This window comes from Neofelis nebulosa, chromosome 4, assembly GCF_028018385.1.
Source record: "Neofelis nebulosa isolate mNeoNeb1 chromosome 4, mNeoNeb1.pri, whole genome shotgun sequence".
Taxonomy (NCBI): Eukaryota; Metazoa; Chordata; class Mammalia; order Carnivora; family Felidae; genus Neofelis; species Neofelis nebulosa.
Window position 1 is genome coordinate 7,261,799 of NC_080785.1, and position 116,519 is coordinate 7,378,317.

General features: G+C 50.4%; 2 protein-coding genes, 2 long non-coding RNA genes and 5 other non-coding genes across 17 annotated transcripts; 6 read left to right on the top strand and 3 right to left on the bottom strand.

Annotated features, from left to right (window-relative positions):
• Positions 1-4,897: 4,897 nt before the first annotated feature.
• Positions 4,898-29,152, top strand: ZNF746 (zinc finger protein 746). 7 transcript variants are annotated; one of them, XM_058723912.1, is made up of 7 exons: positions 4,898-5,158; positions 8,464-8,763; positions 8,851-8,977; positions 9,953-10,066; positions 24,572-24,763; positions 25,253-25,378; positions 26,344-29,152. In XM_058723912.1, exons 1-7 carry the CDS (start codon positions 5,135-5,137, stop codon positions 27,399-27,401), a joined length of 1,941 nt encoding a protein of 646 aa, XP_058579895.1. In that variant the 5' UTR covers positions 4,898-5,134; the 3' UTR covers positions 27,402-29,152. The 7 variants fall into 7 exon arrangements, with proteins under 7 accessions (XP_058579895.1, XP_058579896.1, XP_058579897.1 ...); XM_058723913.1 differs by having other exon boundaries at positions 4,899-5,158; positions 26,347-29,152; XM_058723914.1 differs by having other exon boundaries at positions 4,900-5,158; positions 8,896-8,977.
• Positions 29,153-40,957: 11,805 nt separating this feature from the next.
• ZNF777 (zinc finger protein 777) lies at positions 40,958-70,104 on the top strand. 3 transcript variants are annotated; one of them, XM_058723917.1, is made up of 6 exons: positions 40,958-41,138; positions 45,921-46,772; positions 48,046-48,172; positions 50,226-50,339; positions 64,788-65,039; positions 68,481-70,104. In XM_058723917.1, the coding sequence occupies exons 2-6, from the start codon at positions 45,936-45,938 to the stop codon at positions 69,635-69,637; spliced, it is 2,487 nt and encodes an 828-aa protein (XP_058579900.1). In that variant the 5' UTR covers positions 40,958-41,138; positions 45,921-45,935; the 3' UTR covers positions 69,638-70,104. The 3 variants fall into 3 exon arrangements, with proteins under 3 accessions (XP_058579900.1, XP_058579899.1, XP_058579901.1); XM_058723916.1 differs by lacking the exon at positions 40,958-41,138 and adding an exon at positions 41,331-41,908; XM_058723918.1 differs by lacking the exon at positions 40,958-41,138 and adding an exon at positions 43,987-44,100.
• A 5,949-nt stretch (positions 70,105-76,053) lies between these two features.
• LOC131508786 (uncharacterized) lies at positions 76,054-77,874 on the bottom strand. Its single transcript, XR_009260146.1, has 3 exons — positions 77,546-77,874; positions 76,848-77,002; positions 76,054-76,642 (listed from the first exon to the last, which is right to left on the bottom strand). It is a non-coding gene; the product is annotated as an uncharacterized LOC131508786 (long non-coding RNA).
• Positions 77,875-83,715: 5,841 nt separating this feature from the next.
• On the top strand, positions 83,716-83,787 carry TRNAC-GCA (transfer RNA cysteine (anticodon GCA)). Its single transcript has one exon. It is a non-coding gene; the product is annotated as a tRNA-Cys (tRNA).
• Positions 83,788-92,954: 9,167 nt separating this feature from the next.
• TRNAC-GCA (transfer RNA cysteine (anticodon GCA)) lies at positions 92,955-93,026 on the top strand. Its single transcript has one exon. It is a non-coding gene; the product is annotated as a tRNA-Cys (tRNA).
• A 2,364-nt stretch (positions 93,027-95,390) lies between these two features.
• On the top strand, positions 95,391-95,462 carry TRNAC-GCA (transfer RNA cysteine (anticodon GCA)). Its single transcript has one exon. It is a non-coding gene; the product is annotated as a tRNA-Cys (tRNA).
• A 7,871-nt stretch (positions 95,463-103,333) lies between these two features.
• Positions 103,334-103,405, bottom strand: TRNAC-GCA (transfer RNA cysteine (anticodon GCA)). The gene has a single exon. It is a non-coding gene; the product is annotated as a tRNA-Cys (tRNA).
• A 1,244-nt stretch (positions 103,406-104,649) lies between these two features.
• TRNAC-GCA (transfer RNA cysteine (anticodon GCA)) lies at positions 104,650-104,721 on the bottom strand. The gene has a single exon. It is a non-coding gene; the product is annotated as a tRNA-Cys (tRNA).
• Positions 104,722-107,207: 2,486 nt separating this feature from the next.
• On the top strand, positions 107,208-111,667 carry LOC131508788 (uncharacterized). Its single transcript, XR_009260148.1, has 3 exons — positions 107,208-107,327; positions 107,953-108,310; positions 109,503-111,667. It is a non-coding gene; the product is annotated as an uncharacterized LOC131508788 (long non-coding RNA).
• The last annotated feature ends 4,852 nt before the right edge of the window (positions 111,668-116,519 follow it).

Below are 116,519 nucleotides of genomic sequence, written 5' to 3' on the forward strand. Positions count from 1 at the left end.
TTTTTTTTTTTTTTTAATGGCCATGTACCTTCTCTCTCTCTCTCTCTCTCTCTCTCTCTCTCTCTCTCTCTAATGTTTATTTATGTATTTTGAAAGAGAGTGTGTTTGTGTACATGAGCAGGGGAGGGGCACAGAAAGAGGGGGAGACAGAATCCCAAGCAAGTTGGCTGTTGGAGCAGAGCCGGACGTGGGGCTTGATCCCAAAACCTGTGAGATCATACATGACCTGAGCCGAAATCCAGAGTTGGGAGCTTAACCGACTGAGCCACCCAGGCATCCCCACAATGGATTCTTATCTTAGGCAGAAGGTTGGGCCAGTCAATGATTTCCTAAACTTGGCTGCACATCAGAACCCCAGCCCCACCCCTCCCTACACCCACCCCTTACTATAAGCTTACTATATGTTAAAAATAGATCTTCCTTTCTAAAAGTCGCCCCCGCAGTACTCAGGACCTACCCCCAGAGATTTTGCTTCAGTGGATCTGGGACGGGATCCAGAAATCCGTACCCTTCACAAGCTTTCACGCAGTGACAGCTCGTCTGAGAATCCACTGTGATGGGCAGTTTCTACCTTTTGAAGTGGCACACATCAAAAGTTGAATTTTTTTATTTTTTATATTAAAAAGATTTTCTCTTAATGTTTAATGGGCATTTATTTTTGAGAGAGGGAGACACAGAACCCGAGGCAGGCTCCAGGCTCCGGGCTGTCCACACAGAGCCCGATGCGGGGCTCGAACCCACGAACCGTGAGATCATGACCCGAGCTGAAGCCAGACGCCCAGCCGACTGAGCCCCCCAGGTGCCCCTGGGGAGTTGAATTTTTAAAATCACATTCCTGAAAACTAGTTCCTGTTCCTAGTCCCTTTGTTTCTGTTGTAGGTGCACACTCCCCTCCCCCTGCCCCCCCAGCACCTCCACGCTCTCCCGGAATTTCTGTTCACGTAAACTACACATCTGGTTGGCCACCACCTCTCACTGCGTATCATTGCCAGCCCTCTCGGTTGCTCCTTCCTTTCTGTTCCCACTCCTGCGACACTTGGCCAGACATTTCCTCGCCTCACACTCGGACCCCACAGTACCTTCTTCCCAGGCTCATCTCTCACCCCTTTGACCCCTCCCTGTACACACCACCATCGGGTAAGCCTCCCGGTCGGCATGGCACCTGGCTTATTCCCTGCTCAGCCACAGTCACCGAATCCAGCCCCTCAGCCTGCGGAAAGTTGGTAAAGCTTGTCACAACACGGCTCAGCCTGTCTTCCCTCGTGGCTTCAAGTCTTGGCAAACCGGATCGCGTTCCTTCTCAATGTGCCCTGTGCCTTCCTACCCCCCTGTTTTTCTAGGCTGTTCCCTAGCTAACCCTTCTACGACCACCCTCTGGTCTGCAATGCCCTCTGCTTATTAAAAATGTTGCCCATCCTTTAAGATCCAGTTCAGATTTGATCTACTTTATAGGGTCTGCCCTGTTTGAAAAAAGAGAAAACCATATATGTGTATAACAACCCCCCCCACACACACACACTTATCTGCCAGTCTTCAGAAATACAAAGATGGATGAGTCCAACCCCCTGTGGGAGCCTTGGCTTTCAACTCTGCTCAGAAGGGGTGCTCTGTATTGGAAGTAAGAACCAAGCGAGTCAGATCCGCTGTCCTGGGAAGAATTCATCCGAGAGACACCCAGGCTGCACCCAGTCCCACACTGCTCACATCCTCTGTGAGGCGAGTAATATATTTCCTCCTGGAAGAGCTGGGACCCCGAGGGGCCATATCACCATGGAGGTGACACCTCTGTTTCCTTGAGAAGGAAGAAGCCCCCACCCCTTCTCCAAGCTAATCCGGGAACTGGCCAACCCGTGGTCTCATGACAACATGAGCAAGCTCTCTTACACAGCCCAGCACATAGGTCACAGTGAGAGCAGACATAGTGGTCTTCAGTTAGGTGGAAGGAAATTGGCATGAAAGGAAAGCCAGACCCAGGAAAGTTACAGAACAGCCCGGTCCAATCTCCTCATTGTCCGTCTGAGAGGCTGGCTGTCTTGCCTGAAGATCTGTGCCAGCTAATGGCATGACTTTCCAGTCTCTGGCTCTCACTTCCCCCCGCCTCCCGTAATACTCCAGGGTTCACGTCCCAACCTACACCATGGGCTTGGGCATGTTCCCATGGCTGGTTTTTTGTTTGTTTGTTTTTTTAATGTTTATTTTTATTTTTGAGAGAGAGAGAGAGAGAGAGAGAGAGAGAGAGAGAATGAGTGGGGGAGGGGCAGAGAGAGAGGGGAACAGAGGATTCAAAGGTGGTGGTGGTGGGGGGGGCTCCATACTGAACCTGATGCAGGGCTCGAACTCACAAACCATGAGAGCATGACCTGAGCCGAAGTCCGATGCTCAACCGACTGGGCCACTCAGGTGCCCCTGTTTTGTTTTTGTTTTTTAATCAAGGACTTTACCATGAAACTAACAAACCTTAAGATTCAGATCACCTGCCTTGCACCAGCTCTGTACCTATTTTTTTTTTATTTTTATTTTTAGAGAGAGAGGATGAGCAGGCAAGGGGCGGAGAGAGAGAGAAGGAGAGAGAATCCCAAGCAGGCTCCAAACTGTCAGCACAGAGCCTGATGCAGGGCTCGATCTCACGAACCCGTGAGATCATGACCTGAGCCAAAATCAAGAGTTGGATGCTTAACCGACTGAGCCACCCAGGCGCCCCCCTGTACCTACTTTTAAATTTGCAATTTTGTGAAGTTTTTTTCTTAATAATATTCCCGGAATCATTCAAGATTCAAGCCCATAAAACATGGGCCCACCCTGGCAGAGGGAATGTTATTCGGGAGGGGAAGAAATCATGTGGAAGCAAAGCTAGAGGGAAAAAATATATATATATAGGAAAAGGACCACTGGAAGGTTCAGGAACATTCTCCTACAGTCAGTGGATCGACTACACCCTTTCCGGGATTTACTCCAAAAGGCAAAAGGGTGGCAGGGGCTCCAAGCTGGAGAACCCCTATCCTTCCCCCACCCCATCCCTACATGCGAGAAACAACCTTCAAGAGCTTGGGGCATCCTAAAAGAGCTGGGCTGGCATCGTGAAAAAAGAAATCAGGCTCTGGGAGCAGACTCCTGAGAGCAGACTCCTGAGGAAAGCGTCCCCCCACCCCCACTCCTGGAGAGATTCCATTTCTACACATGAAGAATGCATCCGGGATGACCCCATTCTGTACCATCCGCCGGGGCTGCTGGGGAGAAAGCAAAGGGCATATGAAGACCCCTGCAGGCTAGACCCCAAAGCCCAGAAGTCTGGACCACGTGGGGCACAGGTTCCCTCTTCAGGAAGAGTCCCGCTTGGAGGGAATTCTGAAAGGAAATGCATCTTTGTGGCCACATGGGGGCCCCATTCAAAGGCTCCGTCCATTCCCCCCGCCCCGCCTGGGTTTGCCTCTTAAGGAGTTTTTCCATTTATTTATTTATTTATTTATTTATTTATTTATTTAATTTTTGCCTCCTTTTTTGTTTAAAAATTCTATTCTCGTTACTACAAAATAAAAACATAAATTGAAAAAAAAAAAAGTTAGACAATGTGCAAAACCGGCCTGTGGTCTCACTGTTAGAGAAAAACCGCTTAGACTGTTGATATACATGCTTCCAGACTCCTGCGTGTGTTTTTTCTTTTACACAAAACTGAGATCATTCTGGACAGACTTCTCCTCTTAAAATACCGCGAACATCTTCCCACACCAAGTTCTTCACCAAAATAATTATAAATATGGCATTGTGTTCATTCCATTTAGAAATATTTGTTATAAATAATAAGCACACAACAGAAAGTTCTAAGTGGCTCCCCACCGGGATTTACCGAACTATTTTCCTGTTGTTGGAAGGATTTATTCCATTCCAAACCAAGACAGACGTGAGCTACAGCTGCCCAAATAAATAAATACATAAAAAACCCAAATCGTCTGGCAAGACCTAGAGCAGCAGAGGCGACGTGGCGGATGCCCTGTGGGAGAAGGCACGGGTCTCCTGAAGCTCGAAGGGAGAGCGGCCCTGTAGCCGCCGTCACCCGGCCGGCCGGGCTGGTCCCTGGAGCCGGAGTTTCCTTTTAGTGAGCGAGTCCCTCGGGGTACGTGGGGTCCAGGGCGTGAGGCTCTCAGCAGGATGCAGGTCCGGCTCGGGGTTCAGGCGGTGACTCAACGCGCGCCCCGCCGTAGGCCAGTGGGTCCGGGGGGGGGGGGGGGGGTCGGGGACCAGTGGGTCGGACAACGTTGGTGGGTAGGGGGACTAGGGGGTCGGGGGGTCGGGAGACCTGTGGGTCGGGCAGCGTCAGTGGCCGGGTGGTTCAGGGGGTCCGGAGGCTGGTGGGTCGGCTGGCCCGTGGGTCGGACAGCGTCGGTGGGCGGGTGGATAGGGGGGTCGGAAGGTCGGGGGGTTCCGGAGGCCGGTGGGTCGGCGGGCCGGCAGACCGGTGGATCGGAAGGTCGAGGAGTCGGGAGCGGGGGGAGGGGGGCGGGGGGGGGTTCGGGGGGCGGGAGGCCGGTATGTCGGAGGTCAGTGGATCCGGGATAGGGCGGTCGGAGAGTCGGGAGGCCGGTGGGTCGGGTCGTCAGTGGGTCCGGGATCCGGCAGTCTGAGAGTGGGAAGGCCGGTGGGTCGGGCGGTCAGGGGTCGGGAGGCCGGTGGGTCGGGGGCTCGGGGGCTCGGGGAGTCGGGGAGGCGCGAGGCCGGTGGGGCGGGGGGTCTGGGGCTCTAGGGGCCCGCGGGCGGGTGGACCGGTGGGTGGGTGGGTCTGCTGGCGGCGGGGAGGGGCGGGGAGGGGCGGGACGGGGCGGGCGCCGCGCCTGCCGTTCGCCTCTCCGGGCTGCAGGTGGGGCTGTGCGGCCGCGCTGCCTCCAGGAAGCCTCACGGGCCTGCGCCGGCTCCCAGGATGCAGTGTGGACCGGCCGGGCGCTGACGGCGGCGGCGCGTCTGCGGGCGGAGCGGCGCGGGCCGGCCAGCGAGGAGCGCGGCGACGCGGGCGGAGAAGGCAGGGCAGGGCCGGGCGGGCGCCGCCTGCGGAGAGGCCGGGGGCCGGCCTGCGTGGAGCCGCGCGCGGCGGCGGCGGCGGCGGCGGCGACTTCCTCCGGGCCGGGCCGGACAGCGCACGGCCATGGCCGAGGCGGCCGCGGCTCCGGTAAGGGCGGCCCGCGCGCACCGACGCGCGGACTCGGGGCCCGGGCCCAGCACACGGCGCCGCAGGCCCTGGGGAGGGGCTCCGTGGGCCGGGCCGGGCCTCCGTGCCTGGGCTCCGGCGAGCGGGGCGCGGGGTCCGCCGGGGCCTACGGCGCCCGCCGGCCGGGCCCCCCCATCCGCGGCCGAGCCTGAGCAGGGCGGAACCGACCGTCCCCGCAGCGGAGGCCGCCGCACGCCGAGTTCCTGCAGCCCTCCGCGGCTTCCTGCCCCCGCCCCATCCGCCGGCCCCTCCATCTCCGCGCCCCCCACCCCGCGGCTCCTTTCTCTCCCCACCGCTCTGCCTCGGCGCTCCCTACCCCCCAGCTCCCCCCAGCGGCCTGGTGGCACCTGGGAGGCGTCCGAAGCGGCTTGGATGGCGCGCACACCGAGTGCCCGGCTCCATCGAGGTCGGGGCGGAAGACAGCTGCTCCCTCTCGTAGAAGCAGGCAGGCACCAGCCCTGTTAGGCATTATTTTGTCCTCACAACAAACCTGTGGGGTAGGTGCTCGTTCTGTCATACAAAAGAAAAACCCGAGGCCTGGAGAAGTTAACTTGCCTGGGATCGCACAGCTAGAAAGTGTGTGAAAAGACACAGTTGCTCCGTTTTCGGGGCCTCATTGTGTTTTGGGGGAAGCAGACAGGTACACTGGTGTTAAGGATGCAAAACAGAAAGAGGTGAGTGGTTCCTGCATTGAAGTAGAAAGGGGCTGTGGGAGTGCAGGGGAAGGAGAGGGAGGGACTGGCACCCCTCCCTGGCTTGTGCTTCTGTGATTTGAGCTGGGCTTTTAGGGAAGGCTAGGATTTCATCAGGCTGGGCGGACCAGTGGAGCTTTCCAGGTCGGGAGGTGGGCTGGAGCACAGAGAGAAAGCGGTGGGGGGGCATGTTCAAGGACCAGAAGGCAGCCCCCTGCGCCAGAAGACGGTTTTGGTAGGGAGGCAGTGGGAGAGAAGGCTGCAGGAAGGGTTGGAAGGGGTTTTGATGCCTGGACTTCATCATATGGGTGGGAATTCCTTGAAGGATTTGGAGTTCTCTTACCATCCGCTCCCTGAAGCATGGACTTTCCGCTTCCCTGGCAGGAGTCTGAGGACAGCCCCATATTATCCACCCACCGTTCAGTAAGGAGCTGGGCCTGAGCACAAACAGTCACCACCTCCCACTAAATAGTCTGAAGCCCTTATATGGGGCTCCCTGCCCCATTAAAATGTAAGAAAACTGTGCCTTGCTGGTCGTAAAGTAGTTTACACAGATGTCCTTTTCCTGCAACGCAAAGATTGGGATAATGGCAGTCAAGTGCACTGAGATGCCGAGTAGGATTTCAGGAGCTGGGGAGCCAGGTGATGAAGTGAGTGGATGCTTCTGGAGCAAACTCTTGGGAGGCTGGGGTCAGATGGCAGTGGTTGATCAGAAAGGACACGTGGGCAAGGGAAGGGATGGTCGCCGTCATGGAGGGTGGCCCAAGGTGCCAGCCCAGTTCAGTCCCTGTAGCCTGGAGGCAGAAACACCTACCCCTTGAGAGCTAGAGTCCCGCCCACATCCACCTTCCCTCCAATGGTTCTCTGCCTCTCCAGCTCCTCCCCATCCTCTGAGACCCAGGTGAAGCCCTTCTTCAGGTCAGAGGTCATCTGGTATGGCCTCCTAACAGCCACAGAAGCACTGAGGGTGCTTGACAGTCCCCCCCCCCACGCCCCCCATCACTGCTCACACTCTCCTCCTCTCCCTATTATCTGAAGTGTCCACCCATGTTGTTCTCAGTGACTTTCTCCAAAGGAGCCCTCGTTCCTACTAGGCACCGACCATTTGTTGAGGACTGGTTTCCAGAACGTTGTAAGGACCCGTCCGTCCTCAGGCACCACCAGAAGGAGGCACAAATACCTAAACCTCCTCCCTGACCGGCTGGTCCCACCTTCAGATGTGGGTCAGTCAGGTGGTTCAGCCCGTACCCAAAGCAAAATGAGCCCTTTCCTCAGGGTCCCCAGCTGCCAATCAGGTCATTCAGGCTACCATGCGAACTTTCCAGCAACAGGGAAGTCACTGCTTGGGGCAAGCCTTATGACGGTTATCGTATATATAAAAGTCTAACCTCATGGCATGTTTTTACCTTCTTCCCCAATCTGTCAGGTGTGTCATTGATTTTGGGGTGACTACAAAAATGTCTGAGACTAATTCTCCCTTTGGGAGGGGCTGGATACCACGAGTGACAAAATCAGACTCTCCAGGGACCCAGGGGACCTGTGTTGCTTTTGACCCCTTGACCCACCAATGCCACCTGTGTCAAAAAGTCTAACTCTTGGCTGGTGGAGATTTGCAGTTAACGGCGGTTTTTATTAGTTTAAGGAGGAGCAGTTGGGAAGGGGACAAAATCAGATTGCACTGGAGGGAGAGGAATTAGCTGTTTGATTTTTATGTTTATTAGAGTGAGACATGAGGGGTGCCTGGGTGGCTCAGTCAGTTAAGTGTCCAACTTCGGTTCAGGTCACGATCTCCCAGCTGGTGGGTTCGAGCCCCGCGTCGGGCTCCGTGCTGACAGCTCAGAGCCTGGAGCCTGCCTTGGAGTCTGTGTTTCCCTCTGTCTCTGTCCCTCCCCCACTTGTGCTCTGACTCTCTCAAAAATAAACAAACATTAAAAAAAATTAAAAAAAAAAAAAGAGAGACACGAGATACTTTAAAAAAAAAAAAAAAAAGGCAGTTGAGCAATGCTCATGTTTGTGCCGGTTCAGTGAACCAGCTGTTTTTTGTTTGTGTGTGTGTGTGTGTGTGTGTGTGTGTGTTGCTAGGTCATCATCAGTAGACAGTTCCTGTGCGATTACGGTAGGAAGTGCAGGCTGGGCTCTAGTAAATCTGCAGTTTACTATTTATGCGCTGAAATGAGCCAGCAGGGCTAAGTCACTGTTTCTTAGCAGAACTGCACTGAGCGCCTTCCGCGGGCCGCGCACTGTGCTGCGGAAGATGCTCCAGAGAGCCCCCGCAGGCAGATGCAGATTAATGGGCAGGGCGGTGAACGCTGGGATCCGGGTGTGCAAGGTGTGCTACAGAGGCCTGGAGGGAAGGCGCCAGCCCAAACAGCCGTGGTGTCTGAGTCCCCCAGAGGAGCCGATCACCAGGCCGCGATCTGGCGTGTGGCACGGGGCGTCCCCGCTTTCCCTTTGCGCTCCGCACACACCCCCCACCCCCATCCCCGGCCCAGCCCCCCCACCCCTAGCAGAGATGGGCTCAAGGCACACGGTGGACAGCACGGATGATGGTGGACTTCTCCTTGTTTCCGAAAGATTTCTCCGTGGACAATGGCAGCCACAATTCAGGCCATGGAGAGGAAGATCGAGTCGCAGGCTGCCCGCCTGCTGTCCCTCGAAGGTCGAACTGGGATGGCCGAAAAGAAGCTGGCGGACTGCGAGAAGACGGCCGTGGAGTTCGGGAACCAGCTGGAGGGCAAGTGGGCCGTGCTGGGGACCCTGCTGCAGGAGTACGGGCTGCTGCAGAGGCGGCTGGAGAACATGGAGAACCTGCTGAGAAACCGAAACTTCTGGATCCTGCGGCTGCCCCCGGGCAGCAAGGGGGAGGCCCCCAAGGTATCCCTCGGGCACCGGGGGTGGGACAGCGCGCGGGGCCGTGCCCGTAAGCGTGTGGGTGAGCGCACGTGGTGCTTGTGGTTCCAGGTGCCCGTGACCTTTGATGACGTGGCCGTGTATTTCTCTGAGCAGGAGTGGGGCAAGCTGGACGAGTGGCAGAAGGAGCTCTACAAGCACGTGATGCGGGGCAACTACGAGACGCTGGTGTCCCTGGGTAAGGCGCGATGCTCAGTTTTCTGCTAAATGTGATTTTGAGTGTCCCCAAACCTCTCTCCTCGTGCTGGCGGGCTTCACCACAAGGGTGCGTAAATAACTAGAAGCTTTGACCATGCCAGGTGTTATCTCCTCTCACCATAGAGGAGCACCGGGTGACTGAGTGGAAAGCTTCCTCTAGCCAGTGAAGTTCACGGGTGGCCGGACAGAGAGGCGTGGTGGTGTTTCTCTTAAGCAGGCATGGAGCATGGACGTCTCCGTCCTGCTGAGACGGAGTGTAAAACCTCTGACCGTTCTCGGGTCCAGGAAGGAATCGATCCACTTTCTTTTAGCCTTCTCTTACTGGGACGTGTGGCCTTGATGGTGACACTCCTCCAGTTTAGTGGACAATACGGGCAGACCTTGCTTCCCCTCTGCCCCCACAGACTCCCAGGGCCCCTGTCACTCTCCACATGGGGTAACCCCAAGAGGCTGTTTCTTCCTGGGCTTCTTTCCTCTTGGGATGGTTTCTGCGTGACCCAGACCTGAAGGCAATAAGGCACGCTCAGTGCGGATGGGAACAGGCTCAAGTGTGGTGTTAGATTTTAGCTTGAAGGGAGGCGACTGGGTGGTTCAGTGACCGTCTGACTTCGGCTCAGGTCACGATCTCACGGTTCGTGAGTTCGAGGCCCGCATCGGGCTCTGTGCTGATAGCTCAGATTCTGGAGCCTGCTTCGGATTCTGTGTCCTCTCTCTGCCTCTCTCTCTCAAAAAATGAATAAACGTTACAAAAAAATTTTTTAAATTAAAATAAAATAAAAATGTCTCCCAGACTGCCAGATGTCCCCTAGGAGACAAAATTGCCCATGGTTGAGAACCAGGACTCTTTACTAATCTAGAAATTTCGTTTCTTGGCCATTCTTGGATTCCCAGGCTGCCTTTCCCCAGCTCTGAATGGAACCACGTGGCAAAAGCTAACCTTCCTATCTTTCCTCAGACTACGCCATCTCCAAGCCTGAGGTCCTCTCCCAGACCGAACAGGGGAAGGAGCCATGCAGCTGGCGTCGCACCGCCCCGAAGGTTCCAGATGTTCCTGTGGACCCGAGTCCAGGTGAGGGGCTGAGAGAAGGCCAGGGACGCCAGGCAGTCAGGTGGGAACGGGAAAGTAGAGGGCCAGGGAGGGCATGACTTTCTTTCCAGGAAGAGCCAAGGAGAAACCTCAGCCTCGAATGTTTTAAATCTGTTTTTTAATAGTTGAGTTATGACCTACAGCCTGTTCAACAAACACTCCAGGAATACTTCCCAGCGGGGAAACAGGCAGGAAACCTAGCTTTCCAGAAGACAGATAGAGCCAGGGCCCGGAATTAGGGGAAGAGGGAAGAAGTCACTGAGAGGGAAGGTAGGAGTGTGTCGAAGACAAAATTTCTTTCTCAGTTTTATGAAAAGCCAGCCTTACCCCCGTCCAAGAGCCGATCTCATCGGCCGGTCACATGTTTCAACGTGATTAGAACCACAGATTTATTTAAGGTGAATCTGGACACCCTGGGTCACGGTCTCAGCTTTTCCTGGAGCCAGAGCACCTTTGAAAGTTAAAGAAAGGACAGGTGGATGCGTGAGAAGAGCCTGATCACCAGCGTGATGCCCCAGACAGGTGTAAGGGGTGACAGTCCCTCACTGACCGGGAGACCCCACCTGTGCAGGCTCGAGCCTGCTTTCTCCACAGAACAGCCTCGTCTGTCCCACCTGCCTCAGGATCCCCTGTGGTCCGAACCCCTGTGTTACTGAAAAGTCTACCTGTTTAATCTGTGGTTAATGAAATGTGTTTTCCCTGTTTGCTGCTCCTTCACAATTAGAGTTTCGCCCAGCCAGAGCAGGCGGTGCGTAGAGGTGTTGGGAAAGCATTCACCAGTGTAGTTCCCCAGGCGGCCCCACGGACGGCCCCTGAGTCCTTGCTAGGTGCCAAGGGCAGAGCTGGAAGTGGAGCACAGCGGCGTGACTGGGCAGGGCGCCATGTGGTTGGAGAAGAGGGATCGGACACCTGCCCGGCTTCCTAGCCTGCGGGGGAGGCCCACCGTGGGTTTGTTCATTTTCCTTATAACATCTACGCGGGGGCCTCTCTGGTTTCCACCCCGTCATTCATGAGAGGGAAGAGGGGCCCCGGAAATACCGTGGCTGCTGGCGGGCCCCCACTTGCTCCTCACCCCTTCTGGGCTGGGCGTGCCCTCGACAGACCTCGTCTCCGCTTCAGTTCCTAAATTCTCCCGCCCTGCTTAGTGGGGACTCCGTCCCCAGCAAGACCTCAGATCTTCACGCTCTTCCCGGAGCGTCCCCACCCATTCTTGCTCGGATGGCTTCCCCGGGCCCTGCATTCGCTGCTGCCCGCCCCTGCCCCGCGTCCCGCTCAACCCCGGCCCGGAAGGCGCTGGTGTCCCTGCGCCTCCATGTTGCCTCTGTGCTGGTCTCCCCTCCTCCCTGCAAACCCCCACCTTTCAATCAGACGCCTCCCGTCTTCCTACCGCCTTCCGCAGACCTCATCTCCGCCCCTGCCAGCATTGCCAGCATTGCCAGCCATGGCACGTCCCCAGGATGGCGCTCTGAGCACCGCAGCCTCTCTGTTCCTTTGCCCCCACCCTCCACTCACTCTCCACCACCCACCCGGAGGTCCTGCCCCTGAGGCAGCCCTCCCATCTTCTTGACTTGAACCCGGCGCCCTAGTGCTCCTCCTGTCCTTGCAGATGGCTCTGCCCGGTACCCTGACCCCAGCATCTGGCCCTTCCACTGCCCAGCTAGTCCTCAGTTCCTCTTTGCCCAGCCCGGGCTCTGGTCCACTGGCGTCATCCCCCCGTCACACCTCTTGTGTGTTCACCTGGCAAACTATAATCCTGGTTAGATCCATCTGCCTGTGGTGCACCTGTTCCCACGCAGCTGCATGTGGCTGCAGAAAACCCCATGAGCCTTCTCTTCCTCACCTGCAACCTGGGGGCTTCAGCACTGCTCCGGGGTCGCACGGTGTCTCCTTGGTCCACTCAATTGCCCAGAGGTTGGCAAACCGTGGCCTGCAGGCCGGATCACTCACCGTCTGTTCTTTGTTTGGCTCCCGGACTTAGAAGGATTTTCATGTTGAAAAAATACTGTTTGAAACAAAAAGAAACAAACCTCGTGGCCCTCCCACCCCACCCCAGCAGCCTGTCTGCCTCGTCTGTGCCCCGTTCTCTGTGTTCGCTGCTGTGGCCATCCCTCCCGCCAAAGGCCTGCCTCTGCTGGACACTAGATCCAGTCTGGCCACCTCCCCTCATCCTTCCCACCAGCATCTGCCCCTGCTGTCGGATGCCCGATTTGGAAACAGACCACTTTTGACCCCACAGCCCTGCCGTCCCACTTCTGCCCTCCTCGTGTCACACTGCCCACAGTCGCTGTCCTCCAGCGCCCGCTTTCTCCCATTCCTCTTCCTGCTCTTGAAGCCCTTCCATCAACATGCCTGACAAGACCACCAGAGACCCTCGTGGCCTTACGGGTCTGGTCTTACCAGACCCATTTGGGACATTTGTCACCATTGATCACTCTCTTCCCAGATTCCCTTCTTTGACAGGAAACCTTCCTGGTTTCCTCCTGGTTTCCTCCTGCCTCACTTAATACCTTTCCTGTGCTATTCCTGGTATTCCTTCTGACCTTGAACCGTTGGGGTGCCCTCCCACCTCCACCCATGCCCCTGCTCTGCCATCCCAGCAGTGGCTCTGAGAGCTCCACATGCCACCGGTGTGCCTCTTGCCTCGCCCCTCCCTCAATTCTGCACACCCCGCTGAGCTCCACCTCCTCCCCCCCCCCCCCCACCAGACACGTCTTCCTCTCCCCTGCCACAATAGACAGCTGTCCACCCTGCAGGTGCAGGCCAGGACCCAGGAGTCAGCCCAACGCTTTCTCACACCCACATCCATCGGGAAATCCTAGTAGCTGGCACCCCCTTCAGACTTGTGCAAAGTGCCATCCCGCCTCTACCCTGAGGCCATCGTCTCCTGCGGTCACCTTCCAACCAGCATACCTGCTCCTGCCTTAATCCCCCAGAGCAAGTCCTACACTCTTCTGTTCACAACCCCTTACTGGCTTCCCACTGACTCAGAGACTCTGGCTCATTTCTCTATGTCCCGCTCCCTCTGTTCCAGCCACACCGTCCTCGCTTTCCCCCAACACCGCAGGCTGCTCCAGGCTCCAAGCCTTTGCACTTGCCAGGAATGCCTCTCGGATACTTCCCAGCTCCACCCTTTACCTCCTTTGGGTCTCTGCTTGTTGAAAATTGTGGCCTCTTCCCCCCCCCCAGAATTTTCAGTCTCCTTCTCCTGCTTTGGTTTGTTCCGTAGCAGATGGTGTCATCTATTATGTATATTTCTAGATTGTTATATATAGTTCATATTTACCGAATTGATGGAGATACAGATATTATATGTATTTCACATAGAGAGAGATTATGGATTTCATGTTTACAGATTTATGTATGGCCAGTAAATTTCACGAGGACAAGAACCTGTATGTCTTTTCTTCATATGATCATTACAGGCACCTAGAATACCGCCTAGCACAGAGTAGGAGTTCAACAGTTATTTGTTGAGTGTCTGTGGTGTTATGTAATTTAAAATATCTGCGTGTTAAAATATGTGTGTTAAATTCCTTGTTAGATTTCCTAGACGCACTCCTCCCTATGGTAACCAGTTGTCCTAAAGTTGGTGTTTATCCTTTCCATCCACATTTTATGTTTTGTATTATTTTTTGTTTTTCATTTAAAGCCAAGCTAGTTAACATACAGTGTAATAATGATTTCAGGAATAGAATTTACTGATCCGTCACTTACATATAGCACCCAGTGCTCATCCTAACAAGGACCCTCCTTAATGCCCATCCCCCGTTTAGCCCATCCCCCCACCCACCTCCCCTCCAGCAACCCTCAGTTTGTTCTCCATATTTAAGAGTCTCTTATGGTTTGTCTCCCTCTCTGTTTTTATCTTATTTTTGCTTCCCTTCCCTTATGTTCATCTGTTTTGTATCTTAAATTCCACATAGGAGTGAAATCATATGATATTTGTCTTTCTCTGACTTACTTCATTTGCATAATACATTCTAGTTCCATCCACATAGTTGCAAATGGCAAGATTTCATTCTTTTTGATTGCCGAGTAATACTCCATGTATATATGTATGTAAGTGTATATGTATATGTACATATGTGTATATATATGTATACACACACACACACACACACCACATCTTCTTTATCCATTCATCCGTCAGTGGACACTTGGGCTCTTTCCATCCTTTGGCTGTTGTCAATAGTGCTGCTATAAACATGGGGATGTATGTGTCCCTTCGAAACAGCACACCTGTATGCCGTGGATAAATGCCTAGTAGTGCAATTGCTGGGTCGTAGGGTAGTTCTATTTTTAATTTTTTGAGGAACCTCCACACTGTTTTCCAGAGTGGCTGCACCAGCTCGCATTCCCACCAGCATTGTAAAAGGGTTCCTCTTTCTCTGCATCCTCGCCAACATCCGTTGTTGCCTGAGTTGTTAATGTCAGCCATTCTGACAGGTGAGAGGTGGTATCTCACCGTGGTTTTGATTTGTATTTCCCTGATGATGAGTGATGTTGAGCATCTTTTCGTGTGTCTGTTAGCCATCTGGATGTCTTTGGAAAAGTGTCTATTCATGTCTTTTGCCCATCCATCCCACTTTAAAACTTTTATTTAAAACTACTATGTGTAGGGGCGCCTGGGTGGCTCAGTCGGTTAAGCGGCCGACTTCGGCTCAGGTCATGATCTCACGGTCCATGAGTTCGAGCCCCGCGTCGGGCTCTGTGCTGCCAGCTCAGAGCCTGGAGCCTGTTTCAGATTCTGTGTCTCCCTCTCTCTGACCCTCCCCTGTTCATGCTCTGTCTCTCCCTGTCTCAAAAATAAATTGTTTAAAAAAAAATTTTTTTAAAAATAAAACTACTATGTGTATATGTAGCCATAAACAATATACAATGTGGTTTTGCAGGTTTTGGAAAGTTATATCAATGTCATTATATTTATCACTCAATATTCAGTATTTCAGGTTTATCTCCCTTGATGCATATAGATCAAGTCCATTCATTTTAACAGATGCTTATTATCCCCAAAGCAACCGCATTACAATTTATTATCCACTGGTCTGTTGATTTGCACTTCCGCTGTGTGTGATTTTTCCCTCTCACAAGTGGTGCGGCAGTGGGCAGTTTTACACCTGTCTCTCTGTGTTCATGAGCCGCAGACTCTCTGGGGAATAGACCCGGAGAGGAACCCCTGCATCACAGGGCACACTTGTCTACACCTCTGCTGTTGCCATGGTTACACCAGCGTGTCCCGCTCCCTTCAGCAGTTCTGAGTACCTGTTTTCTTACAGCTTTGCCCACTTTCAGCATGAGACTCTCGCCAATCTGATGGAGGTTGAAATGAACGGCATCGTTTTCATTTGCATTTCCCCCACTCTTAGGGAGGTGGAGCCTCCTTTTCACGTTTATTTGGTTTCTTTGCAAATTGTCTTTTTTTGGTTTTCACTCTCTTATCGATTCAGACTTTACATAGGTTCTGGATACTAACCCTTTGTCTGTTATTTGCATTACAAAACATCTCCCAGTCTGTATCAGGTCTTCTAAGTTTGTAGTGCCTTGTTTAGAAGTCTTGATTTTGGGTCGAATCAAACTTACCCATTTCTTCCTGTACGATCTGCTTTTTCTATCTTAAGATAGCCTTCCCTACCTCATTCCAGGTCAGAAGGACATTCGCCTCTACCTTCTTATAAAACTTTCAGAGTTTTGCTTTTCACATTTAAGTGTTTATCAAGAATTAATATACGTGTAGGTTGCAAGGAAGAATGAAAAATGTTTTTCCCCACAAGGGTATCTGATTTCCCAACAAAGTTTGCTGAGGATTCTTTCTTTTCTCCAATGATTTGTACTGCCAGTTTAGTCGTGAACCAGGTTCCCATACACACAGGCACATTTTCTGGGCTCTTTATTCTGTTTTTTGGGTCTTGGTCTCTACGCCAACACGCACTGTTTTAGCTTCATAATAAGCCCTCGTACCTAGAAGACTAAGCCTTCCCTACTTGCTCTCCAGAACTTTCCGTGGCTTTTGTTCTTCTTGGGCCTTTGTTCTCCTATATGAGTTTCAGAATCTTTATGTCAAGTTCTCAGAAAATCCGGCTGGCATTCTGATTGGAATTGCATTTACTGTATAATTTCATTTCTGGAGAATTACCCTTATTACAACATGAGCCCCTCTACCCATGGGAAGACTCGTTTAACGAAGGCTTCTGTGTGTGCTTGAAGAAGGCTTCAGTTTTCTCTGATCGTTGTGTCTATTGTGAATGGGGTTTTTACATTAATTACTTTTTTTATTATATGAAATTTATTGTCAAATTAGTTTCCATACAACACCCAGTGCTCATCCCAAAAGATGCCCTCTTCAATGCCCATCACCTCCCCTCCCCTCCCTACAGTTTAAATAGTTATCACAGGTACACAGCTCTGCTGTTGACTTTCTTAAGTAAAAAACAACTTTTACTCAACTTTCTTATTCTAATGATTTGCCAATTTAGGTTCTCATGGTTTTTTGCGTTGTTTTTTTGTTTTTTTTTGTTTTTTTTTTAATGTAGGCAATGGTACCCTCCACAGATCACACAAAAGTTATCTCTTCTTTTTAAATTGTTGTAACTTTATTTTTCTCGTCCAGCAGTTTGGCTAGGACATTGCCGAGCAGTTCCAGAGATAGCTGGCATCCTTATCTGTGAGGTGCTTCGAAGGTCTCAGCAGTTAAGGATGGTTTTTGCCATAGACTTTCGATAGTACTCTTATTATAAGTTTATAGAAGTTTCCTTCCACTTCTGGCTAAAGCTATTGTGAGCAAGTATTATGTTGTATCAAATGGGTTTTTTTTTCTTTTTTAATATTGTTTTGTTTCTTTAAAACATTGTAACCGTGTATCATACATAACATTAGCAAATACATACAGAACAAAATCCGTGTGACCCTTGGAGAATCATAGTAAACACCCATAGTCTCAATACCCAGCATCAGAAATAGATCACAGCCAGAACCTTCCATGGCCCCATTGTCATTCTCTGATCCCATCCCCCTCCCTTCCTTTTACAGATAAACAGAAAATTCAGAAGTAGATATGACCAGTCCCTTGGTTTTCTTTACATTTTTCATTCCTTATGTGTATATTCCTAAATGCCATTGTGAACCTTTTTTGAATGACACCACGCCATCTCTATTCTTCAAATTGAACTTGGTACAGATCATAACATCTGTATCCTTTCATTTGACCTTGATTCTGAGCGTCGTCCCTGCTGATGCGGTACAGCTGATGTCCGTTCCTTTTCACCGCTTCATGGGTTTCTCTCTTATGACTATGACACAGAACATTTTTTCCTTCTGCTGATGGGCGTTTGTCTTGTTTCTAACTTTTTTGCTTTTAGGAACAGTGATGTTGGGAACATCGTTACGCGTGCGCAAAACTTCCTCTAGGTGTAGACCCGGCCGTGGAACTGCCGGGGCCTAGGAAAGATGCATGTTCGACTTTTCCAGGTGACGTCTGAGTGTTCAAAGTGGCACTGCCACCAGGCACCCGCCAGCGGCGCCCAGACATCCGCGGCACCTCATCCTCGCCAGCCCCGGAAATGCCTGCGTCCCCGCTTCTGCCCATCTGGTGGGAGTGAACCGGGTTAAAAGTCATATTTTACCACGTGCATTTTCCTAATTAGTGAGATTGCACATCACGTCCCCCGTTTCCAGGCCACTTACCTTTCCTCTTCTGTGAAATGCCTGTTGAGTATGTCTGTTGTCCATTTCTCTTGTAAGTTGTTTTCCCTTTACTTACCGATCTGTAAGCGCTCCTTTCACGTTCTGAGTATTAATCTTCTTGTCAGGTATGTGTATTGCCGATACCTTCTCCGGTCATGGTATATTTTAAAGAACAGATGCTTTTGATTTTAATGTACCGGGATTTACTAGTTTTTACCTTTTTGGTTTGTTCTTTTTATGTCGTAAACTAGTAAGAAATCTTTCCTACCTCGAGGTTGTGATACACCATCTCACATTTTCTTCTAAAGGTTCTGCCTTCCGCGTTCAAGCGCTGAGTCTGTCGGGGCTGGATTTCCCTGGCGGTGGGAGGCGGGAGCCTGGTCCCTCCACACCAGTGCTTTGGGTCTTTTCCTTTGTTCTTTGGGGTCAGCTTCTCAATTGCCTTATAATAAGTTCTGTGAAAAATCCAGCTGGGATTGTGGTTGGAGTTGCACTCAGTCTATTATGCCCATTGGGGACAACGGACTCCTTTGCTGTTATTCGTGTTATTTATGAATGCCTGAAGCCCCTCCGTTCAGCTCGTCTGTACTCTCTCATTGAAGTTTTAGTATTTTCCCCCCAAAAGATCTTGTTTTTGTTGTTGTTAGGTATGTTACTAGGTTCCTGGTGTTTATTTTTATTCTTTCTTTCTTTCTTTTTTTTTTAGTTTTTTCCCTTGTATTTTTCTTAAGTTTTATTTATTGTGAGAGAGAGAGAGAGAAAGAATGAGTTGCGGGGGAGGGGGGGACGGGAGCAGAGAGAGCGAGAGAGATGCAGAGAACAATGCAGGGCTCGAACCCATGAACTGTGAGATTGTGACCTGAGCTGAAATCAAGAGACAGATGCTTAACTGACTGAGCCACCCAGGGGCACCTCTTTCGTTGTATTTTTTTAAAATCATTATTACCAGTGGTGCCTTTTGTTAACATGCTTCTTCTGTCTGTTGCCGATGTATGCTAGGGGCTGCGGGGCAGGAAACACTCCTCTCCAGCCACTTTATCTCTCGAAGGGGCTCAGTTATGTGACATCCCTCTCTGCCCCCAGGCATCCCCTCCAGGGGGCCCACCAGGGACATATCTTGTCATTGGAGAGTTTGGGAGTAGGGTTGGACAAGTACAGTCGTTGTCTGTCCGTCCTCCTCCCCTGGGGCAGCTGGTCACCCACAGAGGACAGGTTCCTTCACTGCGGTCAGGTAGGGGACTTCCTGTCCTAGAGTCAGTACTAGGAACCCCTCTTGTGCACGATAATCCTCAGCTATCATTATGTAATAAAAACAGTTTACCCTCACCTGACTTCCTCTTTTGTTTTATTTTCTCTGTTAAGATCCACGACAGGGAAGAAAAATGGTAGTTGATAGGCTCCCTTAAAACCCTTTTGAGGGGCGCCTGGGGGGCTCAGTTGGTTAAGCGTCTGACTTGGGCTCAGGTCATGATCTCGCGGTCCGTGAGTTCGAGCCCCACGTCGGGCTCTGTGCTGACAGCTCAGAGCCTGGAGCCTGTTTCAGATTCTGTGTCTCCCTCTCTCTCTGACCCTCCCCCATTCATGCTCTGTCTCTCTCTATCTCAAAAATAAATAAACGTTAAAAAAATAAAAAAAAAAAAAACCCTTTTGGAAAGCGTACAAAAATACAGTTGTATTTCATTTACTGATATTTCCACCTAAAAACCTTGCTCACATTCTCATTAATGCTAATAACATTGCTAATAATTGTCTGATGATTCTCAGATCTCCTGAAAAGATAATCCTATCATCTATGAGTAATAAGAATGTTTTGTCTCCTTTCAAATCTTTACGGCTAATTTTTCTCTTGTCTTATTGTGCTGGCTGAAATAAAAGTGGCGATAGCAGGTATCCTTGGTTCATGATTTTAAAGAGAATGCTTATTAACTTTTCACATTGAGTCTAACGTTTGTTAAAGGTTTTGTTTATCAGTACCCTTTATGAAGTTAAAGAAGTTTCCCGTATTTCCAATTGATGAGATATTTCTAACAAGGAAAGATGTTGAATTTTTATAGAATGCTATTCTGGTGTCTGTTGAGATGATTATGTGATTTTTCCTCCTTTAACCTGCTAATACAGCAAATTATGTGATTTTCTATTGTTGAATCAATCTTGTGATCTGAGAATAAACCTAACTTAGTCGTGAACCTTTATATACATTGCTGGATTCTGGATTAGTATGCTAGTTGTTTAGGATTTTTGAATCTTTGTTCATGAGTGAAACTGGCCTATGTAATTTTACTTTTTCAGACTGTCTGGTTTTGATATAAGCTATGACGTATTCCCTCCGTTTTTATTTTCTCAGAGGGTTTGTGTAATATTGGAATTATCCGTTCCTTGAATGTTGAGTAGAGAATACCAGTGAGGCCATCTGGGCCTCAAGTGGTCTTTGTGGGGGGAGATTTTTGTCTACTGACTGAAGTTCTTTAATAGGGATAGGACTATTCAGGTTTTCTATCACTTTTTAGTCAGTTTTAGCAAATTCTAGTTTTTCTAAGAAATTTGTCCACCTCCCCAGAGTTTCCAAATGACTTGGAATAACATTCATAAAACCATCTTCTAATCTCTGCTGTGTTTATAATTCTGTTCTTTTTCCATTCTTCATGTCAGTTATCAGTGCTTTCTCCTTTTTTTCTTGATAGATGTAACGGTTTAATAGTCTCTTCAAAGAACCAACTTTTGGCTGTCTGTATTCTATCTTTGTTTTCTCTTTTATTAATTTATGCTCTTGTATTGTTGCCTGTCTTCTACTTTTTATTTATTTTATTTTTAATGTTTATCTATTTTGAGAGAGAGTGTGTGCACGAGTGGGGGAGGGTCAGAGAGAGAGAGAGAGAGAATCCTAAGCAGGCTCCACACTGTCAGCACAGAGCCCGATGCAGGGCTCAATCTCACAAACTGTGAGATCGTGACCTGAGCCAAAATCAAGAGCCAGACTCAACTGGCTGGGCCACCCAGGCATCCCTGTCTTCTAGTTTTTAAAGGGGTTTTGTTGTGGATGTCATTTCTTTTCCAGCATCTTGCCCTGACCCTTAATTTTCAACCCGTCTTCTCTTTTTTAATATAAATATACAAGGTCATAAAATTCCCTCTAAGTACCATTGTAGATGCAACTCACATATTTTGATAAATTATATTTTCGTTAGCATTGGGTTCCAAATATCTTCTAATTTTCATTGTGATTTCTCCTTAGAGTCTTGAATTATTTAGAAAACATAGATTTTTTTTTTTATGTTTATTTTCGAGAGAGAGAGACAGACAGACAGAGTGTGAGTGGAGGAGGGGTAGAGAGAGAGAGGGAGACACAGAATCCGAAGCAGGCTCCAGGCTCTGAGCTGTCAGTCAGCACAGAGCCCAACGTGGAGCCCAAACCCACAAACTGTGAGATCATGATCTGAGCCAAAGTCGATCGCTTAACCTACTGAGCCCCCCAGGCGCCCCAGATATTTTTAAATTTTAGTAGGTATGGGGAGTTTGGGGGGGTATATGTTATTGATTTCTAACTTAATGTTATAGTTACAAAATCAGTGTTTAAAAGATTAGTATTTTAAAATTGACTAAAGTTTTCTTTATGGTCTAGAAAGTGTTCATTTTTCCTTATTGCTCTGGGTGGCTTAAAAAACTTGTGTTTTCCTTGTCTTTAGATTCTACTATGTCCATTTGATCAGGTTTGTTAATAGTGTATTCGAATCCTATGACCTTGAGTCAGCTAGATTTATCAGTTACAGAAACAGGTATGTTGAAATACTCCACTGAGAAGTTGGGAGTTATTTCTTCTGGAGTTTTGCTGTATTATTTTAAAGCTAAGTTATTAGATTAAAAATGTAGAATTAGTTTTTCTTTCTGGCCAATATAACTTGGCACAGTGGTCCTTTTTTTATTTCTGTGAATATTTCTCTTTTTAAATTCTATTTCGATGGGGCACCTGGGTGGCTCAGTTGGTTCAGCTTCCAACTTCGGCTCAGGTCATGATGTCACAGTTTGTGAGTTCGAGCCCCATGTCGGGCTCTGTGCTGACAGCTCAGAGTCTGGAGCCTGCTTCAGTTTCTGCATCTCCCTCTCTCTCTCTGACCCTCCCCTGCTTGTGCTCTGTCTCTGTGTCTCTCTCTCAAAAATAAATAAACATTTTAAAAAAGTAAAAAAAAAAAAAAATTCTATTTTGGGACGTCTGGGTGGCTCAGTCGGTTAAGCCTCTGACTTTGGTGCAGGTCATGATCTCGTGGTTTGTGAGTTCAAGCGCCACGTCGGGCTCTGTGCTGACAACTCAGAGCCTGGAGCCTGCTTTGGATTCTGTGTCTCCTTCTCTCTCTGCCCTCCCCTTCTTGTTCTGTCTGTCTCTCTCTCTCTCTCTTAAAAATAAACATTGAAAAAAAACTTTATTTCATCAGATATGGGATAACTGCATCTTTTTAAAAATTTTCTTTATTCTGGCTTTGATTCTTTTACACTGCTTTTGCAGCCTTCTGTTGTAGGCGTGTCTTTTGCAAACAGCATATAGTTAGGTTTCTTGTTCATTTTTAGTCCGATCATCTTTACCTTTTAAATGTCCAGCATGGTGAGCACTAGCCACATGTGGCTGTTGGTGACTTAAAAAGTACTATAAAGATGAGATACATAAATGCTGAACATTTTGGATATATTGGGTTAAGTGAAATATATTGTTAAAATTAATTCCACCTGGGGGCGCCTGGGTGGCGCAGTCGGTTAAGCGTCCGACTTCAGCCAGGTCACGATCTCGCGGTCTGTGAGTTCGAGCCCCGCGTCAGGCTCTGGGCTGATGGCTCGGAGCCTGGAGCCTGTTTCCGATTCTGTGTCTCCCTCTCTCTCTGCCCCTCCCCCGTTCATGCTCTGTCTCTCTCTGTCCCAAAAATAAATAAAAAACATTAAAAAAAAAAAATTTTAAAATTAATTCCACCTGTTTCTTTTTATTTTACTATTTTTTTTAACATTTGTTTATTTTATTTTTGAGAGAGAGAGAGAGAGAGAGAAAGCATGAACTGGGGAGGCGCAGAGAGGGAAAGAGAGGTAGAATCCCAGGCAGGCTCCACACCACCAGCACAGAGCCTGACGCGGGGCTTGAACCCAGAAACCGTGAGATCATGACCTGAGCTGACGTCAGACACCCAACCGACTGAGCCACCCAGGCGCCCCTCCTGTAATCAGTTTTGATACTCTCATCAGATGCTCCCCTTTTTATTTTTCCGAATATATTAAGGTCCATATTCTGTATATGGTAATTCCAGTATCCTAACATCTCTGCAGGGCAGATCCTGCAGTGTGTGGTCTGCTGACCCACTGAGGCAGCTGCTTTTCTGGTTGAGGTGGTGATTTGTAGTTGTGAGCTCAGTAATGTCTGGGAACTGTGTTTATTTTTTTTTGTCATGTTTAATTTTATTTATTTATTTTGAGAGAGACGGAGAGTGAGCTCGCATGCATGGGCACAAGCCAGGGAGGAGCAGAGAGAGAGGGAGGGAGAGAGAATCCCAAGCAGGCTCCGCGCTGTCAGCACAGAGCCCGACAGGGGGCTCGATCTCAGGAACCGTGAGATCATGACCTGAGCTGAAACCAAGAGTCAGACGCTTAACCGACTGAGCCACCCAGGCATCCCCTGAAAGATTTAAGATGTTTAAGATGCTGTCATTCTGAGACCCTCTGTCCACCTCTGCTGGTCCTTGGGGCCACCAAGACCTTGGCCTGGAGGTTTCCAGGTCACTCCGTGGTGTGACCTGGCACCACTGACCCTCGGGCACAGGCTGTGCTGTGTCAACTCCCACGCTGATACTTAAGACACCATATCCTTCAGCTTCTTTTTTTCCGTAGTTCTTGGGAGTGAGTTCGGCCATGACTCTCATGTTGTTTGGCCGCTCTCCTGGTTTGTAAGTTTATTTTCATAGGACCTCCTGTGGCCTGAGTTGTGGGGGGGTGTCCCCATGGGCAGGTTTGCATTGCCTGTGCTAGGCGGGGGGGCCGCCTGGGCACCGTGGTGGTCAGCCAGCGTTTCTGTGAATTTCTCAGCTTAGGGTCTCTGCACCACGTAGGTAGTATGAATTCGGTGTGGACATGGGGAAATTCCCGTTTCTTAGGGTGGCTGTCCCACCCGTGGCTCTAGACAGGTGGCGGCTTCCCTGTAGTGCCCTCAGGTGGATGCAGTTATTTCCAGCTCCCAGCTCACCGAAGGGACAGAGCTTCCTGGCTCCTGGCTTCACGCAGGCAGCTCAGCACTGTCTCGCCACACCTGGACATCAAAGCCCAGCCTCCAAGGCCTGTGTCCTGTTCCAACAACTCCCTGGGTCACCTGGCCTCTGTTCCAACTCTTGATTTGACTTTGCATTTGCTCTTTGATTCTTACATCTGGAATCTTTGTTTTATGCTCACTCATATACATGTGCGGGGGGGGGGGGGGGCGGAGGGGTAAGGTTTGGGGGGATACTCGGGCTTACATTTTATGTAACATTTCTGTGTTAAGAGTGAGAGCAGGACCTCCCCAGAGCAGCGCGGCCTTCCCCAGGGACCAAAGATCCAGCCCTAAGAACTCACAGTCGTATTCCTCACCCCTTCCCACCCTCCCCTATGCTCACTACCGTGTGACTTCACGCTTTGCCCAGAAGGCCCCGCTGTCCCTGCTTGCTCTGGCCTTCCGTTCCCACCAGGCTCTTTTGCCATCTGAGCCTTGTAAGCGCCCGTGTCCATTTCCTTGGCTGGATGTGTGTCCCCCACCGGGGCCGAGGGGCCCTGATGCTGTGTGTTCATGCACTTTCCCTTTCTCAGGCTCGGGGCCCCCGGTTCCTGCCCCTGACCTCTTAATGCAGATCAAGCAGGAGGGCGAGCTCCAGCTCCAGGAGCAGCAGGCTCTGGGGGTAGAGGCCTGGGCAGCCGGACAGCCAGATATCGGGGAGGAGCCATGGGGCCTCAGCCAGCTGGACTCCGGAGCAGGAGACGTCTCTACAGATGCCGCCTCTGGTGAGTGGCCGCAGCTAAAGCAGACACAGGGACAAGTGTGGGGGCTGATGGCAGGGTGTGGGAAAGGACCTGGAAGCACTGTGGAGCTGTGGCCTCCCAGATCTCGGACATCTGGCCTGACCCACTGGGGAGTTTTCCCCCCTGAAGGGAGGGGGCTGTGCCTAATGATACCTTGTGCCCCCCCCCCCCTCACCGGGTTTGGTGGTGCTTACGTCTCAGAGCCTCTCTGTGTGACCTCGGTCCACTGCACTCCTGTTCGCCTTGCCCTCGCCCCGGGGCAAATTGCCAGCTGCCACGCATTACAGAGGCCTGCACAAAATAAGCAGTGATGTCGAGCTTCCTGGTGCCTCAGAGAAGGGGGCCACAGAAAACCGGGTGCGGGAGAGGAGAGGTGGTTACGCTCCCGCAAAAAAGGCCCAGGTGGGATCTTAGGGTCTCACCTGCCCTTCCTTCCCCTAACCCCCAGGCTCTGATCTGTCCTCACTGCAGGCGTCCACTCCAACTTTTCCACCACGATCCCACCCACTTCCTGGCAGGCGGACCTCCCTCCCCACCACCCTTCTTCAGCATGCTCGGATGGGACACTGAAGCTCAACACAGCAGCCTCCACGGAAGGTATGGTGCGGCCGAGAGGGGGCGGGAAAGGCTCGCGTCTGCCTGCAAGGCTGCCTCGGCCCAGGGCCCTCGTTTTTACTGCCAAACTGCCCTGACCTCTCAGCCAACAGGCCTTTAGGTGTCTGTGGCGTTAGGACTCTATAGTCTGTCCTTGATCTCCTTCCAAACTCTTAAGCTCGAACAGCCTTTCTTGAGAGCGTATGTGTTTCCGACTGTCTGTTTCACATATGGTCCTAACCAGTCAACCCTGTTAAAGCTGATCCCTTGAGAAGGACGTATCGCCTGCCCAGGCTCAGCCATCCTGGCTCTCTGCTGGCATGGGAAAAACCAAACCAGACCGGAGCCGCTTGTGAGCTATCAACACTACCAAAGACAGGCGTCCGAAGGCCAGGATCAGGAAGAACGACTACCAAACTTATGGATTAGTTTTCCATTTACTTCTGTTTTGAAGGCCAGTTATCTGTTACTTTTCTCATTCCTCATATTTGTGCTAAAAGCCCAGGTCCCTGATATAAAACTTCAGGATGTGAGAATCAAGTACATTTATATAAAATCAAACACAGTTTTACTGTTTGGCTAATATTTTTCTCACTAGCCGGCTGGCCACATAGAATGCTTGCTGCATTCCAAACGTGCCCACCAGTGGTCAGCCTTAGGATGAACTCAGGAGTAGCCTTAATAACCAAAGAGAAAATGAAAATGGACCCGGGTGAGCAAATGCCATGGTTGCTTTACCTGTGAAGGTCCTCGCCCAGGGTTTGGCCCGCATGACTGCGTGGGGGGAGGGGGGGTGCTCTGCCCAACGGGATCCTGAGGCTTGGGAGAGTAGGGCTCCCGGTCATGGTGGAGCGGAGTAGCTGCCGAACAGCCAGATGGAAGGATCTGAACAGCCAGATGGAAGGATCGGCTCCTCCCTTAAGCAGGTACGGGGACGCGACGATACCGGGTCCTTCTGCCTTTCTCAGCAGATGTCAAAATTGTGATAAAAACAGAAGTCCAGGAAGAGGAGGTGGTGGCCACGCCAGTGCATCCTACCGACCTGGAGGCTCACGGGACCCTGTTTGGACCAGGCCAAGCCACAAGGTTTTTCCCTAGTCCCGTCCAGGAAGGAGCCTGGGAAAACCAGGGCGGCTCCTTCCCCAGCCAGGACCCTGTGCTGGGGCTGAGAGAGCCCGCCCGGCCTGAGCGGGACATGGGCGAGCTCAGCCCCGCGGTGGCCCAGGAGGAGACCCCGCCGGGGGACTGGCTCTTTGGGGGGGTCCGGTGGGGCTGGAATTTCCGGTGTAAGCCCCCCGTGGGCCTGAACCCGAGGACTGGGCCCGAGGGGGTGCCCTACACCTCCCCCGACAGCGGGGAGGCCGTGCTGGACCCCAGCCAGGCCCCGAGACCCTTCGGCGACCCCTGTAAATACCCCGGCCGGACCAAGGGCTTCGGCCACAAGCCGGGCCTGAAGAAGCACCCCGCCGCCCCGCCGGGAGGGCGGCCCTTCACCTGCGCCACGTGCGGGAAGAGCTTCCAGCTGCAGGTGAGCCTGAGCGCGCACCAGCGCAGCTGCGGGCCGCCCGAGGGGGCGCCGGGGGCGGCGGGCGGCGGCGCGCGGGACGGCAGCGCGCTGCGGTGCGGGGAGTGCGGCCGCTGCTTCACGCGCCCCGCGCACCTCATCCGCCACCGCATGCTGCACACGGGCGAGCGGCCGTTCCCCTGCACCGAGTGCGAGAAGCGCTTCACCGAGCGCTCCAAGCTCATCGACCACTACCGAACGCACACGGGCGTGCGGCCCTTCACCTGCACGGTCTGCGGCAAGAGCTTCATCCGCAAGGACCACCTGCGCAAGCACCAGCGCAACCACGCGGCGGGGGCCAAGGGCCCGGCCCGCGGCCAGCCCCTCCCGCCCCTCCCGGCCGGGCCCCCGGACCCCTTCAAGAGCCCGGCCTCCAAAGGACCCTTGGCCTCCACAGACCTAGTGACCGACTGGACTTGTGGCCTGAGCGTCCTGGGACCCAGCGACGGCGCGGACCTGTGACGCCCCCCGCCCTCCCCCGCCCGAGCTGGCGAGGGTGGGGGGGGCGCCCCGGTCCCCTGGCCCGGCTGCAGGCCGCGCGCCTAAGGAGAGCCGCACTCGGAGGCGGCAGGGCGGTGGTGGGAACGGAGCCCGGGGAAGCCGGTTTCCCAGCCGCTGAACTGATCGCTGGAGGGAGAGAAACTATCAAACGATCCGGCCTCCACCTCTAAACAAAGTAGAATTCTCTGATTGTGAAACTGAGCAGCATAGAATTTTAAGTAATTTAATTATGGAAACTTTTTTTTTTTTTTTTTTTAATTCTTGACGAAAACGCTGGAAAATAGTCGTAGCACCAGTTTAAACTTTATAGTGTACTTTCGGTTTCCGGAGCGTGCGTTTGTGTGGGCTGTGACCGTACCAAGTCCGACAGTGAGTTGGCCGGCTGGGGACACAGGTGAGGAGGGTCCCGGACCTGCCCTGGCCCCGCTGACTCCTAGGGAGGGGCCGGTGGGGGTGGTGGTGCAGCAGAGTTGAGAAACCCCCGCCCCACCTGGCCACCAAGCTGGCCTGGGGATGGGGCAGGTCTGGGCCTGGGGCTCCAAGCTCCTCCCATCACCCCTCCCCTCCAGGGTGTGGAACCCCCACCACGGGTCAGAGTCAGCAGGGAGAAGGACGCGCCCACCGGCAGCCAGTCCCGTTCCCCACCTTGCCCCTCCATCTGAAAAGTCCCCCCATCCAAAGTGCTGGCCCATTATGGGCCATCTGCCGCCCCTAACGGCAAGGGATCTGGGTGGTGTCACCCTGTTATGGGACTCAGGGCCTCATAAAGGAGAGCCACCTGAAAACACAGTGTTAGGGCTGCGCAGGAGAGGAGGCAGAGGTGGGCAGGCCCAACCTTTCACCCTCAGTTACCGGCGGAGCCAGGAACAAAGCCTGGCCTGCCGAACCCCACGAACCCCATGTGGGGCCGCTTTCCTCTCCAGCCAAATGCTTCTCTTTTCTTTGCTCTGTGTAGTGAGTGTTTCTTCGTTGTCAGAACGCTTTCACATCGCGTCTCATTTGATTACTGTGACCTTGTAAAGCACGCGGGACGAGTGTTGTTAGAGATGAGGAAGTAAACTCCTCCAAGGGCACCCCTCCCAGCCTCACGAGGGAGTGCGCGGCCGCGTGCCAGCAGTCGAGGAAGGCCACGGATTAGACAGGCTGGTCGTCCTGGAACACCACCGGCTTGGGGGAGGGAAGGTACTCGCGGCTGCCCTCTTAAGATTTGTACCACCGCTGGCCGAGCAAAATCATCAGGCGTCAAGGTTCTGCTGGCCTGTCTGGAGTGTGCACCCATTCTCCCCACCCGGCGGGTTGGTGGGGGGAGGGGGGGTGCCAGGTGGCAGGTCTGAGGCTGCGTGAGGGGCAAGTGCTTGTTCATTCCCCCTCTGACATCTTAGAGGTAGAATTAGAAACGGCCCAGGTTTCTTGATTCTGCCGCAATGCTGTCCCTACCACACAAGTGTCCATTCCTGTTTCATTGGCACAGCCACTGGTCCCCTTGCCCCCAACGGGTAACCTGTTCCCCCCCTGAGGAACCAGAGACCGTGGCTTCCTTTCAGTCCGCTTCCTCATGCGTCCTTTTATTAGGCAATAGTCTAGTTCGGAAAATTGTTTCTATGTACTGTATATTTTGTACCCGTTTACACTTCTAATATTGATATAACTGATATTTTGAAAAACGGATGAAGAGGAAACATCCTGTTAAAATAAAACCTAACCAGCACCAAGACGGCTTGGCGGGTTCCATTCTTAGACCTGTGTCTTGGGCACTGATGCCTCTAGACCCTCCTCCCACAGGAGCCGTGTGGCCAGCTTCCTGGGTGCCCTCCTCCTACACGTGGTCACCTCGGACCCAGGGCGGCCGCCGGCCCTCAGAGCTAGGAGTGGAAGAACCCAGAGAAGTCTGACTCCATGGAGGGAAAACCATAACGCTCCCAGTCCCTGCTTCAGAGTAGAGTCCTGCTTTGTGTCGTCCGGCTTGATGTAATGCGATGCGAGGTGCATGAGACAGGGTCTGGGAGAAGAACTGCAGAGCATCCGAGAAAAGCGGATGCCGGCTGTTCTCTCCTCGGCTCGTGCCTCTGCTGGGCCCGCGGCTGCTGTGTTCCTGGTCCGGGGGTGGAGGCCGCCCGACAACCAGAGCCAACAGTTGTGAATGTTTTATCTCGTGTATTCGGTCTTTTTCATCTTGATCTTTGTCTTTTTAAGAAAATGAAAACGTACAATAAAATCTGCGGAAACTTGCCACGAGGGCCTGGGAGTGGGACAGGGCGAAAGTGAGAGTGGGTGTCCCATGGCGTCGAGGTGATGATAGCAGCGCGCTCCTCACCGGCAGCCCTGCCCTCCCCCGCTGAGCGTGGCCCGGGTGCTCGGAAATCAAGCAGGGACGCTTCCGGTGACTGCCGGGCTCACCGTGCCACCGCCCCGCCACTGCACGGGGACATCCCCACACGCCCTCTTGCCACACGCCCTGTGCGCACGAATCCCGAGGACCCTGCCAAAGTCCCCAACCATTTAGTGGTTCAGGGCCGACTCCTGAGGCTCTCCCGGCAGAGCGTGGGGAGAGGGGGGTGAAGGTCAGTATCCAAAGGGGCGCCCCCATCAGTAGTTAGGGAGACCGGGCCAGCCCCGTGGGCGGAGGGCCCCACCACTGCTCGGAAGCATCAGCCTTAGGCCAGAGCACTGTGGTCCCTGTTCGCTGAGTGTCCTTTTGCTGCTGTAACAAATGAGCACAAACTTTGTGGCTTCAACCAGTACAGACCTATTTTATGCCTCTGGAGGTCAGAAGTCCAGAACGAGCCTTATGGAGCTAAACTCGGTGTCAGCAGAGCTGCGTTCCTTCTGGAGTCCAGGGGAGAACCCACTGCCTCGCCTTTTCCAACTTCTAGAAGCCCCCTGCCTTTCTTGGTTCGTGGCCCCTTCCTTCATCTTCAGTGGGGGTCACTCCAACCTCTGCTTCTATCATCCCGTCTTTTTCTGGCTTTGACTCTCTTGCCTCCCTCTCAGAATCTTTTCTCTCTCTCTCTCTCTCTCTCTCTCTCTCTCTTTTTTTAAGTTTATCCATTTATTTTGAGAGAGAGAAAGAGCACAGGCCGGGGAGGAGCAGAGAGAGAGAATCCCAAGCAGGCTCTGTGCTGTCAGCGCAGAGCCCCACGCAGGGCTCGAACCCACAAACCAAATCGTGAGATGGTGACCTGAGGTGAAACCAAGAGTCTGACACCCTACTGACAGAGCCACCCAGGCGCCCCTCCCTCTCAGAATCTTGCAATTCCATCAGGCCCACCCAGCTAATCCAGAATAATCCCTTCGTCTGAAGATCCTGATTTAATCACACCCGCAAAAGTCCCTTCTGCCACGTAAGGTAACATATCCACAGGTTCTAGGGATTAGGATGTGGACATCTTGGCGAGGGGAGCATTTTTGGCTTTACTACACTTGCCAAATCCCAGGGCAGTTCTCATCTCCTACCTGAGGTCAGGCCACATCCTCCACGGATGCTCCCGTGTTCTGGCACCGAAATAACGTGCTTCAGTGACATTTGAGGCTCGTTGTGCCCAGCCACCCCTTCATCTCAGCCACCCACTGTTGCCCACAGAAGGGTACCCGTCTGCTGCCTGCCTCCTCCCGGCATCTTTCTTTACCCTCATCTTTCTACAACTTTGTTCTATTCCTGATGTGTCCAAAGATGGCCCCCATCCCTTCCGACTTCCAGTTGTTAAGTAGCAGTGCCACGTCTCTGTCGTGTTCCCGGGCAGACTGAAGTCAAGAAGGGTCAACTGTGCCTTAACCGGTCCAGCAGCCTCAAGATCTTTGAAGATCGTGCTGGGCCCTGTAGCTGTTCTTTTATGCCTCCGTTCTTGGGAAGATACCCACGCTCCTCCGAGGTTCCTGTCTCCTTCTCTCTTTCCTTTTCTCTGTCGTTTATCCGACTTCATTCCACACCATTGAAGGCTTGGCAGAGCCCCGGGCTCCCGGGGTGTAACTCCCACCCCATCCCGCCCCGCTCCATCCCTCATTCTGGCCCAGGGTGACCTTTCTAACTAGGAAATCTGAGCATCCTCGCTCCCTGACTTAAAGGCCTCCCATGACTCCTATCACCTACTGCTGAAAATCCACATTGCAGCCCCACATGGCTGACCCTCCCCCCCACCCCCAGGAGGCGGCTCCTCCCCGTCCTCATCTCCTGTAACTGCTCTTGTGTCATCCTGCAGATGAACTGAACTGCCCGTCTTCCCTGGGCACCACGCTGTCCCCACCGCATGCAATGTCCTCTTCTCCTTGCCCCTGCCCCCCCAACACCTGATACACTCCTTACCCCTCAGGTCATGGCTCAGCATCACCCAGCTGTCCCCGGTCTCTGCAGGTGGCACCGATGCCTCCCCTGTTTCCCACAGATGCTTGCTCAGTCTCCTTCTTTCCTCTTCTTAGACTGTCCCCTACTTCATACATAATGTGTGGCTGGAAATGTGTATAAGAGTGTATGTATAAAGATAAGGCGGTGCACTCACAAGTCATAAAGAAGGCTTTATTCCCTGACAGCTATAAGCAAAGTTCCTGATCTGACATAATTGTCAAGTTCCTTTTAGCCCCGAGTATTGTACAATTTACACACGATTATTGAAAAACGTTAAAAGCACACGGGGCGCCTGGGTGGCTCAGTCAGTTAAGCGTCCGACTTCGGCTCAGGTCGTGATCTTGCGGTTTGTGAGTTCGAGCCCCGCGTCGGGCTCTGTGCTGACAGCTCAGAGCCCAGATCCTGCTTCCGATTCTGGGTCTCCCTCTCTCTCTGCCCCTCCCCTGTTCACGCTCTGTCTCTCAATAATAAATAAACGTTAAAAGCATTTTTTAAAAAAGAAAACGTTAAAAACACAATTTGGACACTAAATATATACACTGAAATAATTGGGCAAAAATTATTTTAACAATTGGGCAAAAAAGTAACAAATGCAAATATTTGGGGTTGTGTTACCTGGTATAAGGGGGCACCTGGGTGGCTCAGTTGGTTAAGCGTCCCAACTCTTGATTACAGCTCAGGTCATGATCTCACGGTTCGTGAGTTTGAGCCCCATGTTGGGCTCTGCGCTGACAGCACGGAGCCTGCTTGGGTTTCTCTCTCTCTCTGCCCCTCCCCTGCTCGTGCTCACTCTCTTGCAAAATAAATAAACATTTTTTTTAAAACCTGATATAAACATCTGGAAACTCCAGATGGGATATAATAAACATAATTTTAATTTTTTTTTCAACGTTTTTTATTTATTTTTGGGACAGAGAGAGACAGAGCATGAACGGGGGAGGGGCAGAGAGAGAGGGAGACACAGAATCGGAAACAGGCTCCAGCCTCCGAGCCATCAGCCCAGAGCCTGACGCGGGGCTCGAACTCACAGACCGCGAGATCGTGACCTGGCTGAAGTCGGACGCTTAACCGACTGCGCCACCCAGGCGCCCCAATAAACATAATTTTAAATACAGAGCCTTGAAAGGAATAAAGGGAAATCCTAGTGTACCAGAAATGAAGACAAAACAACCCCGGCATTGTAAGCATGTGAATAGATGCTGCACCGAACAGGTGGGGGCAAGAAGGATGTACGGGCCTTGGGCCCAAGAAGGTCACGGTTGGAACCGACACCTCCTCCAGAGAAAGTCCCTTAAAAGCCCCATCTTCAGAAAATACATGGTTCAGAAAAAATGCAACCCAGCGCTAAAAGATGATATGTTAGGTGGGTCCTCGGGAAGTAGATGTTGAGACACAGTTTGAAGTGCAGGAGGTTTACTGGGGAATAGTGCCTATAAAAGGTAAAGGCAGGAGGGAGCAGGATTTTGCAGGCAAAGTCTCAGACCAGGACACAGACCCAACATCCATGAAAGGAAAGAGACGGGCAAGCAGGTTTGAGCAGCAGGAGCAGAACATACTGTGGTTCTGACAGAGTTTCAGCCAAGCAGTCAAAGGCTTCTAGAGCAGATAGTTCCTGTTAGAGGAGGCCTGCGTTGAGCAGAAATGCCCAGGCCCTAAGACCCCCACCTGCTCACTCATTGGCTGGGGCTGCCCAAGGACGGTGTGGCCCTAGCTTCAAAGCCTGGGCGTGCCCTGAAGGTGCTAATAACTGGAGGTGACAGCTAACGGCACTTCTTGTAGCCGATGGTAAATTCTTAAAGATCCGAGTGGCATAATTCCACGGCTGCCGCAGTGACAAAAAACTTAGGCTGGGTTCTGGAAGATGGTAGTGGATGGGGTGATATCTTCCTTGAGAATCCAAAACGACAGCCAGTACCTCATGGAGGTTGGGATTCAATTTTACATTACCCATACAGCTGATCAACTGACATAAACGCCGGACCTAGGCCAATGATAGCGCTTGACAGTTTTGGCTGAAGGAAACCCCAAAAGAGGAGGAACTAGCTCACAATCCAGACCACAAGCCTGGCTCAATATAAGCTCACAATCGAAAATTGCAAACCCAGAAGGAAGAAGTCCACCATTAGTGAGACTGTAACAAGCAGCAGGATCAAAGTCCAAGAGCTTGAATTCATGTAAAGATCATCCAAAATAGAATGTCATAGCAATAGTTTTATAAGGCATAAAACTAACAGAGGGCAGAAAGTGGAAGAAGCAGCCTGGGGAAAGCATGATAAATGGGGGGAAAAAGAACCATAAGAAAAATCAAGATACTATTAAAAAGAAAGTGAAATTTGAAAAACAACAAAATGTCTGGAAATAAAATAGCCACTGAAATTTTAAAAACTCAGTGGACAGGTTAAACAGCAGATCTAGATACAGCTGGAAAGAATTAGTGAAATGAAATATAGATGAGAAAAATACTCAGAATGAAGGACAGAGAGAGAAAATCATGCACGGAAATAATGTTTAAGAGCATAGACTAGAAACACCTACCATAATCTATCTAATCAGATATTCTCATCTACAAAGAGATAATTAAGAAATTAGGAGGAAGGATGCCTGGGTGGCTCAGTCGGTTGAGTGTTGGACTCTTGGTTTCAACTCAGGTCATGATCCCAAGGTCATGGGATTGAGCCCAGCATCAGGCTCTGCACTGAGTATGGAGCCTGCTTGGGATCGTCTCTCTCTCCCTCTCTGTCACTCTCTCTCTCCCTCCCTCCCTCCCTCCATCCTCCCCCTCTCCCTCTCTTTCTGTCCCTCTCCCCAACTCTCACTTTCTCATTCTCAAATTTAAAAAAAAAACACAAAAATAATGAAATTAAGAGGAAATAAATATTTTAAAAGAATGACAATCTTCAAGAATTGATGAAAGACAAATCCTCAAATTCAAGAGGCCCAAAGGTAAATCCACACATAGAAATATTGTGGTGAAACTAGAACCACCAAAACCAAAGGGAAATCCTAAAAGCAGCCAGAGAAAAAGACAGATTGACATCAAAGGAAAAGGGTGTTCAACTAACCATAGACTCTTCTATGATAAAAATAGAGATCAGAAGACAATGAGTGAACACCTGCAATGTGGTGACAGGAAATAACCGCCAACCTAGATTTTTGTACCCTGCTCAATTATCACACACCGGCAATGCCAAATAAAGACTTTTTCCAGAAAATAAAAGCCCTCACTTAAAAACTGCTGAAGACTGCTGTCCTTTGGGAAGAAGAAACTCGAACACAGGATGGAGGAGAAGGACATAAGGGGAATAATGAGGAAAAAAACTAGTAAATATGGGTAAATAGTAACATGTGGACTTTATAAAACAATAATAAAGATAAATTTGGGAGATACAAAACAAAGTGGGATTAAAATACTAGACAGCGTGTAGAAGGGTGGAGTATGACGTCAGTGAAAGCATCCTGTGGTCCTTGTGATTTCAAGAGAAGGGCAATTACATTTAGACTTTGTAAGTCAATCATACACATTTAAATGTTCATCATAGCCCCTAAAAGAATAGAAGTAGAGTGGATCCTAGCAGAGGGAGGAAGAGTGTATTAGGAAAACTCGATTCATCTATTAGAAGGTAGGAAAAGGGGGAAAGAAGCAAAGCTATGGTAAACCAAGATCACAAAATAAGATGCTAGAAAAAAACCAAATATATCTATATTCACTGTGAATAGAAAACAAGCTCTTCAGTCTAAAGACACATTGTCAGATTGTACAACTATACAGAAATCCAGCTCTATGCTTTGAAGTTTTAGTGAGCAACATTCCTTGGGGCATGCACTTTCCTTCCTCCAACTATGGCCCCATAGTGGTGTTATGTCAGCCCTTCTCTTCCTGGCTGTTCGGTACCATAATGACCTCTGCCAAAATTCCAAAATGTTTCATCACTTTCCATTATCAGAAAAGTCTCATTCCAGCCTCAGTCTGAACCATATTTGAACTTGAGTGGCAAACGTGGTCAGAGTGTCCCCTCCACTCTGGTTTGGGCTGGATCTGTCTGGGGCACCGGGAGTTTGCGTGGAGAGAGCACAGAGTCTCTTCCTCAAATCCTTCCTCCTTTCTCTCTCCGATCCTCCCAGACTCCAGCTTAGGCCTTCGCAAAGCCTCACTTTGGCCAAAGCATGGAGTAAAAGATGTGAAGGAGGATGTGCTCATGTGAGTTGCCTTAGAAACTTCGTTCAGCTTATTTTAACCTGGGACTGTAGGGCTTTACTGGTACGGTGGTTTCCAGGCGGGTGGGATGTGAGGTTGTCTTGGGGTGGTACTCAGCTTTACCCTGACTTCCTCTGACATGGAGAAGAATTCCTTGAGGGGTGGCAAGAAATATCTGCCCCTCTTTCCAGGTGTAACCACCCATTATGTGGCCTGTGGAAATGTGGGTGCATCACAGGTCCCCCCCCCCCCCCCCCCCCCCGCCAAATGCTGTGCTCCTTTACAAGAAGGCCAGGAAGCAGCTTGGGTCTTAGATTGCACCCTTGGGGTGCGAGGGGAACTGGAACAAGGTGGGAGTAGCCCCACCTTTCCCTTGTGATGTGTTTAAGCCTCCAGAAATCTCTGCATTAAAAGCCATCTGCTGCCATGTTCCCTGTGCTCACAAACTTCAGGGGACACGTATCATGTACACTCCTCTTCTTCCCTGTGGTGGAAGAGGGAGCCTGGAAAGGGCAGCGAGCACAGTGCTGGGTCCACAGAGACACTTTGAGCTCTCTCACAGGGAGAGGGAAGGATGGCCGAGAACTCCCTTCTCTCTAGGCCTCTTTTCATGTGTGTGTGGTGGGGTGTAGGCTCTGACCTGGGGGTTCCCAGCAAGGCTCCGTAGGTGAGTGATTGTCCCACTGGCCACACAAAAGTAAATGGTGGGGTAGCTTATGCCTTTTGTCCTTGGCTCTGGGCCTTCGCCTCGATCCCCAGACAAGGACAAAATGACACTCGACATCTTGTCACATGATGTTTACAAAAGACGTACCTAAAAGTTAACAGCACAACACAGCGCAAAGTAAAGAATTGGGGGCAGAAAATATATACTGGCAAACACTCACTGAAAGAAAATGGACCAGGAATACCTTTAGACGAAACAGATTTTAATGCCAAAAGCATTTCTAGGTAAAAAGGGTCACACATTATGAACAAAATAAAGTACAATGTGCCTAATGGCATGGACTCAAAAATATAAAGCAAAAAGTGGCAGAATTCTGAGGACAAATTTGAAAAGAATCACAATGGGAGATTTCTATATAGCTCTCCATATTTGGTAAAACAAACAAAAATTAGTGAGAATATAGAATAGTTGAAAAGTATATTTAACTAATTCTATCAAACAATTAGAGGTTTTATGTTCTTTTCAAGAACATGAAGTATTTACAAAAACTGGCTACAAAACAAATTGCAACAAATTCCAAATAACCAATTTTATTCAGACTCCTTTTTATAATCACAGTGTAATAAATTGGAAATAATAAAATGACATACAAAACATTTGTAAAAGAACTAAGAAAAAAAATAGCTTTGCTCACATTTTACGATCTTTAAAATTTTTTTTAATGTTTACCTATTTTTGAGAGTGGGGAGGGGCAGAGAGAGAGGGAGACACGGAATCCGAGGCAGGCTCCAGGCTCTCAGCTGTCAGCACAGAGCCCCACGTGGGGCTTGAACTTACAGTGAGATCATGACCTGAGCTGAAGTAGGGCACTTAACCAACTACCCAAGCACCCCTTTAAGATTTTTTTTTTTAATTTTTTAAATGTTTATTTATTTTTGGGAGAGAGAGAGAGAGAGAGAGAGACAGAGCACGAGTGGGGGAGGGGTAGAGAGAGGGACAGACAGAATCAGAAGCAGGATCCAAGCTGTCAGCACAGAGCCCGACACGGGGCTCGAACTCACAAACAGTGAGATCATGACCTGAGCCGAAGTCGAGGAGCGCTTAACCGACTGAGCCACCCAGGCGCCCCTTAAGAGTTTATTTTTAATGACATGGGGCTCAAACTCACAACCGCGAGATCAAGAGTTGCACACTCTACTGACTGAGCCAGCCAGATGCCCCGTCTCACATTTTAATACTGTTTTACATGTTTGTTTTTTTGAACAATTCCTATTGTAAAAAGTTTATAACAAAAAATCGCAGCTGATTACAGAATATTTATTTAATATTAATGTATCAAATATACAACTAGTAATCTTGAGGAGGAAAATATACCAAGACTGGGTACAGTTGTAAAAGTAGATTCATATAAAACATGTCAAATGGAAAGTATATTTTTATTTTTCCACTTTTCATATACACTGGAAGACAAAGAAAAATCCAATCAGTTAACTATTTGGGTGGCTGAAGTCTTTCATTTTATTTTGGTAACAAGAAAATCCAAATTTAATGCTTAATATCTCATCTTTCAGTCATCTGAAAAAGAAAGATAATACATTCATTAATCTAGGTGTTTCTTAGTGGGATATTAGCTGATTAGTTGACCTCTTGGCCCCATCAAAATTCTAGCTGGCTTAGTTGCAGAAATTCACAAGCTGATCTTAAAATTCAAATGGAGGGGTGCCTGGGTGGCTCCGTCAGTTGAGGGTCCGACTTCCGCTCAGGTCATGATCTCTCAGTTTGTGAGTTCGAGCCCCGCGTCGGGCTCTGTGCTGACAGCTCGGAGCCTGGAGCCTGCTTCGGATTCAGTGTCTCCTTCTCTCTCTGCCCCTCCCCCACTTGTGCAATGTCTTTCTCTACCTATCAAAAATAAATAAAATATAAAATAAATAAATAAATAAATAAATAAAATAAAATTCAAATGGAAGTTCAAGGCATCCCAAATGGCCCAAAACAATCTTGAAAAAGAAGAGCAAAGTGAGAGGGACTCACACTTCCTGATTATAACATGTGGAAACATAAAAAGTATGCTAACAATGGCACAAAGGATGCACAGGTAACCTGTTGTAAGATTAACGAACCATAATAAAGGGGTATAACTCATGTGAAGTGAGTTGTTAAAAATTAAAAGTGTATATTTTATTTTTTTATTTTGAGAGAGAGAGCGCGCGCATGAGCAAACGGGGGAGGGGCAGAGAGAGAGGGAGAGAGAGAATCCCAAGCAGATTTTGCCCTGTCAGTGCGAAGCCGGACTTGGGGCTTGATCTCTCAAACCGTGAGATCATGACCTGAGCCAAAATCAAGGGCTGGCCGCTTAACCAACTGAGACACCCAGGCGTCCCAATGCTGTAGATTTCAAAACTTAGGGCAACCTTTAAAAATGAGGTATAAATAACAAGTGTACAGTGAAAAATAGAATTACTTAAAAAAATACTCTATCCAAAAGCAGGCAAAGAAAGAAAGAAAGAAAGAAAGAAAGAAAGAAAGAAAGAAAGAAAGAAAGAAAGAAAGAGGGAGAGAAAGTATTGAAAACCTGGAACACAAAGAAAACAACTAGCAAGGTGGTAGATTAAAATGCAGTCCTATCCGTCCGACTCTTGATCTCAGCTCAGGTCCCGATCTCACTGTTCTTGAGTCCAGCATCGGGCTCAATATTGACAGTGCAGGGCCTGCTTGGATTCCCTTTCTCTCTTCCTCTCTCTCTGCCCCTCCCCTGGTCAGTCTCTCCCTCAAAATAAATAAATAAACTTAAAAAAAAAAAAAAAAAAACCCTCAAACCCAAACATTAAAAAAAAACCAAAAACTGTAAAAAATTGCAATCCTATCAGTAAGCACATTAAGTTCTGGTGACAAAGTTTATAGCCACAATATGTGTTCTAAAAACACCTATAAACCAATAAGAAAAAGACTTCGCAACAGAAACACTGGCAAAGGATAGGAAGAGGAAATTTGAAGTGCAAGAAACCAAATGTCTAGATGTTCAACCCTCTTGATAACCAGGGAAATGCAAACATCAATACAAGGTAAAATAATGACTATAGTTTCAAACTCATCCTGCTGACGAAGTTCAAGGTCCATTATCAGTAAGTGTTGGCACGGCTCTGAAAACAGGACCCCGTGCACTGCTGGTGGCAGTGTCGCTGGGCACCATCTCACTGGGAGCAATGTGGTGAACTTAGGGAAGAGGAAGGGCTCCTGTCACCCACTCTTCAGTGTCCCAGGGTCTCTCCAAGAGAAACTCCGACGGACACAGCAAGAGGTGAGAGCAGATGTTCCCAGCAGCAAGTTTGTTTTCATTGCTGGCGGGGGGAGGGAAAGTACACTGGAGTGTATTTATTCAATGAAATACTATATAGTGGTTAAAAGGAATGGACCAGATATTCTCATTTCAACACGACTATATCTCAAAAACAATGATGAACTAAAAAAAAAAAAAAAAAAAAGCAAGTTGCAACCTGATATGGACTGAATTACATTCACATACACATTTAAAATACCAAAAAGCAGGGGTATGCGCTGTTTGCTGATGCATGGTAAGAAATGCATCAAGACATATAGGTGGGAGGTCCAACCTCTGGGAAGGGAAGGAAATAGATTCCGACAGAGGCACTGGCCTCGTCCACATCCATAACTTTCCATTTTTATAGAGACATAGGAGTGGACAGCGCACTGAGTCCTGATCCTGTCGCCTTCCAAGGCAGCTCCACCCCTGGCCTCCCAGGGATCCCATTAGGTGAACAAAGATATTCTACTTTTCTTCCCCGCTTAAGTTCCAGTTGGGTTTTCGTCACTTGTAACCAGGAGGCCTATACTTTCTTGCTTTCTCCCCCCCCCCCACCACCACCCCCAGTTCTTGCCACCTGGTAGGTATTCCATAAATATGCGTATAAGTGAACCTGTCCAGCAAAGGGAGCCGCCAACTCGCAGCTCTACCATTTCTTTTGGGGGAGCCCTGAAGGTTAAGAAAGAGCATTCCGACAAGGGGCTGGCACAGCAACTTAGGGTAAACAAGTCCCTTCCCGCTCGGCCTCAGTTTCCTCCCAAACGACGGGTCCGGCCCCTTCCAGCCCCAGCACTCTATGATTCTCGGAATTGTGTCCTTTCATGTCGAAAACAACACTCGGGCATTTCACAAAAGCACCCAGCCCCCTTGTTACCCTTGGAACCACGCAGCCCGCTTCCCTGGAACCCGGGCTGCACAGAGCCGGTCACATGAACTCGGGCTTTCTTTGCCGTGCCGGGTTTCTTAGATCCCTTTGTGAGCGCAGGTTTTGAAAGGGAACGACCCGGGTTCTGGGTTTGAGAGGAGCAGGGGGATCCGGCGGGAGGAAGGCTGTCGGAGCCAATCAAGCCGCCTCCAGACCCCAGCACGTCGCCTTGGCTGCGCGCGGCTGTTTGTGCTCGGCTCTCCCGCCTCCGGGTCTCGCCCCAGGCTGCCCGGGGAGGCGAGGACCCCAGGTGAGAGGCCAGGGAGGGGGGGACCCCGGGGGGGAGGCCGAGCGGTTCGGCCCGGGCTCCACGACGGGCTGGCCCGGGGCTCAGGGCGTGTCCGTCGCCGCCTGGCTGCTCGCTCGACACTGTTCGCTCCTACCGGCTGTAGATGGAGCTGTCTGGGTTCCTGCAGCCTCCGACGAGCCTCGGAGTGTTTCTCTTTAAACGGCCTGAGAGGGACATGCCTCCCAGGATGCAGTTTGTATCAACATGGCAGCTGCTGTGCAGCTCCCCTGCTGAAGAGGCGCCGGGACGGCAGCGCAGCTCGCAGCCGGGGCCGGGGCCGGAGCCGGGGTCGCAGCCGCGGCCGCAGAGGGGCCGCGCGCGGGCCGGGGGCCGGTGCTGAGGGCCGGGGCCCAGCTCGCGGCCGGGGCGCAGCCCGCCCGGCCGCCCGCACCGCCGCGCGCCCCGCTCCGACGCCGCCGCCCGGCTCGGCCGCTCCGTCCCCGCCCGCCCTGAGCAGGCCGGGCCCGACGGCCGCGCGAGCCCGGGCGGGGAAGGCAGGGCCGGGCGGGCGCCGCCTGCGGAGAGGCCGGGAGGGGGGGCGGCCTGCGTGGGGCCGCGCGGCGGCGGCGGCGGCGGCGGCGGCGACTCCGGCCCGGGCCGGACAGCGCAGGGCCATGGCCGAGGCGGCCCCGGCTCCGGTGAGGGCGGCCCGCGCGCGCACGGACGCGCGGACTCGGGGCCCGGGGGACGGCCTGCGCGTCCCCGGCTCGGCGGCCCGGCCTGGGGTCTCGGTAAGGGACACAAACGCCGCGACGTGGGGGGCGGGGGGTGGGGGGGCCGGAGGGCTCGCGCGCCCCTTAACGGGAGAGGGGGGGGGGAGGGCTGCGGGATGGCAGCGGGGCCGAGGAGCCGGCCGCCGTCCGGGCGAGGCTGCGGGGACGCCGGGGCCTGGCCCGCTCGCGGGCCCGGAGGTGGGCGCCCCGGGCGGCGCGCCTCGCTCCCTGCGGAGCCGGCGCTGCGTCCGTCGGGGTTGCCGCCGCACGTTTTCCGCAGAGCTCGCCCCCGCCGAGCCTCCCGCGGCCGGAGCGCGGCGCTGACGCGGCTCTCCCCATTTCGCAGAGCGGAGACACTGAGGCACAGACACCTGGCGGCGACCTGGCCGGCCTGCCCCAAGGTCACGTAGCGAGTCATCCGTGGCCCGCTGCCCGCGTCCCCAGAAATGCCAGCCTCCCGGGCGGCGGGCCTGGACGGGGAGGGGGGCGGCTCTGGCGGCGGCCTGCCCTGGATTAGGGGCCTGGCCCGGCTCGCGGTGGACGCGGCCCGTCGGGGGGGAGGTGACGGCAGGGTGAGAGGCCGGGCAGCGCCCGGCCGAGCGGTTGCGTGGTGGGGAGCAGGTGACCCTCGGGCTCCGGCACCTGGGCCTCCAGCCCCTGCCTCCGGAGGGCCCCCTGCCAAATTCTGGGTGTCCAGACGGATGGGGTCGGGGGAGCGAGCTCCTAGGGGTTTGGTGGCTGATGTTCCTCTTTAATGGGCCATTCTCAAAAATCGGTCCTAAAAGCTCCCCGCAGACCTGCTCTTTGAGATGCGGTGGCTGTGCCTGGGAGCAGGATTGCTGCATGAGGGTCAGTGCCTCTGAGCCTCAGTTTACTCGTGTGTACAGGAAGGGGTCGGGATAAACGCTTCCTAAAGAGCCTCCCGGTTCAATACAACTCATCATCATCTCTTGGAAAAACAAAATACGGTGGAGATTTCAAAATGCCCACCTCTGGGTTGAGGTCTCCAGGGCCCTTGAATGGTATATAATTCTGAGTGAACCACACCGGGTCATACAAGAAACTGGCACGGCTTTCTTTTTCTCTTTTCTTTTCTTTTCTTTTCTTTTCTTTTCTTTTCTTTTCTTTTCTTTTCTTTTCTTTTCTTTTCTTTTCTTTTCTTTATAAATTGATAGGAATGGTTCTGTATTATTCTGCTAAGATAAATGAAGCCTGGAGACCCCCATCCACTTGGGATACAGGAGGCAGGGAGAGTCGGTTAAACCTGTGATAAAGGTCCAGAATCCTCTCTGCCCCCCCCCACCCCCCATGGTTTGAGAATGCAAGCTTGTTCATCTTAGATATTATATTTACAGCTCCATCCCTCTTCTTGGCCATTTCTTTATGCTTAGGGTAAAATCAAGCCACAGGTTTATTGGTACTGACGACATTATAGCAAGGGGCTTTAATTTGGGGGTAGAGGAGGGGGTGTGCTCCTGTGGCCCCCTCATCCCTCAGCAGTCCTCCAAATCTGGAAATGGGAAGAGCCAGGCTAATAATAGAGAGCAAAGAAATGGTAGTTTCCTTGAGCTCTGATGAGACTGGTTGGGAAAGATATCTTAGCCTGCTGGCTCTCTGTACTGTACTGGATGGGGCTTTTTGTCATGGTTTTAGTTAAACCCCTGTATCACTCAGGGATACTAACTTGGCCCCTGGGGATTTTCCCTTCTTCCTAGTAGTTGTAGACAAATACCCTAATCCCCCTCCCAGCACAGGGCCCTGATGGGCTTATTGTGTTGCATTATGCTAGTCACTTGCCCTGTGTCTGAGGCTCCCGTCCCACAGGCCTGGCCTCTGTCTGCCTTCACCGGTGAGGAGCTGAGAGGTGGCTTACTTGTTGATGAGTCTTCAGGTCTAGGGGTCTGCAAAGCCCTTGAAAGCATTTGCGGACTTTTGTGTGTGGGGGCCGGTGTGTGTTTTTTTTGCGGGGGGGGGGGGGGGCTGTGGAGAATCTATAACTTTCATTAGGGTTTCAAAGGCGTTCCTGACCCCTGGCTTTCAGCGGCCCTGTCTTTATGGGCAGGGCCTTCCCTAACATAGAACCTACCCCCAGGTCTTTGGGAAGTCTCCATGCCTCTGGATGTTAGAGGTGGAGAGGATTCAGAACACTTACCGACCAGCTGCCCAGAGGCCCAGGTTCTGCGGCCAGCCCGCTGTGTGACCTTGGCCGAGTGAGTTGGCCTCTCCACGCCTCAGCGTCTTCATATGCTAAGTGTGGGGAATGGTTCTCAGAGTCCCTATTTCATAGGGTTTCCTGGGGATTAAATGAGATAACCCTTTAACATACTTAACACCATTCATGGCACACAGCAAGTGCTGAGTAATTGTTAGCTGTTATCTGACTAATAGGCTCTCACATCTGGCTAGCTGCAGAGCTCTCGGATCGTACTTACCTCGGAAAACATTCTGCCTGAACAGGCCTTACGTTTTCAGTTCTTGGCTTGAGAGTGTGGTGCTGTCTCAGTTAAGGCTCTCGTGAGTGAATGAATGAGCAAATAAAGGAAAGAGAGCGGGAGGAAACGTAAATAGGTTTAGGCTCTGACAGGTGACCGAAGGAGCGTCATTTTTGTTTTTGTTGTGACCCAATCACGTATACCCAATAAACGTCCAGCAGACATTTATTGAGCACGTACTACATGTCAGACTGGACACCAGGGATATACTCCTTTTCAAACAAAGAGAAGGGGCATTTCAGTTGTATTAAAGATCGCTTGTGTGTGGCACAGTGACAGGCCATTCAGCAGATTCTCTGAAGGAAGATTATGAGGAAATGGACAAACATGTTATAGAAGGAATTCTGTTCAGCTCCAATAAAGCTATTGATTGTCTGGATAAGTAAATACAGAGCTAGTCATTCAGAAGACCTTGGCTTCACCTCCCCGGTGACACAAGAATTCTCTCAATGTGAATGTAGCAAGGTGGGTAACAGGAAGAGAGTGAATAAAGAAAGTCTCAAAGGAATCGATCTTTCTTTTGGTTCTAGTCCCCACCAGCCTTGAGGCGAGTCACAGAACTGGCTGACTTCGGCTCTGTTTCCAGTCTGTCCAGGCCTTCGCTCCTCAGTTCCCATCTCACAAACCACAGGGAGGAACCCAGACCACCAGGAGTGCACCTGCCTCAGTGGACCATCTGTCCCAGGGACTTTGCCTCCCGTACAAGTGGCTGAATTGCCATATCCCTGGCCTGGCTGAGGGTCTCTCTTCTCTCTTTGCTTATAGCCTGGACTGCCCAGAAGCCCACTCAGCCTCTCCAGGAGGGGCTGGGTCCATATAGCATGTCTCAAAGTCAAACCTATACCATATAAATCCTTTGAAAAATGCTATTGCTAAGTCAGTAAGCTTTCTTCAAAGAGCCTGGGAAACCAGGTAATTGTGTGTCCTCACTACTAGAGTAAGTGAGGGAAAGAATTAAGAGGGCTGGGACTACCTGATCATTCACGTAAGAAGCATTGGGGCCAGATGGCACGTTCATCTTCCAGGTAAGTCCTCGAACAGCACTGGCCCCACCGCTGTCTCCTCCCACCTTGCTGGGAGTCTTGGGGTAGTACCAGTGCCCGGCACTGATAAAACTCTGCTCTGTCATTTTACCAAGTTTTATTTCATTTAATGTTCAGTGCTCAAACTCAGCGAGGTGGTCTTTGTTTCACGTGTGAGGACACTGCGAACAGGTCGAGTAACCGAAAGCCAAGGCCAGCGTCCGTCTCATACGCTGCTGGTCATGGGTGATCCTGTGAGGCATCTGTTGTGAAGAAAGAGACGCCTCCATCAAAGCAGAAGGTGGCATGGCCGCCCTTTCTTGGTTGTTAGTTGTGCTTTTGTAACTGATCTCTGAATCAGCGCGAGGTTCTCAAGAAGAGAGTCGTGTCCGTGGAACAGATCTTGATTGCCAATAAACCAGAAACCCTTTTTTATATGGGTGCCAAACTTTGGCGTTTATTTTGCCAGCTGGAGACTGTGGCCTTCAATCGTGCCCTTTCTTTCCTTGACCACAGGTCCAGCAGCTGGACATGGAGACCCAACGCTCCTCACCTCTGTCCTTCCCCAGTGTTCTGCAAGAAGAGACCCCACGTCAGGCCCCTGCTGGACCCCCCCGAGAAACTCTGTTCCAATCGCGTGTTCTTCCCCCCAAAGAAATTCCTTCTTCGTCTCCCCCCATTCCCCGACAAGCCTCCCTGCCCCAAACTCCCAAGCTAGAGACCTCTGGCCGAATGCCACACGTTCTCCAGAAGGGACCCTCACTCCTGTATCCTGCCGCTTCTGAGCAAGAGACTCGTCTCCAGGGTCGCCTGGCTTCTCAAGAAGAGACCCAGTATCCGCCCCCAGCTGCTGCTGAACAAGAAATATCACTTCTGTCCCACTCCACCCCCCACCAAGAAGGCCTCCTCCACTCGCCTGAAGTTCCTGAGAAAGACCCCCTGACCCTGTCCCCCACAGTTCCCGAGACCGACATGGACCCCCTGCTTCAGAGCCCAGTTTCCCAAAAAGACACCCCCTTCCAGATCTCTTCGGCAGCCCAGAAGGACACACCGCTCCCGACAGCGGAGATCACCCGCTTGGCCGTGTGGGCTGCCGTCCAGGCCGTGGAGAGGAAACTGGAGGCCCAGGCCATGCGGCTCCTGACCCTGGAGGGGCGGACGGGGACGGCAGAGAAGAAGCTGGCGGACTGCGAGAAGACGGCCGTGGAGTTTGCAAACCATCTGGAGAGCAAGTGGGTCGTGCTGGGGACCCTGCTGCAGGAGTACGGGCTGCTGCAGAGGCGGCTGGAGAACATGGAGAACCTGCTGAAAAACCGAAATTTCTGGATCCTGCGGCTGCCACCAGGCAGCAACGGAGAAGTTCCCAAGGTAAGAGCTATCCCAACTGGGGCTTCCCAAGGAGCGATCTGAACTGGGACATGTTCTAGGAATTTCATATAAAAGAAGGGAAAAGAGATGTTTAAGAAGGAAACAAATACTGGGGGCGTCTGGGTGGCTCAGTTGGTTAAGCGCCAGACTTCAGCTCAAGGCATGACCTCACGGTTTGTGGGTTCGAGCCCCGCATCAGGCTCTGTGCTGACAGCTAGAGCCTGGAGCCTGCTTCAGATTCTGTGTCTCCTTCTCTCTCTCTGCCCCTTCTTGGCTCACACTCTGTCTCTGTCTCTGTCTCTCTCTCTCTCTCTCTCTCTCTCTCTCAAAAAATAAATAAACATTAAAAAAATTTAAAAAAAAAAGGAAAAAAATACAATGATACCTAGTTGCCCACATTGCTGCACTAAACCCAAGATGGCCCAAATTCAGATGATTTGTCCCGTTAATAAAACCCTACATGAATAGAAGAGAATGTCTGACGACATCCTAGTGACCAGGGACCGTCGATTTGGAAGGGTGTTCAATTCACAACAGGTGTGAACCCGTGGTTCACTGTTGAGGTGGACGGAGAACTTGGTGAAATGTTCCAGGGCTCTGTCCGGCCCGACGTTTTTATCAGTTGGCTTATAAATTATGTCGATGCCAGTAAAAAAATGATTTCAAGAGGTATCCTAAAAGGCTAGGGAGTGGTTGGGTTTTAATATTATGTCCCAGAAGATCCTGATAGAACTTGAACGTGGACTGGTTTTCTTCCTGTTCTTTTGTGTGTTGTCCCTGTTCACAGCCTTACGTAGGGAAGAGACTTGGACAACATTCTGTAGACCCGCGCTTCTCAGATGTTCTTGTGTACTTGAATCCCCTGGGGACCTTACTAAACTCAGAATCCGATTTAGTGGGCCTACAGTGGGCCTGAGGGGCTGCATTTCTAGCAGGTTCCCTGGTACCATGGTGCTGGTCTGCAGACCATGCTTTTAGAGCCGCAAGGATTATCCTAGACAGAAAACGGACCAGATAAAATGAGGCCCTTAACTCTGTGGGGCCAGGACAGTGGCTAAAGTCAGGCCAGGTTTCTAGAAAGATCCGTGGTGAATACCTACAGCTGTGCCTTTGGGCCTAGCCCACTCCAGTCCTAAGAAGAGGTGTTTGAGCCAGGGCAGTGGGAGGGGAGGTGGAGGGGGGAAAGGTGGAGCCTTTCACCGCCTTGTGATTTGGCAGCTGAGGGCCTGTGACTGCCTTCCGGTCGGTCCAAGCTGAGCTTGTGTGGTTTCAGGTCCCTGTCACCTTCGATGATGTCGCCGTCCATTTCTCAGAGCAGGAGTGGGGGAACCTGTCGGAGTGGCAGAAGGAGCTCTACAAGAACGTGATGAGGGGCAACTATGAGTCTCTGGTTTCTATGGGTAAGGAGAAGGTTCGCTTATGGGGGGCTTCCTCAACACCGGCCTGGGGTTTGGAAACTCCTGGGGTTGGGAGTTCTGTGCTCCAGTGCTCCCCATAGTCAAAAACAAGGGGCACTGGGGCAAGGAGGGGGAAGACAGACATCAGGGTCTCACCTTTATATGAGTTTCCCCATGGTGTGTGTGTGTGTGTGTGTGTGTCTGTGTGTGTGTGTGTGTGTGTGTGTGTGTGTGTGTGTGTGTAATGAATTTGTCCAGCAAACTATTATTAAAAAGAGTGCGAGGTGCTTCACTGAGAAGCACATTACTTAATCCCCCGACTCTCCCGTGAGGGAGACAGGACAGGTGTTAGTGCTCCCGTTGGACCATCCAGCTGACTGAACATTGTCCCTGATGGAGGGCATATGTCCCCCGGGTTCTGGTCTCCACTGTGCATAGAGAAGGCTGTGACCCAGGAGTTTAATACTCATGCTAGATCCCTACCAAAAAGTCACAATTTCACTGAGAACTCTAATACCCCAAAGTTTGTGGATTCTTGCTGTTTTCATTTTAATAAGAGTATTTAAGGAGGCAAACCTGGGAAAATATACTTTAGTTTTATAGGTATCCTTTTCTCTGTGATGGGAAACTCTTTGGACACACACAAAAAGTTAGAAAAACATTATATATGCTGTTGCATAGAAACTTTGATTCTTGTCAGAACCGTTAATTTTCTGCACACATACCTCCCCGATAGGACTTTTTTCTTTTTCATTTTTTTCTTTTCTTTTGAAAGTATATACATAATTGTGAAAATTCAGCAATCTAGATTTATATAGTAAGGAGCAATCCCTGCCCTCCCCCCAGTACTTCTCCTCAGAGGAAACCACCACAGACCCTTTGGCAGGTATTAATACACACACACACACACACACACACACACACACACACACATACACACACGAGGCAGGTACTCGTGCATATGCGGTCTGTGGTGTGCACGAATGGGATTGTTCACCTATTTTACCGACCAGTAGGCCGTAGCCAGCTTTCCATGTCAGCTCAGAAAGACGGGGCAGCATTCCAGGTGAACCTCTGGGCATTTGACCTTTCTGCTGTCGGTGAGCGGCAGGCCGATTGCGTCTTCTCGCTGCCACCAAACGTGATCAACATCTCTGTGTATTTATGTGTGCTTCCGTGAGTATTTCCATGGGACACATTCCAAGGAGGAGGTTTGCCGAGTAAGGAGAGTGCAGGTTTACAATACCATGGCCACCTGCCTCCAGGTGTAAACTCTGTGTTTACACCACAGAGTGTGACAATGTCGTCTCACCGTGCCCTGGCCCGAACCGATGTCCTTCTATTTTAAATACTTGTCTTTTCTGTCAGGTAAAATAACACTTCATTATTTAAGTATGTCTGTCTTTGATGACTGGTGAACTGGTGTATCTTTTCCTGCGTGTGCTGGCCACTTGCATTTCCTCTGTGAATTACGTACTTAAATTTCCTTTTTTATTTTTCACTTATTGTAGAGGCTCTTTATATATAATGATGGACGTTAACTATTTAGTATAGAAGCCTCACCTATGACAAATACGTGCACATGTATTTCCTCCAGGTTTATCTCATAACTCTGTCTCCAAAGAGCTTTAAACTTTTTTTAATGTGAGGCACACTATTACTATCTAGTTTGATGGCTTCTAGGTTTCATCAGGATTAGTTTTTCACTCTAGGAGATTTCAAATCTCTTGGGTCTTTGTCATGAAAACCTGACCAGGCATTGGCGGCAACGGGAGCCACAGATGACAGAGGGCCAGTTTCCACCGGTGGAAGGCGGTGCCTGCTGCGGCTCCCTCGTGGGAGACCCTGGTTAACGCACACGCATGCAGGCCCACATGCACATATGCACGCACACGCGTGCAGGCCCACACACACCAGGGCCCCTAAGGAGAAGGGCTGGGAACTTGGCCCGTTTCTCTTCCGACACGGCCCCTGGTAGGGTGGCTGCTCCTAGGGTCCCGGTCACCCAGGTGACACCTCACCACACAGGATGCCTTCTTTCCTTCCTTCTGCCCAGACTATGCAATTTCCAAACCAGACCTCATGTCGCAGATGGAGCGTGGGGAGAGGCCGACCATGCAGGAACAAGAGGACTCCGAGGAAGGCGAGACGCCCGCGGATCCCAGTGCTGGTGAGTGGCTACTGGGTGGCCTGGAGCTCTGCCTTCTAGATCTTTCAGCACTCAGGGGGCCCAGCATGGAGCGTTGCAATCCACGGTAGACCCCGGAGGGATGTTTCAGCAAGTTGTGTGCGGGAAGGAGGCCTGCAGGTACTGGGGCCTGCTGGAGGCCTCCTCAATCCCCAGTGGCCCAAGTGGCCAACAAATAAAAATGCCACTGGGTTCATCGTCTTAGGGAGTGTTCCGCCCTTGTCTCACTCTTGCAGGAAACAAAACCAGAACCGAAAGAAAAGTGGTCACTTGGCGGGATGCTAGTGATCATGCATTCTGGAGCCCCCCAGAGAAGGGCCACACCCTGGGTCCTACAGCCAGTCAGTGGAAGGATAGGGACAGGCAGACTTGACTGGGAATGTTGTGCAACATGCAGGACAATGTCTAGGTGGGACAGTTTGAGGGGCACCCAGGTGGCTTGATCGGTTGAGTGTCCAGCTTCGGCTCAGGTTACAATCTCGCGGTTTGTGAGTTTGAGCCCCGCGTCGGGCTCCGTGCTGACAGCTCAGAGCCTGGAGCCTGCTTCGGATTCGGTGTCTCCCTGTCTCTCTTCTGCTCTCTCTCTCTCTCAAAAGTAAATAAAGATTAAAAAAAATTTCTTAGATGGGACGGTTTGATGGAGGCAGCAGAAAGGTGCCAAGCAGGACTGGCCATATTCTCAAGCACAGACTCCAGTGTCAGGTGCCTGCCCTAGAATCCCAGCTTCTCTGCTCACTCGTGGTTTGATGTTAGTTACTCAGCCTTTTTGGAAACTTGTTTTCGCCATCTACAAAATAGGACTGGGAATAATACCTAGGGCCTGAGGGGGTGACTGGCGTGCACCAGTGGCCCAGTAAACACCAGCTGTTCTCATTCTGCGTGGGGTCTTGTCCCTCCCCAGCCGCCCTATCCGTGGCCCACATGCTTGCCCTGCGCGTGCTTTCGTGGTGCACAGTCTGTTTTTGGAGTTCCTGCTCTGGAATCGCCTTTGGGCTTGTATCATCTACCTTGAGGGTCTGCAGCGAAGCTGATGCTTGTCCTTCGCAGCCAGACATCATTGGTGATCATATCTTTTGAAAAAGGATGACAGTCTCGCGGGAGAACTCATTGGAGCCTACAGCCAGGTCTTGTTATGAAGCAATGTCGCCGATTCCGGGACCTGTCAGCCGGCTTCTGGCAGGAGGCCCAGAGACACCGAGCAACGTCAACCCCGTGGACCGAAAGCAACGGCAACTGACAGAAGAGACAGAAGCCTGTGGAAAATGGGTGCTGGCATCCTTCAGAGAAAGCCAGTGGTCTTACTTCCTAGAGACTCACACTGAGAGTAGAGGCTCCTCTGAATTCATTCTGGCAGACAAAAAAGATGATTTAAAAGTAGGCGAGAACGGGGGCTTGGGGACAAAGTATAGTATCTGGCAGAGGGTCCTCTGGTTTGGAAGAAAATAAGCGTATCCAAAAGGCTCGCGTGGCCACAGCCAAAAACGAAGGTCAGGTGAGAAGAAGAAACATATCTGAAGCAGAAGAAATGAGAAAGAAGGCCTCGGAGGCTGAGAATGAGAAGACGGGAGAGCGGTTTATGGTAAATACCCTAAGGTCCGGTCTGATGTCCCAGGAGGATTTTGTGGTCCACGCACTGCTTCTCTAGCATCTTCTTAGAAGCGCTGGGATGACAGCATCGATCCCTGAATCCCGTCGATGTGTTCACACCCTCATCACAGATGGGCCTCCCACAGGGGAGGGCCAGAATTGAAAGCAAATCACCTCAACCCACTCTGCCTCAGGCTGGGTTTGTTCTGGCACATGCACATCTGTGGCCCGAGCTTCCGTGGGAAGCGGCCGCCTCACAGAGGCTGCCTTGTGTGGCTGGAATGTGCCATTTGTTCCACTGACCATCTCTGGCGTCTCAGAGCCTGGACTGGAGGGAGGACAGGGGAGGACGTGGGAACCAACGTCACACAGGGCTGGCTGTGAACTCGCACCCCTGTGCGAGACCAGAGGCCCTGGCCTCTGGGCAGTGGGATTGTTCTGTGAATCTGCGGTTATCTGAGCCCCAGACGTGCTAGTGGTAACCTGCCTGTTCTTGTGTCTTCTCCCTGAGAAGGGTGGCTGCAAAACCAGCTCTGGTGTGATACCGGTGAGGAAAAGCCTAGAACGTTGAGAACTTTCACAGTTCCAAATGCATTGAACATGACAATTTTATGAACTGGCTAAGTAAAATTTATTCAGTAAACTGTTATTTATGGTTTGGATCCCTGAGGGCAAGGAGATCCAAAAATGATTCAGATATCGACTCTGCTCTCCAAATACTCAGAGCCCGGGCTCCCATTCGCGGCCCTATGAGGGGGCAATAGAGGCCCGGCGAAGCCAGGTGCCGTTTTCACCTAACAGATGAGCAGAGAGTAAAACAGACCAGAAGGCATGGCTGAAATCCAAGGTCTCAGGCTTTTTAAAAAGCAATTTGATATTTTTTTAGTCTGTAAATATGTTTTAAATATTTCAAGTGTTCATATACTTGACCTAATAATTTCCTTCCCTTTCTGAGAGTCTATAGCACGGAAGAGAATCCAAACGATGGATTAAGACGTACAAATGTTTTGTTGCATGACAATAGTCTCTTAGCCACTAAAATCATAAGTGAAGTTTGTATACCATATGTTTCATTTGTATGTTTATTACTTAGTTCATCAATTTGCATATGTCAAGAGGCTTATAGTAATAACCAGCCCCCCTCTACCCCCCGCATATAAAATTACAGTAAGGAACGGTGGGAGAGCTGTGGAGGCAAGCATCCAAGCCCAATCGACTCTGCTGAGATAGGAGAGCAGAAAAGGTCTCTTTGGCAAGTGGAATGTCTAGTGGGAACTTAAAGAGCAAGTAGGAGTTCCACTTGCCCCAGGGAGAACTTACTGGAAGGAAGTCTGGAAGCTAGGAGACCAGGCGGAGACTTTTTGTAGTCCAAGCAGGCGACCGTGGCGTAGCCCAGGAGAGAAGTGGGTATTTCCGAGATCTGTTTTGGCAGTAGAGACTTCGAGACAACCTGCAGTTGGCGGGTGTTGACCGAGGGAGATTGTCCCCCCGCCCCGCCCCCCCCCCCCCCGGCCTGTGACTGCCGTAGGACACTAGATGGAGGACAATAGGAGGTGCAGACCTAGACATACGACAAGAACATGTCAGGTTTGAGATCCCTGCAGGGGTTCCAGGAGAGAGTGTTGGTGTTGAGAAAGCAGCCGAATAAAGGGTTAAAAACAGAAATGTGAGCTAGAGACAGACATCTGGGCATTGGTAGCATAGGCCCAGTCTGGAGAGGGAGAGGAGAAAGAGCAGAGGCCATGCCCTTGGGAGCCCTGGATTTTAGAGTAAATTTGGCAATTTGGAATATATCAGTCTGGGTGGGGCCTAGGCGTTAATATTCCTTAAAAGGCTTCCAAGATGATTCTCATGCACAGCCAGGATTTGAAAAAGGAAGGATGAAGCAGAGGAACCGAAGGAAACGGAAGGAGTGGTCAGAAAGGTAGCAAAAAATTAGGATAGTTGGGGCCCAGCAGGCGGCTGGCTCAGTCGGTAGAGGATGCAAAATTCGGATAGCGCATTGTGGGGTATTTCAAGAGGAGGGCGCTTCCAGAAGCAGGGAGCGTGGTCAACCATGTTGGATCCTGCCGTGCAGCTTAGTGAGGCAGAAACTGCCGTGTCCACCAGTGACCTCGGCAGGAGGAGCGTTGGCGGCGTGATGGAGTGGATGGAGGGGAGAATGGAGCGCCCACCATCAGTGAGTGGGGAGTGGAAATAAGGGGGCAGTGGCTGGGGGAACGGACCCTGTCTACTTAAGATGGGGATCGCTAACGCCGATGAGGGATACTGATGGCAGTGATCCAGTTGATAGGGGAAGTTAATGATGCAGAAGTGGAAAATGTAAATGTAACATGAAGTCCATGATGTAAACAAAGGATAGGAAAAAAAATTCAATGAAGAAATGCGATTTCATTATGTTTCCACTTGACTTTTTTTCCTATTTTCTGTATGCTTTGTAGAATGTTCTGAAGTAAGTATATATTACTTCTTATTCAGTAAAAATAATTTTTGACAAAAACAATGCATGAAGAAAGACTTCGAGTTAAAGATGGCAGGTTGAACATGTGTTTACTCCTACCTCCCAGAATCCTTCTAAAGCAAGAGCGAAGGGACTTTTAAAAGGAATGGACAAGGAGACAACAGCAACCAAATCTTGGAAGTCTGAAAGCAGATGGCTGGGTGATTACTGATTTAGAAAGCTAAATCCAAAATTGGTATTGGGGAAAGCAGAAAAGAAACTCGATTTGCACTCCACCCCCCATCCCTACTCAAGACTTGGGAATCAGCAGTACCAGAGACTCTAGATATCTTTGGAAATGGGGGCAAAAGTGGTGTTAAAAACAGAAGATTGGTCAAACATCTTTTTTTTTTTTTTTTAATATTTATTTTTGAGAGAGAGAGCACGAATGAGGAAGGGGCAGAGATGGGGGTGGGCAGAGAATCCGAAGCAGGCTCCCACTGATATCCTGATTCGGGTCCAAACTCACGAATCATGAGATCATGACCTGAATTGAAGTCAGATGCTCAGCCAACTGAGCCACCCAGGCGCCCCAAAGTCAGAGATCTTTTAAAGAGGCATTTAAACACTACCATATCTCCTCTGCTGCCCCCTTCAATCCCTACAACTGGCATCTGCCTCTGCCAACCCTGGTGGACAACCAAGGCTTACTCCCTGGAGAAGATGAACACGAGGATGTCTGAACGTGGACGCCAGGCACAATGGAGGGTGGGCACCATGCTGAAAACAAGGGAATCAGTGAAACTTGACCTACAGATGTTGAGATCTCCAGCCTTCCTCCCTAACCGGACTCCACAATGATGCTGACATCCAGGACGAGACCTCAGGACAGTGTATTCGAAGAGTCTTGTCCGGAGACTTTTGGGACCAGCCCAAGGTATTTCCCAGTGAAATGACTCCGTGAAGTCATCCTGCTGGGAAACCCATCACTAGCAAGCCCTACCTAAATACGCCAAACTTTAAATCTCTTTTGAGTATTCTACTTATAAATAGAAAACCAAGAACCACAGACATTTGGGGAAAGCCTCTAATATACAGAGGCCAAAGGAAAAGAAAGCAGAAAAAATAGATTCCAAAGAAACATGGACCATGCAGAGAAATTTAAAAAACTATGTTTTGGGGCACCTGGGTGGCTCAGTCGGTTGAGCGTCCGGCTTTGGCTCAGGTCATGATCTCGCGGTTTATGAGTTCAAGCCCCGCGTCGGGCTCTGTGCTGACAGCCCAGAGCCTGGAGCCTGCTTCAGATTCTGTGTCTCCCTCTCTCTCTGCTCCTCCCCTGCTCACACTCTGTCTCTCTCTCAAAAATAAATAAACATTTTTTTTAAAACTGGAAAATATTTTCCAACGATTCTAGGGTTTTATATCAGCCAGACCCTTCTAATTAATGTGAGAAATGAAATCGAGACGTTTTCAAGGTCTCTTGTGCGCACCCTCTCTCAAAGTGGGGGAGGCGCTTTGCTGAAATGAGGACGTAAGCCGAGCAAGAGGTGTTAGGAGCTCCAACATGAGCGAGGCGAGGCAAATCCCTGGGGTGCTGCCGAAGGGGAATCCCAAGAAGACAGCTGTGCACCTGGAGGCAACCAGTCCAGACTGGAGCACATCAGAAGGTTCTAGAAAATTTTTCTTCAAGTAGATGAAAGTAAGAAATGCCCATTATATCTGAATGTTTTGAAGAGACCGTTACAGAGGAGGTTGGGGAGTTTAGAGCCCACTTCATGAAAACAGTAAGCTAAGCCAAGGGAAAAAAAATGATCAACTCCAGGGAAAGCAAAAACGTTCGCAGACAAGTAACTGTGGTATATACTACACATTCGATTTTACGTAACATTTATGTCGTCTAGTCATGTGAACACCTGAAATTAATCCAGCCAGAGTTGCAACCTAAATTGGAAGGATGAGGGATTTGGAAAAGATTTGCCTGGATGCGGAGGGATGGTCTTCATGTTCAGCTCTTGGAAGTCAATAGGTGATGTTTAAATTGAAAACTCAACGAGTATCAATAGAAGTCTGTTCCTTAGAGTTAGGAAGGAGAATGACAAAGGAATCAGTTGGAGTTGCCTCTGGGGAACAGGAAATAGTGGTTGGGAGTGGGGGAGAGCTCTTTAAAAACACATTTTGAAAAACTATTTAACCCTTGGCCTGGGTACATATATAAATTTTTTTTTTAAGATTTTTTTTTAACCTTTTATTTATCTTTGAGAGAGAGAGCGCACGAGCAAAGGAGGGGCAGAGAGAGGGAGACACAGAATCCGAAGCAGCTCCAGGTTCCAAGCTGTCAGCACAGAGCCGGACATGGGGCTTGAACCCACGAAGTGTGAGATCATGAACTGAGCCAAAGTCAGACGCTCAACTGACTGAGCCACCGAGGCGCCCCTAAGATTTTAAAAATTAATATGCCAAAAACTTTTAAAGTCTAACAGAAAGTGCAGCCTTAAGAAGGTTGGAAAGCTAGTGTTGACCATCATTGCTTTGCTTTGAGCTGATAGGGAAGGTTAACGTGGCAACACTCGTTTTTACTTTCCAGTAAAACTCTGAAGTTTCATCAGCGCAATTCAAAAAACGAATGCAGAGAAAGCGAAAGTCCCACGCAGTTCTCTCTCGCAAGACAACAGTTTATTCCTTCTAATTTATGTGCACATAACACACACACAACTTTAACTATATAAGACATAAATACCTTCTCATTGTAAAAAAATATGTATATATAGCAGTATGTACATTGGGAACTCGCTTTTTTCAATTGCATCTCTTTGACTTCTTTGCATGTAAGAACGTACAAATCTTTTTTTTAGTAGCAGACTATAGTATTCTATGTATTGATCTCATAACTTATTTAAATGAACTCCCACTGATGTACATTTAGAGTGTTTACAAGTTTCAGTGCTTCACTAAAGATCCTTTGTAAGTAAATCTTATGCACTTGTCAGAAAGTTGTTTAGAAGTAGACTTTGTGGATAGAAGGGTAGACCCATTAAAAAATTTGATACACACCGGGGCGCCTGGGTGGCTCAGTCGGTTGAGCATCTGACTTCAGCTCAGGTCATGATCTCAGAGTCTGTGAGTTCGAGCCCCGCATCGGGCTCTGTGCTGACAGCTCGGAGCTCTGTCTCTGTCTCAAAAATAAATAAAAACATTTAAAAAAATAAATTTAAAAAAATTGATACATACTTTAAAAATGTCCCTTAAAACTGGGGTGCCTGTGTGGCCCCGTCAGTTGAGCGTCCAACTTCAGCTCAGGTCATGATCTCACAGTTTGGGGGTTCAAACCCCGCATCTGGCTCTGTGCTGACAGCTCGGAGCCTGGAGCCTGCTTTGGATTCTGTGTCTCCCTCTCTCTCTGCCCCTTCCCCACTCGCACTCTGTCTCTTGCGCACACGCTCTCAAAAATAAACATTAAAAAAAAAAAAAGTTCCTCAAAACAATTGTGCCAATTTATACACCTTCGGTTTTATACACAACCATGTGACTACCTGTTTTCCCCACACTGAAGCCGATATTAGGTATTATTTATCTTTTTATTATTTGCCCAAAGTGATGGCTAGAAAAGACAATATTTTGGTGCTTTCATTTGACTTCTGTAAGAGCAATATTGAACCTATTTTCGTACCTTTATTGATCACCAGGATGTCTTGTCTTATGAATTATCTTCTGCTTATTGTCCTTTGGGATTATTCATCTTTTTATTGATTTGTGAAAGCTTTTTAAATGTTAAGGGTATTAAGTCTTATTATGTATATAAATATATGGTTTACCTTTGTATATAGTATTTGTGTGGGGGTGGGTATGGCTGTTTTAAATTGTTGTGTGTTCAAATTTATCATTTTTTTTTAATGTTTATTTATTTTTGAGACAGAGAGAGACAGAGCATGAATGGGGGAGGGTCACAGAGAGAGGGAGACACAGAATCTGAAACAGGCTCCAGGCTCTGAGCTGTCCACACAGAGCTGGACGCGGGGCTCGAACTCACGGACCGCGAGATCATGACCTGAGCCGAAGTCGGGCGCTTAACCGACCGAGCCACCCAGGCGCCCCCAAATTTATCAGTTTTAAGTTTCTGCATATTCAGATTTACCCATTCTTTTCTTTTTTTTTTTTTTTTTTTTTAATTTTTTTTTCAACATTTTTTATTTATTTTTGGGACAGAGAGAGACAGAGCATGAACGGGGGAGGGGCAGAGAGAGAGGGAGACACAGAATCGGAAACAGGCTCCAGGCTCCGAGCCATCAGCCCAGAGCCTGACGCGGGGCTCGAACTCACGGACCGCGAGATCGTGACCTGGCTGAAGTCGGACACTTAACCGACTGCGCCACCCAGGCGCCCCTACCCATTATTTTCTTTATGATGACTGGGTTTCACATTATGTGTAGAAATACTTACTCAGCCCCTTTTATTTAGTAAACATGATCACAGGTCTTGGGCTGTGAGCTTTCAAAAGCCTCTAAAACTATTTGAAATCTGAAATAAACTATATTTTTTTGCTCCAGAAAACAAAAAATCGCAGAATATACATAATGACACATTTTAACTAAGTGTCTGCAAATATAACATTATTTCAGCTTCACTAACTATTAAATGTGGTGCTCACAGACCCACCATACATTTGGAAACCATTTGTAGGATAGTATTTTTTTTCCCATCTTGCAGGGGTTCTTAGGAAGAATTGTACTTACAGAGATCACAAACCAAGCACAAATTAAAGAAGTCCCTCATCACCAAACAATGTCCAGGCAAAACTAGAGAAATTCTTTCCAAAACAAGTTACAGCTAAAAATGAGAGTGCGTATGTGTTGGGCACATTTCACGTTTGGTGTGGCTGGCCAGACGGCCTCCAGAAGGAGTATCTGAAGTCCCAGAGGGCGTGGGGTAGAGCCTCTTCCGCACCTCACACTTGTATAAAGAAAGAAAAAAGGAAAGGGAAGAAGCTGTGCTTTCTTCTTCTAATACTAGTGTGATTTCATTGTGTCTAAAGTCTTGTTTCATCAGTGATTTATTTTGATGTCGAGGTGCTTGTCTTGTTGGGAAGCCAGTTGCCTGCACTCCATTCATTCATTCATTCATTCATTTGTTCCCACTCCATTTATTTAAAACTTTTCCTTACTGTTCTGCCATTGGTCATAAACTATAGTCCTACAAGGGTTGTGTCTTTATTTATTTTTTTTAATGGGAGAACAAATTACTGCCTATAATGTATATTTATTTTTGAGAGAGACAGAGTGCGAGTGAGGGACGGGCAGAGAGAGAGGGAGACGCAGAATCCGAAGCAGGCTCCAGGCTCTGAGCTGTCAGCACAGAGCCCAACGCGGCACTTGAACTCACGAACCGCGAGATCATGACCTGAGCCGAAGTCGGATGCTTAACCTACTGAGCCACCCAGGCACCCCACAAATTACTTCTTATAAATGCAATTTGGTTGTCAATACTGTTTCAAAAGTTGTTTGGGGTGGGGAAGTCTTTTTGATGGGAGACAGCTGGCTTCCCTACTGTCTAACAAATGGAAGGGAAGCATGAAAATGTATAAACATGGCACATTTTGAGGGAAAAAGAAAGAAACGCCATAGAGAGGAATATAGTTACATTCAGCTGAGAGCATGGTAGGAGGCTTGGCAGAGTGAGGTCTCAAATCCCACAAACCGCCCCCCCATCCCCATCTTAGGAGGGAGCATTTCTCTGAGGTATAAAAAGCCCTGTGGGTCACAGAGACAATCCAGAACGCAAGGATACATGGCCGCAAGTGCATCGCGTCGGGACCCATATGGCAAATTCTTTCGCAAGTTAGATCATTTGCAATACTTTGCTTTCAACAAAATTGAAAGAGAACCTAATTAAGTTGTCAGCTAATAGGTCATTAGAAACAGTTTTTGATGGTATGTTAACCATGTGTGCTTTCATAGCATTATAATTCAGACAAATTCAAAGAATCAAGTGATGATTCCGTAACAAAGCTCCCGCCAGCCCATCCATGTATCTTTGTAAATGAGCTTTCCCAATGCTTGTATTTATGAAAATGAAAATTAGGAATATATTTGATTCTGAACTGTGTCTCAATCAAGCAATAAGAATATTCATTCTCAGGGGGCGCCTGGGTGGCTCAGTTGGTTAAGTGACCGACTTCGGCTCAGGTCATGATCTCGCAGTTTGTGGGTTCGAGCCCCGCATCGGGCTCTGTGCTGACATCTCGGAGCCTGGAGCCTACTTCAGATTCTGTCTCCCCCTCTCTCTACCCCTCCCCTGCTCACACTCTGTGTCTCTCTGTCTCTCAATAATAAATAAATGTTTAAAAAAATTATTAAAAAAAAAGAATATTCATTCTCAGATAAGCAAACTAATAAAAAATTCCTCCCATCCTTCTAAGAGACATTTCTAATACATTTTTTGTTTTCTGTCTTGAATAACCACTGTGTATCATTCTATAGTAGTAATAACTAAGGATAACTGAAGCCAGGAAGACAACAAGTAGAGAGCCCTGTGGTTAGTAGAAATGAAAGCAAGATTAATCTTTCAATTTACATACACATTTCTGTGGCAGAATGGTAGACGAGGAGACCTGTGAAAGTCTTCTAAGCATAAAAATATATTCTATGAGGATAAAATTCTGTGGGTAAAGTGGGAATGGAAATAGAAGTTCAGGGTGCAAAGGGATGATACAAAAATTGCAAGTATCAAAGAAGAACTTGTTTGTGTACTTTTTAAGTGAATAATAGCGGGTTTAAAATTGTTGCGGTCCTTAGATGCCACTGGTGATATTAAAAAGTGATAGAAAAGTTTATTTTAAAACATCAATATTTACAGTACTCCAGAAATGACATCTTTTGCAGTTACTGAAGCATTTGATATGTTTATTCAAAAAAAAAAGTGCAGGGGCGCCTGGGTGGCTCAGTTGGTTAAGCGTCCGACTTCGGCTCAGGTCACGATCTCGCGGTCCGTGAGTTCGAGCCCTGCGTCGGGCTCTGGGCTGATGGCTCAGAGTCTGGAGCCTGCTTCCGATTCTGTGTCTCCCTCTCTCTCTGCCCTTCCCCCGTTCATGCTCTGTCTCTCTCTGTCTCAAAAATAAATAAAACGTTAAAAAAAAAATTTTTTTTTTTTAAAAAGTGCAAAGGGGTACCTAGTTTTTTTTTTTTTTTTTTTTTTAATTTTTTTTTCAACGTTTTTTATTTATTTTTGGGACAGAGAGAGACAGAGCATGAACGGGGGAGGGGCAGACAGAGAGGGAGACACAGAATCGGAAACCGGCTCCAGGCTCCGAGCCGTCAGCCCAGAGCCTGACGCGGGGCTCGAACTCACGGACCGTGAGATCGTGACCTGGCTGAAGTCGGACGCTTAACCGACTGCGCCACCCAGGCGCCCCAAGGGGTACCTAGTTTTTAAAGACTACTTTATGGGGGCGCCTGGGTGGCTCAGTCGTCTAGGTGTGTGACTTCTGCTCAGGTCATGATCTCGCGGTTTGTGAGTTCGAGCCCCGTGTCGGGCTCTGTGCTGACAGCTCGGAGCCTGGAGCCCGCTTTGGATTCTGGGTCTCCCTCTCTCTCTGCCCCTCCCTCGCCCGCACCCTGTGTGTGTGTGTGTGTGTGTGTGTGTGTGTGTGTGTGTGTGTGTGTGTCTCTCTCTCTCTCTCTCTCTCTCTCTCAAAAATAAATAAACGTTAAAAAAATTTTTTTTTGAAGACTACTTTAGGGAGGAGGCAAGCAAAATGTTTTCAGGTGTTTGTGAAGTCAGGGAAGATCTTCTCCTGGTACCAGAGTCACGGTCGTGCCTGTGACCCTAGCACAGAGACCAGGATTGCAGAGAGAAGCAGGCCCTGCTGGTGGAGCGCAGTGGCCAGTGGCCCCGTGAACACTGGAAACTGGCAGGGTTAAGGGAAAGAGCAGAGGGGCCACTGTCCCCCCCCCCCCCACCTCAGTGGGAGAGGAAAGGGGAGGAAGCAGGATGACTGAGCTAGAGCAGGAGCAAGGCACCGACGTGAGCGTGTGTGACTCCATCTTCTTTGTGAGACAGAGAATAGGATGAAAGTGTTCTGGAGACTTGGTTGTTGGGGAGGTAGGCATGTCCGTGTTTAAGGCTGCGGACAGGGCGTCGGGGACCATCAGAGCTGCCTTATGTTGCCGCTACTCCCCACGGCTGGCAGGAGACAGGTTGGCTGCGTGGAAGAGGATTAAAGGGTTGCCGGGCATCGGGAAGAACGCAGCTTTGGGTCCCGTGGCATCAGCTGCTAGTAAGTGCACTTGGTGGCTCTGCTTTCTCGGCTTTGAGCTTGGGGATCACCAGTGCCCACGGTCAACAGCCAGGAGGCTTCACAGGGGCAGGGACTGTTGGCTTTGTTTACGAGTTTCCTGGTTTCTTTTCTCTTCCCACAACACTTATCACCCTCTAGCATACGATATAATTTATTAATTATGTTTATTGCCTGAGGTGAGATGTGTGAGGGAGGGGAGAAGCTCTGCTATGCTCACTGATATGTCCCAAGCCATTCGAACACCCCATCGCCCATAGTTGATGCTCAGTAAATATGCACTGAATGAATGAATGAATGAATGAATGAATATGTTTAGGCATTATACATTTATAAGTTCCTTAATTAACAAAATGATTTTCAACCGTGAGGGAGTTGATGCCGGCACAACTCTCTCCATATGGAAGAAAGTAAGACTGAATCCCTACCTCACACTCTACACAAAATAAATTTCAGATGGAGCAAAGACCTAAATGTAAACAATAAAACCATAAAAACCTTGAAATAAAATCCAGGAGACCAGATGAACCATCCAGGGGCGGAGGAGACCCTCTTAACTAAGACAGAAAACCCAGAAGCCATGAAAGAAAGAGGGACATGGGTGACCACGTGAAAACGTGAAGAAAGCGGTCTGATAAGAGGTGGCACAGAGTCAACAGACAAACGTTAGATTTGGGAGTGTCTGAAATGCTGCTAAGGGAAGACGGGTTATCTTTAGCACAGGAACCAAAGGACCCTTACCGATTGACAAAAACAGAACACGGTTCATGCAGAATCAACTAGAAAAGGCCAATAAGTAAAAGAAATACTCAGATCACCCGAGTCAGGAGAGTATCAGTAAATTGTCAATTTACCCCCATCTGAGTGAGGAAAATTTTAGGTGTCTGTCACTGGCAGGGGTGTGGGGAAGAGGATGTTCTCATGCACGTAGAAATATGAATTGTCACAGCCTGGCTCAAAAGGAGCCTGACGACTTCTACCAGATTAAAAATAACAACACCTTTGACTCCGCAGCCCCCGCTCCCGGGGCTCTCACAGAAATAATATCCCTATTTGATAGGCGGCCATGTAAATCAGCATGTGATTGCAGCACAGTTGATCACACAAAAAGACCAGAAACAAAAAAGTGAATGTTCCTGCGGGAAGGGAGTGGTTGGACACACACGCAGCACTTAGGAGCAGTGCATTAGCTGTGCAGAAATTGCCGCACAGGAATTTCTACAGGATACCTGAGAGGGAAGAGGAGGTATATGGCAATTTTCTTTTTTTTTTTTTAAACCAATAATGGCCAGAAAATAAAAACAGATACACATCAACTTGTTGCAATAAATAACCACAGAAGCATAGAGAAAAATACTAGGTTAACTACAGGAGTTGCCGGGGAGGCCATAAGCCGCGACAGGGGAATTGAGGGAAAGGGAAGGGCAAATCAAAAGAGAAAAATCTGTGCGCTAAAAGAGTATGTGCGAGATCCCACTTATGCAACATGATGGCCGTGTGTGTGTGTGTGTGTGTGTGTGTGTGTGTGTGTGTGTGTGTGTGTTGACGTTTGAAATCACCTGTAGGCCTACCGGCAAGTTGAAAAAAAGGGCAATGTGTGTAATCAGATGCTGTTTAACTAAAAACAAACCCAAGAGCTCCGAGTGTACGTGTGCTCGTGCTTATTAACTGTGGGCCGGGGTGGTGGGGGGACTCGGGGGCTCTGGTCTGTCCGTGCCGGACCCCTGGGGCATGGGCTGGAAGGGTGTGCAGGGTGAGATGGTTGGCCTTTTCGTTATTCAACTTGACTGTAAGGGAGAGAAACTGTCGACTTTGGCTGGCCTGACCCGGGAAAGGGAATTAAGATCTCTTTTTAAACCCTGGCAATACTATTTTAAAAACTGTAGGGGTTGTGGAACACAAACTCTGCATCTATTTAACTTTACTCCAGTTCGTACAAAATGTCCAGAAAATTCTGTCTACTCACTCAACATTGTATTTCCTCACGGTCTCTAAAATCAGAATTCTTGAAATGTAAAATCTAGGCTGCAGAAACCTTGGCCGTGCAATGACCATGTTCTGGGTTCTTTTGTTTCCCTCCCCCACCCCCATCCCCTACCCCTCCCTGCCCTCCCAGCACACGACGGGATCGTGATTAAGATCGAGGTGCAGACCAACGACGAGGGCTCAGAAAGTTTGGAGACGCCGGAGCCCCTGATGGGACAGGTGGAGGAGCATGGCTTTCAGGACTCCGAGCTGGGCGACCCGTGTGCGGAGCAGCCAGATTTGGACATGCAAGAACAGGACAATACGCTGGAAGAGTCCACCGAAGGCTCCAGCGAGTTCAGCGAGCTCAAACAGATGCTGGTGCAGCAGAGAAACTGCGCAGGTCAGTTGGAGAGGGTCCAGGCGTGGGGAGCTGCTGCCATCAGGCCCGCGGGCAGGCCCCTGCCTCGTGGGAAAGTTGGAGTTTCTCTCCGAACGGTCATGTGGCAGTGATCAGTGGATAGGTGTGACGTCCCCCGGCGTGGTCTCAGGTGCTGGTGTCCTGCCTCAGGATTTGTAAGAATCGGTCTCTGGCCTGGGCAGAAGGTATTAACAGCCAAAGACTAGGTCAGATGAGGACCCAAAGGGACCTCAGAGATTATCTCTCTCCAGCTCCCCTCCTTCTACAGGCAGAGAAGGTCAGATCAATTGCCCAAGGTCACGACACTGGGGCCAAGCTAGAATTTCTGTCTCCCGGTGTGTCCTTGATGGTTCTTAGGTCACTCTGGAAGCCTCAGTGACCCGGAGATCTCAACCCCCACAACGCATGCTTTTTAAAATACTGGACTGTACGGTCCCTTCCCAGTAGAATCTAGCCATCACTTGTGTTTGATCGTGAAACCTCTGGGTCACCCTTCTGCACACTTGGGAGTTCTTGCTCCTCAGGAGTTCAAGAACAGTGAGGAAGTGTCGCCCTCAGCAGCCTGAGCTCAGGACATCTTTTGTGGCTGATTGATGCTGAACGGTCCGGGCAGTCCTGAGAAAATCCCCATCTTGTCATCATGGTGTATTTCTAAAATGCACCATTAGGCTTAGTTAGCTACTGTTTTGTTCAGGAGTTCTCAGCTCTATTCATAAAGCAAATCAGCCTGAACCTTTCTTCAGCCACCCTCATCTAGTTTGGGAAATAAAATGATCTTCTACTTACCAACTGAGCTGGGAAGCTTCTGCTCTTTTTTCCCACATTCTGCATCTACTGTGGGAGGTAGGAATTAAGTGAGTTCTACCAAATTTTTAAGGAATACACTTATTAGGTTCTGGTTTTTGTTTAGATGTTTTGTTTACGTGCAAAAGAGTCATTAACTATCCTATCAGTTTATATGCTGTTTGTACTGAGAAATGTGTCCACATCCATTTTTTATTTAATAGGTTTTTTTAAAGTATTATGCTGATGCTTTAAAAAAAATTGTTCACTTTGTAGATGATTCCTTTGCAGTTTGCCTTTTTTGCACGTCATAAAATAGCACGGACATCTTTCTTAGGCAAAAGATGTGGATCTAACTCCTTGCTTTTAAAGAACTGCATGATATTCCAGATATCCTTCTAATAGACCATATGCTGTCTCTGGAAAACAGTGAAAGACACAGGGCAACCTCTGAGGATGTGCCACAGCAAAGCCTCACAATAGAAAGGCCAGAGTCCCCTCTGGGCACTCCCGTTAATTCTACTGGGAATCTTAGGAAATTACTGAACGGCACTTGCTGGGATTTGGAGTCCTGGGTTTTAGGGCTAGCTGTTTCTTTCTCATTTCACTGAAAAAAACAAAAACAAAAACTTTGATGCTCAAGGAGAGTTTTTTTTTTTCCTTTAACGTTTATTCATTGTTGAGAGAGAGACAGAGCACAAGCAGGGGAGGGGCAGAGAGAGAGGGAGACACAGAAGCCGAAGCAGGCTCCAGGCCCTGAGCTGTCAGCACAGAGCCTGAGGTGGGGCTCGGACCCACAAACCGTGAGACCATGACCTGAGCCGAAGTCGGACGCTTAACCGACTGAGCCACCCGGGCGCCCCTCAAGGAGAGCTTAAATGTCCCAAGGCCCATAGTTCCCCTGGGTCTTTCAGAAACAACCCTCATTTTCAGGATAAGCCACAGGGACAGCTAATTACCGACCTCTGAAGCTGCCTCCTCCTTCCTGATCTTTGAAGCATCCTGTTCCGAGGATGTTCTGGGTCCCTTGCTACTGAGAATCTGTTGTCCGGCCTGAGCGGGGACTGGCACGCTTATGTCCTGCCATGTCCTGGGTTCAGAGGAGTAGAACGGGCCGTGGCCTGGCGGTCACTAACGAATTTGTGGCCAAGACCTTGGCCAGCTCGCGCACGCTGCCAGCTCGTTTCCCCGTCAGCTGAGGAGACAGACTAGGTGGTCCGTAAGTTGCAAGCTCTGAAAAGGTCTGACTTCATTTACTTTATTTGGAACTGTCACTTGGTATCTCTGGGGTGGATGCCCCACGTCTGTGTTGCTCGGCTTACCCTCTAAGAGATAGTGAATAAAAAGACACCAGTTGTCAGGCGAGAACTTGAAAAAGTTCTCGTTTGTTTGCTTTTAAGAATTCTGCAAATGCCAACTATTGCCGCGTCCGCCTCACAGGTGGGCCTAGAAAGGTGAGTGCCTTTCTCATGTCACACAGTGTGTGACACCAATTATCAGTGTTTAGGGGGTTGCCAAGTAAGTACTAGGCATCTGAGAAAATGCAAACAGGAGTCAGAGGCCACTCCTTTCCTCTAGGACTTAGGTGCTCAGGGAACACTATAGAACACCACGCAGAACAGCTGACAAGTTGGGCCCTAAAGGGCCAGCCTAGAGGGTGGAGGGCGGGGTGGAGGAGCACATCATCCAGTCCGGGAGTTCGCAGAACACCCCCCACAGCAGACCGTGGGGGAGAGGCAGAGGAGACCCCCCCTCCCCGACCCCAGCTTCAGGGTCAGTAGAGCCACCGCAGGTGAGTCCCCCACCTGTGCGTGCGCAGTGCCACGTGAGGAGCCTGAGGTCCCCAAGTCCTGGGGAGGCGCACCAGCTTGTGCTGTGTGCTCAGGGGCGCTTGAGGGCTGCAGCTTGGGCAGGTCGAGGAAGGTTTTAGGGCAAAGACAGGATTGGAGGTGGGTGTTGTGTGACCCGGGTGATTTGGAGGCATGGAGAGGAGGGAGCAGTTGCTGGAGGAAGGCGAGTAAAGGCACTTGAGGGAGGCCCAGAGGTGCGCTCACGAAAGAAGGAGACCTGGGAGACCTGGGAGCCAGAAAACAGTGACAGCCTGATGAGTCAGGGCCCTTTCCATACAGATGGTAGAAACCCACCTCCCCAAGCAGCCTAAGTGAAAACCGGAAGGTGTGCTTATTGGCCCACGATAGGAATCCATAGGTCCACCAGCATGCCAGCTTCAGGCACCCTGGACCCTAGTGGTTCCCCGGGGGGCTCCGCATGCTGGGTTCCTTCGTTCCTGCTGAGTACTGCCCGCTAGCAGCTTGGGGAGACGGGCGCCGGGCCGCCCCTTTCCTGCTCCCTCTGCATAGAATTCCCAGAGAGGGCTCCCACGGGCCACTGGGGGCCTGGGCTCCTTCCTGACCCAACCCCGAGGCCCGCCTGGGTCAGACACCCAACCCCGTGGAGGTGGGGGCCGCGGGGGCGGCAGGGAGTGGAAAGGAGCGTTTTCCCCAAAGAAGGCACCGGGGCCGGTGAGACACAGGCAGTGTGTGTGGGCGAGGGTGAAGCCACCTCACCCGCCGGCGCCCAGGGCGGAGGCCCCGGGCGACAGCTGACCTCTCTCCGTCTCTCTCCCTGTCCCTGGAGCAGAGGGGATCGTGATCAAAACCGAGGAGCAGGAGGAGGAGGAGGAAGAGGAGGAGGAGGACGAGCTGCCGCAGCACCTGCAGGCTCTCGGGCAGCTGTCGGGGCGCTACGAGGCCGGCATGTACCAGACCCCGCTGCCCGGGGAGCTGTCCCCCGAGGGCGAGGAGAGCCCCCCGCCGCTGCAGCTGGGCAAGCCGGCCGTGAAGAGGCTGGCGCCGCCGACGCACGGGGAGCGGCACCCGGGCGACAGCCGCGGCTCCTCGAGCCAGCAGCAGCGGAACCGGCGCGGCGAGCGGCCCTTCACCTGCATGGAGTGCGGCAAGAGCTTCCGGCTGAAGATCAACCTCATCATCCACCAGCGCAACCACATCAAGGAGGGGCCCTACGAGTGCGCCGAGTGCGAGATCAGCTTCCGCCACAAGCAGCAGCTCACGCTGCACCAGCGCATCCACCGCGTCCGCGGCGGCTACGCGTCCCCCGAGCGCGGGCCCGGCTTCGCCCCCAAGCACACGCTCAAGCCGCGCCCCAAGTCGCCCAGCTCGGGCAGCGGCGGCGGCGGCCCCAAGCCCTACAAGTGCCCCGAGTGCGACAGCAGCTTCAGCCACAAGTCGAGCCTGACCAAGCACCAGATCACGCACACGGGCGAGCGGCCCTACACGTGCCCCGAGTGCAAGAAGAGCTTCCGCCTGCACATCAGCCTGGTGATCCACCAGCGCGTGCACGCGGGCAAGCACGAGGTCTCCTTCATCTGCAGCCTGTGCGGCAAGAGCTTCAGCCGCCCGTCGCACCTGCTGCGCCACCAGCGGACTCACACGGGCGAGCGGCCCTTCAAGTGCCCCGAGTGCGAGAAGAGCTTCAGCGAGAAGTCCAAGCTCACCAACCACTGCCGCGTGCACTCGCGCGAGCGCCCGCACGCCTGCCCCGAGTGCGGCAAGAGCTTCATCCGCAAGCACCACCTGCTCGAGCACCGGCGCATCCACACGGGCGAGCGGCCCTACCACTGCGCCGAGTGCGGCAAGCGCTTCACGCAGAAGCACCACCTGCTGGAGCACCAGCGCGCGCACACGGGCGAGCGGCCCTACCCCTGCACGCACTGCGCCAAGTGCTTCCGCTACAAGCAGTCGCTCAAGTACCACCTGCGGACCCACACGGGCGAGTGAGCGCGCCCGCCGCCGCGCCGCCCGGCCAGGTGCGCCGCCAGCTGCGCGGCCCGGCCCGCCGCGGACACCTGCCCGGCCGCCGCCGCCGCCGCCGCGAGGCCCGAGCCGGGCGGGCGGGGGCGGGGCGCCCCCAGCCCCCTTGCCGTGAGCCCCCCTCCCTCCCTTCGTCCCTCCTCCCAAGGACACGGGGGTAGTGAGACCAGGTCGCTTGCTGCCGTGTTTACCGTGTTTACCGGGGGCCCCGGGGGGGGGGCGGGGGGGGAGTGCGGGGACCTGGGGAACCCCCTTCGGGCTGTTAATTTCCTTGACAATAAAATGGATGAAACCAATCAGCACGGGGGGAGTGATTTGGCCGCCGGCCACTCGGAGGGACGGTGTAGGGCCACTTAGTTGGGGAATAGAACTTTATAATTACCTTTTGGATACTGTGGTTCTATTTGATAATAATAGAGTAATTTTTAAAAGACGAGCGTTTCCTGTTTGCCGTTTTTGTTTGGTTTTGAAGGGGAGGGTTGAGAAGGTGGCCGAGGGGCGTGTGCCTAGCGTCAGTTGACAGGTTCTCTGGAGCCCCTCTTCTGTGCCCACTCCCTGTGTTGGGTGGTGGAGGGGGCGCGGAGCCCGCGGATTAGAACATGGAAAAGGAGGCGAGCTTGTAGTGAATCCCTGGATGGCAGGGCAGACGCTCCTGGCTGCGGACCCTGGCGCGCGCCGTGGTGTGGGGAGGACAGTGGGAGCCGAGGGAGCGGTAGGGCCCGGTTGACCAGAATGGTCAGGGAGGGTAACAGGTTTGGAATGGGCTGGAGAGACAGTTCTACGGCAAAAGCTGGGCGCTTCCCTCGGGACCGGTCCAGATCTCCTGCCCAGCTTGAAATGCAGCTGGTGGGGGGTAGCGGGCCAGGGGTGCAGGGAGGGGGTAGGGAAGGGGTGCAGAGGCTCCTGGCGCCCGTGGTTAGAGGAACCACAAAAGGCTCCGGTCAGACCTTTTTTATGTGTATGTTGCGCCAAAGCTACTCTCTGGGTTTGTGAAATGCACGAACGCACCCTGGTTGTAGGTGTTGGTTCATCTCTGATGACCCCCCAGTGAGGCGCCCAGAGAGAAACTGCAGGTGCATTACTTTGCCCACCGGAGCGGCTTATTCTCAACTGCTCCTGGGCTTGGCAGTGACCCAGAGAGAATTCGGACAATTTGAAGGGACAATTCATGGAGGCTAGCAGAGGGCCGAGCTCAGCCTGGTAAACCCGGGAGGCCAGGCTTCTGCTGAAAAATGGGGAGAACAGCCCGCGAGACCAGAAGTGCTCAGGGGAGGCAGGTTAAGCCGTGAGTCAGGGTAGAGAGGAGCGGATGGCGGACAAGAGGATCGGAAAAGGGAATCTGAGGGAGAAGGTGCCTTGTCATTGACTCTGCAGAGACCCAGAGGTCGTCAACTGCCTCCTTTATCAGGATGCATAAACTGAGGCACAGAAAGGGGAGGCGTTGCTCAAGGTCTCACATTTGAAAGGATCTGACTTTTCTGGAAAGTTTCTGCAAGGCTGGTAGGACATTAGAACAAGCAGCTGGAGGCCGGGAGGAGGCCGGGGCTAGTGCGAGGGGCTTGCAAGGCCAGCCTTGGTCCTGGGCTGCAGAACCAGCTGAAGAGCAGTCAGATCCAGGAGCAGGCAGTGAGGCAGACCACAGGGGGAGGAGCCTGGAGGAGTCAGAAGAGCTTCTCCACGAGGGTGGTGACGGAGCCCATCCCGGGCTGCAGAGGATTCCACGGAGGAGAGAAATGGGCCAGGCCTTCTCGGCAGGGGGATCCTTAAAGGGGGAGGTATGGCAAATGAGCTCCAGTGTTAAGAAGCAGTGACTGATGAAACCCACTGAGCTGGAGAAAGGGCTTGGGTAGGAAACCAAGGTCAAAAAGGTTGGCTTGAAGCAGATTCTGCGTGCAGAGGGGGTTTTGGACCTAAGACTTTGTGACGGTGGGGTTTGATTTGCTCTCGTGTGGGAAACCCTTGCCAAGCAGGACAGGCTTGATACGGACAGATAGCAGGAGACCGAAGCGGACCGGGAGGGAAACGTGCCGTGGTCAGGGGGAAGCAGCCGTGTGCAGCAGACGGGCCACGGATGATGGGTCTGGTGGCTAGCGGCTGAAGGAATGCTGGAGGACCCGGTGCTCTGGAACACCAGGATATTTGAGGCCTGGAAGGGATGTTAGAGGCGTTGTGGAGATACTTGGTGGAGGGCCATTGGTGCCCAATTTACTGGTCCCGGAACTGGAGGACCAAGAGTGCTGGAGATGTTCAGACTTGAGAAGGAGACCACGGTGGTTTGGGGAGGCTCAGAGTGACTTCATTTGTTATACACAGTTACCAGGGCATCCTCGGGGCATTGGGGGCCACGTGGCGATGGTGAGCCTTTCTTTTCCTAGGAAATCTGGCTATAACGGATTAAATATAGCCAGGGACCCGTACTTCTTGCGTGGGGCTCGGCTGGGCTTTCGGGGGTTCTCTGTGCCTCTACCTTCCCTTCCTTGGCTCTAACCCCCTCTCCAAGCGTCTTGGGGGGTGGCGGGGGGGAGGCTGTGCTCCATGGTATCTCTTCGCTCACACCACGGTGACTCTCACTTTCCATCCACCACGATCTCCATGGCGTCAGAGGACAACAGCTCTCGAGGATGGTCACGGAAGTGCAGACAGACTCTGGAGTGGACTAGATGTGGCTTTAAACTTGACAGCGGTATGGCCTTGAACCAGCTAATTAGCAGAACATCAACTTCCTCGCCCATTCAATGGGGATAAATAAGGCTCCACTGTTCGGAGGCTTAAATCACGTAAAGAATAAATAAGTAGCAAAGAGGCTGACACATACTAAGGTCTCGGTAAAAGTTTGCTTTTTTCATTATTAGCTCATAATTAAAGACGGCTTAATTTACATAAAAACAGAAGTTCAGGTAGGTAGCCGGCTCGTGTTGTATTCTGAAAGAATGAATCTCCGAGAAGGAGATTTTCCCCCACAGGCAGAAGCAGAAAGTTATTTTGGTGTGAAGAAGTTCAAAAGCACACAAGCAACTCTTGGTCTCGATGTCAGAGTGGACAGGGATTGAAACACGCCTGTCTGCCGCAAGCCAGAATTTGCAGTGGGCTGTACCCCACCTTTCTGGGTATCTGGTCGTCATCCACAGTGCTCTCCCCGGGAGCCCTTAATTTAATTAGAAGGGCAGACTTGGAAACCAGTTGCCATGGGCCCCATGGAGTTGTGTACCAGGAAGAGCAATTGCCATTAATTGAATGCTAATTACTGTTGAAGACCTTAGTTATACTCTTTTTTATAGATGAAGAGGTTGAGGCTCAGAGAGGTTAACTAGGCCCAAAGTCACCCAGCAACCTAATGGTACAGTCAAAATTTGAACTCAAGTCTTTTTTTTTTTTTAACATTTATTTTTGAGAGAGAGAGAGAGAGACAGAGCATGAGCAGGGAAGGGGCAGAGAGGGAGACACAGAATCTGGAATCAGGCTCCAGGCTCCGAGCTGTTAGCACCGAGCCCGACGCAGGGCTTGAACTCACGAATTGCGAGATCATGACCGAGTCGGACACTCAACCGACTGAGCCACCCAAGCGCACCTGACCTCAAGCCTTTTTGACTCCCAAACCCATGTGCTTGACCACAGAGTCCTTTCCCTGGGATCTGAATGGTTGTTGGAAAAGGAAAGCCAGCCCCGCTTTCAAATTATTCCATTGTATCCTCAGATGTAAGACAAAATTTGAGGAAACAGAATATAGTAAGAACATGCCCTAAGCCATATGTTTGCCAAAATTATGAACGTCGTCAGAGAAGAGAAGACTGTTGCAGAGGCAAAAAAGGCCTCTGTGTGGACTCTATGCCATTGCAGCTGGAGAAATTAATGCAACTTCCTCAGGTTGGGGGTGGGGGGCAGCCAGCAGAGCAGGACCTGAGTCTGGTCCCTTGGGGACCGCCCCAGGTACTTATTAAGCACCACTCGTGTGCAAAGCAGTTGTGTTGGGCCCCATGGTGAAACACAGAAGGATGGGAAGCCATCTGCTTCCTCGACATGCCGGAGACTCGGAGGCCTAGTCCTCTAGACCAAGCCTTCGGGGGTCTGGAAAGCTGAGACCCTCAGGGACACATTTAGGCAGCTGTGTTCCAGGAAAGAGCCCCGCCTCCATCTCCTCTCGGTGCTTTAACCAGCCAGGTGTCGGGGAGACCTTTCCTGAGGCACAGTGGTGGAGGCTCCTCAGATTAAGGGATCAGGGCCGGAGGCCTCCAGGCCCTCCTGTTGCCAGGGCAACGGTGAGTCAGGCCAAGGCCTCTCCTCCAGCTCTGGAAAGCTGTTTGGCTACTGAAGCCTCTCACTGCTTCCCAGGCATAGCGGGAACTTCTAGATTTAAATTAAAAAAAAAAAAAAAAAAAAATCTTCATGGACCTCCTCTAGTTGGGTTCCTTAAAACGAGTATTTTTAAAATACAATAGAATCTAACCCTTTTATTTCTATTTTTTACAAGAGGTAACTCCAGGCTAACACCCTTTTTAAAAAAGAAAGAGAAAGGGAGAGAGAGGAAGAAAGGAGGGAAGGAAGAGGAAAGAAAGAACGAGAAAAGGAAAAATGAAATCGAGTACTGCAGACGCTGGCCTTACCGGAGGACTGACTTCCGGTCACCCCTCAGCCCAGCCTTGAGTTTTAGGGACGGTAACAATCATCACCACGATTCAGCGGATCTTCCTATGTTCCAGGCACTGTGCTAACGAAATGCTTTCATTTCATTCTCTCTTGTGCCCACCTGTGAAATCGGTATTCGTCCCTGCCTTTTCCAGATAAAATCCAGAGAGGTCAAGCATTTAGTCCAAGGTCACGTGACCAGAATGGAACCTTACGCGTGTGGGACCCAAAGCGTGTGCTGTTAACTGCTGTTCCATACTGCCTCCCAATTTCTTCAGCGTGGATCCTTAATAAAAAAGGCAAAGAGCACTATTTCTCTCTGATTCGCAGCCCTGACGGTCCTGTGGACACTGCACCTAAGCTCTGCATCTGGCTGAAAGCAGAGGGCTCACTGGCCCACCAGCTTAGCTCAGCCAGGCCTGGCCTGGCCTGCAACCCTGGGACCCGGCCACCCTGGGACCCGGCCCCCCTGGGAGGCCCAGCTCACCTGCAGAGGCCTCAGTGGCTGAACTGCCCAGCTAGGAATCCCTCCGCTCCCACCCGTTTAAAACTGAGTCTCTCTTGCTTAAGGCGTTTGGGAAGACAACTGTGTGTTAAGGCCAGGGGCTCCCCTTCTGTTTGTTGAAGTCAGGACCTAACAAGCCATTTGTTTAACAGAGGAGCTGGGCGAGGGAGATGACAAAGAAAATGCACCTGCTCCCTAATAAAATACCACTCTCCTCTTCCAGGCGACACTGCCTGTGGTCGTCACTGTTCCTTCTCGCCATTCCTGCCAGCCGCATGAATGAAACTCACGGCTTCTCTTTGTAAATAATACCCCGGTTCCCAATTAACTCGAGTGTAAGATAGGAAGGAGCCAACTACTGTCTATCAACCAGAGAAAGGGAAAGTTGAATTTTAATGACGAAATATACCGGTGAAAACTTGTATCACTTAAATAATGAATATCAGGATAACAAACTGTTTCCTTTTAGAATCAGAAGAGTCTATACCTTTTTAAGCACGGTATTCCATCAGTTCTTTATCTACAGGATACAGAAACACTAAGGTGGTGCCCTCAAAGGATTGAGATTGATTGGATTTAACCTAAATTCAGCAGAAAGTTAAACAGGTTATGAAACCTGACTTTTGCCATTCTTCCACTGAGGGGATGATCCAAGAGCCACATGGCTCCATGATCGAATTTTCTGCAGGCAAATTATTGATGTAAATTCTAAAATGTAAGATAAAATGTTTATGTATTGTCCTTTTTTAAGTGTTTTTTTAAATGTTAATTTATTTTTGAGAGAGAGAGAGAGAGCATGGGGGAAGGGCAGAGGGGGAGGGGGAGAGAGAGAATCCCAAGCAGGCTCCATGCTGTCAGCACAGAGCCTGACCCGGAGCTCGAACTCACAAACCATGAGATCATGATCTGAGCTGAAACCAAGAGTCAGATGCTTAACCAACGGAGCCACCCAGTTTGTGTTGCCTACTTGGCAACTTAATCGTCATCGTTGAAAGTCACATTAATTTTGTCCTAAGGTAAAAGCAGTACATTGATTTTGCATAGTTACCCTCTGCACAATTTAATAACATATCCAACTAAAATTACTATTATTCCCTTCCCACTTTAAGGCAGTGGTTTCCTTAGCTTATCTTGAATTAACTGATTTACCAAGTCAAAGGTTTGTAATACATTTTGAAATAAGTTTGAAAAAAAAAATTAAACCTCAAACATTTCAGAGCACTGCTTAAAAAAACAAGTCAATATCCAGACCAAATTACACCAGTCTCCAGTATATTTAATTCAAACAGTAGACATATTGAGAGGAAATAGACACATTTTTCTTGCCCGAATCTGTGCCAGCTTTTTAGAGTCTTGGAACGGGCATAAACTGCATACAAACATGCTTGGGTGTTCATTTTACCAAAAAGATGAACTCACATTAGTATGTAATAAGCACATAATAGGATTTTAGAATTTAATTTAAAACCCTTTTCCCCCCAACTGAAAATAGCATTGTTATTTTTCCTGTGAAAGGAATTTTTGAGTTCCAAACAATAAAAGTTTATCTCAAAATTGAATGAGCCCTTTATTTCTTCAGAAGAAGGCATCAAGTCTCCTCAGTAAATGTAACAGAAGAAATCATTTTATTTACCACCCAGTATGAGGACTTCTAACCACCTCCACACCTGTGAAATTAAGTGGATTACTTGGAAGAAACTGAATTGGCAGAAACTAAATCTATAATATTTTAGAATGTCTTTCAGACTAAGGACACAAAATCTTCATCAAGTATACAACGATCAGCCAAATGTTCTGGGCTTCATCTGTCAGTGTTTTCAGGCTTTTGTTTTTAGCCCAGGATCCTGTTTAAATAAAGCCATTTTCAGAAAGTAAACAAGTAAAATAACTGGGGGCAGGGTGCCAGGGAGGTACTAAGCCCACCTGATCAGCCCACCCCTGGCCCTCGGGATGCCCTCCGGGTCTCTGATGACCCTTCTCACTTCACCTTTCCCAGTTCAGTCCAAACTCTGTGTGTTTAATTTATCCAGAGACCCATTCCATGCTTACTTCATTCTCTGATAGGACACACGGTTTCTTATTTCTTCCTTTCGGGCTATAAACATTTCCATTCTCTATAACCTCTACAATACTGGGCAGATGTTCTCATCAGACAGTGGCGAGTCCCAGTGAAATCTAGCAGAGGTGACACTCTCCAAGAATCCCTGGAAGGCAGGGGGAAATAGCAGCACAGATGTCCCAGAAAAGCCCCGTCAGAAGCTACAAGGATCCCCAAAGAAATTTTTACAGCAAATGCGTACACGGTGAAGGCAAGGGAAGATCCAGGTGCACGTTACGCCTGCAGGACACTGGGCCACACAACGCCGCTCCGGGCTTCCCTGGGCTCTGTGTGCAGGGCTGGCACTGAGGGCGAGGGGCGGGGGGGCGGGGGGGGGGGAGTTGTCCTCAGTCTTCCCAGGGGCGGGTTGTTTGCTCCCGCATCTGGCCCCCCGGGGCTGACCCACGCGAGGGGCGCGGTAAATGTGAAAATGATTGGGTGAGTGGGCCACAGGTGACCCTGTGCAGGAAGAGACACAGGTGACACCCCCAAATCTCTGCCCCGTTGGTGGGGCTGCCGACGATTTTCTCCAGTCAAGCTAATCCAAATTCTTTAAAAGATATCATTAAAAATCGCATTTTATCTTTCCCTCCGATATTTCAGCCCCAATATTAGGTAGAGCCCCCGAGTCACTGCCAAATCCTCTTACCACGGTCGCAGGGTGCCTAGGGGCGACGGCAGGAATCCTCTGGGCTGCCCTGCCTTTGAAGGAGGGTCACCCAGCCGCCTCCTGAGTCCAAGGGTCCGCGGGCAGCAGAGCTGCACCGAGGGGAGATGGAGCCGTTGGGATTCCCCCGGCACCCGGGGGCCCCTCCCACCCTTCCCCTGCCGGCTGCGCGCTGTCACCGTCGTCCGTCTGTTTGCACAGGCCGGCGGCGACGCCGAGGCTCCCCGGCTTCCAGCGGCCCGGCTCCGCGTCCTCCTGCTCTCCGCTCCGCCTAGGACCCGGCGGCGGCGGCGGCGGCCCCGGGACGCGTCCCCCACGCCGTGCAGCCCCGAGCCCCCCCCCCCCCGAGGACCGCCCCGCCGCGGCCCCCGCTCCCTCCCTTCCCGCCCGAGTCCTCCGCGACCCCGCGGCAGTCCGGGCCCCGGGCGCGCCCCTGGGAAACGGGGACAGGCGCTGGAAGCGGTGCGGTGGAGCTGATGGAGCCAGGGCCGGAGGGGAGCCACTCTGCAGCGTTTCCTTTCAAAACTTTACTTCTCTGGGCTTGTTTTAAATGAGTGCGCGTGCGTTTTGTAAATTTAATCCCTAATGACTTGAACCGAGCCGCCGCCCGCCCGGCCGCGGAAGGCGTCCGGCGCCCCCAGGCCGGCCGCGGCCCTCGGCCTCGCCGCCCGCTCCCCCGCCACGTGGGGCGGCCGCCGCCGTGCTGCCCCCTGCCGGCCGGAGCCCGGAGGCCGCCGCGCGCACCTGGCCGCCCGCGGCCGCTCTAGGAACGCCGGCCTCTCGGTGGTGGCGCGGGCGGCCGCCGCGCGCCTACCGGGGGGCCGTCCCCGGGGTCCCGGGGTGCGTGGGGGGAGGGGGGACTCTCCCTCCGAGGCCGCCCCGCCCGGGACCAGCCCTTCCCGGTGTTCTCGTTGCTTCGCGCGCCCCGCCTGCCCGGCCCCGTTCCCGAGCTTCGCGGGGCCCGTGCTTTGTGCAGATCCGGGTGCGAACACAAAGGGCAGGCCCCGGGTTCGCCGCGCGGTGGAGCGCGGGGACGGGCGCCACCCCGGAGGCCCGCCGCCGGGGAGAGCGGGGAGCGAATCCCGGGCGCCCGGGACCCCGGGAGCCGCGGGCCGCACCAGCCCTTTCGCGGGCAGCGTTGCCTTTTGGCCACTCGCCTCAAGCTCCAGTCGGTTAAGCTGGAGGCCGATGGATCTGCACCACGCGGAGGTGGACCTTGAGAAGCACCGGGACGAGCGGCTGGACTTTCTGTCTGTTCTTTATACATTTTCAAATATTTGGTTATTTCCAAGAGGTGGATTTGCCCTGTCAAAGGGTATGGACCTTTTTTTTTTTTTTTTTTTTTTTTAAGGCTTTTGATGCATCTTGTCAAACCTTTTCCCAGAATGTCCACCTCGTTCGTTATCTGCAGGAAGTAGATAGGGTACCTGCGGGCCCGGCTCAGACGGGGAAGGTTGGCTCTTGCCGGGGAGGGGAGGGAGGTTAACAATCACCTGGCATTTGAGGAACTACCAACGGTGTGTGGTTCCGTGTGACCAGGCAAGGCACTGGAGCCGGGACTGGGTCATATTGTGGGGCCCCACCCTCGATGGACTGAATCCTTTTGAGACACTGAGCCGCCAGAGGGATCCTCTGAAAATGCAGATTTGATCACTGCCTTCTTTTGTGGGTCACCGTAAGAGCAGCGGTTCCCCCATTGCTCTTAGAGTAAAACTCCAGAATCCCATCAGGGCCCACTAGGCTCCGCCCAGCTCTCCAGCCCCAACTGAGGCCACGTATCCGTTTGCTAGGGCTTCCACCGCAAAGTTCCACAAACCGATGGCTTTGCCCAACAGAAACTGAGGGGAAAATCTGTTCCTCGCTTCTAGCTTCTGGCGGTTGCCAGAAATCCTTGGCATGCCTTGGCTTAGAAACACATCACTCCAATGTCTGCCTCTGTCATTACATGGCATTTTCCGTGCATGTGTGTGTCTTCACATGGTGTTCTCCTCATGTGTCTCTCCTTTTATAAAGACAAGAGTCCTGGGGCACCTGGGTGGCTCAGTCCGTTACACATCTGACTCTGGCTCGGGTCACGATCTCACGGTTTGTGAGTTCGAGCCCAGCATCCAGCTCTCTACTGTTAACGCAGAGCCCGCTTGGGACCCTCTTTCTCTGTTCCCCCACTTTCTCTGCTCTTCCCCTGCTCATGCAGGCTCTCTCTCTCAAAAATAAACATAAACAAAAAAAATACAGACAAGAGTCTGATTAGATTAAAGACCCACCCTAATCTGGTATGACCTCATCTTAGTTTAACTAAATCTGCAATGACCGTATTTCTTTTTTTTTTTTTTTTAATGTTTATTTTTGAGACAGAGACAGAGCATGAACGGGGGAGGGTCAGAGAGAGAAGGAGACACAGAATCTGAAGCAGGCTCCAGGCTGTGAGCTGTCAGCACAGAGCCCGACGCAGGGCTCGAACTCACGGACCGTGAGATTGTGATCTGAGCCGAGGTCGGACGCTCAACCAACTGAGCCACCCAGGTGCCCCTGCAATGACCGTATTTCTGAATAATGCAACATGCTGAGGTTCCTGGACGAACATGAATTTGGGGGGATACTATTTAACCCACAAAAAGCTGTCTCAGGCACCCTGGCCTTCACTCACTCTTCTGGCCCAGGCCTCCAGCTGAACTGCACAGTCCTCCTGGACGGCTCATCTCCGCCTAACTTCCCTTTTTCCTGCAAGGTGTTACGGAAATGTCACTGCCTCAGAGAAACCTTCTGGAGTCCCACAGACTAGGGTCATCCCGCCCCACATGGGTCCATGGCAGTCCTCATGATTACTGCTGAAGACGTCCCTGATCACATGTGTGTGTCCTCCATTAGAAAGTTGTCTCCTGGGGCGCCTGGGTGGCTCAGTCAGTTGAGCGTCCAACTTCAGCTCAGGTCATGACCTCACGGCTCGTGGGTTCGAGCCCCATATGGGGCTCTGTGTTGACAACTCAGAGCCTGGAGCCTGCTTCGGATTCTGTGTCTCCCTTTCTCTCTCTCTGCCCTCCCCCCGCTTGTGCTCTCTCTCAAAAATAAGCATTTTTTTTTTTAATTTTTTTTTTTCAACATTTTTTATTTATTTTTGGGACAGAGAGAGACAGAGCATGAACGGGGGAGGGGCAGAGAGAGAGGGAGACACAGAATCGGAAACAGGCTCCAGGCTCCGAGCCATCAGCCCGGAGCCTGACGCGGGGCTCGAACTCACGGACCGCGAGATCGTGACCTGGCTGAAGTCGGACGCTTAACCGACTGCGCCACCCAGGCGCCCCAAAAAATAAGCATTTTTTTAAAAATGTCTTTAAAAAAGAAAGTTGTCTCCATGAGGACAGGGACCAGGTGGACTGAATGAACAATAACAAACCTAAATTTGTAGCCAAAGGGACTGACAGACTGACACGGGAAGCCCGTTGCAATCGTGCCAGAGACGGCAGGTCCCGTGTTGACACCACCCGGGGGAGCCCATTAGGAAGTTCTGAGTGGCCCCATCCCTGGTCCCCGGGAGGAGACAATCCGTATTCAGTCCAGGTTCCACCCTTCCCTTGGTGGCACATGAAATAACGCCCACCATCTGACTCTCCCCCACCTCGCTGACCTCTACTTGAACCCCTGTCCTGCTCTGTCCCTTTGCCGCAGCCACACTGGCACTGTTCACACCCCTCCATCCTGCCAAGCTAGTTTCTGCCTTCACGCCTTGGCAGTCACCGTACCACAGCCTGAAAAGCTCTGTATCCGCATTTTACCTGCTGGCTGATCATTCAGACTTCCACTCAAACGGTCACTTCCCTGACCCCTCCCTCCCACCCCCCATCATCTTCCATCACATCACCCTGCTTTGTGTTCCTATTGTAATGTCAGTATCTGCAACGATCTGGTTCCTTTATTTGTTTTCTTGTCTGTTCCCCCCACACCTCTCGGAAATTACAGGGGCCCGAAGGGCAGAGACCTTGTTAGTTTACCTCGTTCACTGCTGAGCCCTCAGTGCTAGACTAGAACCTGGAACGGAGTGGGTACTTACTAAGTATTCATTAAATGAATGAAAGTATCTAAGCCCTCTGGTTTCGAGTTTCTTCATCTGCAAAATGGGGGCAATCCTAGCTGCTTCACAGGAGATGGTAAGTGTACCTACTTCAAAGAGTCCTTGGGAGGATTAAATGAGAAGAGGTACGTGAGTGCCTCCAACGTAGCCAACACTCAACATATCGGCGCCATTGTTAGTATTTTAGATTGGCACACATCCTAACACGGATGGGGGCAAGACGGCAGATGAGGCGGTAACTCATTCCACCCTCCTGCGATTCCGCCTTCCTGTTCTTCCAGTTACCCACCGCTCCCCACAGAAGGACAGGAGAAGTGTGGTATGGTGGGAACAGCCATGGACTCGGACCAGAAGGTCTTGAAACTGAGTCTTTTGGCAACTTTCTGAGGCTGTGTCATCTTCAGGATGGAAATAACGATTCCTACGAAAGCTGAAATGAGCTATATGTGAACTGTAAGGCAGATTTCCCAAATTAGCATTCCACTGATTCTTTTGATCTTAAAGCAATTACTTATTAGTTATGGCAATCAGAGACGGTGTTGCTTACAGTTACTAGAAGGGAATAGTCTTAAGTTTGTAATGTTTCTTGGTTTTTCTGATTTTGAAAGCAACACATTTTATTGCAGAAAAATATTTTTCTAATTTGATGGATGAAAAATATTATAATGTTGTTTTAATTTGTATTTCTTTGCTTTTACTAAGATGTATTCTGATTTACTGAGATTGAACACATCCCTGATGGCCTTTTCATTATATGTGGGCTCTTTACATGTGAAGGATATTAATTTGTAATATTTTGCCTATCGTAAATGATGAGAATATTTTCCCAACTTGCTATTAACCTTTTGATTTTGTTCATATACTTAAACTTTTAATGCTTATATCGCCAAATCTATCGGCATTTTCTGTTGGGACTTATCCAGTGAAATGCTTTCCTTGCTGTTCAGAAATCAGTTTCATATTCATAGTATAAATATCCATTTATACCCTTGTCCTTTCATTTATTTATACATAATGCTTAATCCACTTGGACTTTATTTTGTTATACAAAGAGAAGTTTAGTTGCTACTTTAATTATTTTTCCCAAATGGCCAACTGAATTCTCCTAGTATAATTTACACAAATGACCTTTCCTTTCCCCTATGCGTTTATGACTGCCATAGCTATCACGCAAGTAAAACACTGTGGCGAAGCGTGTGGGCAAGCCAGACTGCTTAAGTTTGCAGCCCTACTTACTAGTCATTTCACGTTGGGCTATTTATGTAACATCTGGGTGCCTGGTTTCCTCATCTGTAAAATGGGGATAAGAATCATAGGCCCTAACCTTACGGGGCCGTCGTGAACATAATGGCTGCTCGGTAAACATCTGCAGTTATTTTGTGACATTTGTGTCTATACCATGTGGATTCCCAGGTCCGGGTTTCAGGTGTTTCTGTCCTTAGGCTGTTTTCAGTGGTGTGTTTCAGTAGCTGTTCTAGTATTTACCAGGACAAGTCCTCCCGTGGTGCACCTGTTACTTTCACAGTTCTCGTAGCTTCCAACCCGTTCCCGTTGTATTTACTGGGCCTGGTCTGCCATTTACATACAGCCCAGGTAAGGCGTTAGTTTGGGGAAGGCAATACCTGATTTGGTAAGGGGCTCACGAGGTCTCGGTGACTAGGAGAGGAGAGTGGTGCGCAGGGCCGTGAGTGACATCAGAGAGCAGTGGGAAGAGGAGGGACAGGCGGCGAAGAGGAGAGAAGCAGGGCAAAGGGGAGAAAGGGCGGAAAGGGGCAGACGAGAGAAGCTGCTAGGCGAAAACCCAGGTGACCCGCGCTCTCAGACCAGGCGCTGGGCGTGGCGAGGGGCTCCAGGAGGCCTGGGTTTCGGGGTCTAGGTAAGGAGAGGGTCCCGAACCTCTGCTGCCTCCGGCTGTGGCGCAAGATCAGGGGAGCCACCTAACTCGGGCAAGAGAGCGAGCGGGGGTTCGGGGAAGAAAGACCAGTTTGGCGCGAAGCGGGAGGCGCGGAGGGCGCCGAGGCCGGCGGGGCCGGGTGTGGCTGCGTGCGCAGAAGAGCGTGCGTGAGACGCAGCACGCAAGCCCGGGGGTATAGCTCAGGGGTAGAGCATTTGACTGCAGATCAAGAGGTCCCCGGTTCAAATCCGGGTGCCCCCTGTGTGTGCCGTGTGTTTTATCCCGCGTCCTGGCTGCAACGTGGAGCTGAAAGCAACCACCGGCGTCCTTTCTTGCCCAGCTCCCAGAGCTCCGAACCAGAGAGAAACACGGAGCCAATCCTTTGGGGGAGGGGGCCGGGCTCTGGGGTCACAGGCAACGCCCACCAGCGAGGTCGGCCTTGCGGAGGCCAAGGTCTACCCCAGCCCGGAAGTAGAACGCAAACTATGTTTGTAAGTTTATGTTTTCTAGTAGGCACTTTAAATAAAGCCAAAAAGGGCCCGATGGGGTGAAGGGGGTCACAAGGAAGTCCCGGGGTCGCCAGGTGGTTGTCGATAACTGTACTGTGTTGTATATTTGGGAGTTGCTAAGAGAGTAGATCTTAAAAGTTGCCATCACAAGGAAAAACATATATAACTGATGGATGTGAACTAGACTTACGAGGGTGGTCATTTCTCAATTCCAACATATAATGTGGTGTGTCAATTATATCTCAACAAAAGTGAGAACTTTTTAAAAATATAAAGTAAAAATCAGCGACACTAAGTGCCATATGTTTAATGCAATATATCCAAAACGTTATCATTTCAACATGTAATCAATATAAAAACGTATAGGGGTGCCTGGGTGGCTCAGGCAGTGGAGCGTGGGACTTCAGGTCATGATCTCTCAGCCCATGAGTTCGAGCCCCGCGTCGGGCTCTGTGCTGACGGCTCAGAGCCTGGAGCCTGCTTCCGATTCTGTCTCTCTCTTTCTCTCTCTCCCTCTGCCTCTCCCCCTCTCATGCTCTGTTCTCTCAAAAATGAATAAACGTTAAAAAAAATTTTTTTTTAAATTATAAATGAGATACTTCATGTTTTGTGGGATTTGGGGACTCTTTGAAATCTGGTGTGCAGTTTCCTCCAAGGCACCCATTGATCAGAACCAGCCACCTGTATGTAGACGGTGGGCAGCTCCTGAGCGGGGGAAGCCTCCATTTGCTTCTAGCAGTTTGGAGGGGATAGGTGGGTGTGCTGGTCAGGGTACAGAGAGGCTCCTCTGCTCCCCACAGTGCGGTGGGCTGCTCCCCCAATTACAGAGAAGAGACCCCGGTAGTAGGCAGGCGGCTCTGGGAAGGTGGAGGAAACCCACGGATTTCCAGGTCCCTGGACAGCCACCTTCAATTTTCTCTGCAGACCCTCGTACATTTAATGAAAATGCTTTAATAAGGGTGCTAAGGCAACTGGGAAGCTCGGGGCAAAATACGCTAATTAGAGTATTCTTGGTGCTAATTTCTGTGTGTGTGTGTGTGTGTGTGTGTGTTGCCATATGTAAATGTTTTAGTCACAAAATTTTCATAGTGCCTGTCTTTTTGCGTCCATTCAAGGTATGTTTCTTCCACACAGCATTTAGAAGACAGATATTGCCACAAAAATATTTAGAAGACAAAGCTCTTCAGATGAGTGTGAGGTAGGGGTCTGAGTAAAGTGGGGGTTAACTCGTTGTGTCATTTACTCTGTCAGGTGGGGCAAGTTGCTTTGATCTCCTGTGTCATCGTCATCCGCGACGAGGATGCTGATGGGGGGGGGGGGGGGGCGACAGCACGGGCACAAACGGTTTTTAAATGGTATAGACCTATCTAGATCCCTATCTACCTCTCTGTATATAAAGCGCTTAGAATAGTTTATCTGGCACACTAGAAGTGTTCAGTAAACATTAGGTTCGGTTCCACAGGGGTCTTGGGTGTGGTACCCAAGTGAGAAGTCCTGAGCAAGGTAGCTTATTCTAGCGGGGAGTATAGCTCAGGGGCAAGTTGCCTGACTGCAGATTGTAAGGTCCCTGGTTCAAGTCCGGGTGTCCCTGGTCCCTTACAATTATCCCAAAAATTCCTTCTATTCACTGCTGTCACACCATGACATTCCCGAGAGCTTTGAGGCTCTGTCCCATCTGGGGGGACAAGTTCACCCCCTATGGAGAGGAATGGTTGCCGGCAAGGAATGCCATTATTTATATAAAACTAAATTACGTGAGAAAAGTAAGGGCGATACAGTGCGTCGGTCACACCACCATTTGTGTTTATCAAAAAAATCCGAGAGAGCCTATGGGTTAATTACATGTACAGACCGGGGAAGACTGTAAAAGAAACTGCTAGCATGGCTTTCCTCCAAGCACCAGGAGCGGGAGGCTTGTCAGATGAGTACGAGGGAGAATTTTCACCGCATGCCTTTTTTCTCATTTTATTCTTTAAATCTATTTATTTTTAAGATCTTATTTTTTTTTTTTAGTTTCAGGATCACAGCAAAATTGAGAGGAAGGGGCAGAAATTTCCCATATACCCCCGCCTCCCCACCCCCCACCAGCACACAGCCTCCCCGCTGTCAACATCCCGCACCGGAGTGGGGCATCTGGTACCGGGATGAGCACACAGGGACACAACACAATCACCCAAGGGCACGGTGGACCCGAGGGTTCAGTCTGGCTGTTGTCCACGGGTTTGGACAAATGTACGACGACATGTATCCATTACTACAGGATCACACGGAGTACTTTCACACACACCCCCGCCCACCCCCGGAAAAAAATCCTCTGTGCTCTGCCTAATTAATCTCTCTCCTCATCCCTGAACCCCCTGGCAACCGCTGAACTTTTTACCATCTCCATAGCTTTGCCTTTTCTGGAAAGCCGTACGGGATGTACCCTTTCCGGATTGGCTTCTTCGGTTAGTACCAGGCGTCGAAGCTTTCTCCACGTCTTTCCGTGGCTTGTTAGCTCATTTCGTCTCGGCACTGACATTTCGTGACCTGGACACGTGGGACAGTGCCTTTCCACGCATACTTTTTTGTGCCTTTTGTACATCGTGTCATGTGAATCCTGTGACTTCAGTATTTACCTTTCAAAAGTACAATCTACAGTTTTATTTTTTTACTGTTTATTTATTTTGAGAGAGAGAGCTAGCGGGTGAGGGGCAGAGAGAAAGGGAGGGAGGGAGAATCCCGAACAGGCCCTCCGCCGGCAGCGCAGAGCCTGACGCGGGGCTGGATCTCACGAGCTGTGAGATCATGACCTGAGCTGAAATCAAGATTCGGCCGCTTAGCCACCTGAGCCACACAGGTGCCCCAACTATAATTTACAGTTTTAAAACAAATGAAGTCTCACCCACCAAGATTGGAGGGGAACCCAGCATGGGTCCATTTGAATGTCCTGCTCTGTTCTGTGTTTTGCCAGAATCTCCAGCGTGGAAAGTCTGTACTGAGGCCCACTCCTCAGCCAGGTCGGCCCCAGCCATTTCCAGGCAAGAAGCTTCTGTGGGACTCCCCTCCATCGGGCCTGAGCCCTGGTCCTTCGAGGGTCTCCAGGAGTCCTCTCCAAAGACTCCGTGTTCTCTTGGGAGTCAAGCTCCTCCACAACCCGAACCTGTCCTTCCCAGCCTGGCAAGTTCCAGCCAACGCTTGTCCAGTGGGGGCCACCCCCCTCCACCTTGCAAACACAAGTCAGCCTCTGTGATGGGGCTCGATGCCTCCTTAAAGGCGGCCCGCCCAGCCTGGCAGTCTCGGTTTGCTCGCGCAGACGCACGCAAACACACACCCTCACACTCACCCCCACAGGAAACAAGGAAATTCCCCAAGACTGATAGAAGCGTGTCACGTGGACAGAGCCAAAGGTGGGACAATTGGAGGACCCAAAAGAAAAACGAGCGTAACTGATTGAAACACATAAAATATGCATTTAAGAATCCATTCATTCTCGTTTCTGTTTCTGTCTCTGTGGAGAACCCTAGCCCAGACACGGGATGATGGATGCCACTACATTTGTATATACTTGAGATGTTCCAGAATAAAAATTTAAAAATTCCTTTCCCATGGATAAGCGTTTTTGAATATAACAGAAGGAAATGATGTCCCCCCAATTAAAAAACAATACGATTTTTCATTTTCTGGTTCCGGTTAGGGTTTGTATCTGACATAAATAAGCCGTGCGTTGGCGTGTGAGGGGGACAATGTTCTTTATTCCTCTTAGCGCCAGGGAGATAGGCCGACTTCTCAAAAGGAACTTTGCTGACAAGCAGGGAGAAACAAAGACGCCCGCTCATAGAACCAGTCGCTATGGTTTTGGGCTCCTTTAACATCAGGAGCATCGCTAGCAACAGAGGGCGAGGTGACAAGTGTACGGGGCACGTTCATGAGCCTTGGCTACTCTGTGCCCCCCGCCCCAGCTGGGTCCCCGCCTCGGGGATTGGGTAAATGACTCATCTCGCCCAGAGATTAGGGGAAAGTGCTTCCCTCCAACTCCCGGGACCCCCTCCCACTTTTGTTTATATTTGGGATGGTGATACCCCTGAAACTTGAAGATGATATTGGCCCGTGGGAGTAAAACTAGAATTGGCAAAAAATGGACAGGACTGGCCATCAGCGGAAATGACCCCGAGAGTCGTGATTATGGGAAGATCGTTCAAAGTGACTTCTCCAGGCAGCAGAACTTAAGTGCAGCACAGGGGAAGTTGTGCGGGGCCCCAGTGTTGGGTGACTAAATTTCTGTCATTCAACAGGACGGGACACAAAAGAGAGATCAAATTGTTTCACAGAAAAATGAAGTGATGGATCCTCTAGCCCTCGATTTGTGGACCCAGGTTGATACACAGAGGTCACAAGATTGATTCAGAAGCAGGTCACAGAGTTGAGAGACTAGACGGAGAAGGGGGGGGTCCATGTGGTCAGGAAAGGGGGTGACAGGACGCAGCGACCTAGTACAAGTCACTGAGAACACACCGAGATTCCCACTTTGGAGGATGTGGCCTCTAGAGAAGGGACAGTACTTTGGAACCGGAATAAGTCGTGAAAATGTTCCATGGCCTGAGGAAAAAAAACCCTCAGGAGCATTCGATTCCATTTGCTCTGACTGCATATCTTCACTGAGCAACCTTCTGAGAGCTAATCTGTTTTCCCAGGTAACCTGGAGGGCATTCTGGCTTATTCGGTGTCTGTCTTGGAGAGTCTAATTAGGGGGGTCTTGAGGACCAGGTCAAATCAGGTCTCATCTATAAATTCAGGGGTCTGGTATGCATGTCTGGGAGCCAAGCTCCATACTACACTGAAGTTCTGCCAGTTCAGGATTTCTGGACACCTGTTTCGGGGCCGACGGTGAACCCTCCGGAAGGGGCAGAGTCGACGTGGAAACCCGGCAGGACCACAGGGGAGGGACGAGAAGCGGAGAGCACAGGACAGCCACCGGCCACGCTTGCTGAGAAGCGCCGCCGTGAGCCACGTCCTTGGAGCCTGGCGTGCCACTTTTAGGAATCAGTCCTCGGGAAACCACGAGAAGTGGGCAACGGGTTATGTTCACACTCATCAAAGCCTTGTTGATAACCGTGGGAAAAAAATCATCCACTTACCAACACTCTTGACTCTTTTTTTTTTTTTTTTTTGAATAAAGGGAAAGTGCCACATATACACCTCATTTGGATGTGTCTGGCGTCTTGGGAGCTTGACTAGCCTCCATCCTCCTATACGGGGACCTTGAGAGCTTGTGGGGAGGTTCTAGTATGGACCGCAGCTACTCGGATGCTGTTGAGCAACGAACTGTCCTTCTGGACCGGGGAAGGCCAATCTCACTTCAGAGACATTTAAATACAATAACAGAAAAATCCTGGGGTGCCCGGGTGGCTCAGTCGATTGAGCACCTGACTCCTGGTTTTGGCTCAGGTCATGATTTCATGGTTCGTGAGTTCAAGCCCCACGTCAGGTTCTGTGCTGACAGTGCAGAGCCTGCTTGGGATTCTCTCTTTCTCCCCCTCTCTCTGCCCCCCCCCCACCCCGTGCTCTCTCTCTTTCTCTCAAAGTAAATAAATAAACTTAGAAAAAATAATAGAAAATCCTGTCCAATAATATAGGACAACATAACCAGGAAAGAGTCAAACAGAAACACAATGATGGCTCAGTACTAGAAAAATATACTGCCGTCGAGCTGGGGGCTATTTGAGAGCAAGCATCCTGTGCCCAGCCCCGGGCCCTCCCACTGCGCCCACCCCTGGGCTTTTCCTTGCTGCAGACCAACAGGTGCTTGGTTCAAATCCAAGTGACTCTATATCACGGGCCTTTCACTCCAGGGGAAGGGCAGCTCCTTGCTCCCCGGTAGGCCCAGCCTCCTGGAATCTAGATTTCCAACATGTAGTAAAAGACTCGAATGTTCCCCCTGTGGCATTTCTCTTGTGTTTCATGTTTACATCCTCAGCCACGCTCATTTCCCAAAGGGATAGAGGAAGTCTGCCCCAGGCTTTCTGGGTGTTTCCCTCGTGCCTAATTATTACCATCCAGATTTTATTTGTTTAGCCCAAGCTTGCTTCAAAAAAAAAAAATTGAATCTGAGGCAGCTTGCAATAAAAGATATGATAAAAATCCAGCCACTCAAACGAGTATGAAAAGGGCTGACTTACATGAGGCGGTGAAAATCATGGCGACAAAGTGGAAGGGTAGCTGTCGGGGACTGGGGGCGAGGGGCGGGGAGTTATTGCTGAATGGGGACAGGCTTTCAGTTGGGGAAGATGGAGAAGTTCAGGAAATGTTTGGGGTGCTGTGTACACGACAGTGTGCGTGTACTTAATGCCCCTGAACCGTGCGCTTAAGCGTGGTTAAGGTAACTCATTTTATGTCCGGGGTCTTTTACCACAATTAAAAAAAAAAAATGTAACGTTTATTTATTTTTAAGAGAGAGAGACAGAGTGTGAGCAGGGGAGGGGCAGAGAGAGAGGGAGACACAGAATCCAAAGCAGGCTCCGGGCTCCGAACTGGTTACGGATAGGGCAGCCACGTAGAGATATACAGGGTGTGTATTATACGATTCCACCAATTACATAGCACCCTGAGGTCATGCAACGGGGTGACCCTAGATACTGGCTACATTTTACCCCCTTTGCCAAAAAAAAAAAAAAAAAGTAGAAACTGTGCTACACGCACGTGCGTGTGTATGCACACAGATACGTGTGTGTGTGGAAGGGGCAAAGCTCGTCAGTTAACTACCTAATATACATTCTCCCCTCTTCCTTAGTAACAGACCCCTGATTTTTTTACCCAGCAGTTATGTCCCTCCTACAAGACCACATTTCCTGGCCTCTCTTTGGCTACGGGAGGTAATAAGGGAGAAGAAGCAATCATTGGACAAGACTTCTGGGAAAGCTTAAGAGATAGACAAACACAACATGTCCCTTTTTTTGGCCTTTACTCCTGCTTCCCACTTGGAGCATAGATGTGATGGCTGGAGCACCAGCTGCCAACTTGCACCATGGGTCAACCTTGAGGATGGGATCCACATTTCAAGAAAGGCTGCCCAGAGAGCTAAAAGGAGCCTGTGTCCCTAAAGACACCCCAGAGTGGCCATGCCAGTCCTGGTCTGCTCACCCCACACACGTTGGGTTTCCAAAAGAAAGGTGTATATGTCTAGCTTGTTTACACCACAAATCAAGATGACTCTGAAGGCTCGTGTCCTTTCCCCATCAACAACATATCAAGTCCCTAGCTCAGTTGGTCCGAATTAGTCATGAGAAGGAGGCTTTTCTAACACGGTCACTTTCTTGACCAGGAAACTCCCATCGTTATGGGCAAGCAGGTGTTCCCGAGGCCTTCCTAGCTCCCCCATGACAATATAGAGCAGCCCAAGGAAAGGTCCTTCTACGCGTGCACGTTCCCGGATGCACCCAACTCTACCTGGTCCACACCCACCCCTCTGTGGAATAAAGAGAGCTCAGGGGCCATGTGCATTTGGCAGCTTCCTTGCCTATAAGTCCCCCCCAGGAACTTCCTTTCTTTCGCGCTAGGAATGCACGGTACCGTAGTGAGTGTGCACCCCTTAGCACAACAGCACTCTCATTTCTAGTCAGTTACCAGCAGCTGAACGCAGTTCCTAACCGGTGGAGTGTGAATCTTCGACCCGTTGGAAAAGGTGGTTCTACAGAGGGGTCCCATAACTATCCTAACAGAGCAGTGAAGCCATCCCTCTGTTCCGGAGAAGTTCACGGTCAACATGTCCTTGGGACTGGTGCCACTCAACGTGTTGTCCGTGAACTCGGTGTCAATGCTTATAAATTCTAATGATCCGATGGCAGCCAGCTCTGGTGTCGTGCGGGGCTGGAGGGAGGGTCTCAAAGCCAAGTCTAGTGCACTGGTATTGAGCCATGACAGATTTTAAGAAAATAAAAATAAAGCTGAGCCTTCACTGCAGAAAGTTGGGAAGGCTTTGCTTCACTTCCTCCCCCTTGGAGACGTGTTTGTTGGCCGTGTGGAACAGAAGGCACTTGGGGATTTAGCTCGCCACGGCAGTCAGGGCCCTCAGGTACCGGCAACAGAAGCTAGGTTGGGTCTTTAAAGTTCATTACGAATATATATCTCACTAGGGAAGAGTGGTGGAAACTGAGTCTCCGAGTTAAACTTCTAGGAGCAGTGCCCCAAAGCAAGCTGCAGAACCGGCATGAGAAAGAAACCGTCGCACCCACTGGCACGAGCCAGCAGTGGGCGTCAGCCTCTGTTTCCACCAGAAATCAGCAGGTGCGTCACAGCTGTATTGAACACGCAAGCCCGAAAGGAGGACAGGGATGCCATCCTGACCCAAGGAAGGATATTTTCTTTTTTTTAAAAAAAGTCAATATTTCTTTCTGAGAGACAGAGCACAAGCAGGGGAGGGCCAGAGAAGGGGGACACAGAATCCGAAGCAGGCCCCAGGCCCTGAGCTGTCAGCATAGAGCCCAACGTGGGGCTCAAACCCACAGACCATGAGACCATGATCTGGGCCAAAGTCAGACGCTCAAACAACTGAGCCATCCAGGCACTCAAATGCAGCCCCCAAATGAAAAACTATAAAGGATCAACTTGACCATATCGAAATTTAAACCTTCATATGACAAAAATTGAAAAGCTGGCAATGAACATTCTAGTCACTGTTCAATAAACAGCAGCTTACCTCTGGGCTTCACCTTCTGCCCAAATACCAAGCCAGGCACAGACTCCGTTGCCTCAGATGGAACCTTCAGTGATCTTCCAAGCTGATGCCAAGAAGGGATGGTGTCTTTCGTGAAAAGGAGGACAGTTACGGCACAAGACAGTGCATTTATCGTTGCACAGAACTAGCAATTTTCTGAGTCTGAATGAGCAGCTTGCGTGTGGAAGCGTAAGAAGTTTATTAATTACACAGTTCCCCTAGCAGGTGGGGGTATAGCTCAGTGGTAGAGCATTTGACTGCAGATCAAGAGGTCCCTGGTTCAAATCCAGGTGCCCCCTTTGAGAGCATGCTTTTTTCCTCCTTGAACTGCAAGGACGAAATCAAGTTGTGTGGACACCAAACTCTAGTTCCCTTCACAGGACAAGGCTGGTAGAGTCTACGAGCCGGCACATTTATGGCCACATCATAGATGCAGGGGCCAGTCAGGCTCTCAGCGCCACCTTGAAGACCAAGGACAAGACCGAATCTATCCCCAGTGCCCTCTCTGAGGGTCTGTTTCCCCAGGACCACAATGGTACCAATTTCAGTAGCATCCAGGGTCCAGTCCAGAAACAAAAGCTGCCTCCATTATTTGAGCAGAGTATTTAATAGAAATAATCATAGGGGGGCGCCTGGGGGGCGCAGTCGGTTAAGCGTCCGACTTCAGCCAGGTCACGATCTCGCGGTCCGTGAGTTCGAGCCCCGCGTCAGGCTCTGGGCTGATGGCTCGGAGCCTGGACCCTGTTTCCGATTCTGTGTTTCCCTCTCTCTGCCCCTCCCCCGTTCATGCTCTGTCTCTCTCTGTCCCAAAAATAAATAAAAAACGTTGAAAAAAAAATTTAAAAAAAAAAAAAAGAAATAATCATAGGAATGTAAGCTGGTGCAGCCACTCTAGAAAACAGTATGGAGGTTCCTCAAAAAACTAAACATAAAACTACCTATGACCCAGCAATTGCACGACTAGGCATTTATCCACGGGATACAGGTGTGCTGTTTCGAAGGGACACATGCACCCCCATGTTTCTAGCAACACTATCGACAAGAGCCAAAGGATGGAAAGAGGCCAAATGTCCACGGATGGATGGATGGATAAAGGAGGTGTGGTCTATACATACGATGGAGTATTACTCGGCAATCAAAAAGAATGAAATGTTGCCATTTGCAACTACGAGGATGGAACTGGAGGGGATGATGCTAAGTGAAATTAGTCACTCAGAGAAAGACAGATATCGTACGACTTCACTCATATGAGGACTTTAAGAGACAAAACAGATCAATTTAAGGGAAGAGAAACCAAAATAATACAAAAACAGGGAGGGGGACAAAACATAAGAGACTCTTAAATATGAAGAACAAACAGAGGGTTTACTAGAAGGGGCAATGGGCTAAGTGGGTAAGGGGAATTAAGGAATCTACTGCTGAAATCATTGTTGCACTAGATGCTAACTAATTTGGATGTAAATTTAAAAATAAATAAATAAATAAATAAATAAAATTTAAAAAATTTTAAAAATAATAATAATCGTTAACCAGTGCATCAGGGTCCAAAAGCTGCTGCAGCCAAAGACCACGAGCTGGGAAGCCTAGAACAACAGAAATGTATTGTCTCACAGCCCTGGGGGCCCGGAGTCTGAAATCAAGGTGTGGGCAGGGCTGGGTCCTCTCTGAAGAGGACGGTCTTCCCTCGTGTCTTCTAGCTTTCCGTGTCCGGTGGCAGTTCTTCGAGTTCCTTGGCTTGGGGACACACCGCCGCGGTGACATGTCTCCTCGGGAGGACACAATTCAACCCACAACCACCAGAACTCCGAGAACTCGAAGACAAGAGGCCGCTATCACTCTAGGGCTGGGGGAGCAAACAGAAAAGAAGGAACTTGTTAAATCTCACAGGCTTGGGGAGGATCTCGGTGGGCCCCCGACTCAGATCTCTAAGGAGGCACTGGTGGCCCTGAAGAGTCGGGGCAAGGCTGGTCCCGTGAACGCCAAACCGCAGGTGGCAATCCCGGACGCTCCTGAGACGGACTGTCGCTGCCCAGTGACACCGACCGGAGCCCCAGCGGGCAGAACACGGGCTTCTTCCTTCTCCCACCCTCCGGGCTCCCCCGAAGAGCCCTTCAGGGGAACAATCAGGAAGCCCCCTGGCAAAGGATAAGCGTGGTTTACAGAGTCCCGGAGCCAGCATCGCAGAGCGGGGCCCAGAAAGGGGCACTTGGAACTGAGGGGCCATCATTTCCCTAATCATTTCTTCAGGCGGTTAAAAGGGTTGAATACGTGGAGATCCGAGGCCAGCAGAGGGGCCTGAGCCTGCGTCCGAGGGTAGAGCTCTGACCCCTTCTCCAGTCAGCGTGTCTTCTCCCTTTTTCAGGGTGTTCGTGCTTGGCCAGCCACTGGGCATTTTGATTCTCGGTTTGCAGGTGCTCAGCACAAAACCCACAAGACGGATGTTCCGAGAGATCTTCCCGGCTGTCGGGGAATGCTGCCCAAGTTGCTGCCCTCGCCCGGGACGGAGTTGTGAGTGAAAGCTGCTGCTTCGCAGGCAGGGAAAGGAGTGAGCAGTAAAGCAGGTCTGGCCACTCAGCCAACCGTGCTGAAGAGGCACCCGGAGCCTAAGCCCTGGGTGTGGCTGTGGAGGCAAAGGGTGTTAATTGGGCCTCACTGGTATAGTGGGGGGTATAGCTCAGGGGTAGAGCATTTGACTGCAGATCAAGAGGTCCCCAGTTCAAATCTGGGTGCCCCCTAGCGTTTTGGTCACCAGGGGTGGTAAAGAAGTTCCAATTTCCTCTCCTCTTGCTGAATCTGGTTTCTGAGTTTTCCTGCAAAGGGTGCAGAAGCAGAGATCACACACACCCAAGCGGGCAGTTCTGCTCAGGTGATGTGTTTGTCCCCTCCTCCCATCTTCCCACACGCCCCTCAGCTGGTCCCCACACTCTCCAGGGTGCACTTGGTCTCCTGGCTGAGGGCGAGGACTCTGTCCTTTGCAGGTAGCCAGAGGGAAATGTGAGATCACCCCTAAAAGGACAATATTTTGACTGTTGTGTGATTTCTCAGCAGTTGCAGAGGAAGCCAGAAGACAGCACAATAACACATTCTGTATGTTGAGAGGGAATCACAGTCAGCTTTGAATTCTATTTCCAGCCAAACTATTCTTCAAGAACATACAAAAGCTGAGAGAGTTTCCTGCCAACAGACCCTCGCTAAGGCAAATTTTAAATATCTACTTTAGAGAAAAGAAAAATGATCCCAGAATGGGAGGTCTAAGATATAAGAAGGAATGTTAAACAAAGAAATGATAAGATATGTAAATAAATCTAAAAATCATTGACCATTTAAAGCAATACTAAGATCTAATTTATTGTTTTTTTAAAAATATAAAACAAAGGGGCGCCTGGGTGGCGCAGTCGGTTAAGCGTCCGACTTCAGCCAGGTCACGATCTCGCGGTCCGTGGGTTCGAGCCCCGCGTCGGGCTCTGGGCTGATGGCTCAGAGCCTGGAGCCTGTTTCCGATTCTGTGTCTTCCTCTCTCTCTGCCCCTCCCCCGTTCATGCTCTGTCTCTCTCTGTCCCAAAAATAAATAAAAAATGTTGAAAAAAAAAATTTTTAAATATAAAACAAAAATACTGGTTAATAATAACATATAAAGAATGGAGTCATAAGAGTTACAGTGTCTTTATGTAATTTGGGAGGAAGATAAAGATGTTGACTAACTTTAGAATTTTAAGATTTGAATACAGAAATTTCTAGTATATCATTTCAAAAGTTGTGATTTGGGGGCGCCTGGGTGGCTCAGTCGGTTAAGCTTCTGGCCTCAGCTCAGGTCATGATCTCGCAGTTTGTGGGTTTGAAGACCACCTCGGGCTCTGTGCTGACGGCCTGGAGCCTGCTTCGGATTCTGCGTCTCCCTCTCTCTCTGCCCCTCCCCTGCTTGTGCTCTGTCCCTCTCTGTCTCTCAGAAATGAATACATGTTAAAAAAAAAATTGTTTTTAAGAGTGATTTTGCCAAGCAAAAGGGGATAAAAGAATGGAGGGTACATGCTACTCGTGTTGCTAACCACGCATTAATTCTAATAATTCATTTGTTGATTCTTTTAATTTCCTATGTATATACTCGTATCATCTAAGTAGTTTGGAAGTTTTATTTCCCTTGTTCCAATCCTTACTTTTTGTTTTTTTACCTTTTCATACTGACTAGGACCTCCAGTATAATGTCGAATAGGATGTTGATAGCAGATATCTTGACTCATTCTGATTTCAAATGAAAAGTTCTCAACATTTCACCATTAAGTACCTATTGTGAACTATACTTTTAATAAATGGTCTTTATCAGGGGCGCCTGGGTGGCGCAGTCGGTTAAGCGTCCGACTTCAGCCAGGTCACGATCTCGCGGTCCGTGAGTTCGAGCCCCGCGTCAGGCTCTGGGCTGATGGCTCGGAGCCTGGAGCCTGTTTCCGATTCTGTGTCTCCCTCTCTCTCTGCCCCTCCCCCGTTCATGCTCTGTCTCTCTCTGTCCCAAAAATAAAAATAAAAAACGTTGAAAAAATAAATAAATAAATAAATAAATGGTCTTTATCAAATTAAGGAATTTTCTATTTCTAGTTTAAAAGAATTTTTTTTTATCATGGATTGATGTGAAATTTTATCAACCCTCCCCTTTGATCCATTGAGGTAATCATACGATTTTCCTCTTTTAGTCTATTTACATAGTGAATTTCACTTATTGCTTTTTCTAAAATTAAACATACTTTGCATTTCCGATATAAATCCAACTTGGTCATGAAGTCCTACCCTTTTTATATATTTGTGAATTGGGTTAGGTAATAATTTATTTAATTTCTTATACCTATATTTTATGAGATTGGTCTATGCATTTTTTACACCATCCTCGTTGGGTTTTGGTATTAAGATTGTGCTAGTCTCACAAAAGGAGTTGTAGAATGTATCCACCTTTTCTATTCTCAGATTTTTACGTAAAAATAGTTATTGCTTATTTAAGTATGAGACAAAACTCGCCAGTAAGACCATCTCGTCTGAATTTTTTTATCAAAAGGTTTCAAGTAACAGTTTGAATAAAAGAACTATTTAAAAACTTAGATGACTGACTATTCAGTTTTTCTATTTTTTCTTGTGTCAGCTTTGTTAAGTTGTAGTATTTTTAAGTCCTTGATCAATTTCAGCATAGCATAGTGGCAAAGTCCTTGGACTCTTAAGGCATAATGCATGGGTTCAAATTCTGGGTTCTAACAAGAGGGGCCTTGGCGAAATTGATAAACTCTCTCAGCCTCAGTTTTGCCATATATAAAACGGGCATGATAATAGAAATGAGTACAATGATAGTGCCTAGTTTGTGGAGAGGTTACAAAAATTAGATAAATTAATAATCTTTAAAGTACATAAAATCATGCCTGCCTCACAGTAAGTTCTTTGTTTATGCTTATTAGATTTAAAAATTTTGTATATATTAATTTTTCATAGTGCTCAATAATCATTATTTTAAAGTCTAAAGAATCTGCAGTTTTTCTTTTTTGATTTATAATATTGCTTTATCTTTTTCTGCTTTCTTCTTTTTCTTAACAGTTTCACCAGAGGTTAATCCATCTTTTCTTTTCAAAAACCAACTTTGGCCTTGTTAATCCTGTTCACTGTGTGTTCGCTTTCTATTTCATTAATTTCTGTTCTTTTATTTCTTTCTCCTCTCATAGTGCTCTTTCATCCAGTTTTTTTTTTAACTTCTTGAGATGGATTCTTAGTTTATTTTTAATCTTCTTTTCCAGCATGTTGCTCAAAGCGATACGTATTTCTCTAAATGCCAATATAGTGTCCATCAATGGATGAATCAAGAAAATGTTACACATACACAGTGGAATATTATTCAGCCATTAGAAAGAAGGAAATCCTGCCATCTGGTGAAACTGGAGGGAATCGTACTAAGCAAAATAAGCCAGACCAAAAAAAAAAAAAAAAAAAAAGGTAAGTACCATATGGTATCACTTATATGTGGAATTTTTTAAAAAGTCAAACTCATAGAAACAGAGAGTAGATTGGTGGTTGCCAGGGGCTGAGGGGTGGAGGAAATGGGGGGATGTTGGTCAAAGGGTAGAAACTCTCAGTTATAAGATAAATAAGTTTCAGAGATCTAATGTACAGCATGGTGAATATAGTTAATAATACTGTACTGTAGGGGCGCCTGGGTGGCGCAGTCGGTTAAGCGTCCGACTTCAGCCAGGTCACGATCTCGCGGTCCGTGAGTTCGAGCCCCGCGTCAGGCTCTGGGCTGATGGCTCGGAGCCTGGAGCCTGTTTCCGATTCTGTGTCTCCCTCTCTCTCTGCCCCTCCCCCGTTCATGCTCTGTCTCTCTCTGTCCCAAAAATAAATAAAAAACGTTGAAAAAAATTTAAAAAAAAAAAAAAATAATAATAATAATACTGTACTGTATTCTTGAAAGTTGCTGAGAGTAGATCTTAAGCATCCTCTCTCTCTCTCTCTCTCTCTCACACACACACACACACACACACACAAAGGTAACTATCTGAGGTGATGGGTGTGTTAATTCACTTGATTGTGGTAACCATTTCACAATCTATACGTAAATCGTATCATTACATTGTACACTTTAAATATATTACGATTCTATTTGTCAATTGTACCTCAATAAAGCTATGGGGGAAAGAAACTAAACAAAATTTTTAATTATTCATGATGTTTCTGCTCCCTTCTGTTCATTAATGAGAAAGGTATGTAAAAATTTTCCACTCTAATTCTAAATGTTTATTTCTCTTTGTTATTCTGTCAAGTTTTTGCCTTACATATTTTGAAGCTGTGTTACTAGCAGCATAAAGATTAGGAATTCTTACATCTTCCTGATAAATTAGCCTTTGATTATTAATAACTGATCTTGTTGTCTCTAGTAACATTTTGTGTCTTTTTTTTTTTTTTTTTTTTTTTTTTGGTGCAAAAAGGTGATTTTATTAAAGCATGAAGACAGGACCCGTGGGCCAGAAAAGCTGTACTGGGTTGTGCAGAGTGACTGCTTAGACACTGTGGAGTTGGGGGAGGTGAGAAAGGTCATCTGTCACTGAGAAGTCACTGTAGTGATGGAGTCTGGGACACCGGTGGGGAAATCTGAAGTGGGTGGTCCAAGCGGGTGCTCTTTGATCCTTGAAATCCAGGGTGGGAGCAATATTTCGTGTCTTAAAGTCTATTTTGTCTGCTTTCTTTTCGTTAATATTCTGCAGTCATATATTTTTCATCCTTTTAGGTTTTAATCTTTCTGTAACCTCAGGTTGTAGTTGGTATCTTTTGTAAATAGAATATAGTTCGTCGGTTGCTTTAACCCCAATATGATAATCTTTGTCTTTTAACCTGGGGCACTAAACTTATTTACTTTTAATGTAATTGCTGATGTATTTGTATTCAAATCTACCTCCTTATTTTATGCTTTCAATTTATAGTGTTTTTGTTTTTCTCCCTTTCTTTCTTTGTTTGACTGAGATTTTTATAATGCTATTATTTCCCCCTGATAGTTTGAAAAATATAAATGATGTTTCTTCTCCATATGCATAGCTATTTCTCAAAGTATATGGCTAACCAATGGCTTTACCCTCTACACAAGTAATACAAGCATCTTACAATACTTTTAATTCCATTTACTTTCCTCCCAACCTATATGCAGCTTTTGCCTTTTTCATTATTCCATAAGTTGTGTCAACCTCATTATTGTTTTTTTTAATGCAGTCAACGCTCACTTAGATGTATTCAGATATTTACTGTTTCTCTGCCTCTGTCTTCCTTCCTACATCCGTTCTTCCGTCCAAATCATCTCCCTGCTGCTTAGAATATACCGCTTAGAATTTCCTTTAGCACATGCAGACTGTGGATGAGTTCTTTCCGTTTCTATTTGTCCGAAATTGTCTTTACTTTACCTTCGACTCATGAAGGATATTTTACCTGAGTACAGAATTTTATGTTAACAGTTATGGTATTTCAGTAGATGCAATTCCACTGCTTTCTGGTTTCCATTGTTGCTCTTGAAAACTCACTGTTGTGTCTCATTGGAACTCATTGAAAGTAATGGGTCTTCTTTTCATGATGTTTGTGAGTTTCTTGTCTCTGATTTTCTGCAATTTTACTACAGTAACTCCTAAGCTGCAAAACTGTCTTAGCCTCTGTCTCCTCAAATATTCCATCTACTTCATTTTCTCTTCCAGGAGTCCATTTCAATGTACATGAGACTTTCTCATTGTATCCTCTAAATTTATTACTCTGTATTCTGTGTTTGCTATGCTTTTCTCTCTGCATGCTTTCTAATGGACAGTTTTTCGTTCCAATGTTCTAATTCACGATTTTCTCTTTGGCTGAAACTATTCACTGAGAGTAACATGGACGTATTCATTGAGGTTTTTGTTTTTAAGTTTATTTATTTATTTTGAGAGACAGAGAGAACCAGTGGGGAAGGGGCAGAGAGAGATGGGGGACAGAGGATCCAAAGCCAGCTCTGTGCTGACAGCAGAAAGCCCACTGAAGGGCTCGAACTCACGAACCATGAGATCATGACCCGAGCTGAAGTCTAACACTTAAGCGACTGAGCCACCTAGGCACCCCCATTGAGATTTTAATTTTAGTTATTGATTTGTAGATATAAAATTTCTATGTTCTCATTTCATATCCTCTTAGTTATTGCTTATGCTTTCCAGCTTCCTACTGAAATTTTCAAGCTTGTCTCTTACCTTCTTGAAAACAGTAAGCATTATCTTTGTATAGTGTGTTTCTGGATGTTCTAATACAAAAGTTCCTGTGTTTAGTTCTGTGGCCTGTTCTTTCTATTGATTTTTATTGGTGGTTTTTGCCTCCTTGTGTACATAGTTATTCTTGACTGCCTACTGAACAATGTATTCAAAAATGTATTTGTAGGACTAATTTGAAGCCAGGTGGAGATGATAATATCCTTCCTTTGTTTTTTTGCAGGTATTTGAGGGGCTCTAGCAGTCAGGATACCTTAAGATAATTTCAAGGCTTGACTTTTCTGGGCCATTCGAATGACACAAAGACCAGCTACAAATTCTTGCAGGAGCTATTTTCATTCAGTTTACCTTCTAGGTGGGCCCAGACTTCTAGCCCCTAGTCCTGAGAGACTTCCAGAAGTTCACTTAGGCTCTCCCCTGCCTCTTCTGGACTGAGGCCCAAAGCAGCTTCTCATGTAGAGCTTCTCTTCCTGTTTCCCATTTGTTCTTTAAATTTTTTTTTTAACATTTATTTATTTTTGACAGAGCGAGACAGAGCAGGAGTGGGGGAGGGGCAGAGAGAAAGGAGGGACACAGAATCCAAAGCAGGCTCCAGGCTCTGAGCTGTCAGCACAGAGCCGGACGCGGGGCTCGAACTCACAAACGGCAAGACCGTGACCTGAGACGAAGTCCCACGCTTAATCAACCGAGCCACCCAGCTGCCCCATGTTTCGCATTTGTTCTGAATCTCCACCCATCTAACTAGTTAGCTATCTAACTAGTTAGTTCCTATCTAACCAGTGAGCTCTTTGAGGCTTTTTAAGTTTTTTAATTTATTTTGACGGAGAGAGAGAGAGAGAGCATGCTCGCATGTGTAGGGGAGGGGCAGGGGGGGAGAGACAGAATCCCAAGCAGGCTCTGCACTGTCAGCACAGAGCCGATGTGGGGCTCAGGCTCACAGACTGCACGATCATGACCTGAGCCGAAACCAAGAGTCAGACACTTAACCAGTTGAGCCACCCTGGCGTCCCAAAGCCCTTTGAGGCTTTTAATGAGCTGTTTGGCAACATTTCCCAGCTTCTTTATTTGTCCTCCTAGGAAAGATCATTTCAAATTACTTTTCTCTTTAAGGAACGTGGAGATTGCTCTGCAAGATTCTTTTTTTAATTAATGTTTTTATTTTTTTATTTTTGAGAGAGAGAGAGACAGAGTGTGAGCTGGGGGAGGGGCAGAGAGTGTGGGAGACACAGAATCCGAAGCAGACTCCAGGCTCCGAGCTAGCAGCCCAGAGCCCGACGCGGCGCTCGAACTCACGAACGGCGAGATCATGACCTGAGCCGAAGTCGGAGGCCTAACCGACAGAGCCACCAGGCGCCCCTCTGCAGGATTCTTCATACCCATCCTGCGTTTTAAGGAGGGAGCAGGGAGGATGCAGTGGGTCTAAGGCTGTGGTGGAGACAGCACCTCTGAGAAATCCCCAGGGAGAGAACAGAGGCTCTGCTTTTGATATGTTCTCTCATCCGCACAGTCCCTCCCGGGGAGTAGGAAGATGTATGTCCATACTGAACACGTGGAGGCAGTAAGAACAAAGAGATCGCCTTCTCTCTGGAGATTATAACAAGGTCGAGAAAAATGAGACATTAAGAGAAGGAAAGTGATGTCCCCCCGCAGGCCACGAAGGTCAAGAGTCCCCAGGTAGGTGGGAGCGGACAGGGCCGATTTCGGCAGCCTCTTCAGTCAAATGTGATCCCGGGAGCTATTGTCTGGATGATGCTCAGGGACGGATTCTTGGGGCTGGTCTTGGTGCAGATCCTAAATTCTCATCCCAAGACAGAGCATTAACTTAATGGAGGCAGTAATTCCAATACCTGCTTCAGTAACTTAAAAGGGAGGAGAGGGGGCACCCGGATTTGAACCGGGGACCTCTTGATCTGCAGTCAAATGCTCTGCCCCTGAGCTATGCCCCCACCTGCCTGTGGCTTCCCATCATCGCCTTTCCACCCAGGCACCGCACTCAGGCTCTCTGCGCGCCTGTGTTTTGCTCTCATCAGGATGAGTGTGGTTGTTTCTGGGAACCTCACACTCCGACCCCAAGCCTCGGGGAAGGTGCTCACTGTGTCACTCATTCACTCATGGACAAAGAACTTTCTGGAGGACACGGACAAGGAGGAGCCCGCTACAGGAAGAAGTAGAGGAGGCCAAGGAGGAATAAGTCCAAGGGAGGAGTACGAACAAAGATTTTTGTCTTGTTTTTTAATTTTTGTTTAGTGTTCATTCATTTTTTGGGGGAGAGAGACAGAGCCTGAGCAGGGGAGGGGCGGAGAGAGGGAGACAGCAGAATCAGAAGCAGGCTCCAGGCTCCGAGCTGTAAGTAGGTATAGGGCCCGACGCGGGGCTCGAACTCACGAACCGTGAGATCATGACCCAAGGCAAAGTTGGACGCTTCACTGACTGAGACACCCAGGTGCCCCAAGAACAAAGAATGTTTTTAATAATTTTTTGTTTTTAGAAAGAGAGTGGGGGAGGGGCAGAGAGACAGACAGACAGACAGACAATCTTGGGCTCCATGCTGAGCGCAGAGCCTGATGCAGGGGTCCATCCCACAACCATGGGATCATGACCTGAGCCAAAATCAACAGTCGGACACTTAGGGCGCCTAGGTGGCTCAGTCGGTTAAGAATCAGACTCCTGATATCGCCTCAGGTCGTGATCTCACAGTTCGTGGGTTTGAGCCCTGCATCGGGCTCTGTGCTGACAGCACGGAGCCTGCTTGGGATTCTCTCCCTCTCTCTCTCTCTCTCTCTGCCCTTCCCCCACTTGCTGTCTGTCTCTCCCTCTTTCCCTCTCTCTCAAAATAAATAAGCATTAAAAAGAAAAAAGAGTGGGACACTCAACTGAGCCACCCAGCACCCCCAAAAATGTTTTTAAAGATTGGGTCAGGTGTATCTGCACATCAGTGAGGCTGGAGAACGAGGTCACAAGGAAGGTGTGCCAAGAAACGTTCTGGAAGTCTAGATTCCTGCTAATGCAGTGAGGGTGCTCCCGGACACTGTCTGTGGGGGACAGCCTGTGGGACAGCGTGACCAACCGTGCCCTCATGGAACCCTCACCGCCACCCTAGAGATGAGGACAGAACAGGACCCAGACACCCGGCGGCATCAGAACTGCTGGCCTCTTCTTTATGACTTCATGGCCAAAAGTGACCTCGGCAAGGGGGCACCCGGATTTGAACCGGGGACCTCTTGATCTGCAGTCAAATGCTCTGCCCCTGAGCTATACCCCCAGGCCTGTCTCGGAGCCTTAACTGCACCTCTTGGACTGTGCAGTTGACTTGTCCCTGGACCGTGACAGCCAAGTTCCTGGAGGCGGGCAGCCTGCCCGATGACAGCCCGGCTCTCCCTCTCGTCGCTCACTCCTGCGTTCACATCTCCACACCTACTAACCAGCTCCCGCGTGCCAGGCTGGTCCTCCCTTCGCCTCCCCACTTCCTCCTCCTCCCTGAGCTGGGGCGCTGAGGCGAGGGGTCTCTGTCCGGGTAGAAGAGCAGGTCCGGGACAGGAAGCTGGTCCCGACACCACCCCCCGAGACACAGAGGACCCCTTTCTCCCTTTCCACCATACGCTCACCCGCTCAGCCCCGAAATACCGTGCGGGAATCTGGGGAACAGCTCCAGCTTCCCGCTCAAGGAGGGGTGTCCGCCGGGATCGCTTGTGAGCCCCCAGGGCATGGAAAGCCACGGGTCCCAAGACCGGAGCAAAGGCAGGTCGCTCCGTGTGGGCAGCGAGAACGGGGAGGCGGCCAGGGGAGGGGAGGGACGGTCCCCTGATCTGAAAGGCTGGGCACTGGCGGGGGACCCAGCCAAAGAAGGCTCTTCCCACCCTGCCCCCACCCACCCGAGTCCCTATCAACCCCTCCCGGTGCCTTTCCCCCGGAGAAGGAGTCTTCCATAGTCTATGCCGCTCGCAGGGCTTTGGGGAAGTAGCCCTTTGGGGCAGAAATACTGAGGCAGGCCCCAGAGCCCCCGGGCTGCTGTGCGAAGTGGCTGAGCACCCGAAGTGAGTCCACACGTTTGGTGCTCTCCCCCTGAGGCCGCCGGGACACCCCAAAATTGACCGCAGACCCCTCCCATCGGGTCCACCGGCCCGTTGACCCAAGGGGGTGATATTTTTAGTTCCAACTGACTGTAGGGGAAGGAGGTGGCAACCTGAGGCGGACCAAGGGGGACCTGGTCCCTGGCTAGGCGTCCTGGGGCCTGCCCCCCCCCCCCCCTTCTACGGAACCTCCGTGAACCCAGGCGAGCCCAGCCGGATGGGCACCTTCCCCGGCCAGAAGGCCGGCAGTGAGGCTGCTGGCTGGCTCCCGCTCCGCGTGGGTCTTCCGCCCCTCGGACTCCCTTCCCACCCCGGTGACATCGGGTGTCACGCCAGCGCCCTCTGGGAAGAAGACTTGTTCGGACAGTTGCCCCAGAAGTGGCTCCAAGGGCTGAAAGAGCCAACGGTGTGCCCCTGGGGCTGGCAGGACAGGGAGGCGGAAGGAGCTGGCGTGGGTGCAGGGGAGAGAGGCCTCTGGTTAGGCCTGGCCCCTCGGGAGGTGGCCAGAAAGACAGACGCTATGAGGACAGTCGCGGCGGAGGCGCTGGGGAGAGGGAAGGGGCCGTTGACACTGTTTGAGTTAACTGTGCTCACTGAGAACGAAACCCCACGTAAACATGGCCAAAATGTCCAATTACTCAGGAGAGCAGGGCAGGTGGGTTCTAAGCAGTGCAGGGCCGTGCCGTTTCGAACCCGGTGACTCGAATTCTAACAGAACGGGGTCACGGCAGCCGCGGGGAGAGATGACAGGACGGGGAGGCTCCCCGACCGGTTTGTGACACAAAACGTTCAAAAGGTGGTGCTCCTGCTGCATCGTGTTGAGGAAGAAATGGGCACTTTTTACACCGTCATACCATAAAACAGAAATATTCGGGTTCTTACGTGGAAAATTTCATAAAGCGTTTCCTGATATGTGGTATTTCCAACCATTAAAGAAAACTGGCTTCTCTCTGAGATTGAGAGCCGGGGGTGTGGCTTTGAATTAGGCAAAACCTTTCTTTCTTTCTCTTTCTTTCTTTCTCTTTCTTTTTTTCTTTTTCTTTCTTTCTTTCTTTCTTTCTCTTTTTCTTTTAAAGATTTTATTTTTAAGGAATCTCTCCACCCAATACGGGGCTCGAACTCACAGCCCCGAGATCAAGAGTCGCACCCTCCACCGACTGAGCAAGTCAGGCGCCCCAAGTTAGGCAAAATTTTCTTAGACACGACACCAAAAGCTCAGTCGATAAACCGGAATTCATCAAAATTAAGCACTTTCGGTCTTTGAAAGACACTGTTAAGAGAGTGAAACGACAAGTCACAAACCGGGAGGAAGTGTCTGCAAGCCGCGTATCTGACACAGAACTTGCGCCATTAAATACAGAGAACTTTCAAAACGGAGTCAGAAGAAAACAACCCAAATGAAAGAAATAAAAAACGGACAGAAGACCTGAACAGACACCTCACCAAAGAAGACGTATGATGGCAACAAGCACAGAAGAGTATCTTCCACATCATTGGTAATGAGGGAAATAAAAATTAAAACCACAATGAGATCAGGACGCGTGGGCGGCTCGGTCGGGGAAGCGGCCAACTCTCGATTTCGGCGCCGGTTATGATCTCACGGTTGGGAGACGGAGCCTCAAGTGAGGCTCTGCGCGGGGCGTGGGATTCTCTCTCTCCCTCCCCCTGCGCCCCCACCCCCACCCCCACGCCAGCTCGTGCTAAGAAACGACACCGACGACAACACAAGCCACGATGAGATACGACTGCGTCACATTAGAACGCACATCAGGAAGACTGAAGACTGGCCATACCGAGTGTGGGTAGAGCCTGGGCCAGCCACCAACAGCAGTGGCTCAGTCGGTTGAGCGTCCGACTCTTGATTGGGCTCGAGCCCCGCCTCAGGCTCTGTGGCGAGTGTGGGGTCTGGGTGGGATCCTGCCTGCGCGGCCTTCAGGATGCTTCCTCACCGGCCCGGATGGCCCGGGCCTCGGCTCCTCTGCTCTCTGCTTGTGCATCCGTGGTGATGAGCCTCCCCCATCCCTGGTCCCGCAGTGCCTTGACCTCGGCTCCCCCGCGGCCGGAGGACACACAGCGGGGACCCACACGCAGAAGCTGGAACTCTGGAGGCCCCGTCCTCACTCACCGCCATCTCTAACCCTCCCCTGCACGGCGTCCGCCCTCCTCCCTGCGCCCTTCTCCTTCCCTCTCCCCCACCGCTGTTCAGCTCTTCCCACCTCCCTCCGGCCTCCTACCCAACACAGAGGCCATGCTTCGCCACCGGTCGGCTTCCCTGGTCTGCTGGGGTCCCAGGGAGGGTGGGACCGTGGGGACCAAGGCCGCTGTGAGCTCCAGGTTCTGGGGGAGCCTGTACCAGCCGTGCTTTTTATTCTCCGTACAGGCCGATCTCATTGTCTTGCGCTCTGCTTTCTTGTGCTTCACAGATCCTGTCTTTTACAAATGGAAGGTTCAGGACCTCCGCGGAGGACGTCACTGCGGACGCGGTGGAAACCGCAAGAGAACTGGGATCAGAAGTGGAGCCTGAAGAGGGGACGGGGTCGCCGCCATCTCAGGATGAAACCTGGACGGACGAGGAGGAGCAAAGAAAGCGGCTTCCTGAGGTGGCATCTCCTCCCGGTGGAGATGTGGCACGTGGCCACCTAAAGACCCTGTTTCCGGGCCTCCCCTGCAAGCAGATGCGGTGTGTGGCTGGTCATCAGTGCGATGTGACAGGCTCTGCGTCCACAGCTACGTGACACGGGGCAATGCACTGCCCGGCGCCTTGGTCTCTTTATCTATAATGTGAGTAAACAAAAGGTTGTAATGAGGCTTCACCTGGTCGGTACCGATAAAATACATTGTAAGTACTAAATATGTGCTTATTAAATAAGAAGTAAATAGGGGCACCTGGCTGGCTCAGTCGGTTGAGCATCCGACTTCGGCTCAGGTCATGATCTCATGGTTCATGGGTTTGAGCCCGCGTCTGGCTCTGTGCTGACAGCTCGGAGCCTGGAGCCCGCTTCGGATTCTGTCTTCCTCTCTCTCTGCCCCTCCCTGCTCACACTCTGTCTCTCTCTCTCTCTCTCAAAAATAAATAAACATTAAAAAAAATTGGGGGGGAATGCAAGCTAGTGCAGCTACTCTGGAAAACAGTATGGAGGTTCCTCAAAAAAACTGAAAATAGAACTACCCTGGGGCGCCTGACTGGCTCAGTCGGTTGAGCATCCGACTTTGGCTCAGGTCATGATCTCACGGTTCGTGAGTTCAAGCCCTGCGTTGGGCTCTGTGCTGACAGCTCAGAGCCTGGAGACTGCTTCCGATTCTGTGTCTCCCTCTCTCTCTGTCCCTCTCCCCCTCACGCTCTCTTTCTCTCAAAAATAAATAAACGTTAAAAAAAAATTAAAAAAAAAAAAAAAAAGAACTACCCTACAACCCAACTACCCTACGACCCAGCAATTGCACTACTAGGCATTTATCCACGGGATACAGGTGTGCTGTTTCGAAGGGACACATGCACCCCCATGTTTCTAGCAGCACTATCGACAAGAGCCAAAGTATGGAAAGAGGCCAAATGTCCACTGATGGATGGATAAAGGAGGTGTGGTCTATACATACGATGGAGTATTATTCGGCAATCAAAAAGAATGAAATCTTGCCATTTGCAACTACGTGGATGGCACTGGAGGGTCTTACGCTAAGTGAAATTAGTCAGAGAAAGACAAAAATTATACGACTTCAGGCATATGCGGACAAAACAGACGAACGTAAGGGAAGGGAAACAAAAATAATAGAAAAACAGGGAGGGGGACAAAACAGAAGAGACTTTTAAATATGGAGAACAAGCAGGGTTAGTGGAGGGGTTGTAGGAGGGGGGATGGGCTAAACGGGGAAGGGGCTTTAAGGAATCTAGTCCTGAAATCATTGTTTCACTGTATGCTAACTTGGATGTAAATTTTTTTAAAAAGTAAAACTAAAAGAAATTTTTTTTTTCAAGCGATAAATCAACGTTGACCTTAAAGGGCAAGAACACCGCCCGCCTTCTTGCTTCCTTCTTACTAGCTACAGACACGGGAGTGAGCCGTCTTGAACCACGGCAACCAGCCACATCTGAGGAAGGATAGAGCAACGAACTGGAAGCAGCCTGGGCCTGTGACACCAAGAGCCTGTCCGGGGACAGCACCAGTCACCACTATCTTGTCTAAGCTGCTGTTTCATTACTTTGTTTTGTTTATTCAGCCCGTCACACAGCCTGCATGCCACAGTGGTGGGGAGCAAATGTCCTCGGAGGGCTAAGTGACCTCACCAAGGGCACCAGTCTCTAAGATCTCTAAGACCCAAGGTGGGCACAGGGAGTCATTCCTGCCCCTCCTTCCTGGCTCAGGCATCAGGGTAGGCTCCCTTTTTGTTACATAAATGAGCGAATGGAGAACATTCCAGGCCACCGGTATCTAATGGCTATCCACACCATGCAAGGCTGAGCCAGATTCTGTCCCTAGGACTACGAGGGCTCAGTGTGTCCCCTTCTGCGGTGCCACAGTCATGCTGGGGAGACGGCCAGCAGGGCCACCAGGCTGGCTACACGACGGACCGGGCCCCGGACACCAAGTTCCCACCGTGCGGCCAGCCCAGGCTCCCAGAGAGTGACGCGGATCAAAACGCGCCCCACCTTTTCCTGAAGGTTCTTAGGACATTTTGTTAAGTGAAAAGCTGCAGGTCGGTACCCACGGCACGGCCTCCCTGTCGTTTCAACTCTGCGTCTATCCCCAGTTCCCACGTGTATGAAACTGCGTGAGAGAGGAGCCTGAAATGCCACACAGCAGAGTGACAGTGTGGGGGCCCTCGGGAGGGGTGCGGTGGGGAGGGCGGTCACCACAGAGAGCCCGTCAGCTTCACCCGCACCCTTTGCATTTCTCCGTGAGAATGTTCTCGTGAGGAAACATCTGCGGAGTCAAAATGCAAACGCGTGCAAAGGGTAGAGGCTGGTAATCTCTGTTCGAGATGGCCGACCCTGGTTCTCAAATGTGGACCTGCCCAGGGTTCCCTGAGGAACCTGTGGGAACCCCGACCCCACCCAGACATACTGAATGAGAACCACATCTGCACTTTTCCTAGGACTCCAGAGGAAGAACATGCCTGTGGAAGCGCCCAGTAAATAAAGAGGTCTCCGGCGCCCCCGTGTTCACAGCAGAGGGTACAAAAACAGCCCCAGAGGGCAAAGCCTGTCCTGGGGGCCAGGGAGGAAACAGAGCTCTCTCCTGTGGAGTCTGGAAAAGCTTACAGAGAGGGTGGAATGCAAGAAAGTAACTGTCAAAACGGCAGGGAGTTCTCAGGCTGCAGGACAGACCCAAGTGCCCCCGAGGATCTCATTCTCCCACCTCCCCAGTGCTCACTTGAGCCCAACTCAGGAGCAAACCCCAGCACCATGGCAGAGCTGGGGCCGGGGCCTCTGGCACAGGGGTACCTCCCTGCGAGCTGCCGCCGCCTGGAACCGTGGCCGCCGCGGCCTAGGAACAGCCCAGTCCTCCCGCAACGGCACAGGGGCCCAGCCTGGCGGCCGCGGGAGCCCCACACCACCTCCCCAGGCTCCTGGGGTGGGAGCGCTCACAGAGGCCAACGGAGAGCACGGCCTACCGCTCTCCCCCTGGCTGCTTCATGCCGCTGCAGAGGGCCCAGGTGATAGGCTCCCCTTTCTCATCTTACAGGAGACTCAGCATCGTGCTCAGTCTCCGCCTTCTTCCAGCTCTGAGGTCAATGTGACTTCATTCGCCTCCTCAAAGAACCTGCTTTCAAAGTCAGCCTTTCTCCCCAGTAAAATATCTGAGTCTAGAAAGCAGGGAACAGGTGTCTTGGCATGCATGACCTTGGGGTTCAGAGAGAAGGGGCCTCCAGGGTACTGTGCCCTGCTTCAACCAGAGCGGTCCCGCCTTGCCCTGGGTTACATGCTCCCAGCTGTCATTCAAATCAAGGGTTCCTCACCCCACCCCTCCCAAAAAAGGCTTTCAAAGCTGCATATTGATCAGATGAACTGTGGTCATCTGAGAGAGAAAGAAAACCGAGCTACTATTGGCTCATCATTCGTTTAACTGCCCAAAGGGCCGTGCAGGGTCCCGGGGAGGGGGGCCAGGACACCCGGATGTGGCCCCACCAGTCGGCAGCTCACTGCACCCTCCCCTGTCTCTGTTTCTCCACACGGGGGGCGGGGGGGTGGGTGGAGAGGGGACTCCCGATACCAGAATGCCCGTACAGGTGAGGGTGGGGGCTGGGCCTGCACTCGTCTTGAGAGGACAGGCTGTGGGGGCTCTCACGCTGCTCTGCCTCCCCCTCCCCTGGGGTCCAGAGGCTTGGTGGTGGCACAGTCTAGGAGGGAGGAAAAGGGGCCTAGGCCGCATGAAGGCGGTGATGGGGCTCGCCTCCGCAGGCCCTGCAGGGAAAGGGTGCCCGCTGGAGGTTCGGAGTAGGGTCCACCCCCGTGAAGATGTGTGGAGGACAGCACTGAGCTTGGGACACAGCAGAGCGCCCACGCTCCCCAGGCAGGCAGTACTCCTGACCAGGCCAGGAAGAAGGCTCTGGTCCTGCTGCCCCCACAGGGGACAAAGTGGAATCCAAGAAAGGCAGGGAGAACCCAAAGTCACTTGGTCCAGCCACCCAACCTGCCAGATGGGGAGACAGAGGCCCGGGACAGGGAGCGAGTCCCACGTGGAGGTCAGCTCTCGGTGCATGTACCCTGCGGCACAGGCCTACTGAGGCCCTCCCTTCCAGGCGCTCCCCTCAGCCGGAGGCCTCGCAGCACCCCGGGTCCACCTTCTGGAAGAGGAAAACCTGTGGCCAGGCAAAGGGAAGGAAGGCTCTGGGCCCCAGCCTCCCAAGGAGGAGAGAGGACAGAAAGCTAACTGCTGAGCCGCTCAAAGCAGTGGGAGGATTCAGGTGTGCAAGCTGAGACGGGAGGGGAGTGTGGAAGAGACAAAACCGGCCCAGCCGTGTCTCACACCGACACGCGAGCGCCCGCGCACTGGCTCTTCGCCCACAGCCCGAAGAACTTCATGTTCCAGGACTGAACCTCATTTTCTGGACTTGGGGCACCCCTGGAGAGCAGGCCCACAATAAACCCTTCGTGCAGCAGCTTCCTGAGAACTCACAGTGTGCAGCGAGTCCTAGAGGTGCAAGTACAAAGCAGGGGCGGCCTCCGCCCACCAGAAACGAACAGGCTGGCAAGTAAATGTGTGGGTACGAGCTGCCCCTGGGGCCACGGGAAGGGCGGTGTGGCCAAGAGCAGTTGCCAACTCACATTTAGTCTCCGTGAGACCCTGGGCAAGTCTTTGAACCTCCCTGCATCGCACTGCATTCTATTAAGCCGAAAAAAATGGGAATTAAGAATACCTTCTTCCTGCTTGAAGACAGCTGATCAGATGATCTCAAGGTGCTCTGGGTTCTCAAATCCAAGGGGCCCATCGGATTCAATAAAGGAATAAAGCCAAGGACTTGGGGCTTGGAAGCGCCCAGGCGCCAGCCTCTTCCCCAGGGAGACCAATGTCTCCTGGCTCCTTTTCGTGTGCTCGCAGGGCCCCTTCTGCTGTCTTCCAGGCTGCCTCACTCCTGCCCTGAGAGACACGCGGCCACATCTTCAGTAGTCAGGGACACCTGAAGTACAGGTCGCCCACGCCAACATGGCTTAGTGCCATTTTGGAGAACGGTTCAAACCAGCTCCAGGCTCCTCTCCCTACCCCCAGGCCAGAGGGCATCGCTGGCCAAACCACTGGGCAAATACCGTCTCATCTCCATCGCATCTGCTTCAGGTAAGAGCAGGGCCCAGCGGCTGAAAGGATCCGGGACCCGGGCTCCTGGGGGCTCGTCCCCTCTCCTAGGGCCACACGGATCTTCTGTGATTCCCCTACCCGAGCCAGCCCTCACCCTCAGAGACCCTTCTGGAGCACCAAGCACAACCATAACCCTCCCAACAAACCCTGCACCGTCTGCCACGGCAGAGACGTCTCAGGTGTGTCACTTAACTTCTGAGGTTTTCCAAGCCCTTTCAAGTCAATTCGTGGCTGGCATTAAGAGCCAGGAGGTCAAGCATTGGCAGACATGGGGTTCCCCCCACTACGAGTCTGAGGACCCTGCTGAAGGCAAGCAAGCCCTCTCCACCGGCACCAAGCTCCTTGTCACCCAGGGGGGCAGCCTCGGCACCCAGAAGTTCCCGATTCTCAGCAGGTTCTCCATGTTCTCCAGCCGCCTCTGCAGCAGCCCGTACTCCTGGTCCCCAGCACGGCCCACTTGCCCTCCAGCTGGTTCCCGAACTCCACGGCCGTCTTCTCGCAGTCTGCCAGCTTCTTCTCCGCCGTCTCTGTCTGCCTCTCCAAGCTTTGAAGCTGGCAGCCGTGGGACTCCATCCTCTCCACAATCTGAACGGCAGTCAAGATGGTCAGAAGGAAGATCTCTGCAGACTGGATCTGGGCCTCTGGTTGGAGGCCAGTCCCCATACGCCATTCCGGCAACTAGACACAAGGAGGTGGGTCAGCCACCACGAGAGAGGTACCAGAGCCATTCCCAGCTACAGGAATGCCAGGGTCCTTTGGAATGGGGTTAACTTGTTCTGGGTGCCAGAAGACCTCACCGGTCAGACCCCCAAACAGACCCGAGCTGGCCGACTTTCAGAGACAGCAGACACCGGACACTACAGAGCCCTCATGGGAAGAATCTTGAACCAAGACCCAGGGTCAATGGAAAATGAAATAACAAAGCACTACCATCATAAATGGACAAGAGTGTAATGGATTCGAATCATGGCTCTGCCACATTAACAGTGACGTTAGCTTAGGTAATTACTTAACCAAACTTTTTTTCTTCATCTGGGAACACAGCCCAGCAGAAACCAGGAAGTGAGTAAGACAGTCAGATCCAGAAAACTTCCCAGGGGACCAATGCACACTCAGAATGCTATTTCAGCCATCGAGTGTTCTAGAGCACACCACCCCATACTCAGAGGTAAGACTCTGTTGTTCTGGCTTTGGTATCTTTAAGGCCCTCCCACTCTGACATTCAGTGGCTTGTGACTTACTGACCTGTCTGGGACATCAGGTCCCTGTGACCCAGGTGCCTTGTTGACCAGCCCCAGAGCACCCTCCGCACTAGGAGACCAGGTCCTGGCTGCCAGGAAATAGAGCTAGAAAATGTTGAAAGCCAGCCCTTAAGAGTAGTTAGAACAAAGACATATTTCAAAAACATATCCTGCATGGGCATGGAAAATTTATCATGTATTACTAGAAGTAATAAAATAAGAAATTCAGGAATGGCTCAGTAGAGATGGCCAAGGTATAACAGAAACATTCTTGGGGCTCCTGGTGGCTCAGTCGGTTAAGCATCCGACATCGGTTCAGGTCATGATCTCACGGTTCGTGGGTTGGAGCCCCACGTCCAGCTGTGTGCTGACCGCTCAGAGCCTGGAGCCTGCTTCAGATTCTGTGTCTCCCTCTCTCTCTGCCCCTTCCCGACTCATGCTCTGTCTCCCTCTCTCTCTCTTTCAAAAATGAATAAACATCTAAAAAATTTAAAAAAAAATTTTTTTAATGGAACTCTACAAACTTGACTCAGTACCTCTCCTGCCATTTGAATCCTGCAAGTTTTGGGGTAGTTGTGAGGATTAAGTGCACTAAAGGTGTAGAAAATCATTCAGCGCGCGTTACTTGCCTTGGCCCATGTTCTATTACTGAAATAGACATAAAAGGCTGTGGTCCAACAATCAGAATGTGTTAGGAACCAAAGACTGATTAGTCCAATTCTATGTGACTGAGGTTCCCCCACGACCTCCTCCAAAAAGCACTTAGCAAAATGTGCAACACATACTAGGTACTGGTCATCAGACATCAGTACTTCCTTTCTTTCACAGCGTAATTGTTCTGTTTCTGAGTCTGGCCTCTGATCAGTACAAGGTGTAGCCTGGTGGAGGAAGATCCGGCCTTCGCAGACTAAGGATGCACATTTTATATTCCTGTAATGCCCTGTCACAGACGTGACACCCAGGAATGTATCTAAAATCATTTCCAAGCTATTTCTACCAGGGGAGGACACCCTACCGTCAGAGACAGAGAAAAATCTCATCTTGACACTTCTTTTTTTTTTTTTTTTAACGTTTTATTCATTTTTGAGACAGAGAGAGACAGAGCATGAACGGGGGAGGGGCAGAGAGAGAGGGAGACACAGAATTGGAAGCAGGCTCCAGGCTCCGAGCCATCAGCCCAGAGCCCGACGCGGGGCTCGAACTCACGGACCGCGAGATCGTGACCTGAGCCGAACTCGGCCGCCCAACCGACTAAGCCACCCAGGCGCCCCTCATCTTGACACTTCTTGCCACACAGACCAGGGACAGACGAAGACAAATCTGAGCCGAAACACACAGAACCAAAATTCCTCTCTAATGCAGACCCCCTCGCAGTAGCAGTAGGAAGGACTTCTCGCAGCATTTTGGAAAAGAGGGAGGAGGCACTCAAATGCATCCTCACTGAAGTCAGAGTTCAGGCCTAGCGTTTTATGGGATCCCGAGAGTCAGGTGCAAGACTGTGTCACAGGAAAAAAGCGAGGGCCTAGACTGGCGTGAAAATAACCTCCCAACAGCAACTGGTCTCAGCATGGAAAAGGGGGTGACGATGGGGTGATGGTCTCTCTAAGGTGTCAGTGTTCGGGACGGGGTGGGTGGGCTGAAGGACAGGTCCAAAAGGAAAGCCCTGGAGGGTGTCTCCTGTGAGGACGTTCACGGTCCAACCGCCCAACACCCTGACCCACAGAGCTGGTCCACCAAACACCAGGGCTGGCTGGAACCTCGGAAATCTTGTGGCTACGTCCGTAGACTAGTAAACTGGGGCCAAGAAAGGAGAGGGTATTTCATCCTCGGCTTCAGACACCTCCCCTTGGCCGCTGCGGCCTCAAGCGCCCCGGTCGTCATCCCTCCCCTCAGGCTGAGTCTCCCCAATTCCAGGATATCCTCCGAGAGGGCCGTCCTTACCGGCCCCGGCCCCCC

What these genes read in the sequence shown, in the direction of transcription:
- ZNF777 (XM_058723916.1), top strand. Translation starts at nt 41,792, where the DNA reads ATGGCCGAGGCGGCCCCGGCTCCGGTGAGGGCGGCCCGCGCGCGCACG. An exon ending in TGAGTCTCTGGTTTCTATGG is followed by an intron (nt 48,173 to 50,225) that starts GTAAGGAGAAGG and finishes CCTTCTGCCCAG; the next exon opens with ACTATGCAATTTCCAAACCA. An exon ending in GCAGCAGAGAAACTGCGCAG is followed by an intron (nt 65,040 to 68,480) that starts GTCAGTTGGAGA and finishes TCCCTGGAGCAG; the next exon opens with AGGGGATCGTGATCAAAACC.
- ZNF746 (XM_058723908.1), top strand. Translation starts at nt 8,144, where the DNA reads ATGCTCCAGAGAGCCCCCGCAGGCAGATGCAGATTAATGGGCAGGGCG. An exon ending in TCCTGTGGACCCGAGTCCAG is followed by an intron (nt 10,067 to 24,571) that starts GTGAGGGGCTGA and finishes TCCCTTTCTCAG; the next exon opens with GCTCGGGGCCCCCGGTTCCT. An exon ending in CACAGCAGCCTCCACGGAAG is followed by an intron (nt 25,379 to 26,343) that starts GTATGGTGCGGC and finishes TGCCTTTCTCAG; the next exon opens with CAGATGTCAAAATTGTGATA.